The sequence below is a fragment of the Prinia subflava genome, chromosome 14 (assembly GCF_021018805.1).
Source record: "Prinia subflava isolate CZ2003 ecotype Zambia chromosome 14, Cam_Psub_1.2, whole genome shotgun sequence".
NCBI lineage: Eukaryota > Metazoa > Chordata > Aves > Passeriformes > Cisticolidae > Prinia > Prinia subflava.
The window spans coordinates 12,254,069-12,380,807 of NC_086260.1; the positions used below are offsets into that span (position 1 = coordinate 12,254,069).

At 47.8% G+C, this 126,739-nt stretch overlaps 1 protein-coding gene and 1 long non-coding RNA gene across 11 annotated transcripts; one reads left to right on the top strand and one right to left on the bottom strand.

Annotated features, from left to right (window-relative positions):
• The first annotated feature begins 5,115 nt into the window (after positions 1-5,115).
• On the top strand, positions 5,116-94,051 carry WNK2 (WNK lysine deficient protein kinase 2). Of its 8 annotated transcripts, none has more exons than XM_063411890.1 (28): positions 5,116-5,976; positions 34,846-35,018; positions 35,973-36,193; positions 39,208-39,365; positions 46,396-46,484; positions 47,255-47,474; positions 49,876-50,164; positions 52,212-52,408; positions 52,968-53,117; positions 55,761-55,949; positions 56,921-57,535; positions 60,457-60,771; positions 63,587-63,636; positions 64,129-64,294; positions 64,375-64,491; positions 64,646-64,813; positions 65,021-65,066; positions 65,234-65,350; positions 65,898-66,859; positions 68,484-68,535; positions 68,993-69,048; positions 69,122-69,777; positions 70,273-70,487; positions 71,961-72,146; positions 73,051-73,149; positions 78,506-78,550; positions 80,023-80,276; positions 93,798-94,051. In XM_063411890.1, the coding sequence occupies exons 1-28, from the start codon at positions 5,260-5,262 to the stop codon at positions 93,903-93,905; spliced, it is 6,630 nt and encodes a 2,209-aa protein (XP_063267960.1). In that variant the 5' UTR covers positions 5,116-5,259; the 3' UTR covers positions 93,906-94,051. The 8 variants fall into 8 exon arrangements, with proteins under 8 accessions (XP_063267960.1, XP_063267962.1, XP_063267956.1 ...); XM_063411892.1 differs by having other exon boundaries at positions 80,023-80,221; XM_063411886.1 differs by lacking the exon at positions 93,798-94,051 and adding an exon at positions 86,738-88,957.
• A 12,434-nt stretch (positions 94,052-106,485) lies between these two features.
• Positions 106,486-120,943, bottom strand: LOC134558204 (uncharacterized). Of its 3 annotated transcripts, none has more exons than XR_010082310.1 (4): positions 120,851-120,943; positions 117,997-118,083; positions 115,381-115,585; positions 106,486-109,117 (listed from the first exon to the last, which is right to left on the bottom strand). It is a non-coding gene; the product is annotated as an uncharacterized LOC134558204 (long non-coding RNA). The 3 variants fall into 3 exon arrangements; XR_010082312.1 differs by having other exon boundaries at positions 120,809-120,935; XR_010082311.1 differs by lacking the exon at positions 120,851-120,943 and adding an exon at positions 119,305-120,787.
• Positions 120,944-126,739: the final 5,796 nt, after the last annotated feature.

Consider the following 126,739-nt stretch of genomic DNA (forward strand, 5'->3'; position numbering starts at 1 on the left):
TTTCACACCTTTGTGTTTAGTTTGTATCAACTCAATGACTTAGAATCATAGAATCGGAGTCATTAAGGTTGGAAAAGACCTTTAACATCAAGTCTGACCATTAACTTGAGATCAGCTGATACTTAGGAAGAAGTTCTTTACTATAAAGGTGGGCAGGCCCTGGCACAGGGTGCCCAGAGCAGCTGTGGCTGCCCCTGCATCCCTGGCAGTGCCCAAGGCCAGGCTGGACACTGGGGCTGGAGCAGCCTGGGGCAGTGGGAAGTGTCCCTGCCATGGCAGGGGATGGAATGAGACGACCTTGAATCCTTCTAGGATTCTGTGATACTTGGACCACTGTATCTATATTGTCTCTATAAACAAATAGTTAGAACAGAGCACAGATGACCTAACAGAGAATATATTGTGAAACTGGGCTTTTAAATGATCATTATTGTTGTTTCTAAGAAAAAAAACAATTACTACATAACACTACATTAGGGCCCATAGCACATGTGCAGGTGTAAGAGCATACCCTGGGTGCAACTGAAAGAGGCTCTCAATGGGTATTTGACCTGATTTCAATCCAGTTATAAATTATATTAAAAAAAAGTTAATGGAAAACTGGAGGCCAGTACAGAAGTTTCTATGGTTGCCTGCAAGCATTTATTTTAAACAAATAAAAAATTTCTCTGTGTCTGAGAACCTGAAAGTCAAGCTGGTCAAACTGGACTGAACTTCCTCACTCAAAACTAACAAACACGAAAAGAAAATAAGGGCTATTATTAAGTGAAAAGGGTTCTTTTTCTCCCTTTCAAAACTAACACTAGCTATTAACTAGGACAAGCTGTCCTGCTCTGTGTAGTGGGTGACTGACTGTTCCTGCCAGAAGTGAGGGGAGTCGAAGGCAGACCTGTGGTAATCTGCTTGTCAAATGGAAATGCCCATCTGTGCTCTGCAGCCACGAGTGTCTCACTCAGAGCTGTGCACAGAGAGGGAACTTCACCCAGGGGATGAGCATGTTGGCCTTTATTCCTGCAAGAGCAGTTCTCCAAGTCAAAGGCTTGATTAAGGTCACAGTCTGAGGTAGCACCTTCACTGGCTGTTAGTTGAAATGTGCTATAATTTCTAATGCCATCTGCATACCAGTCAGCTCTCTAGGGTGAAGCTGCTCCCAGCTTGCTCTCATGGTGGTTGATGTTCCAACAATCAGGAAAACTGCAACTGTTCATCTTTTTCCGTGCCCTTTGGTATTAAAGCACACTGATATATCATGCTGTGTGAGTAAAACAACATCCTTGTGTCTGCTGGCTTGAACAGGCTGAAAGAGGACAGCAGGAGAATCAGGAACAGGCTCTGTCTTGGCTAAACTGAGGAAAGTAGAGGCAACCCCATAAAACAGCTTATCACACGATGGGGAAGGTTGGAGGGGATCACAGTGGGTCTGTGCTGGTGCTCCTGGTGCTCCTGCTCAAGCAGAGTCATTCTAGAGCACAGGATTGTGTCCACAGACAGCTCTGGAGTATCCCCAGTGAGAGAGACTCCACAGCTTCTCCACAGCCTGTTCCAGTGATGGGTCCCCTGCCCAGGACAGATGTTCTCCCTTATGGAAAGGTAGCTTGGAGGTGACTGTTCCCATGGCTGAGGGCTTTGGGTAGATGGCAGAAACACAGAGTATGTCAGTCTGTACTTTGGGTTTAATTCCAGTCCACCCCATGTGCCTGCTGAGCATTCCTCACCCATCATGAGCTTGAGGACATGAGCTTGGGACTGCTTGAGCCCAGGACGTGGGAGAACTGGGCACTGGATCCCTCCCCAGCTGTGTGTCCACTGTGGTCATGGACTCTGGGGGAGGCCTGGAATGCTCCTGGTGGCTGAGGAAAAGTCCTCTGCTGGGCAGCACCCCTCTGCTGGGCAGGGCCATTATCCCATGCCATGGAGTGCTGGGTCAGACAGGGGCCAGTCCCTGAGCTGCCCACACTGTGGCACGCTGCTCTGCAGGTGTGGCACTGCCCGAGTGGGGTGTGCCCTGTGCTGTCACACCTCTGCCAGCCCTGTGCTGTCACACTCTGCCCAGCCCTGTGCTGTCACACCTCTGCCCAGCTCACTCACCTGGGGACATGGGGCAGGCAGAGGACACCATGGAAAAGGTCAAACAGCAGATGTGGGAAGAAGCTTTTTCTTTCCATTTTAGTACTATTAAAGATCATCCAGGTAACAAACTCCACTTGATAGTGGATCACGATTAAGTTTGTGACATGCAAATTATTGCTAAGTCTTCAATAGACAAATGGACACAAGAAGAGTCCTGGGCACCTTCTGGCACTGGACAGCACAAAAACTCAGCTGTGAGAACAGGTCTTGTTTCCTCTGTGGAGTCCTGGGAAGGGTTCAGGGGACACTGGTGCAGCTTGGCAGTGCTCATGTGTCCTCCTGAGGCAGGGGTGGTTTTCTCCCTACACCTGAGGGTGTGCAGATTCCCTCCTTCCTCTGACACAAGGCCTGGCAGACAGGAAAATCCAGTCTCTTTTTTTTTTTCCCTCCATACTTTTCTTGATTGTGGGTTTTGGGCTTGGTATTTGGTCAGCTCTAGAATATTCCTCATTTTCTCCTGTCCACCTGCACAGTGAAATGCTGCCAGCTACATTTACCCCTCTCATTAGCCTGAATCTCACCCTTTTTCTACGTGGTGGTGGGAATTTCTGTTGCTGGGAAGAGTTCTAGGTCAATTTGTGTAATAAGTAGGAGAAGGTGTCAGAGCTCTTCACCTTCCCTGCTTTTCTCCTGGTAATTGCAGACTGCTCTCTGTGTACCAAATCTCCATCTGCAGAGAGGTGCAGAGCCCAGCACACAGGACTAGTGTTTGGGAATTTGGGTTTCTATGCAGCACACAAATCTGTGTTTCATGCCACAATTGCAAGTCCCAGAAATATCACTGGTACTTGAACACTTCAAAAAGCAAACCACTGAAAGATCAAATGCATCCATGAGGCTGAATTACTAGTGAAGTGTGATTTATAAAAATAAAACCATTCTATTGACAATAACTATCTGATTTCTTGTTTTAAAAGGGTTTTTAAAAAAGTGTTCTTAACTAAAAATTAATATTTAAAAGAAGAACTAATAATGGTTGCCTGACAGCTTCCTTTCCCTCAGAAATCTCAGGGAACAATTACTTGGTAAACCTTCTCTTTTTTTCTTTTTTTACTTAAATTTTAATTATGAAAACATATGGTATGTTTGTATGAACCTAATACTTGAGAAAGCAGCTTGGCAGTAGTCGTGACCAGAGTCCTTTTGTGAATTTACAGAGCAGAAATGTCACAGCTGTCACAGGGCACAGCCTTTGGCAAAGCCAGTGTCTCTGACCTCACCTAAGGGTGAATTACAGAAGTTTGGGTTGGAAGGAACCTTAAAGCCCATCTCATTCCTAACTCTGCCGTGGGCAGGGACACCTTCCACTATCCCAGGATGCTCCAAGCCCTGTCAAGTCTGGCCTTGGACATTTCCAGGGATGGGGCAGCCACAGCTTCTCTTGGAAACCTCTTCAAGGACCTCCCCACCCTCACAGGCAGGAATTCCTTCCTCACATCCCGTTTAACCCTGCCCTCTGGCAGTGGGAGCCATTCCCTGTGTCCTGTCCCTCTGTCCCTTGTCCCCAGCCCCTCTCCAGCTCTTCTGGAGCCCCTTCAGGCCCTGGCAGGGGCTCTGAGCTCTCCCTGTATCCTTCTCCTCTCCAGGTGAGCACCCCCAGCTCTCCCAGCTCTAGAGCAGAGGGGCTCCATCCCTCCAATTATTTCTGTGGCCTCCTCTGGACCAGCTCCACCAGGTCGATATTCTTCTTGTGCTGTGGCCCCCAGAACTGGATGCAGTGCTCCAGGTGGGTTCTTCAAAGCACAGATGGGTGTGGAGATGCGAGTTTCCCTCTGTCTAGGCTAATTCCAAGTGTTGGTCACAGTGAATGATGGGGTCAATACCCATAGAGTGATTATTGAACTGCCTGAAATAAAGAAAAAAAACAAAAAAAGATAAGCCAAGGCCGTGAGGCTGGTGATGTGCTGTGACCTGCGTGCTGTACTGGGTGGGCCGTGTGGCATCTGCAGTGGCCACACGTGAGCCGGTCCCTGGTCACATTTTGCATTTGAGGAATACTGAAATACGCTGTGTGCAAACAGCATCCAGTTGCCTTCAAGCCACCTTCCCTTTGCTTGCAGCCGTGATAATCGGCTGCTTAGCACAGCCGCCTCTGGATCCAGAGACCGGATGGAGCTGAGACCCGCGCCCCGCAGCCGGCCCCAGCTGCGCGGGAGCTGAGCGCTCGGGGATGCTCCGGGGGCGATGTCCGGGCGTGATGCACTCGGGGGACGCTCTGGGAGGGGTGCTGCGGAGGGGCGGCTCTCGGGGGATGCTCTGGAGGGGACACACTCGGGGGATGCCTGTCGGGAGGGTGGCCCGGGAGGACGCTCCGGCAGATGCTCTCCAGGGACGCTCTCGGGTGCCGCGGGCACCTGCCGAGGGCCGGACGCTGCCGTGCGCGGAGCGGGGCGCGGGACCCTCCCATTGTCTGCGGCGGGGCCGGGCGGGGCGGCGGAACCGGGGCCGAGGACGAGGGGCGGCCGCCCACCCTCCGCAGCCTCATTGGCGGCCGCGGAGCGCCGGTGCCTTAAATGGGCGCCGCCCGGGAGCGCTCCCATTGACGAGCAGCGGCGGCGGGGCTGCCGCAGGGTGCCCGCGGGCAGGGGCGCGGAGCCGGCGGGCGCGGAGCGGGAGGCGCGGCCGGGCCGGCGCTGCGGCGGGGGCGGGCTGCGGCGCAGGGGCGGGCCGAGCCGAGCCGCGGAGCCCCGCACCGGCAGCGGCTCCCCCGGCCCCGCCGCGCACCCGGGCAGGCGCACGCTCGGCGGAGCCGCCCCTCCTCCGCCGCCCGCCTCCCCCGCGCATGGCGCTGAGCGCGGCAGCCCCCGGCTCCGCACGTAAGTAACGGCCCCGCCGCGCCTTTGTGCGTGGGCCCGCCGCAGGTGAGGGCTGCACCGGTCGTCCGGCGCTCTCGGCCGCGCCCCTGCCGAGCACCGGGGACAGGGGGGGGAGCCCGGTCAGAGCGGCCGCGGCCCGGCCCGGGGGCCCGGCTCGTCGGAGCCCCGGGGCCGGGGGAGGTGCCCGGGGGCCGGGCCGGGCCGTGGCGGCGCCTCGGGGCCGCGCTCTGCCCCGCGCAGGTGGCGGCGCGGGCGCGGCTCGCGGTGACTCCCCCGGGCCGGGGCGGCGGCGGGCGCTGAGACCTCGGCCCGGATGGAAACCGGGGGCGATGCCAGGGCGGCACCTCGGCGGGCCGGCAAAGGCGGCGGCCGCGGCGGGGTCCCAGCGGCCGCCGAGCCCGGCGCTGCCCCGGCTGCGGCCACCGGCGTGAGCATGGATGGGCCCGGCGGCGGCGGGGGGAGCGGCGCGGCCGCGGACACGGACGCTGCGGCGGCGCCGGCAGCCCCCGGGGCCCCCGCCCCGCCGCCCCGCGGCCCCGGCTCCAGGGACCCCAAGCTGGTCCATCAGCGGTTCCTGCGGAGGAGCGTGGTGGACTCGGACCAGGAGGAGCCCGCCTTCGACCTGCCCGAGGCGGAGCACCAGCGGAGAATCATCCTGCTCCCCAAAACCAGGAGGATAATCGCGGAGCGGGCCAAGGCGGGGCAGGGGGCGGCGGAGGCGGCGGGCCGGGAGGCCGAGTGCTCCGGAGAGCCGCGGACAGCGCCGGCCGCGAGCAGCGCCGCGGGCGCCGAGGAGCAGAAGGAGCCGGGCAAGGATGCGGAGCGGAGAGAGGTGCAGGATGCTGCCAAGGACCAGGGCAAGGCTAAGAAAGAGGAACCCGAGGAGGAGGCTGACATGAAAGCGGTTGCCACCTCTCCGGATGGCAGGTTCCTAAAGTTTGATATTGAACTCGGGCGGGGATCCTTCAAAACGGTCTACAAGGGTCTGGACACGGAGACGTGGGTGGAAGTCGCGTGGTGTGAACTGCAGGTAAGCCCAGCTGATCCTCCTGTGCTTTTTTTTTTTTTCTTGCCTTATAAGACGGGAACTGAAGGCAGCGTGCCGGTGTCATCCTGAGCAGCCTTTATGGTCACCATCGCTTAGGATCCAGTGTCTAACTATAGCGCAATATGCCCATTGGCTCCGCATCCACCACCTTATGTACACTCCTCCCACGCTTAACCCGCTCGGCCCGGCGGCGCTGCCGGCGCGCAGGACCCGCCCGGCGCAGCGAAGGTCACGCGTGGCCCGCGGCGGGGCCGGGCCGGGCGGAGCGGGGATGCTCGGGGAGCAGCTCGGGCTAAATCGCACCGACAGTCACTGAGCTGACTGCGTTAGAGCAGGAAAATTTCCTTTTGTCTTATGGCTTCATAAAGGCCGAGGAGCTGCTCCCCCTGACCTTCCCTCACCCCTGCCATGAAATTTTCACTGTCCTGGTGAATCAAACCTCCCAATACGCCCTGGTGCTTGCCTTGGTTTAGTGTGCAGTGTTTTGGTTAGACTTACCTGTCCAAAAATCCAGCTTTGCAAATGTAAGTTTTTACGTTAAAGTTCTAGATCTTCAGAATGAAGCAGTAAGAGCGAAGGTTTAGATGCTCTCTTGGGCTGTTACCCTGTTCTTGGTGGCTTTTGTAGCCTTTGGTAAAAATCACAGTAGTACACGCTTAGGTTTGTTGGTTTGTTTTTTTTTTTTGCTTGTAGTGAAACTTATAGTGCCTGTTACCTCACTTTTGTTGGCATCCACTGGAATGAGACCTGTCTAAAAGAAAAATCCAATACAAACTTCGTATTATTTTATTTTCAGTCTGAGTTACTCTGTAACTTAAGTGAAACGAGGTTTGACTCTTCATTTTAATTTGGGGTCTTTAAACTTCCACTGAGTGGCTGAGCTTTATGGCCTACATGGGTATTTAAAACTGATGTGGAAGTAATGTGTTATTGTAAGTCTGAGCTCCTGGTTGTTTGTTTACATTTTAATGTTGGCCCAATCTGTTTGTAAATTACTCCTGGCTGCCTGGGATAGCTGGGGATGGATGTGCAGCTACATCTTTATTCTCTGATGATTTCATTACACAACGTAATCATAATTCACTGCAGCACTGCTCCCTTAATAAGAATGATGGGAAACACTTCCCAGTCTACACGGTTGTGCATTCCCTGGTTTTATCAGACGGGGATGCAGAGTGGGAGACACAGCAGCCAGGCAAGGTGTGGTGGACTGTTGGTGAGGGGCTGAACCTCCGCTCTCCTCCAGCCCGGGGGGCCTGGAGCGTTTCTGGGGAAAGGGGGGGTCTGGGGGACTGTTAAGGGGATTCGAAAGAACTGCTGGAGGGAAGCCTGGGGGCAGGCCCGGGGTTTGTCTGGCTTTGCTGGGAACTGAATCCGGGGTGTGTAAGGCTTCCACTTCAGCAGCTGAAGGCCACGCGGGATGGTGGCTGGGATGCTGGTGGAGGCTGATGCTGCTGCTGTCGGTCCGTGCAGCCCAGGCCAGCCCCAGCACTGCAGAGCCATTGCACACACCCAGAATCCAGCGATGCCAGGTTTTCTCATTGACATGTATAGTTTTCCGCATGTTTTCTGTAATAGAGCAGTTTTAATGACCAAGGGCTGCCAAATGTATTTGTGAACCCTGCTTGAAAATACTGCAGAGTCTGGATCCTGTACACCTAAGGAAGAGACTAGGAGGGAAGACTGCGGTGTGAAAGATTTCTTACCTGGTGAATGGCCTTCTTATTCTTGGTTACACTTGCTTAGGAATTCTTGAACTGACGGCGTGTGTAGAGATCTTAGCTCAAATCCCCATTGGTTTTCACTATATGTGCTTCAACCCAAATGAGATCTTACTGCTAGATTTTCCTCAGTTTAATACAGGATTTGCTGTAGGCCTCTAATCGTGGAAAGAAAACTCTATTGTTTGGCTGCTTTAGAGAAATTGGTGTGAATCCCTAGAAAGAGGCAGGGGCTGCTGGGGTCCCCTTAAACTCGCCGTGTGCAGTTTTGAGTGATGCCGGCGGTAATGTGAGATGGTATGTGACTTCGGAAGCCGGTACTTGGGTCTGGATTGGGAAAGCCTCATTGAATGACAAAAGCCTTTAACGACTGCGGGATTAAAGCCTGTGCCTCTGGGCTGGATTTGCATGGAGGAGGCAATGGGAGAAGGTGTGAATGGCTGTGTTGTCTCCAGCTTTTTGACTTGCAGAATACTCTCTCAGTTCAGCTGGGGAATTTTAAGGAAAGCATTCAGAGGGTGCTGTCAAGTAAATCACTTTATCATGGCATTTCTTCTTCTTTTTGCTCCTTTTTTTTTTTTTCCCTCTGTGTGTGTGCTCTGCCAGTTCGGTCCCGATTTGTCTTTCTTCACAAATTTGAAGTTCGCTATAGGTGGCAGGAGGCTGAGTGGAAGCCATCACATCACTCTGCTGTTGGAGACAAAATGCCTTCCTCTGCAGCCTCCCAGCACCAGAACCCAGCCCGGAGCCTTTCTGTGGCAAAATTGCTGCAACCTGTAGTTTTTTCTTCTGGAGATGCGCTTGTTCCAGCTGGAGCGGGGAAGTTCAAGCGGCTGCGCTGAGGCTCCATGCAGGCATTAATCCTGTCCTGGCTCAGCGGTTTTCCAGCCCGCCTGTGCTGCTGCCTGTGTGTCTGTCTTTGTCCGTCTGTACAAAGGCCTCACGAGCTATTCTTGCTCGGTGGCTTTATTTCATTGAAAAGATGGCTTTAGGGTTCAGAGCTGAAGTCATAGCTCTGATTAGGGCCGGATCCAGGCGCTAACCAAATGATCTGGGCTTTAGACCTGTCTGAAGAGGTGGAAGCTGTAGCTGAATTCTAGCTAGAAAATAAGACTATTGTTCCTTCATGAAGTTGAAGTGCCAGAGCAGGATTAGTGTGCCCTTGCAGTTTTGGAAGGGTTTGCATTCCAAGGTTTTCAGCAGCTATAATTAATATTAATTGACGCCGTACAATCGCTGTGTGGTGAGGCTTTGGCATAACAGTATTGCAGTGTTGTGCTCCTAAGTAAAATGTTGGGTCATGAATAAGGAATACAGGCTTTGCCACTCTCCCACTTGCAAGCCAAATATTCCCATTAGTTAGATGAATGGTTTCAAAATGCCCATCCTGTTTCCCTTTGGGGATATATAGGGACTCTGCAAAGAGTCAGACCTGGTGCTGTGAAATGCAGAGGCCTCATTGTACTTTATGGTTCTTGCTTGGACTGTGAATGCTGCCATTGTATTTAATTTTAAATTTTTTGTTGACAAATGGGGAAAGGTTGGGCTGTCTTATTCTGCTCTTGCAAGAAGATGTGAGATGCCTGATGGTCATCAGTCTTATGCCCCTGTATCAAAATTCCAGGTTTTTTTTCCTGAAAAGGGCAGTAACGCCAGGATTTCCACTGGTGTGGTAGTTTGGCTTTTGTTAGTGTCCTTGCTGGCTGGCAGCATTCTTCTGATGTCGAAATAGTAGCAGGTTACTATCTGTGCTGGTAATTGATTGGCCAGATAGGCTTTGTAGTGTAAATGAACAGAATAATCTGGGAGAAGAAAGGAGGCAGAGACTGTACCTGAAAGCTTGAGTCTGGTATTGCTGTCTGCTCACAGTAAATGGACTTCAAGACCAATTTTGTCTGTTTCCAGTTAATTCTTGTGAATGTGACTTCTGTTTAAATTGAAACAATTGCTTTAGGGTGTCAGTGTGAAAGTGTGTGCCTGTATCATGGTGTTTGTTAGCAGAGCTGTTGCCCTGGCATGGAGAAGCAGGGCAGGGATATGGTAGTGAACTATTAATAGACTGCGTCTCAAATTCAGTAAATGAAATAGAGCTGGGTCAGGCTTCACGTTCTGCTGGTGAAGCACGCAAGACTCCTTTCTCTTGCTTTTGAGCACATTGTGCCTCAAGGTTGGTCTTGTGCTCTTTAATTCTGGTGAAACTCTTCATGCTAAATGTGTGGGTCCAGCTGCCATAAAAAGAAATGGCTTCAAGTCAGAGCTCTGTGTAAAGGATATTTCTGGTCCCTTCGGTCATCTCGTACCCACAGCTGATGGGGGTGGAAAAAGCTGATGTTGCAAGCTGTCACCGTGGTGATGCTTGCAATTGATACACGGTGTGACACGAGTGAGGTTTGCAGCGGTGGTGTTTTGTGGTCAGGGTGTAACAGGGGTTTAGGAGTTCAGGGGCAGTGGTAACATTGTGCTGAGAGGCGCTGGCTGCTGGAGTTAAAGCGTTTGATAGTCCGAACCATTGGAGGTGCTGCAGAGGGTTGAAACACTGTCCCCTGGGAGGTGCAAGCCCTCCTGTAAGGGCTGGGTGTGAAAGCATTGTTGAGGAGGGAGGCAGGGAGAAACCTCTCCTACCTCAGGAGCCTCCTGCAGTGCTTCCTGTGGGTTCAGTGCCCAGAAGTTTGGAGAAGTTTGGTTTTACACGGTGTGGGTGTTGGTGGCCAGCAGCAGGACACTCACCTGGTGTGCATTGAGCTCCGGGCTGGCTCTGCTGGCCAGGAGACACAGGTCGAGCTAAGTGCTGATGAGTGATGCCTGGGCAGGCTGTAGGGTAAGGCAAGGGCAGCCAAGGGTGTCACACAAGATGTGTGACACTTGGCACTCCTGCTGGAAGAGATGTCCTCGTTGCACTGCAACAGGAGGGGCCTGCAGATAGCAGCTGGATAATGTCCAGAAGGGTCACGTGGAAGCAGAACTGGTTTGCCTCATGTTTAAGTTCATATATGTGCAGTTATGTTTGGAAATGTATCTGAAGTGACGCAGGTGGGACAGCATGGCTGCTGTCCCAGTGTTGATTTTGGTGTGCCTGGAACCCAGGCTGGCCAAGAAGGGCAGCACAGGATTTTCCTTGTGGTGTTGGTAAGTCAGGTGGAAATAACCTTCAGTGCAGTACCTTGCTGTTCCTTGCAGTACCTTGTGTAGCTCTGGAAGGAGGGAACAGCCCCCTGGTCCTCCTGGGGAGCAGAGGCCAGCTGTCCTGCAGGACAGGTCACAGCTGCCTTCTCCAGCACTGCCTGCCTGCAGCCGCTTCTGCCTGGACTCTGCACCAGAACAAGAGTACTTGTACACCCTTCTAACCCAGTTTCTACATAAAACACAAAATAGAGCCCCTTTTGTGTGGGACTGGTCCCTTGCTCTGGAATGGACTATCTTCAAACCATAAGCAACTTCCCATATCCCTGATTAAAATCTCATTGTTCTCCAGAGGAATCAGGTCTGTATCTTGTTCTGGCATTATGCCTGTCCCAAACAGTGTGCTTGCTGGGAATTTTGACCATTCAGAATTAGCTGCATAGCTTCTGAGAGATTCTTTTGATGTGCATATGCCCATGCCCTGTAAAAGACACTGGAGTTTAGGACATGGAGTGGATCACAGGTCCTGCCTGTTCTCCCCTGTCCCAGGCCATCACCTGTGTTGTGGATACAGGCTGTCACATGTCACTGAACACCTCTAAGCCTCAGGAAGCATCTTGTTTCCCAGCTGGTTGTCTGTAGCAGTTGGTGAACCTGAGTTTCAAATCAACTGGTAAGAAATGTGCACTGGAAACTTTCTGGAGTGACTCTTGTGTGATGTGCAGGTAATGGGGCATGGTGATGTCTCTTCTCAATTCCTTAAAGAAATATAAGTAAACTCATACCTGTACTCATCTTGAGTTGTATTTTATGGGAGATGCTCCATCTTGGTCTTGAATGGTCTTACCTGTGCTTTCAGTTCATCATAATCCCCAAAATGCTTTTTAAAAAAGAAAATTACACCCACTGGAAAATAATTTTACAATATAGTGCTAGTACAGTAATATGGCTGTGTGATACAGTGGTTAAATGTGCAGTGGGAGTAATGGGCAAAATGAAAGGCCACGTTCTGGGAATGTCCATCTTGTTTAAACTGTCAGGGAAGGAGTAGCTGAAGACCTAATACCATCTGTTCTTCAGTTGTTTGCTGCAGAGACAAACCACTTATTCATGAACTCTGAGGAAAATGGAGAGGAGGAGGCAGGGCCAAGTAACACTGGGGGGTTCTAACTTGGCCATTTTACGTGAATTCAATCTGATCTTCATTCTTGATCTTCTTAAAGGAAATTTAACACTCTTAGAATGGTATTTGATCCTGGGATGGATCTCAGCACCACCTTACTAAAGTTAATTTGAATTTCAATGTAATTTTTGGTTAGATAAGTAAACTTAATAGCTTTGATTAATATTTTTTCCAAAAGATGCAAACCTGAAAGGAGATGAGCATTTTTTGTTACTTTTTTGAATGCTTTTGTGTGGGGGGAGGCTGTACAGTAGCTGGTTACTAAAGCTATTAATTCATCTTTTTCAGATTCTGGAATTCCTGATATAGTCCATCTCTCTCTATTTTACAGGCTTTTTGTTTCATCATAATTCAGAGAATTTGAATGTAAACCTATATGGATGAATGCTGCCTTGTTTGGGGATTTTTTGTTTATTTATTTATTTATGTGGTTTTGGGGAACTGTCAGGTATTTTCCATTAACTTTTTAGCAAAGCATAAGCCTTGATAAACTGTGGTTCAGAACTGAGCGTGGTAATGTGATGTTCTGTATTCCTGAATTAACGGGGCTTGTCCAAAGGCAGTCAGGGCATTCTCACATGCTTAAACTGCCTAAAACCCAGTCAGAGTAAACAGATGGAGGAAGGGTTTTCCTTTAGCTGAATAATAACATTTGTTCTGTATTCTATAAAATAAGGCTTTATTAAAAAGAGCAGATGACAGTTGGTCACCTCATGTATTGAGGACTGAATATTGATTTTACAGAAGCAGCAGAAAGCAGGCACTGCCTCTGTCTGCCTCCAAAATGGATGTTCCTTTCTCTCTCTAGCGCGTGCTCAAAGGATTAAAACTGTGGTGTTTATTCCAGATTTTCGTACAATAAGCAGCTTTTTCACGTGTCCTTCCCTGATGCTGGATTGTTTCAGTTAGAGGAGCATTTCAGGTGTCCCATTGTGCTGGTGCAGCTGTGGTGCTCCACTGAGCAGAATCAATCCTGCTGTTCAAACAGAACCCTGTGGAAAGTGGGGGGTCACTAGAAATAACAAGAAGAGATGAGTTTTCTTACTCTTACAATCACACAGTTGTTTGTGTCAGAAGTGACCTTAAAGCCCACCCAGTGCCACCCCTGCCATGGCAGGGACACCTCCCACTGTCCCAGGCTGCTCCAGCCCTGTCCAGCCTGGCCAGGGACACTGCCAGGGATGCAGGGGCAGCCACAGCTGCTCTGGGCACCCTGTGCCAGGGCCTGCCCACCCTCACAGGGAAGGATTTGTCCTGAACAGAATTCTTGCTCTTCCTAAGTTGGTGAAGTTGGCGCAAGGGACCAAACTCCCAGTAATTTTCTCTATTTTTCTTGGAGGGTGCATCCTTCACAGTAATCTATAATCTGTGACACAGCAAAGTGTTTAATTGTGTGACTGAAAATAATGGATGGACTGGTTTAACTGGAAGATCTTACATATGCTGGAATATTAATTAATCATAGAGGTCTAAGACAGATGACTAATTAGTCATGAAAGCCTGTTCACCTGTTTTAAAGGTGTTCAGTTTAAAAAAAAAAGTTAGAAAAGAAAGATAACTCTTTCTAAGGTGCTTGTGTACCAAAGTTTCACCACCTCCCCCCCCCCCCCCCCCCCCCCCCCGGCAGGGTTTATTCATGTTTCAATAAGCATTCTGTCATTCTGTCTAGTCTGTTCTTTAAGGATGTGACATATTTTGAAATGTAGTAACATTCCCAGAGCAGAAGCTTCTTTTCTTAGGTTGCCCAAAATTCCCATGTAAATTTACCTGCTTTAAAAATAGTTGCATGCACTGATGGTGCTGGTATGGTGGCAGGTCTTGAGAATCTGGCATTCAAAATGAACAAACAAATTTTTTTAATTGTTGGGAGACATGGAAAGCAACACTGTAGCTGTGCAGAGTATGGAGCAGTGTGTCAGCCGGGACTGGGGCTGTAATCCCACAGGGGAAATCAGCATGTTTGCAAATATATGTGTTTTTATAACATAGACAGAGTGTTGGTGGTTCTGGGGCTTGACTTCTCCTTAACCTTAGATATGCAAGTGAAAATACAGGCTCAAATGCCTCCTTTGTTTTTCAGAGAATATTCTGGTAATTCTACTTTTCTTTATGAAACTGATTTAAGGAACATTGTAGCTGCTCTCTGAATTCATTATTTAGTGTTGCGTCTTGTTCAATAGCTGAAGTGGGATAAATCTGGGAACAACACTGCGAGTGGAGGGGGAATCCCTGAATGGCTGTGGAGTGATTTGACTTGGTTTAGGTTGCTTTGGTCTCCCTGTTGAGTTGCTGTTTTATTCCAAATTCATGGCAGGTGTTTGCCCTTTGTTTCCGTGGGCTTTGCTTAAGGTTTGTCCCTGAGAGGTATGTGAGCATTCCTTTAAGAGATCACACATGTGTGCAGTAGTTACCATAACAGAAATGGTTGAACAGTGATATAAATACAAGAATCTAAATTTGTCAGTGCCTGCCTAAATTTAAGACTTAGTAAATAAGATTATGGCAGTGAGTATTATTCTTTGTTAAAAGGTGTTTTGAAGCATGTGGGGTTTGAAATTTATTTGCAGTATGTGACATTCATAATTGGACAGGTAATGTGCTTCTGGTAGGTTGAATGGTTAAAAAAAATACTAAATTTTCTTTAGCTTGTGGGTTCTCAAGTGCTTTCTTTAGAAAGTGCCTAGAGTCATTTAGGTGGACTGGGAACTGCTTAGGTGGTTCTATGGAAGGCTTTTACAAACATGTGGAAGTGTCTGTACTCTGCAGCTGATAGCCCAGTGCTGTGTGTGAGCCCGTGCTGATTGATCACTCACTGTCACGCTCTAAGGTGCTAGAAAGTTAAGAAATTTGGGGTTTAAAATGGAATTGCAGCGCCAACGAAGGCTGTGCTAGAACTTTTGTTTCATTGCAGTTAATAAATTTTTCATGACACTGCTAATTTTGAAAGCTCCTGAAAACAAAGCTTTAAAATATTTTAAGTGAATCACTTCATGACTCACAAGTTTTCCTCCCATCTTGAAAATGTCTGGGCTTTTGTATAGGATGGTAATCCATGTCTAGATCTTGATGTTTTATTATTATTATCACTTTTGTGATATTGAAACCACTGACTTACAAGAAAATCAGCTGAATCTCATGGCAAGACTAATCCAGCCTCCTGCTGCAAAGAGTCCTTTGCTGACTCCCTCTGAGCATCCTTCTCTGAGAGATCTAGAATTGAACTACAGCTACTTAGAACATCCTAGAGCTCCAACTCATACATTTTTAGTCTTGTAGACCAAAAGAAGCTACAAGAGGTGGAGTATTTAGTATATTTTAAATCTTGTACACTAAAATAGGGATACCAAATGGGTATCCCTATTACAAAGAGATCCCAATTTACTGGTGCCACAGACAGTATTTGAAAGTACTCTACCTGAATTTTAGGCTTGCAGACTAAAAAAACATGTTATGGAAATAGAATGCTATTTGCAATAAATCATATTCTGTTTGTTTCAGGAGTGCTAACACAAACTGAGTGATCTCTGAGAACTTTCTCATCTGGGGCTTGATGAAAACCAAGCCTTTTTCCAGGTGAAGGGCTGGGCATAGTGTGCTGCTGCTGCTGCATCCCCAGGGAGGCTGCCCACTGCTCTAGTTCTTTGCACTGCAGCAGAGAAATCCCACAGATTATTTCTATAATCAGGTTAATTGAAAGAGTGGAAAAGGGTAAGGAGAAATTTTCTGGATTTATAGTTAAGGGAGAGTGGAAGGACTGATGTGGCCTGAGCTGTGTGTGAGTAGCCAGCAGCTGGGAGTTCATGCTGGGGGCCAGTGCCTGCAGTGCTTTCCTAATTTTTTTATGTGTGTATTATTACAGGAAGAATTCATGTATTTTTGTTCATGGAAATGTGTAGTAAGAATGGGGTGATAAGAAAAATCTCTTCTGCCAGCCTTGTCTCAGCTTTAAGGGAGAAAGCTCCCTGGCTTCTCTCACTTGAATTTCTCCCACCCTAGGAAAGGTAATGGGAATTAAACACAAAAAAGAAACTACCCTGGAGTTGTTCAGTTTTTTCCTTTTAAAGTTCAGTAGGTAAGGACGTTTATTTTTTACCTTGTATTTCCTGGTTCCTTTCAGAAGCTGCAGATTGGGACTGGTTTTTACCTTTATCACCTGCATAGCTGAGAGTTGGAAATATTGAATCCAATTCCAGGCCAACCCACGAGATTTTTACAAGAAATTGGTTGTGTGTTTATTAAGTTGCAACATCTTATTTTCCTGTGAAATGTCTTAATATTGTGGTGCATGGTCCTGGTGTTTGGTGCTTGTAGGGCTCCAGGTGTGTCATGGCAAGACCTTGGCTACACACAGGGTGCACATCTGGGAGGTTTGTCAATTGAATCGTAGCCCAAACCTCTGTTGATGTATTCGTTTCCTATCCTATTTTTTTCTGTTTCATTTGAAACGCAGGGTAATGTTCTGGAGGACCTAATGTGTAGTTAATAGATTTAAAAAAAAAACCAAACCTGACTAAAATGCCCCATTGGGAATGAAGAAATGAAGGGTCATCACAGAGCTTTTAATTTGATATCCAACCAAGCAGCTGTGGTATTTAATCCGTCCTTGGAACAGCAGCCAACATATAAAAGCCACAATAAGAAAATTATTAGTTATATCCTCCTCTCAGTTTAATGGGACGTCCTCTAAACTCACCCGTATGGGCCTGTGGTGGCTTCCTTTAAATGTGGCTTAGGTTTTTTCTCTTAAGATTTTAGTAAATAACAAGAAGCTGTCTGGACTTTATGAGATAACTCATTATGCTTCATCTGTTTATTTCCAGAGAATTGTTCTTCACAATGGATATCCCTATTGTACAGGATTCCAATTACTAATGCCACATAAAATATTTATTTATTCTGAACAGACCTATTCCTATGAGTTCCTTGAAGTCCTATTTTAAGTTAGTTAAGCTCTGCTGAGTTACATGAATTAAGAGGTGTTTTTTGTTCTGGATTTAAGTGCACACCTGTTTTTTGTAAGAGATTGTTTACATTCTCTCCATCTGTTTTGCATAATTTTTTAGGTTGACATATTCCTGAATTTCTTTCTCAGGAGCCTGCAAATTAAATTGAGTGAGGAAATCTTTTCTTCACTATACATAACAATTTAAATAAGCTATCATGTATCAAATCAAACTTTTATTATAATGAGTGCAAAGTGCATCATAAGACTTGGTTGTGCCATATAATACCCTGCAGTTAATGAAAGATCTTCTGTCTGAAGTTAAAAATATGAAAAAAATAAAGAGATTCTTCTGTGACAGCCAGTAGTTCTCAGCTGTTGCAGAGAAACTGAAGCTGTCTTTGAAGGAATGTGTTCAGGTATCTTTTTTATCATCAGAAATGGAACTTGGGCAGAGGTGGCAGCAGATGTGTGTCCCTGTGTGTCCCTGCATGCCCCGTTCTGCTGGGTGTGGGGGGCACCTCTGTGGGGCCAGGCTCTGCTGCAGGGCAGGGCAGGAGGGCAGGGTAGCTGGGTTTACCCCTGTGTGGTATTTTGAGGATGGGAGGTGAACCCTGGTGGGATCAGTGGGTGGTGCTGATGCTGTGAGGTGCCCGTGCCCTGTGGGCTCTGCTCTCCTGCTCTGGTAACTGCACGGGCAAACAGAACCACAGGCACCAACAGTTAAGGTTGGAAAAGATCTCTTAACACCATCAAGTCCAGCCATCCCCAGCACCACCATGGTCACCATGGACCGTGTCCCCAAGTGCCAAATCCACACATTTTTTGGACACTTCTAGGGGTGGTGACTCCACGGCTGCCCTGGGCAGCCTGAACCAGGGCTGAGCAACCATTTCTGTGAAGGAGTTTTTCCTAATACCCAGCTCAAACCTCGTTTAGTACAACCTTAGGCCATCTCCTCTTGTCCTGTCTCATTTGTTGCCTGGCACGTTACCTGCATAACTTGTTGCATGGATGATTTGAGCTGTTTGGAAGCAGGGAATTGTAGCAGAGCCTCTTGCAAGACACGGCTGCAGGTCAGGCTGCATTTGGGCCGGTTCTTCCCATGCACAAGTGGTTCCTGCACAGGCTGCTGCTTGGCTGCCTGTGCTGGTGAGGAAGAGGATGATTCATAGGAGAGAGCTCCTCGTGTTCCTTCGTCTCCAAACTGCTGTGAGTGTACCTGGGGAGAGGCAGAGCTGGCCATGGGGGCTGTGTCCACATGCAGAGGCCCAGTTACACAATGTGGGCATGGAGAACAACAGCAGCGTTGTCTGCTTGGATTGTAGGGCAGCGAGCTTGGCATTCCACACCAACACACAGAGCAAGGGGAAGGTCATTGTCCCAGACACTGATTGCTCTGCCTGATGCCAAGTGTTTACATAATATTCAGTGCTCTTTGGGCACAGCAGAGGGAAAGGTGGCTCAGGAAAGAGTTAATCAAGGTCCTGAGATGAGTGAACCGTGCAGTGCCTCTGCCCTGCTGGGCATGCCAGGGCTTTCAGCCCGGCTGCTTTGCCGTGGGCAGGTTCTCCTCAGGGCTCTGCAGCAGCCTGGATCCTGACACACACCCAGCTGTGTCAGGTTGAATTTGGCTGCTGCTGGAAATCGTGTTGTGCTGGTTGGCTGTTTGGGTTTGGGGTTTTTTTGGGGGAGGTAAGTAATAAAGTAACATCAGTGCAGCGGAAAATTGAGATGGCACTCCAAGTGTTTTTCCAGGGACGATAAGGGAAATGAATGGATGCTTGCAAGAAGGGTGACTCAGGGACACAGGATGACTGAGGGAGGGGAGGAAGGAAGAATTGGGATGTACTGGATGGATGGCTGTGCAAAGGGACAAGCTCACAGTTGGGAGCTGCCAGCCATATGCAGTCATAGCAGGGATGCTGCCTTATCCCCCTCTTTCCTGGGATGCCTGAATCCTCTCCTGGTTCCCTCACCTAAGTGGAGCTGGCTTGAGGCTTCAGTGTGAGATGGGGCTTGGAGGATTTCTCCCCTCTGGGTAGGATTTTGCTTGAATTACTCCTTCTCCTTTTGCATTGCATTTACAGTGAGATGTGCAGGAAGTCTTCAAAAAGGAAGAACATGTCATGAAGGACCACCAGAGTGAGCAAATGAAAGGAGAACCTTGCTTCTAAAGCAAGGCTGGACCTCACTCAGCTCAGTTAGCCTGGCAAGCCAAGAGGTCTGTAATAACTTTGTAGAAAGGCAAAGGCAGGGAAAAGGCACCATAGTGAAGAGAGCTGTGAAGGCTAGAGGATGAAGTTGGCTCTGGAAGGACTGGCTTTGAGCAAACTAAACAAGGAGGAGGACTAAAGGTTTAGCACAGCTTTGCTTTAGCAGTGACATGGCAAGAATTTGAATGGTTTTTATATGGAGGTTGCTAAGTTTATGACCAAGATTGATTAGCTGGCATGTCCTGCACTTGACCTTGGTTGTTCTCACATAGGACGCTTCCACAAGAAGAAGCTCTTTCTTCTAAGACCTTGAGTTTCTGCTTGTCTCTTTTCAAATGTCAGGAACATATTGTCAAAATCTTTGGGTTTCATCCAGCACCTTGTAATAGTGCAAGGTGGAAAGTTCAGAAAGAGAAAGATTAAACCCCTCCCACTTTAATTTGTAAGTATCTTTTTTTAAGTGCTCATATTGCTTCTGAATTGCAAGTTTTTGCCTTTTTTAAAAAGATTTGTAGTATCCTGAAATTATGTTAAGTTTGCACCTGCAGAAATCCTTGAGCTTTGAACGTACCAGTAAAAACAAAGATTTCTGTTTTCCAGAGAGTGCTTTCTATTTTAAAAGAAACAGGACAAAAGGCTCTTTTTCTGCTCATGAGCCTTGATGCCTCTAAAGTTGTGCATTTACACTCTTGTTTATAGGTTTGATTTTTGTTGGAGTTGCTGGCGATGGCTGGAGGCTCAGAATCAGAAATATCACCCAAGAGTCTGATGCCAGTGGAGCCTTGAACTTGAGAGCAGAGATGAGCTGCTGTGGCCTGGTTGAGGTGGTTATCCAGCACTGGGGCTGGCTTTAGGCAGAGTTGCTCTGCTGGCACAGGTTGAGTGTCTGGCATGCTCAGAGATGGCCACGGGGCCTCACCAGCCGACACTGAGACCCTGGAGCAGGAGGGGCAGCATCAGTGCCTGGCCCTGGCTCCTGGGCCATTGCCATTCCTCTGGGATTCACCTGCAGCCCAGTGTGGTGGGGTCACGTGTGGACTAATTTTGTCATCCTTACTTTATCAGCATTCATTGTTAGGGCTGTGGAAGTGATGCTGGGGCGTTCCCAGGAGATGTTGATGTTTCCTGCTGTCTTTCTGATCTTGTTATTAATAGCCTACTACTGGTGATTCTTCTTCCTTTTTTTTTTTAATGGTAGGGTTGAAAAGAGGTTTTCAACCAGTGTTTCTATGACTTAATTTGCAAGGGTAGCTGGACATGATAAAGAATCCAGCGGAATGAAGGGGCCTTTTCTTGATACCTTCTAGAAATGCTGTGTCTGGGAGCGTTTGCCAAGGTCACTGTTTGTAAGAACACAGTCTTCCCAAGGGTGCTGTGTTGAGTGCCTTGCTGCCTTCTGCTCAGCATAATCTGAAGGTGCCAATACAGTCACAGCATCTGTGGTGGGGTTTGGTCATAGCAGAGGAAAAATGCAGCACTTAAATCTCAAAAACAGTGAAGTGTTAATGTGTCATTTTTGGCTGAGGCTAAAACGCTGAGGTTAATGCTTGTTTTTCCACAAAACCTCATCTCTTGAGAGTAGGTCTGTTCCTGGCTCAGTGCATATTTAGTGAAGCAACCAAGTAAATAGACTAGAAGAAATCATTGGTTATTAACTTAAGATTGGTAAAGAGAGACAGTAGGAATAACAAAAGAGGAACTAATCAGATTTGTTGTAGTGGTAAATCAGCTCTAAATAGGTTACTGTAGTATCATTATGTTGAAGGGGCTTTTTTTGTGAAATAATAACACTTTATTGGAAAGATCATTAAATTATTACTGTTTTTACTAGGCATTATTTTAACACACAGTATGGTTTCTGTAAGGACACAGAATGAGTGTGTGCTTGCCCTCCTCCCTTCCTGACTTTGTTACAGCAATATAATTGGTTTTCTTCCTTCTTGATATAGCCCGAAATGAAATGGAAATGGTGTTGCTGTTGTGGCCAAGGTTTACAGTTGTGAACCATCTCATCAATCACACCTGCTTTCCTTCCAAATGTTTCCTTTGGCAAGAACATCTGTTGAGAAGAATAGCATTATTCCCTAGGGCACCATTTTCCATATGCTCCCATTTCAGGATAAAATTAAACCAGTGGACCTTGACAGTGTTTTCGTAACCAAAAATGGGTCCTTGTGCTTCTGTTAGTAGAACACGAGCAGTATTATTTAATGATGGCATGAATCACTTCCCCTGGTGCTCTTCTGGGGAGCAGAGCTGCCTGGCTGTGAGTGGAATGGTTCTTTGGCACACGAGGCAGGTGCTGTTTAGTCACAGAAGTGTCGCATGTCCAATCTGGTGCTGCCTGGCTTGCTGACAGGGTAGTGATTTGTGCAATGAAGAGCTTGCAGGTATGGTTACCACCAGGAGGAGGAAAACAGGGCTCCTGTGTATTTCCTGTGAGGCTAGTGGTGCTGTCAAATGCCCGGTTTCCATGGGCATCTCCTCCTGATGAGTCTGTACATTTGTGCAGGGCAGGGAGGGCTCCCTGCGCGGCTGGCGGGGATCTGAGGTGAGTGGGCAGGCTGTGCCCAGCCCAGCTCTCAGCTCTGGGTGTGTTCATTTATTGAACATGCACTCTGAGGCCAGCCTGCTCACAGGGGCTCAGGCTGGCAGCTCTGCCTCTCTGGGGATGGACCTGTGTGACAGGGACCCCCCAGCCGGGCGCAGGCTGGTGCTCATTTCGTGCTGCATCTCTCTCCTCCTGCAGAGCTGTGACCTGGCCAAATGAGCATCTGTGAAACCCTCCGTGATCCTGGGTGGATGTGCAGGGAACACCAAGGCAGTGCACAGTATCTGTAATAAAGCTTTTGTTTGGAGAGGAGTATGAAGGCCCAGAAGTCCCTGGCAGCTTTCAGGGAGTGAAGCCTGTTGATGCACATGAGGATAAACAGCTGCCAAATTGCACAGTGATTTAAAAGAAAAAAAAAAACAACAAAAAAAACCCCTTTTGTTTAAATTGTGCTTTGTGGACTTTTTCAGTACCTCCCCACAACTACACATCAGCATGAGCTGTGAAGAAAGCACAAACTGTTGTTCCTGACCTGAGGTGGACTGAAGCTGCTGCGTGTGCCTCGTACTTGGGTACGGTCCATGGCAAGTCCATGTGGCCTTGGGTTTTAATATGCCAGTGAGTTTTAAGGACAGCCCTGCCCTCTTATGTAAGCTTTTAAGGCATTTTCATGCCTTGTGCTATTTATCATGGTGTCTTACCTGCATTTCCTCTGCAATAAAAGGATATGTTTCCTGCAAGGTCCTATCCTACAACCTTTCTTTTTTCCAGGGTGAGGCAGGTACTGGAGATACATGGTTAATACACTGCTTGCTTTTTTTTCAGCCCATGCTGCAGACATCTGTGTTTTCATTTTTCTGTACAAGTACCATTTTCCCCAAGACTGCACAATAACTTGTTGACTGATGAGGCCCTTTCATGTACTCACCTGTCACATATCCTGTGGGAAACACAGTCCAAGATTTAAATTCCGTACAGTGAGCGTCCATTACTGCTGGTGATTAAAAAAGCCTTGCTCCAATTGCAGGTTTTCTTTCACTAGTAATTAAGCTGCTGTTTCACAGCAGGAAAAAGCTTTTATTCTATGCAATCACAGGGACCTCAGAGAGACCAGTCTTTGCAATCATAAATGGGCATATTGATTGGTCTTTATTAATAGCAAAGCCTCTGAGGAGAGATGAAGTACCTGAATTTTGTCAAGTTAAAAAAATAATTCCAAAGCCTTTTAAAGTCACATGGAAACTAGGCACAGTTCCCAGGTCATTTCTCCAAACTTCTAGTCATGTTTTTCATGATGCTGTATTTTGTATTTTAAAACATTTTGCCGAGCAAAGAGCTCCACCTTCAAGAAAAAAAGTTATTTTTAAAAACTTCTTAGTGAAAATGTGTACCAGTAATGTTGTTTATGGATTGAACCATTTTAAGGTGCATTAAACCCAGTGGTTCTTCAATCCTACATTTTGCTGGCAATGCAATTTTCTTAATGAAACACAAAAAAACCAAATCCAAACAATGAAATGAAGTGCTGTTCACTCCAATTAATGATACGTGTATGCACTTCTGGTTTTTTTTCTTCAGACGTTTAATTTGAGGAGATTTTAGTCCTTTGATTTACCGACATTGACAGAGGCAGATCCTTCTGTTGGGCTGTCTCTCTGGGGATGGGTTCTTTGGTTCCACAGTACCTTGTTGGTGTGCCTGGGGTCAAACAGCAGCCAAATGGAAAGGAATTTTTGTTTGCTTTGTGTAGGCGCACTCAAGGTAGCCAAGAGCAGTGTCATCTCTATGGATCCTCCTCTTAAGGGAGTTGGTAAAGTCAGCTTTTGCATTTTTGTCCTGTCAGCTGAGGAGAGAGAGAGAGAACAGAGTGGAAGGTTTCTGTATGTTTTTCTAACTTGTATTGGGTTTTATGAACGTAGGAACCAATATGTGATTAAACATACAATAATCCTTTTTCGGCAAATAGTCTCTATAAACACTGTCTTCTTGCACTGCTCCATGAAATCTGAGTATGAAGCTCAAACCAGCAGGCAGTTCTTTCCCATAACCTAGTTTTCCCATTTGAAAGCCTTTTGAGTATTCTTGACCTGTCTGGATCCTGGGCTGTATCCCCAGCGGGTCGAGGGAGAGGATTCTCCCCTCTGGGGGGACCTGGAGCTCTGTACCCAACTCTGGGGCTTCTGCATGAGAATGGTCTGGAGCTGCTGGAGTGATCCAGAGGAGCCCAGGAGCTGCTCCAGGGCTGGAGCCCCTCTGGAGCCAGGCTGGGAGAGCTGGGGGTGCTCACCTGGAGAGGAGAAGGATACAGGAGAGCTCAGAGCCCCTGGCAGGGTCTGAAGGGGCTCCAGGAGAGGTAGAGAGGGACTGGGGACAAGGGCTGGAGGGACAGGACACAGGGAATGGCTTCAGCCTGAAGGACAATAGATTTAGATTGGATTTTAGGAGGAAATTTTTCCCTGTGATAATTTCCCTGAGGGTGGGCAGGCCCTGGCACAGGGTGCCCAGAGCAGCTGTGGCTGCCCCTGCATCCCTGGCAGTGCCCAAGGCCAGGTTGGACATGGGGGCTTGGGGCAGCCTGGGACAGTGGGAGGTGTCCCTGCCCATGGTTGGGGAGCAAGATGATCCTGAAGGTCCCTTCCAACGCAAATCATTCTGTGATTCTGTTCTTGAAATCTTTCAGAAACCTAAAAATTCTTCCTGATTATTCTTGCTTTCTGTAGAGTCTCTGTACAATGTTATTTGTTAAATACAGTCCATGTAATAATTCTTGCATCACATTATAAAATCCTTACCGCTGTAGGCCACAGATTTTGAATCAGTAAACAGCTGTGATCAAGGAGCTTGAACACACCAACTCATAAGGAAAGTGTCTGTGCCCACCAGTTGGGAATCTGCAAGTACGAGACGGGGGTTATTTTGGTTGGGTTTTTTGCTTATCCAGTTTTCAAATTCTTGTCATGATGTGCTGCAGGAACTCCTATCACTGAGCATCACTCACGTTTGTTTAGATTTGGGGCTGCTGACTTTGTTTTCATAGGTGGTGTCTAGCCAAGATTTGAACTTTCTTGTTTGCATTTGATAACAGCCATTTGAATTAGGATTTTGGGCCTGTAGCCAAGGTCCTGTGTCCTGTAACATAACTGGGGCTGTAACGGAATGGTTTCAGACTTCAAGGCACAAAGTTACCTCTGTGGTTGACTGAGCCTCCTCTCTGTGCCTTGGCTTGTAGGAGTTTCTTTGGTGAATGTGGTAATCCCTGGCACTCTGGGACCTGTGCAGCCAGAGCTCCCCAGGCACGGGCAGGATGGCCCAGGGCTTGACTGGTTCTCTCAGCCCGTCCTGAAATCAGGGGCTGTGCTAAGGGGCACAGTGCCCTCTGCACGGGGAGCTGCTCTTCCCAGCAGGAGGGTACCTCAGGCCCTGCTGGCATCAGCCCAGGGCCAGCCAGGCTGGTCTGCAGCCCCTGTGCTGCATCCCATGGCCAGGCTGGCTGTGCTGGGATCAGTCCGTGGCCAGGCTGGGTGTCCATCCCCAGCTCTGCTGGGATCAGGCTGTGGCCAGGCTGGGTGTCCATCCCCAGCTCTGCTGGGATCAGGCTGTGGCCAGGCTGGGTGTCCATCCCCAGCTCTGCTGGGATCAGGCTGTGGCCAGGCTGGGTGTCCATCCCCAGCTCTGCTGGGATCAGGCTGTGGCCAGGCTGGGTGTCCATCCTCAGCTCTGCTGGGATCAGGCTGTGGCCAGGCTGGGTGTCCATCCCCAGCTCTGCTGGGATCAGGCTGTGGCCAGGCTGTCTCTCCATCCCCAGCTCTGCTGGGATCAGGCTGTGGCCAGGCTGTGCTGCATCCCCAGCTCTGCTGGGATCAGGCTGTGGCCAGGCTGTCTCTCCATCCCCAGCTCTGCTGGGATCAGGCTGTGGCCAGGCTGTCTCTCCATCCCCAGCTCTGCTGGGATCAGTCCGTGGCCAGGCTGGGTGTCCATCCCCAGCTCTGCTGGGATCAGGCTGTGGCTATGCTGTCTCTCCATCCCCAGCTCTGCTGGGATCAGGCTGTGGCTATGCTGTCTCTCCATCCCCAGCTCTGCTGGGACCAGTCTGTGGCCAGGCTGGGTGTCCATCCCCAGCTCTGTTGGGTTGCTCATATGCAGTTCACACGAGAAGCTCAGTCCCTCTTTGTGACCTGTCACCTTTATGCTGCAACACTCTGCTAATTCTTTCTAAAGCATAGCATTTGTTACCAGTGATGAGCTTTTTTTCCTCATTCTTTGTAAAAATACAAATCATTTTGTTTGAATAAAACCTGAGCCCTGTAAAACCTTACGAAAAATCCTCAAGGATGTGTATTTTTATTGCTTATCCAAATTTTAATTAATTTATGTAAACAGATATTTCTTTTTTGTTATAATTCTTAATGTGAAACAAATGCATTGCAGAAATCTGAGTTTATTATGTCAATGTTATTATATTTATCAGCCCAAACATATAATCTCCTTGGAAAATGGCCCAGATCAGTTTCTCAGATACCCATGTTGATGTTATCCTTTCATGCCTTGCTGTCTGAGGGATGGGGAGTTGAGTTCAATTTTTAGCTTATTAGTGTGCTTTAGTTGACAAGTTCCTGTTATTCTTTTGAGCAGGGCTATAGAACGTCAAGCTTTGCAGGAGGCTAAAGCAAGGAAAAGGGACTATTTTGTTACAAATGGGATGCTTTCATCTGAATTCCTAACCATTATGGGAGACTGTGATGAATGTGTCCTGTCTGGGAGTGCAGCATTTGCCTTGGAGTGTTTTCTAACAGGTTGTCAAGTGGTGTTAGGAATGCACCACAAGTGACAGCTCCTTTCAGCATTTAGAAAGGTTCACAAGGAAGACATTTCCAAACTCCAGACACATAGCTCTGTTAAATATTTAGGAGCTGGGATACCCTAATCTGAAGAGTGGCTTTGTGACACTGAAAGGTCCCTCTCCTCACTTTCCCAGAGCTTTCCAAGCATAGCTGCAAGGAGTGCTTGTCCAGTCTCTTGAGTTGTTGTAGTTGCTTTTTCCTTGTCTCCACACTGTAATCTTCCCACTCTTCTTTTGAATTTTACCTCCAGCAGCAGCAGTGAGCAGTGATCCTCTCTTGGGTGCTGTGGAGCAGGGCTGGAACAAGAGCAGAGTGTTCCTGGTGCAGCTTCAGGGCCTCTGAGGCTCATGACTTTCCAGGTGCAGTTTATAGAATCGTGGAATCACAGGATGCTTTGGGTTAGAAGGGACCTTAAAACTCATCCTTCCACCCCTGCTGTGGGCAGGGACTCCTTCCATCAGACCAGGCCACTCCAAGACCTGTCCAACCTGATATTGGACATTTCCTGGGGAGCTGGGTATTTGCAATGATATAACCCTCTGCAAGGATGTTTTTTTCAAAACAGAAAGAGCAAATTATTTTAAAGGAATATTTTCCTGTATTTCCCCCCGAAGGTCCATAGGTCAAACTAGAAGCAGGTTGGGATGAGAGGAGCTCTTGATACTGCTGGTTAGGGTGCACTGAGGAGCTCCTGATCCTTTTTCTGTGTGTGTTAGAAATGCAAAATGTGGGCACAGAAGCATTAAATGACTTGGTGTAGGAGGCTCAGCAGGCCACAGTGTGAGGGAAGAACTGGGAAAGTTTCTGTCCAGGATCCATTGAGCCACCGTTAGTTGAAATTAAGATCTGTGCAAAGACCCATCACTTTTCTGTTTTCTAGCTATTTTACATTGCTGTCCCTCAGTATAATTAAGTTGAGCATGTCTGTATAAAGGCACACGTGAACTTGGTCAGTCATCCATGTTGTGTGGAAACAAGGACGTGAGCAGTCCTGAGCTGCTCACACTGCAGGCTGTGTGGGCAGGTTTTCTGTGCTTGCCTGGCACCAGGACAGCTCTTCACTGGCAACAAGATAAAATATGTCCAGCTCAACAAGGCTCCAGTCGTTGGGGTGATGAAAGGTGTGGATGGTACAAGATGTTCTCTTGCACAGAGAGCTCGAGGCGGCGGCTGCAGCTCTGGCTGGTGAGGCTGGTGATGGTGGTGGTGATGAGGAAGGACCTCATGGTGGTCTGCAGCTTCCTCCTGGGGGACAGGCACTGATCTCTGCCCTGCTGTGACCAATGATAGGGCCTGAGTGACTGGCATGGGGCTGTGCTCAGGGCAGGTTTAGGTTGGATATCAGGGAAAGGTTCATCCCCAGAGGTGCTGGCACTGCCCAGGCTCCCCAGGGAATGGGCACGGCCCCGAGGCTTCCAGAGCTCCAGGAGGGTTTGGACAGCACTGCCAGGGGTGCACAGGGTGGGACTGTCAGGGGTCTGGGCAGGGACAGGGCTTGGATTCAATGATCCTTGTGGGTCCCTCCCAACTTGGATTCTGTGGTTCTATGACCAAGGGGATCTCCTCATGCTCAGTGTTCTCATGGGCTCAGCACAGAATCAAGTGAGAAATGGCTTTTTAGTGCTGCTTTTATGTGAGACAAGGTGATTTTGTTAGAAGAGTGGTGGCATTAGATGTATATTCATGGCTGTGTAGGAAAGATGATTTGAGGAACGCTGAAAATCTCACCTACAGTTGACTCCATCTGTCTGGTTTGGTGGGGAATCTTGGGGTGTTCTTTGGGGTGGTGGTGGGTTTCTTACTAATTTGAACTTCTTTGAGGTAGTTTCTTAAAATAAATGTACTTAGTGTGTAATTGAAGACTGTGACACCCTTCAGGGATGTCATCACAAAGCCTGAGGGGCTGTTCCATGAATATCTTGTAGGATTAGGAAGGCTGCCTAACCTGGGGTTCACTGACACATGCAACACAGTCCAGGGGCTGTATTTGGGAGGCAGAAAATACATGTTCTACTGTCCATCCTTCCACAGAGGGCAGAGGGAAGCAGGGGAGCAGGAGAAAGCAATTTTTGGCTTGGAGAGTCTCAGTGGGGGGAACCAAAGGGGAAGTTCCATTCCTAAACCATGATCTGAGACCAACTGAGCATCCTATTGCCTCCTTAGGGTTCTGGTGGACTAGGATTGATTCACTGGAAAGAATATTTCACTTTGAGCGTCCTACAGATGGAAGTATGCCATTGCTAGGTTGTAACAAGATGGGAAATGGTAGCAATAACAGGATGAAAATGCTGTTTTCTTGTCAGGAAGGCAGGATTGAATGCTGCCCCAAGATTAAATTTGCCAGAGCAAAGTTAAATCAAACTTTGCTTGTTCTGCTAGTTCTTTGTGGTGTGTTAGTTTTGGTCGGCGAAGCTCACGGGCCAAGGGAGCATTGATGTCTGCATTCTGTTTGCTAACACTGGGTAAATAACAACAGTTCTGGTGCCTCCTGTCAGGCTGCAGAGGGTGGTGGGGCTTCTCTGGCAGGGTCTCTGGTGGGCAAGGGCTGGCATGTCTCTTCTTTCAGAAAAATACTGTGTGTGACAAACACACAGCAAAGAGGATCACAGAATCCTTGAGTGGTTTGAGTCGGAAGTGACCTCAGGAATCATCTTCCCATCCTGTGACCTGCCACTATACAGAAAATATAAGGGGGTTTCATGCCTGGACAATAAGTTAATTTGCAAACTGCCCTAGAGTAAGGAGGTGAGAGGAGGGAAGTGCAGAGGGGATGGCTCCTCCCAGCACAGGAGCACTCTGCTGCTGGTGCTGAGACAGGTTTCAATGGGAGCACCGCCCTTCAAGGGCACGGCGTTCTCTCTGCCTCCTTCCCCCCATCTCCACCTCTCTGAAGGTGATTTTTTAGGCAGCAGCACTGAAATGTCTGTCTCCACTCCTGCCGTGGGCCAGCCCAGGGTTGAGGCTCCAAGGGGTGGCTGGAGCATCCCTCCTGTGCTGCCAAGTGCAGCACTGGGATGAGGTAATTTACCTGCCCAGTCTCTGTGGGTTGTGGGAAATAGGTGAAGCAAAATGCTTTTCAGAAACACTGATGCTGACATGCTGACAGCCAATGATTGCTTAAACTTCAGTGAATGCTGGGCTCAGAAGGGAGTTCAGGAAATACTGGAGCACCAGGTTCTCATGATGTGCCTGAAGGGGTTTTTTTTGTGGTTAGGACTTTTTCCTGTCAGAGGGGATCTGGTGTGGTGGAGCGTTTTTCACGCATTGATTTCAGAGTTTCCTTTCAAAAAGGTGTTTCGTCACGAGGCAAGTTAGAACTGTTTCGGTATTTCACCTGCAATCACAAGCCTATGTGGAGCCTGTGAAGCACTGGTAATTAAGGAAGTTAAGGAGGTGCTACCTGAAATTAATTTAATTGCTTGTGACAAGAAATTTTTTTGCTTAAGCATTGGTTTTCATGGTGTGGTTATTTTGTGAGGTTTTCACCTGTAAAACACACTCTGCCCATGGTACTGGGAGGTTTTTGCCTCTAAAACCCATGTTCTGTCCATGATGTTGCATTTCTTGGGTGTGTTTGTGTGTCTTTTGGGATTAAAGATTTGGGGTATTGATTCCCCTTCCTCCTGCCCTTGCAGGATGAGCTGCTAAAGTTCTGAGGTTCAATAAAAGATGTGAATCCCAGCGTTCCTTTGCTGTAGGGCTTTGAGATGTGGCTTAATCAATTTAGAAGCAGCAAGCTATGATTGCATCCAGCAAAAAAGCATGCTCAGCCTCTTCTACCATGCCAAATTTAGCCATAAAGGTCTGAATTAAACTCCTGATTTTCCACAGATTTCTAGCAATGACTCAGGCAAATAAGTAAATCTTCCTCAGCCTGTTCCATAGCTCCTGTTCACTGAATTGTGGGTATCCATGGGGACAAGGACTGCTTTTATGCCTTTGGAAAATGAGTTCTCCCTGGGAAACCTCCCTGCGGTTCAGTAGCGCCGCTGACAAATAGCAGGCTGTAACTTCGCCGAGGGTGACTGGAGAAGAATGTTGGCTGGATTCTGATAGGGAATGAAGCTGTAATTTTTTTTTTCTTGATTTGCAAGTTGTCTGATGGCATCTGCTGTTTGTTCACAGAGAGGGGATTTCATCCTTTAGGATTGCTTTAAGTGATAAGTGCTTGTAACTGAGTGTACGGGTGTGGGAATGAAAGGTCCTGGATGCTATTAAACATTTATCGCACAGGCAGGATGATACTAAAGACGTGGGGCTGGTACACGAGAGCAGAACTGTGCTCTGCCCATAAATCCATGGGAAGCTGACAGACAGCTCCACAGGAGGCAGCTGGCAGTGGGTCCAGTGGCTGATTCCAGCCCCGAGGCCATCTCTGATTAGAGGAGTAGTTGTGGTACATGAGCAAAAGCACAGACTTGGAATGCAGATGTGAAAATGGAATCATCTGAACAGATGTTTGTTCTGCTGATGTAGGTATTTGATTTCTGTCCCTGGGTCAGAAGTGCCTCTGGCTTTTCTTTCTTCATCACCAATGTGGGTCAGGCTTCTGTGTGAGGCAGGTGAGCCCTGCCCTCGTTTCTGACCCAAAGCTCCTGCTTGCCTTACAGTCAGGCCTTCATCTGTTCAAAATGAGACAAAATCAAATAAGCATCAGTAAATGCAGCTATGTCAGTCTAAGAATTTAAAAACAAGACACAAAGCTCCCAAGAAAACAGTATTTTCAGGCTGGCTGGACACAGAAGTCCTTAGGCCAGGAAGTAGGTAAGATAGCCAAGTGTTTAAAGTAGTTTAAAATTTTTTAACATTAGTGAAAATTCAAGACTTTAAAAGGAGAAAACTAAATTTCTGTGAAACTGCAAAGCAGCACAGCTTTCTAGTTTGCAACAGCTGTCCTTCAGACCCTGCTCCAACACGGTTCTATGCACTGAATGCGAAAAATTTATGTGGTCTTCTTTGCAAGAACCCCTTTCTTCATGGTGGGGGTGTGGAGTTGATTCCCAAACATGTTTGCTCCTTGCAAGGAATTAGGCAAGAAACTTGACCTCGTTTGTTAATCTTGGAAATCTTCTGAAGGCTCAGGTGAAAGCCAGTCTCCTGCTTGTATAATTTTCAGATCCTTAGTCAGAGCCCATATGTTACAACCTGGAGGAAATGATGCTTGGGGATGACTAACTGAACATGTTCCTGCTGTTAATTTGGGTGCCATTCCAGAAATTTAATTCGTAAATTTTCCCTTTCCTTTTGTTAACACATTTACTTCCTAGTTCCTGTCTTTGCTGTTGTTCCCCATAAGGAACTTAATGAAGGGATAAATCTTATATTAACAGAGAGAGGCATTTTTTTTGCCCTGGCTGTGATGAGTAGGGAGAAGGAGAGAACATACGTGTGTTGGATTAGCAGAAATTTGATTATAGATAGGATATTCACTTCTTTGTATCTTCTTGCTGCAAACATCATGCTAATCCAGTTTAACTGAGTGTAGGATTTACCAGGATTGAGGCTGTGAAGTGCTAATCGGAAATTCATGGAATTCCAGACTGGTTTGGGTTGGAAGGGACCTTAAATCCCGTCCTGTTCCACCCTGCCATGGCAAGGACACCTTTCCCTATCCCAGGCTGCCCCAAGCCCCAGTGTCCAGCCTGGCCTTGGGCACTGCCAGGGATCCAGGGGCACCCTGTGCCAGGGCCTGCCCCTCCTCACAGGGCAGAATTTCTTCCTCATACCCAGATGATCTTTAGGGCCCCTTGCAACCCAAACTATTCCACGAGTCTGTGGCTGCCTTTCTTTGTGATGACCTTTCCGAACAATCCTGTTCTCTATGTCTGGAGGTTGTTTCAGGATGCACCCTTAGCTTCAGGATGAGGACATTTTGCCTTGTGTGATTATATGGTGGGGAAGGAGTGTCTGTGACCCCAGTGAAGGTTTCTTGGGTTTGGATTAGGCTCTGAGTGAGTCATGCAGTTAAACAGGTGTTTCTGCTGCTTCAGGGCAGAACACACTTCGACCCTTAAGCCCTTTCAGGATCAGCTTATGTTTTTGCCAGCGACTTGAGTGTCAGGTTCAGGCTGCAGGAATGCAGAGGAGGCTGATTGAGCCCTGGTGGCACCAGGGACCCTCTGTGGTGGAGACTGCAGGAGTGGCTGCTCTGCCCTGGCCCTGGCCCTGCCTCTCCAGCTGGAAAACAACACTCAGGTATCAGTCTGATGAAAAAAATCCACAGTTTTTCTACTGTAATTACAAATAGAACACATATTTGCCTTCCAGAATCACTTTGGTGCGGTTGCCAAAATGATACTGCTCGTAAGATGTAGGATATACAGAATATGGTTGTCTGCTGAATGGTTGTTTTAAATGTTACCAACAAAGTAGCAGTGGAAAAGTTCTCACAATGCTCAGAAACCTGGAAATGAGAGTCAAGGACTATGGTATTACTTTTTTTTTAAGTTGGAAAGTATTTGCAAATGTGCTGGATCTGTGCAGTCACCTTTCCTTTTCTGTGCCAGCTCCAAATCTGCTCTTCCTGCCTTGCACAGGGACTTGCTTCTTCTCCTTCCTAACAGCAGTGTCTGATTTATTCTACAGGTTTTAAATTAGGAGGAAACTCAGCAGTAGGGAAGAAGTGATGGATTTGAGAGCAAATCTGTGGCTGTTCTTGCCTGACTCGTTAGACAGCCTGTTTTCTTGTTGTTTTTTTTTTTCCTGCTTTAGAAAGAAGGCAGCTGGTGCAGAGCAGCAGAGGTGCTGCCTGCCTGGGCTGTGGGTGTTCTGTGTGCTGCTGTCCCTGTGGGGCGTGGGGGGCTCTGGGGGCCCAGGCCAGGTCACCTGCACTGCCCAGCCCCGGGGCTGCTGCTTGGGCAGCGTTGGCTCTGGGCAGCTCCAGGGATCTCAGAGCGGGCAGAGAACAGCCCCAGTACTGAAGGAAACGCTCCCCCCACGCTCACACAGCACTGAGGCAGGGTTTGTCATCCACCAAGAGCCAAATCATGGTTCCAACCCTGTGTTTGCTCTGATGAAGTCTCCGTGTGAGGCTGACTTGTTTGTAGCCATGGGAATTCTCGTTCCCATCTTGAACTGCCTGGACTGTGGGTGAGGGCTGTGGGAATGGCAGTGGCTGATCCTTTTGCATCTTGGCTGCAAGTCAGCTGAGTTCCCTTTCAATTCACTCTGTTCATGGGAGTGCAGCTCGTGCAGGTGTGCCTGAGCGACCTGAGAAAAGGAAGAAGCCTGAGGTTAAAATATGAACTAATTCATCTTGGTAATTGGTGAGCCTTTGGCTTTCTGAGTAGGAGCACCTTCTAAAGATCCCCAAAGCTCCATTTCTAGGGCAGGGGTGGGCAGTGCTTTGGCCAAACCAGGCAGGCATGGTGGTGGGTCTGGGGTGGAGCTCCCCTGCTGCTGTTTCATCATCCCAGGAGGTCGGAGTGAGTGTCTGGGCTGCCTGTTGCAGGTCTCTGTGTGCTGGGGAGGTGCAGGCAGCCCTGAAGCTTCTCCTGAGCCATGGGAGGGGCAGAGAGGCTCTGCATGTGCTGGGCAGGGTCACATCACTCCCCAGAGCTTGTGGGAAATGCCCTGAAATTATCTAGGAAAACCAGGGTAGTAGAACATGACATTGTCACATTTCTAATCTAATGAATTTCCATGCATATGCAGCCTATGGAAGAAGCTGAAGGACAGCGGAAACACTTCCTTTACCAAAAAGAAGGGAAAAGTCTATAAAATGAAGCAGAACAGCAAACACATACAAAAATGGATGTGTTTGGGGTTTTTTTGAAGGTGACATGGTTTTAATTTAGCCTGAGGTAAACGGGATGGGCTGTAGAGCCCAGTGTGGTGAGCAGGGAGCTCAGCTGCTGCTCTGTGCCAGAGCATCCCAGGGGCAGCTGAGGGCAGTGGGAGCCTGGGGTCCTGGCTGAGAGTACATCCCTACCTGGAAATGACATCCTGCAGGTATGAACCCCTTGGATAGGGAGCCTCACAACACCCAAACAGGAAGAAATAGCTGAGGGTTGATCCATCAAGCCACGGGTGTGTTCATGGTGCCTGAAATATTAGTGCTGTCATGAGCATGGCATAGCACAGGCATCTCTTTGTCTTCTTGATACTGGATTTAGGCCGAGTGCCCTAGTTCATACACGCTGCTGCTCTCTTACATAAAAGATTTTATAATTGCTCTTGACACAAGCATAAAACAAATCTAAAATTCTGAATACCCTGGCAATGCAGATCCTTTATTTTTGTCCATCGCTAATAATAATGTCTCATTTTGGCTTATAGGACAGAAAACTCACGAAAGTAGAGAGGCAGAGATTTAAAGAGGAAGCAGAAATGTTGAAGGGTCTACAGCACCCAAACATCGTGAGGTTTTATGACTTCTGGGAATCCTGTGCAAAAGCCAAAAGATGCATCGTGCTGGTTACCGAGCTGATGACCTCTGGAACGCTGAAGACGTAAGTACTGCGCTCCTGGCAAGGGGCTAAGAATAGCAGCAGACATTTATAGCAAAATCCTACTTTCATACGCTGAAAAAAGCCATCTCCAGATAAAAGCAAAAAATGGAGCTGTTCTCTGGTGTCTGTCCCTGCGTTTGAGCCGCAGCGATTTGACAGCAGAATTTTGGCCCCCATCTCTTTCTGCCTGCTCCCCTGTTTTGGTTATGCAACTGGAAGCTGTTCTCTGGCGTGTTTCATCCTCCTCCTGTGACGTTTTTGTTTGTCAGGGTGTATTTGGTGCTTGCTTTTGTGCTTGTATTTGCGTGTTTTGTTAGGGAATTCAAATGGAATAGCACTTGAATGGTAGGATCTCTTAGAGGCTGAAGGTGCTCTGGGTTATCTCCTAAACAACATTAATTAATAGCTTCTGGTACTGACAGTCTTGTTAAGGTTGATATAAAGCAGTTGGCATGGATTCTGGAACAGATTTTCAGCCCCAATGGGAGCAGTACTCAGCCAGTGTGCTACTCTGCCAGTGCATTAGCAGGCCCTGCATCCTCCCCAAATGTCCCCTCCCAACTTCAGGTGAATGGAAAGAAATGCAGGTGCATGGTACAAAGGTCCAAGCCTTGTGGTTAAAATTAAACTTCAGTATTCTTCTGATTCGAAGTATATTAACATATTCTAAAGCTGTTCTCTGCATGAAATGAATTGCTGAACTATGAGACTTCAAAATATTTGGTTGTATTTGCACTGAAAATGCTTATTATCATCCTCCCTAAAACTGAATGCTCTAATTCCTCCTTTGAAAAGATCTATTTCATTCAACTCTGGGATATTTCTGTGCTGCTCTTGTGGCATCTAATAAGGGGCTTTTATCCATAATGGAGTTTCAGCTGTTAAAGCCCCTCAAATCTCTAATAAAATGTTTTCACTTCCTTTATACCCACTTGTGTGTATGTTGTGCTCCAGGTATCTGAAGAGATTTAAAGTGATGAAGCCTAAAGTCCTGCGGAGTTGGTGTCGGCAAATCCTGAAGGGTCTTCTTTTCTTGCACACAAGAACTCCACCAATAATTCACAGAGACTTGAAATGTGATAATATTTTTATTACTGGACCAACTGGATCTGTGAAAATAGGAGACTTGGGTCTGGCAACACTCAAGAGAGCTTCATTTGCCAAAAGTGTCATAGGTAATGCTCCTGTTCTCCTTGGCTTCCCTCGGTCAGTATCGTGGCTGTCTATTTAACATCCCCTGTTCCCATTTTGCAGTAGTGGTTTTTAAGTTGCAGATTGATAGTGGAGGTTAAAGTGGGTTTGGGGCTGTTGCCTTTATACCACTATAAAAACAGAATCAGTAGGTGATGGTATCATAACTTCCTCTTTTCCTTCCTCCTGTGTCATCCTTAATGCAGAGAGAGCCCTGTGCCTGTGAAGTCAAAAGAACAGAAATTTCAGATGTGTGCTTGGCTGCTGTGGCTCTGCTTAACCTCATTGATTTTAGTGAACTTACATTTGTTTATGTTTGTTAAATTTCTCTAGTTTTTGACTTCTGGTAACTGGTGGTGTTTTTCTCTGTTGAGGGTCAATATTTCTTCAAATAACTTTTTTGCAGGGTAACAATTGTACATGGGACATATTGTAATAATATCAATAATAACAATACGGGGAGTATTATAAGGGATACCAAGACTGGGAATGATTTCAGAAGTACCAATACTGGGAATAGTATCAGTAGTACCAATACAGTAATATTGTACCAATACTAGGAGTAACATTGGTAATACCAGTATTGATAAGAATACTAGTAATACTTATACAGGTTTTTGTAAAACCAGTTGTGAACAGAACACCATCAAAACAGACTCGTGTCTGAAAGCAATATGATACTGGAAGGGCTGCAGGATGCTGGCAAGGAGTCTGCATTCATTTTGGCAATAAAACCGAGCTTATAATTTTCATGAGTAGCACTGCTCCAAGGAGAGCACGAAGGAGGCTGGGGAACAGTGGTGATGAGTAGTGCTGCCCCTCTGCAGGGGGAGTAGCTCTGAAGACAGTCCCAGCTGCATTTCTTGTTGCTGCAAGGGGTGAAGCCAGCACCCTGAGGTGTCTATGGGGAGCCCAGCCAGGGCAGACCTGCCCCTGCCTGGAGCACGTCTAGCTGGGCTGTTGTGTTGAAGGATGCTTGTAGGTTCCACATTCCTTTCCACCCCAAGGAATGGGGGAAAATGTCATATTTCTTCTGTTTTGGAATGGTGCCATGTATTCCATTTGCTTCTTAGACTATTGCTATCACTTTTTCAGATTTGTTTTAAATGCTCTGTAATTCATGAGATTCGGTCCTGCTGCTGACTCGTTCCTTCTACAGCAAGGCAGTAGCTCCAAAATAATTCCCTGTGGCAGCTGTTAACCCTTTCTGAGCAGCAGCCTCTGCCTTGGTGACAGCTGGAACAAACACCCAGAGAGAGGGACCACACTGAGCCTCCCTGACACGGGTCTGGCTGATTTGCTAAGGCTGGAGGAATCAGTGGGAGGAACATAAACAAGGGATGAGATCAATCCTGAGTTTTGCAAAATTAATTTTACAGAAATGCTTGTTCATGTGTTAGGTCTAGTCTACTTCAGAAGTGTGTGCAAAAGCAGACCCCAGTTTTGCGGGTTGTCCTTTTTGCCATTTAAAAAGAGTTTAGGACAAGTCAGAGTCCTAGAATTGTTTGGATTGGAAGGGGCCTTAAGGGGCATCTTGTCTGCCATGGCTGGGACACCTTCCACTGTCCCAGGTTGCTCCAAGCTCCATCCAGCCTGGCCTGGGACACCTCCAGGGATGGGATTTCCTCAGTTTCTTTAGGGACTTGGGTGATGGCTTGTAACTGGAGAAGGGGAGATTTAGATTGGATATTAAGAAGAAACATTACTGTGAGGGTGGGCAGGCCCTGGCACAGGGTGCCCAGAGCAGCTGTGGCTGCCCCTGGATCCCTGGCAGTGCCCAAGGCCAGGCTGGATGGGGCTTGGAGCAGCCTGGGACAGTGGAAGGTGTCTCTGCCATGGCAGGGGCTGGATGAGATGATTTTTAAGGTGCCTTCCAATCCAAACCATCCTGGGATATGTCAGAACTACTTTTTCTGATTATATGTTACTTTAATTGCAGTTGTGCTTTTGCTGCTGATTAGTGATGACATAACCAAAGCACTGATGGGATCTGCCAGGGCTGGGGTCAGTTTGGGTGCTCAGGCTGGACAGGCAGACTTTATCTGGGTCTTTCTCATGGCCCAAGACCTGCCACTCTTTTGGCATCCCAACAGCTTGTTGCTACTGTCCCTTGGCACACCATTGCATTGATCTCTCTTCCTTCATTTTTTCTATGTAGAAAGGAAATTAACTAATCATTACTCCTAAGCATGAATTACAGTACGAGATACAGTTTCTGGAATAAATTACCCAAGTGTTCATAGTTTTCTGTTTTGCTTTATAAGCCCCCCCCTTTCCAGAGTAGTTTGCTGAGCGAATGTTGCAGGTGTTGGAAGTTGCTGCTTGTCCCCAAGCTGCAGCTTCCAGTGCCTCACTTCATATTTACCCAGTTGCATCAGATTCCTGGCACCCTAATCCCTATTGAGTAGGACCTTCTTCTGTGAGTAGCCTCATTGATTTGTCCCACTAAACCAGTGACAGAATTAGGTTTGATGTTTTGTGCATGACTCTGTAGGTGATTTGCAATACTACTGGCTTTCGGAGTGCTGCTGGCTTTCAGTCTGCCTGCTGGTGGTTGCTCTGTATCTCTGGAGGAAACAAAAAAATGCGAATTTGCACTGATAGAAACAAGCGTGAAGGTTCTCGTTTCTTCTCCCCTTTTCACCTCGCCAGCCCTGTACACATCCTTCTCCCAGCCAGCCAGAAACCATTCCATCACTTCAGTATGGGCAGGAAATGAGCCATAGCTCATTTTCTTGTTTGTTTTTGAAATTTTTCATTCTTTTTCTTCCCTGTCCCCCTGCCCTGCTTCCCCTCTTTGGTTATTGTCCACAGGCCATGGAAGTGCATGCACTGCCCTTGGACTTCCTCCCTGGAGGATGCTGGAGCTCTTTTGAAATGATCTTGCATGCACCCATGCACAGTGGTACTGGGCACACTTCTTACAGGTGAAAAAGCGTGTGGCTAAAGCCATTTAGACTCCTGTAAAAATCAGCATTCCCTTTGTGTGTCTGTGCAGGCACACCGGAATTCATGGCCCCAGAAATGTACGAGGAGCACTACGACGAGTCTGTGGACGTCTACGCCTTTGGAATGTGCATGCTGGAAATGGCTACCTCAGAATACCCCTACTCAGAATGCCAGAATGCTGCTCAAATCTACCGAAAAGTAACCTGTGTGAGTACACGTCCGTAGCTGCTGCTGGATCTTGCCACTGGAAGGTTCAAAAGCAGATTTTGGTGAGGTGTCGGTGCTGCTGAGCGTATGCAGCGTTGTAGAAGTTGAGGTATCTGAGCTCTGGGTTACACAAACCTGTTTCAGGCTTATGTGTAAGCTTACACTTCTACTTGGAGTGTGTTTGACTGGATGCAGCTACATCAAATATTTTCAGTAATCTTTGTCACTGATTTCCTCTCATCGGCCACAAATACAGCCCAGTGGGATGATGCTTGGTAATTTAACTCTTCTTAGAGTGCAACTTTCAACCCAGAGCCACCCAGAAATAATTCTAAAGCCCACAAAAGGCCTCAGAAGCTGCTCAGCAGTGCACTTATCTTCATCCCGTGGCTGTAGCAGCTCCCTTGGCATTGCAGGGAGGCGAGTGTGTGCAGCCATGGATCCGCTGGCTGCTGACCATGCTCTGCACCATGGCTGCCTGCAAACCATGCTGCAGCTTCTCAGAGACATGGAATGGGTTTGATGGCTCAGGGGAGTCCTTGCCTTTATCCTTGTTATTCCAGGCCAGGTTGGGCAGGGCTTGGATCTACCTGGTCTGCTGGAAGGCATCCCTGCCCATGACAGGGAGGTTGGAATGAGATGGTCTTTAAAGTGCCTTCCAACCCAAACCATTCTGTTATTCTGTGATCCTAGATCATGTGGTTACTCCGTGTTGTTATTCCATGTTTCTTTATCACAGTGTTTATTACCTTTGCACAAGGGATGCTGGCTCTGTTTTGGTATGGTCAGTCAGATATGGCCTAAATGCTGCCAGTGTGGGCAGCTTAGGGGGCACCACCCTGGACTCCAGAGCTTCACAGAGTGGCTACAAGAGGCTCTTCTAGTTCTGGGCTCTGTGGCCTCATGTCCTGCATGTGAGACAGGTCAGGTCCCCAGTGTCACCGTGGGAGCTGGAGTTGCTGGGAATGTGTGTGTGCAGCTGAGCCCCCGAGAGCACCGAGCTTGTCACTGCTCCCTGTACCCAGGGCAGCTCTGTGCACACCTCGTGGCCATCTGGGATATTGGTAATTAAGGCTTTGCAAGGCTCCTAGGCCTCATTTATCAGAGCAATACCCAAGGTGGCAAAGAATAATGATTAATCAGAGGATTCCTAATTAGATGTTACATTTCAATTTTTAGGCTTAAGTAGCCATTTTTTAAAACATTGATGGAAGCCTGAGCCAACGCATTTTCTATGGCAGCAATCTTTACACAGCTCAGGATTAGATGGTAAATTATTATAGTTTTGTAAAACTGGCTTTATGCTGGCGGCTTCAGATAGGTGGGAGATGTTTGTCACACAGAACATGCAGTGGCAGAGAAGCTGTTAAAAAGTCATTGTAAGGGGTGTTTTTGAAGCAGAACTGTCTGACAGGGAAAGCTGAAGACAAAAGAATCAGGCACCAGCACAGAGGGTATATGGTTTTCACCTGAATTTGGGGTAGAAGCAACAGGAGCAAAGGCACCAGGATTCCTTAGATGGCAAAATTGGCATTACTGTTTTTCCAAGGAAAGGGTTAACCAGCTCCATGGAGTGGAGAAAGCCCTGTCAAATGCCATGAGCTGCACAACTGTCAGGCAGGAAGGAGGAGCAGGGGGTGGACCTCTGGGGTGAGGGTGCAGGAGGAGCCTGGTCCTGGGGGAGATCCTGTCCCAGGAGGAACCCTCTGGTGGCTCAACAGCCTCTCTAGCGGAGCTGCGTCCGCAGGGAGCTGCGGCAGGAGGGACCCTGCTCCCAGCAGCGTGAGTGCCCTGCGGGCTCTGAGGGGGGCAGGAGTTTGGGGTGGGGGGTCCTGAGCCAGCACCATGCACTGGGGTCTGCCCTGAGCTGGGGCAGTGACCACAAACAAGACAAAGTAACTCTAAAATCACTTGGATGAAGAGTTGGGGTTGGTGATGCGGCAGCTTGTGTGAGCCTTGGGGCTTATAGACTGAAATGTAGTCAAAAAGGGAGTGTGGGCTGAACCCAAGAGGCTGAATTAAACTATTTTCTTCCAGTATTAGACCAGGTTTGGGGCTCTCACTGGAGCAGAAGGTGGCTCTGACCTTCTTGGATGGGGTGGATGCAGAGCCCCCGAATGCTGCAGTTTCTCAGTGAGAGTTTTACTTCTTTATGAAGCTGGGGCTTTTTTGCACCAGAAATACAAATACTATTTCTAGTATTTTAAACTGAGGGTCAGTGCATTGTGAAGTGTGTTTCCTGTGTCTAGCTGCCTGATGCCTTTATTTAAAAAGTATAAAATAAAAAATCCTTTTCTTTTCCTGCCTTGGGCTCAGCATTGCTGTGGCAGCCACCAGAGGTGTTGATAGCATCCACAGGGGTTGGAATTGCTGGCTAGAGTTTGCATCAAGGAGTGACAACCAGCAAAATCTTCAGACTGCCTGCCTTCTGTTGGGTCCCACTGAGCTGACATTCCCTCTGCTGCCCAGCACAGGCAGGGCATGATTTGGGTTTTGCCACTGTGATATCTTTTTCAGTGATTTCTACTGTGTCCAAACACTACCACACCCTTGCCTGCTCCTAGGACATGAAATACACCTCAAGTCCTGGCTGTCCACATCACACACTTTGGTTGTCATTATTGGTGTAGAAAATGTAAACATTACCTTCCTGAGACATTATTATTTCAGCATAGGTCACATTCTGCATGTCTGTAGTGTAAGATTATTATACTTAATTTATTTCAGTGACCTTTTATTTTGCCTGGCCATATTCTTATGGCTTAACTGCTGTTTTAATTTTTTCATTCCTGTTTTTCCACGTGTGCCTGTATGTTTGCAGTTGTCCAGGATAAGGTGGTGGTCGTGTTTGGAAAGTACAGAGGGGGCTCATTCCTCTGGCAGATGAGATGTGCTTGTTCCAACTTGTCACCTCTCTCTGCCCTTTCAGCCCCAAAGATGGAGTGTAAACATTAAAAAACTGGATATGTACTGTAAATAGAAAACACGTCTCTCCCAAGCAGCGGGGCCAAGCCACATTTACCACAGCTCACTTTGAAGTGATTTCCTGGTCAGCATATTTGCAGTGCCCTTCGTTCTGATGCCATAATCTCATTTTTCATGCATAACTTGATGGTTTTTCTTACTCAGATTTTTTTTGTGTTTAATCATTCTGCCAAGTGATGTTGATGTAGACAATAGTGATGAAACATCGGAATCTGTGACCTTCCCAGGCTGCTCCAGCCCTGTGTTTTCTTAGGGCCCTGCTGCAGAGTGCACAGAGAGCAGCTGCATCTCCAGGGAGCTCCTGGCCATCTCCTTGGGTTTGGTGGCACAGACCTGTGCTTCAGAACAGCCCACCCTGGGACAGTGCTCTGGTTTGCATGTGAAGCTTTCACATTGTTTGTTCTCATCAACTATTGAAGGTTTTCTCAGCATTCTCAGGCTGTATGCCATAGTGCACACAGACAGAATAAATGCTGTGGCTGTGGCACAATGACAGCAGGCACTAATGCTGTGAATGTCACTGTGTGGACTTGTGGCTTTTGGAGATCATCTTAGATCTGCAGGTAATCCTCTTAGCTTCATGTTAAGATGGAGCACCATTCTGGAGTGAAACAGAGGTGAGTTTATAATTGTGCACAGTGATGTCATGGAACAAAGTCCTGGTAAAACTGAGGGCTTCATTCACCCTCATTTCAGCGACTTCAGAGAGTGTGTGCCAGGGGGCAGTTTCAGCTGGAAACATGGCTACGGCTTTTTGGTAGAAGGTTTTTTCCTTTTTTAGGAATGACATGAGCCTAGAGTTACCTTCAGGTGGAGTGGTAGCCCAGAGCAGGCTGTGCCCAGTGTGGAAGGGCACTCCTGGGGGCCAGGAAAGCCTCTGGAAAACTGACTGACATGGGTCAGACGTGCCAGTGACTCGTGTGGCATTCGCTGTGTCCCTGCAGAGCATCACGTGCTGCTCTCCCAAAGTGTGCTCTGCTGATGGAAAATGGCAAGTGGCTGTTTTTAGACCCTGCAGAACAAGCAGCACGTTTCTTCCCTTGGCATGAAGGGGACAACTTCAATGTCTGTGTGTGTGGCTGTAGACTCAGCTGCCTTGTGCTGCAGGGCAGTGCATCACAAATCTAATTGCTTCAGAAAGAAGGGGGTGGGAATAAGTGGTGGTGAGGGAGTCAGAATAAATCATTCTATTTGAGACAGAGAAATTCTCCAAAGGGAAATTATTTTATCTCTCATTTTGCTCTTGGTTTATATATGAGCACATATATTTTAACATTTAAGAAACTTGTATTTTCCTTATGCCACCCAGCTAGCCCGGCCTTTCACATGTGGTGGCATTGAGTTTTTAATTTATAAGAGGCTGTACAGCTTTCAAACCATCATGGATAATTTCTTAGCTAATACACTTTGAATTTTGGTGCTGTGTTTCCTTGGGAATGCTCAGGGAAGACAGATGGCTTTTGTTTAGGTGAATGAGATGAGTCCTTTGATGGCAAATGGAATCCCCCTTCATTGTCAGGGGCACAGTGCTGCAGGAGGGTTTGCAGCATCCCAGTGAGATGGCCTTGGAGAGTTTAATGAAGAGTAAGGAACAAAAGCATCCTAAAGCGCAGGGACAGGGAGAAAACACTTTGGCAAAGCAGCTCTGTTCAGTACTTCACTCCACATGTTTTGTTCTTGTTTGTTTTAGTCATCTATTCATAGCTTAGCTGTTCAGCAGAGTCACACAATGGATGTTTGGAGATGAGTTGTGTTCCATCCAGAGATGGGGAAAATAAAGTGTTGGTGGAAGAGTTGCTTTTTTTTATTTGTGGAAGCAATTTGTAAGGCCAATATTGGGAGCCAATCATCAGGGATCTGATGCTCTGGGCCCCCTGTGCCAGGGCCTCTCCCCCATCACAGGGAGGAATTTCTTCCTTATGTCCAGTCTAAACCTGCCTCTCTCCAGGTTAAAGCTTTTAATAGGTCCTGTTACCCTTTCTTCCTGGAGAGTGTCACTCTAGTATGGAAATCTGTTTTCTCATAGCAAACAGTGAATGCAAGTGTATAGATTTATCCTTCTTTCTGATGGAGAACACACTAGGCTCCTGTAGCTTAAAGGTGAATTAGGGTACAAGGGAGTCCTGCTGAAAATACGTTTTGGTGGTGCTTTGTTTTCTTTCATTTCTAATTCAGGTATTAGAGCTCTCCTGAAGCTCACCTTGGCACATTGGAGCCAGCCTGGCCTTTGCAGCTGGGTACTCCAGTGCCTTTTCACACATTTTCTAACACACAAAATTTGAACCCTCATCTCATCAGTAAGAATAATGTTTGCTTAAGGAAATAATTCTTATTAGTGGGTCACAGCCAGTCAGCCACGTGTACAGATTATTTTGGTTTGTTCTCCCAAAAATGGGTTTCTTTGGATCTCTGCAGCTTTCTGCTGAAGCAAAACCAAGGAGCTGAGTCTATATGTGACTGTTCTGTATATTACTATTGCTGGTTTTTTTTTAAAATTTATGATTTACATATTTCACTGTAGAATTTTAAGACAAATGGGGGTTGTTAACCTAAAATTATTAATTAATAAAGTTTGAAGCAGAATCTGAGGCTTGAATAGCAACAGAATCTTCATAAATGGATGAAAGTATTATCTGATGCTGGAATATTCAGAAATTCTCAGAGAGACTCCATCCCTCACTGAAATTCATCCATAAAATCTATTCAAGACTTAATTCAGTGTATTGCAGATGCTCTTTGAAAATACTTGTTTTCTTTCTTTAACTCACACAGTGAGCCAAAAGTCAACTCTGCAGGGCTCCTTATCTGTGACTGCATGAGCCATTATTTACTGTTGTTTCAGAGTGAAACTTTAAAAGGATTTGAATGGAGCTAAATGTCCAATTCCCGTTCAGTTATGTGCTTAATCACATTCTGGTTTTTTAGATAAAGGAAATTGTATTTCCCATTTCCCTTTTGTTCTGCTTATTAACTTCTTTGGAAGTACTTGGGTCCTTAAGTGATAGGGTCTAACTGCATCATCTCTTCTCAAATTAATTTTGTCATAGTTTCATCCATCTACATCTTGGTTTAGTAGATAGAGGCAAATTTCTCTTTAAACACTTTAAAATGTGTTTTTAAAAGGGAATCAATTAATTCTGTGATTTAAGCTGGACATTGCAAATAAACAGAACTTCTTGTGTTGCCACTTGTCATCTGTAGCTGGATATATACATGGATGTGGGGACCCTGATTCTGCTTCCCAGGGTTTTCTTCTGCAGTGGGTAGTGGGGCTTTCTCCTTGAAAGGCCATGCTCATAGGCTCTGTCCCAAATCTGTTCCCAGCAAAAATGCCAACATTTGACAGAGATTTAACTAGATTTATATGTTGCACCTGCTCTATCACATATTCCCAAGGGGTTTCTAACAATATCTTGGGAAATTCAGGAGCAATGCTGAGCTGTTGAGTGTATTCTCTTGCTTCCCTGCTTGGTTTTGGGGTAGATCTTTAATTTTTTATGTAGAGGGGAATTTGTTGGAGAGTGTTTGGGTCGTGGAAAAGCAAGAGGTTTGTGGGAAACAAGAATATGGAATATTCCAAGGTATTTTTGACTCATTTTCAGTACTGGCTATCTCAAGAAGTATGTGATTAATTGTCTTTATTCATTTAGTGCTTTGAGAGTTAAGGCAAAAACATAAAAGGAATAATTTCAGAAAATGCTGATTTTTGAAATTAAAAATTAGCTGTTTCTTGAATATTCACTTCAGAGTCCAGAGGATATAAAGGTAAAATTTGCAAAGGTTGGTAAAGAAAAAGGGATTCTTTCCCTGTGTGACTGAGCTTGTGCAAGCTTGTGTACTAATTTTGAAATGCAATGGTATTTAGAAATATGGTACCCCTAAATCCTCAACTCAGTTTTGCATTAAGACTAGCAACCTAAAAGTATTTGTTACTTCCCGGGTTGAATTACATTTAAAAGGCAGAGAAAATATGCTTAATTAAGATTAGATATGCTTAATAATGTAATTATTTTTCACATTAAATTGTTTTTCTCTATACTTTTAGGGTATAAAGCCAGCAAGCTTTGAGAAAGTTACTGATCCTGAAATCAAGGAGATAATTGGGGAGTGCATCTGCAAAAACAAAGAAGAAAGGTTTGTTTCAAGGCATCGAGTTTTGTATTAAATCATGTGCATGCAGGGATTTCAGAACTGTCTGTGGATTTCTGCCCTGCTCTGCGGGTCCCCCCTGTGCAGGGGAAAATGCAGCATGGCAGTGCAAATATAAATGATAAAAAAACCTAAATGCTCTGCTGGCATTCAGTGCTGTTGTGTGAGCTGAGCTGGCTCTGGGGTGTTCTTGCAGTTCTGGTTCAGCAGCCCAAACAGTGGCCCTGGGGAGGCTCTGTGGGGGCAGCGAGGGAGGTGAAGTTGGTGTGGGGGATTCATCACGAGCTGCTGGAGCAGATTTCATTGGCTTCTGCACAGGGACACACGCTGTGCCTTGTTTCCAGCTCTGGGTTTCAAAACTGATGTTTTGCTGCTCTCTGCCAGCTTGTCTTGTGCTCAGTGTTTCCTGACTTTCACAAATACAGTTTTTAGGGACTGCAGCTGACTGCCTAGAGAGATCTCTGGTACTCTTTAGGCTTAGATACTTAAGAAAAGTTGAACAAAGCTATAATCTGCATTTCTCTAAGTGCTTGTGGTGTATAAATATTGCTAAAGCTTTGAGAAATTGAAAATGTCACTTTTTCAATTTCACTTCCTTTTCAAAATCCCACATCTCTTCAAAAAGAACAGAAATTCATCATGGCTCAACACCAAATATCATGTAAATATTCCCACCTTTAACAGCAGTTTCTTGTTACAAACCTTTCTGAAATTGTTGACTTGCAGTATTTGAATCTTCTTTGTATCCTTTTCAGATATGAAATTAAAGATTTATTAAGCCATGCCTTTTTTGCTGAAGATACTGGGGTAAGAGTGGAACTTGCAGAAGAAGACCATGGTAGGAAATCCTCTATTGCCTTAAGACTCTGGGTAGAAGATCCTAAGAAACTGAAAGGAAAACCCAAAGATAATGGAGCCATTGAGTTTACTTTTGATCTGGAGAAGGAAACTCCTGATGATGTTGCACAAGAAATGGTAAAATACACTTCTGACAAAAACATGTTTATATAGAATGTGGTGCATAAATCTCAAGGGAGAACAGGAGTGAGTTGGGTAAAGTAACTTCCCGTGGACACTCCAGGGGTCCAGTTTAGGCACTTTGCATTGATTTTGCAATGACTACTGCAGGAAAGGGATGAGTGGGGAACAACTAACTGAAACAGTGTTTGAAAACAGATGCCTGAAATCACAATTTACATAGCTTAGGGGCCATAGAGGTCTGGTCTGCTTTTATATTTGCAAGCTCTTCTTACAGTTTCTGTAGGCTGTTGAAAGTCTTTGAATTTATTTGGAATCTGTTCAGTTCCAGATAGCAGCTAGAAATACATTAGGAGAGTTCAGAAGTTCAGTCACAAAATATTCTGCATTGAATTCTCCGAAACACTTTCCTCCATCTTTTCCATTGGTGTTTCTTAGAAGAAATGTAGATGAGAAAGGTCTGTGGTCAGCCCCTATACCCCCAACTTTGATAGGAAACTGGATTCACTGAGTTAGGAGTAAGCTTTGGATTTTTTAACAGATCAGTTTCACTTACTGAATTTCTATATTTTTGTAATTGTGGGTTTTTGATAGAAAATCTGTGTTCCAGTTTCACCACCTTGTCCTTGAGCTCCAGTTTTGATGGTGTCTTTGCTGCAGTTGTTTTGGTGTCCTAATGTCACAGAGGCACTGAGCCAAGGGTCTGAACGTTCCTGTGCTTGCAGAAACATTCTGTTAGACTCTAAATCCTGAGGGATCCCGTTTAATGATGTCATCACCACTCGTGTTCTGCTCATTTTGGTCATGCTGCCTTGCTCTGCTGGAGCCCATCACCATCCACTCCAAGTTTAGTGGGAGGAATTCAGGCTCCCTTGTCTTCTTGTCGTTAGTTTGCAGTAGGTCCAATGTTTTTCCAGCAATATATCATTACAGAACTCATTTAGTTTAAAAATTGCTCTGGTACCATTACTGACTGTTATATTTTGCATTTAAATATTGATGGATATATTTGTAATTTCGAAGTTCTCTAAGTTGCTTGGTCCATAGTTGTGATGTTTTATTTTGAAGAGGAAATAATTCTCGTGAAAAGCATATTTAAAAGGATCGTGCCTGAACTACAGTGACACTGTACCCTTTCCCAAATAATTCCCAAATAATTTGGAAACCTGCATTCTACATTAATGCTTGCCTGAGTGGCTGCCCATGAAATGCTTTCAAACCTGAGGCTGTTGCAGGGACAGAAAAGGGGAACGTTTATTCCTAAATGTCTTTTTCTAATCCTTATGGATTGTGGAACACCAAAACCATGTGCTTTCATTAGTTTGTTACTTTATGTGCTGTGGAAGAGAAGAACACAGGAGAACTTTTGAGTACAGGAAATTATTTCTCCTTACTGATGGGTTTTTAGTCAGGCAATCCCACCTGCCCAGAGGATGTGGAAAAAGGGAACTGGGAATGTTCTAGTGGGTTTGGAAAGTGAAGTTAGCTCTCCCAACCAGTGGGTACTGCAAAGGGGCATGGCTTCATTAAAATGAAGCTGTGTTTTAAGCTGCTTTGCACCCATTAATTTTAGCAGTGGAAGTCTAAGCTGTGAAACTGTCTTATGTTTGGGCAAGAGGAAAGCCTCTAGATTTCCCCCATGGATGTAAGTCCTTTCAAATCTGCCAAATATGCGTGTTAAGAATATTGGGAGAGCAAGCAAAGCTCTGGTAGGTCATTATTAAATGAAAATTCATACCCTGCACTGCAGGAGATTATGCAAACAAATAGCACAAAGATGAATTTCCATTTTATCTGTTGAGCAGTTGAGTTCTGAGAAGCCTCATCCCCTTTTCCATCAAATGGGAACAGTCTGCTTTTTCTTTGTAAAAGTCAATCAATACTGACTGACTTCACTATTTAAGAGAAGTTAAATTGAGACATAATTCTGTTAACATCTTGTCCTTCATGATTTGCTGTGCTGTCAAGCAGACCAAGTTGGAAAACTCCGTGTGCTGGAAAGGTTAAGGCAATAAATTCAGATTTAGGGGCAGTTCAATTCACTCTAGGTGCATTGTTCAGAGAGTCTTTTTCCTGTTTTGTCTCTTCTTTAGTGTTAGAAAAAAAAAAAAAAAAGGAGGGAAGAGGAGTGAAGCCCATCTGCCATTAAACTTGCTCTCCTCAATGGGTGTTTAGTGGTGGATACTTAGAGCCAGTATATATTCAGGTCTGGGTTTTTATAATGGGTTAGGAATAGAAGTTTTTCTGAAGAAGAGCCGCACCCCATCAAGCTCTTGAGTTCCTTTTCTTGTGGGAAATAAATTTAAGTAAATTGGTGTTGTTTCAAAGGGATGTTTTCTCTGTTGGGAAGAGGTCCCAGTGTGGCTCGGGGCCTCGCTGAGCATGTGCTCCCCTGCAGATCGACTCGGGGTTTTTCCACGAGAGCGACCTCAAGATCGTGGCCAAGTCCATCCGCGACCGCGTGGCGCTGATCCTGTGGCGGCGCGAGCGCATCTGGCCCCGCATGCAGGCAGAGGAGCGCCGCGACGCCGACGGCCCCGACAGGGCCAGGGCGCCGCAGGCGCAGCAGGTCCAGGTCACCCTCCTGCCCCAGGCGGGCCAGCACGTCCTGTCGGAGCCCGAGGAGCCCGAGGCCGACCAGCACCCCTTCCAGCAGAACCTGCCCACCAGCGTCACCTCCGTGGCCTGTGAGTGCCGCGGGGCTCCGCGCGGGGATGGAGGTCTCGGGGAAAGCCACGGCCACCTGAGCTCAGATCAACTGGCGGGGGTGGGTTTGCACTGTGGCTCAAAACCCACAAACACCCGGGACACGAGCATGACAATTCTGAAAGTGATGAAGTGTCAAGAAAACAGTATTATAGAGATATCTCTGTATAACCCTCTGTATTTTGCTACTAAGCAGTTATCATAGAGTTTCTGTTTTACTGTTCTGGGCTTGTGTGTAAGCACATTTAAGTAAAAGATGCATTGCCTTTAGCAAGACGCAGCTGCTGCCTCAATTCAGGTATTTTATAAAGGGCTACGCTGAGGTCTGCTTTGAATACTGAAATAACCATGTGTGCCTGTACAGGAAAAATCTCTTTACATGATATGAGAAATAGCCACATTTGCATAACACTCACAATATTGCCACATTCACAAAGCTTTTTCTCTGAAGCTAAAATGGGCTCATTTCATTTTTTTGGATCATATAGTTATTTTATGCTAATTCCTTTGAGGAACACTGCAATTATGACTGTTTCCAGTGCTGCAATGAAGTGACTTGTGCTTCCCATGGCTCTACTGGACATGAGTTGGCAAAATGTTATACTGAATATAACCCCCACAGTTTATTTCCTACTCCTCCTCCGCTTTTAACCAGTACTTGGTATTATTTGGCAATTTGCTATCAGATTATTTGAACATTTTCGTAGCATAGAGCCTCTATAAATTAGGGTGGCACCCATTCATAAAATTTGAGGTCAAATGTAAAAGTGGAATTAATTAACTTAATGTGTGCAATGTACATTCTATAAAAACCTGAGACTGACTCACAGCTTTTACTTTAGCACTCTGCCATTAGACTCTTTTTTTTTTTTCCTTTGAGGTCCTGAATAATTGTTTGTAATAAAACAGAATGTTAATGCAGCAGAAATCCCATCATGAGACTAGGGCTGTGTTGGCTCTTCAGAAATGAATTGAATAAATAAAGAGGGGAGTTTAATTTTGGAAAAAAAAACATTTGGGAGAATAGCTTGGGAGTACTGAAGAGAAATGTCATCTCTGGTGCTATTAAAAAATAATTTGTTATTTAAAAGCCAAATAAGTAAAACTTTATTTAGAATATGGAAAGAAGAGACAGTGGAAAGTGTTGGGAAAAGAAATAGTATTTAAGCTTAGCTGTAACTTAAGAAGGTTTTTTAAACTGTGTTGAAGCTTTCTTTCATTTTTGAATTTTAAATCCCTATTAGAAGCTATTTGTCCTTGGGATATGTCCAGCTGTAGTCTGGTTGTCTCACTTCCTTTCTCAAGTGAACAAAGCAGTAACTTAGGCTCAAACAGAGCTGGGCACTTGTATTTTATACACTTTAAAAGTTGTGAAAAGACATTTTTAAATCAGAAATACCACTGTTTTCAGTAGACAAAGGACCCAGTGCTTGTCCAGTGCCCATAGTTAAGAGTTCCACAGGTTACCTGGCAAATGCTCCATGAGAAACTCCCACAGAGCTCTGAGTGTGCCAAACCCTCTGGAACCTGCACAGGGGTTTGTGTCTGACCTTAATTGCACTGCACTCTAGTAGAGCATGACTTGCTGGACTAAAATCATACAGCATAAAGAATTTTGTAATTTTCAGTGCTGCTAATAAAAGCAGTGTTAAAATCAGTGCATCCCTGGAAGATGGAACTCTAAACGACCCTGTGATCTGCTCTGAACATGACAATTGGGGATTCTTCTCTTTTCATCCTACAAAATCTATAAACATCTGCAGTTCTTAATGTCAACCTTATGCCCTTTAAAGGAAATGTTAATGTGCCCAAAATATCAGTGTGCACAGAACTCCACGGGGATGGGTTTTGGCTTGAGAGGAGCAGTGTGTGTCTTTTGTAGAGAATACCATTGGTGTTGTATAATTTATTTATATAACAAAAGGGCTAGAGTGGTAAAAATGCTAATTACATAAAGCATGGTGACCTTGCTCTGAAATCATCGCTCGGATGTTGTTGAGTTTTTAATGGGAATGGCTGTTGTTGCAGCTGACAGCACGTTCGACAGCGGCCAGGGCTCCACGGTGTACTCGGACTCGCAGAGCAGCCAGCAGAGCGTCATCTACTCGTCCCTGCCGGACGCCGTCCCCCCGGCCATCCAGAGGGTCTACAGCCCCCCCCTGAGCGAGGGCCAGCCTGGGCCCCACAGCCTCCCCCCGCTCGGCCACTACCAGCAGCCCTCGGCAGTAAGTCCAAGGCTTTTGCAATCGTTCTGTGTCCTGGGTGCTGTTTCACGTTATCACTTCTGCTCCCGTTCCCAGAGGATGCAGGTCCAGGGGTCTCTGTGTGTATTCCTCCCTCCCCCATGTGCACGGTGACCTGCTCAGTCCCGTATCAGTCTGCTGGCACTGAACTGCATTAGTGGCTTTGCAGCAAAGCACAAGGACACGGAAATGCTGGAGCTGGTCCAGAGGAGGCCACAAAAATAATTGGAGAGCTGGAACCCCTCTGCTCTGGAGCCAGGCTGGGAGAGCTGGGGGTGCTCACCTGGAGAGGAGAAGGCTCCAGGGAGAGCTCAGAGCCCCTTCCAGGGCCTGGAGGGGCTCCAGGAGAGCTGGAGAGGGGCTGGGGACAAGGGCTGGAGGGACAGGACACAGGGAATGGCTCCCACTGCCAGAGGGCAGGGACGGATGGGAGATGGGGAAGGAATTCTGGGGTGTGAGGGTGGGGAGGCCCTGCTGTTTCCCAGGTCAGCTGTGGTTCCCCATGCTGGCAGGTCCCTCCCTAACCGCTGTCTCTCCGCAGCCCGTGCTGCCCGCGGTGCCCGCGGTGCCGCCCGCGCCCGCCGTGGTGCCCCAGCACTACCCCGAGGCGCCGATGCCGTTCCCGGGGGTGCCCAGCACCGTGGCCTCGCTCCCGCTGGGGCCGGCGCCGCCCGTGCTGCCCGGCCAGCAGGTGAGAGCTGGCTCTGCCTGGAGCCATGTCCATCCCAGCCCCTCCCCGTCCGCCCTGCCTCACAGAGCTGTCCCTGGGCAGCTGTGGCTGCCCTGCATCCCTGGCAGTGTCCACGGCCAGGCTGGACACTGGGGCTTGGAGCAGCCTGGGACAGTGGGAGGCGTGCCAAGTTTCTCTGCAAAACTTCCCAGGGCCCCAGTGTTCCTCAGAGACAGCAGTGTCCAGTGAATGCCCATGCTAAGGGTAGGGCAGGACAGCAGAACAAGGGAAATTAGGGTGAGAAATTATCTGCCTACAGAATTAACTGTTTTGATCTTGTATCAATATGCACTGGTGGATTACACATCAATCAATGTTGTATCTCCTTTTATTTATTTTTCCAATTTGGGTGTCTGTGCATTTACACTGCTGAGGTTATAATGAGGCAAAGTTACCTAATCTGCCTGGATATTTTCCCCTCCCTGTGCCTTATCCAATTCAGAAGCATTTTCTAAGACACAAGCTGGATTTGCGAGGGAGGTTTTAGGAAGCTGCTGCATTCCCTGAGCAGGTTTTCCTGCTCTGATGCGGTGTCTCCTGCAGTGGGAGGTGCCCCTGTGCCCGTGGTGAGCCGTGGGCTGCTGTCTGAGCTGCAGATTAACCCAGCTGGGGCATGAGAGCAGAGCTGGCCCTGGGGCTGGCAGCTCTCCGAACTGCAGCCCAGAGCTGGGGCTTGGGGGGGCAGGAGTTCCTCCAGGGAGAGAGCGGGGCCCCGTCCATCCCTCAGGCAGTGCTCAGTGCTCAGGTGCCCCCACCTTGGCCTGTCCCATCACCAGGCCAGGCCAGGGTTTGGGGTTGTGCCTGGAAGATGCCACGTCTTCCCCAAAACACGAGGTGGCAGAGGCTGTGTGTGCTGTGGGGCCTGGTGAAGCCACCAGCCCTGGGGTCCCAAGGAGGGCACCCTGAGCCAGCCTATGCCTCAGAGCCATCCTTTTGAACCAGATGGGTTTTTAAAGTACTTCCAGAACTAATCAGAGGAAATGAAGAAGGTACCAAAAGCACATAAAATGTGGGGGTTTGTCACTGATGATCTCCAGCTTTAATGCAGCTTATTCTCTCTGTTCTGCTGTCCAAAGCCTGGCAGGCCAGGGGAGCACTAATTTCCCTGGAAAAGTAAAAGCTACTTTTTTAGGGACCACATTGTCACTACAGTACATCAGAAATATCTGGAACTTAGCTTTTACTGCAATTATTGTGGTTGATTGTGTCTCAGGTAATAAGTGCTCCATTATGTAGTGACTCCTGCTTGCCAGGATGAGCTGGGTAGTGGGTGGGAATTTCACAGGGCCAACCGAACAGTCTCTGGGATTTAAAGAGTCTGAGTCATTACAAATAACCTCTCAAAGACAGTTAGCACTTGTCATTTTAGCTAATATGTCTTGCATTTAAATGTGTTTTAAGCATGGGGTCCTGTGCAGTGTTAGAATTAAGAGAGCCCATCTCTCCTGGGAGCTGTTCCTGCTGGAGCGTGACCAGGGCAGAGAATGGAGCTGGGGACGGGGCTGAGGGAGCTGGAAAGGGGCTCAGGCTGGAGAAAAGGAGGCTCAGAGGGAACCTCCTGGCTCTGCACAACTCCTGACAGGAGGGGACAGCCGGGGGGATCGGGCTCTGCTCCCAGGGAACAGGGACAGGAGGAGAGGGAACGGCTCAGGCTGGGCCAGGGGAGGTTTAGGTTGGCTATTAGGGAAATTTTCTTCACTGAAAGAGTGGTTAAGCATTGGAATAGGCTACCCAGGGACATGGGGGGAGTCACCATCCCTTGAAGTGCTCAGAAACATCTTGGTGTGGCACACGGGGACACGTTTCAATGGTAGACCCCTCAGTGGTGGGACGAGCCTGTGATGCCGCACTCGAGGCGCTAGGTGTGTCCTGTCCTGTGTCCCCTTCCCCGGGCAGTGACGCCTGTCCCGTGTCCCCGACCCGGGCAGTGACGCCCGTCCCGTGTCCCCATCCCTGGGCAGTGACGCCTGTCCCGTGTCCCCATCCCCGGGCAGTGACGCCTGTCCCGTGTCCCCGTCCCGGGCAGTGACGCCCGTCCCGTGTCCCATGTCCCTGTCCCGGCAGTGACGCCCGTCCCATGTCCCTGTCCCGGCAGTGACGCCCGTCCCATGTCCCCATCCCTGGCAGTGACGCCTGTCCCGTGTCCCCATCCCCGGGCAGTGATGCCCGTCCCATGTCCCCGTCCTGGGCAGTGACGCCCGTCCCGTGTCCCCATCCCCGGGCAGTGACGCCTGTCCCGTGTCCCCGTCCTGGGCAGTGACGCCCGTCCCATGTCCCTGTCCCGGCAGTGACGCCCGTCCCGTGTCCCCATCCCCGGGCAGTGACGCCCGTCCCGTGTCCCCATCCCCGGCAGTGACGCCTGTCCCGTGTCCCCATCCCCGGGCAGTGACGCACGTCCCGTGTCCCCATCCCCGGGCAGTGACGCCCGTCCCGTGTCCCCATCCCCGGGCAGTGACGCCCGTCCCATGTCCCTGTCCCGGCAGTGACGCCCGTCCCGTGTCCCCGTCCCGGGCAGTGACGCCTGTCCCGTGTCCCCATCCCCGGCAGTGACGCCCATCCCGTGTCCCCATCCCTGGCAGTGACGCCCGTCCCGTGTCCCCGCAGCAGCAGCCGCAGCAGCCGCAGCCCATGTCGCAGGCAGCGCCGCTGCAGCAGGTGCTGGGCAGCCAGCCCGTGTGCCCGCTGCTGCCGCCCTTCCCGGCGCAGGGCGCGCCCGTGCCCGCCGGCAGCGCCCCGCTGAAGCCGCTGCAGATCTCCACCGTGCCGCAGCTCCCGCCAGTGGCCCCCTCACAGGTAATTTCCAGCTAATAATTAACGTGATTTGCAGGTTTTGTGTGGCTATTTGACCGCATGCCAGTTTAATTAGGCTATAAGACTATTATTGCTCTTTCCTAATTCCTGTATATTTCTTTGTGTTATTTGTTTGGTGAATCAGAAACCTCCTTTGTGCCCAGCCCTGTGCCATCCAGTTAATGGCAGTTCCGAAATGGCAATAATTCTGGGGGGGTTGTTTTGGTTTGCTCTTTTGCACTGTCCCTTTTGGCACAATCTCTTCTCCATCCCAGGCTTGAGGGCATGAGCAGTTGCCTGTTTTTACTGCTATTTTCTGACCTCCTGACTTCACCATTTCTCCCAACACCTGCCAGCCATGTCTGTGTTGTTCTGCTCTGGGTCTGTTCTCTGGAGCAGGGACAAACTCTTCTCTTGGCCTAGGAAGGTGGATGGGGCACCATAACGTGAAGCAGCTTGTGCCAAAGGGCAGGGACAAGCTGCTGCCGTGATGCCAGTGTCTGCTCCGTCACTGGGAGGTTTTGATTGTAAAAGCCCTTTTTCTGGGCTGTTCTGTGCTGCCTGAGTTGCAGCTTGTTTGAAAACAAGGGCTTAAATTGCCTCACTTAATTTTGCATGAAAGAGTTTTGCATTAAGTCTGGCCCAATTCCTTTTAATTTCTGTTAAAATGAAAGCAGCTTTTAATTAGGATGTTGCTCGAAGGCTTCAAGCTGGTGTTAGAAGTAGTTTCAAGCTTCTAAGGTACGAAAGCATCCCCCTCAAATGAATTTTTTTTGCTTTTACTAATGATTTAAGCATAAATCAGTTTTTATTACTGTTTGCGAACCTCAGGGAATGAATGGAAGTGATTAACAAACAGACATAATGATCCTCGTAGCACAGGTGGTTTTTTTAGGGACTTGTGTGGCAAATGAAACTGCTTTATACCACCAGTGAAAGCACTGGCAATTTATGCGATATTATATTTTTTTCAGATTCCTCAGTTTCCCGTCATTCCTGCAATTACTCCCCTGGCAGGGCTTGACAGCCTTCCTCCAAACCTGTCTGACATCCCCGCTGCAAACGTGCCCCCCATCCCCGCTCCCTCCCAGTACTTTGCCCCGGCCGTGATCCTGCCCAGCCTGCCCATGAACCCCACGCTGCCCATGGCGCCCAACTCCCCCGCCCTGCCCATGCAGGCCGTCAACCTGCCTCACACCACCGTGGCTTCTCTGGTCCTGCCCTGCCAGCCCATCGTGCCCAACATGCCGGCGGCCACCATCCCGCTGCTGGCCGTGGCGCCGCCGGGGGTGCCGCCGCTGCCGCCGCAGCCGCTGCCACCGCAGCCGCAGCCCGTTCCCGCAGTGTTCCAGCCCGCCTTCCAGGGGATGCTGCCCGGCGACGCGCCCTCGCCGCACCACGCACAGAGCTCCCAGCCCGGCCCGCAGCCGCCTCCTGCGGCCCTGCAGCCACCTCCTGCAGCCCTGCAGCCAGCTCCTGCGGCCCTGCAGCCAGCTCCTGCGGCCCTGCAGCCGCCTCCTGCAGCCCTGCAGCCCGGCGGGATCCACCCTCCCGAGCCGGCTCTGGCCGCGCCCGCAGCGGCTCACCAGGTAAATCCATGGGGCCGTGCCATGGGGAGCTCGGGGGCACAGCCCTGCCCGGGGCACAGCCCTGCCCGGGGCTCTCGTCCTCTCCACAGCATTAATCCGTGTTCTTGAGATGTTTCGTTGACTTCTTGCCTTCAGTTCTGGTGGTGGTGGCTGAAGCTGTGAGCTGTGGGGTGGCAGGTGATGTCCTCAGCCAGGGACAGGGGCTGTCGTGGATATAGAGCCTAATCCAACTGGCTTTGGGCAGTGAATGAGCAGAGCATTCCTGAATTTCCCCTTCCTTCCTGGTCCCCAATCTGGGGAGGGGTGAGCTGTGGTTGTCCCGGGTCAGGAGGGCGTGCCAAGCCTTGCACTGCCTGTAGCTGGTCCGTGTGGGATGCTGGGTACACACAGCAAATACGGGGGAGCTGGCAGGAGCAGTGGAGGCGTTTTGGTGTAGAACATCTTTAAAACAGCAAAGGGGGAAGTGGCCCTCCCGTAAGGACTCTGGAAAACTGCGTGGAAGAGCACTGTGAGGCCTGCAGGGCAGGGAGGGATTCTAGCTGCAGACCCTTTTCCCCTTGGAAGAAAGGGAGCATAAACGAGCTCAAGTGTTCACAGTATTCACACAAAAACTGCCTCGGGACTGACAGAGTCTGTAAATATTTCTCTCACCACATCTGTGATATGTCAACGTGAAACAGTCTGAGCAAAGCAGGACAGGGCACTCAACCTGTTGATAAAGCATTTGGAAAATCTGTATTCTGCCACAATCCTTCACCATAACACACTAATTAAAATTTGTAACATCCCATCCCAACCTGTCATGGCATCTTCAGAGCAGCACATAGTTTTAAAATTTCTCTCTTTGGCCATTATTTGGTACAGAACTGCTGTCAAGACTGTCGGCAGCAGGGAGTCTGGGAATGGTACTCGGTGTTCCTGTGGCTTTAGAGGGAATGGAATCAAGCACATTAGACAAAGTGAGCATGGCAAATACCAGAACTGGAGAGCTGATATTCCCAAACCATCCTGACACAGTCATCAGCTATCAAATATGTCTGCAAGAGTTGCATATGGAAGGATTTAGGATAAAAAATAGCTATTCCAATGTGCAGAGGAATATTTTTAAAAACATTGTTCTGATTTGAACACTTCTAATGGAGAGGTATTTCTGTATATGATGCCATGCTGTCTTCACAGCTGATGTTTAGCAGCTCTGAGTTTTGTTTTGCCTGGGTAAGTCTATATGGGCCATTCACTTAAGAGCTGGATTTGATGATCCTTGTGGGGGTCCCTTGCAAGTCAGAATATTCTGTGATTTGACATTGAAATATTTTGTGAATTATTGTAATTATATAATTATATAAGATTTAGAATTGAACCACCCTTCTGTGGCGTTACACCACACTTGTCAGTCTAACAACCCCACCTTGGGCAGTCATATTATAATTCTGAGGTGTTGTGAAGCACATCCTGCCTTTGCTTTTATCCACATTAAAACCTGGAATAATAGTTTTGGCTCATACCCAGAACCTGCAGAGAGCATGCAGCAATGAAATCATGTGGCCTAGTTCTCATCTGAGTCTTTTTTAATGTATTTTCCAATAGCCTTAAGTCTCTGTGTGATGATACTTCAAAAAAAGTAAAAATTGGGCACACTTTTACCTAGTACTAAAAGTCTTTTTTTCTTCCATATGCTCCTTTCTTCCTCCTTCCTCTTCCCACAAGCTCAGTCCCCCAGGAAAAATACATGATGTACCTAAAAGGAGAACGTTCTGTTTTTAAATGCACAGCCCAAAAGGGCTGATATTCAGAATAACAACCCAGTCTCTAAGGTAGCTGGCATCCTGTCGCCTGGTCTGGTTCCCACCAAGCGCTTACGCACTTGAGTTATTTTAATGCACTGGAGAAATCCACTGAGATAAGTGAAACTCCCTCTGTCCACATGGAAGTGTTGGCAGGACTGGGGCCTTGGGGCTTGGCACATCAATGGTTAAGGTGGGACTTCAGCGGGTAAACTGCACTGAACTGAAGCTGGGCACTGGTGTATTTTTGGTGAGAGTTAATTGTGTCACTTGTACCAGGTCCTGGTTCTACATTTATGGCAGATTTCTTAAAATCTCCTAAGTGAGGTTATGGGTGGATTGTGTTTTTCTCTGCATGGACAGCCTGGGGTTGTTGAAAGCAGAGCAAAGCATTCAGAAAATTAATTCATCACCTAGGATCTTAAAGCAACTCCAGAGGAGGCCACAGAGATGCTCTGAGGGCTGGAGCCTCTCTGCTCTGGAGCCAGCCTGGGAGAGCTGGGGGTGTTCCACTGCAGAAGAGAAGGCTCCAGGAGAGCTGAGCCCCTTCAGGGGCTAAAGGGGTTCCAGGAGAGCTGGAGAGAGGGACTGGGGACAAGGGCTGGAGGGACAGGACACAGCGAATGGCTTCCACTGCCAGAGGCCAGGGTTAGATAGGATATGGGGAAGAAATTTTTGGCTGTGAAGGTGGGCAGGCTCTGGCACAGGGTGCCCAGAGGAGCTGTGGCTACCATTGGATCCCTGGAAAAATGTCCAAGGCCAGGTTGGATGGGGCTTGGAACAGCCTAGGATAGTGGAAGGTGTCCCTGCCCATGGCAGGGAGTAGAATGAGATGAGCTTTGGGGTTCCATCCATCACAAACCATTCAGGAATTCTGTGTTTTTTCATTTCTTGCCCCTACTAATAAACTGGTACCTGAGCAATGCACGCTGTCATAATTGTACAGGGAGAATCCTTGGCTTTTATTTGGTTATTTCAGAGGAAGTTTAATCTCTGTAGTTGTTACTGAGAGCACCCAGACCCAGTCACAGTGCAAAGCTGGAGTCGTCTCTCCATGAGCCGCGGTGCCTTTGTTCCCCTGTCACTGCCGAGCCCGTGGCGCAGAGGTGTGTGCTAACAGCTCTCGTTGTGTTGCAGCCCATGCCTGGACACTCGCAGTTTGCTCTGGAAGCTGCAGCCCAGGTGCCCGTGCTGCCGGTGCAGCCCTCCATGGTCATGTCACCGCCGTTGCCGCCGCAGCCGGAGCTGGTGCCGCCCTGCGTCGCTCCCGAAGGCGTTCCCCAGGTCCATGGCAGCCTTGCCACGGCTGCCCCGCCCGTCCCCATAGAGCCTGGCCTGCCTCTCCAGCCCTCTGCTCTGCTGCAGCTCCAGCCTGATCTTTCCCAGCCCCTGGGCCAGCAGCTCCCCGCTCCCTGCCCGGCTGTCGCGGCAGGCGCAGAGACATCTCAAGAGGTAGAGCCCTTCCTCTGCAGTAACTCGCCAGCCTCAGCCTCAGTCCTCTTGGTCACTGCTGTGTGAAACAGTGGGCTGGTCGCACAGGGGAGGTTATCCCCTCGCTGTGTCGAGCCGCTGCTCCTCGATGCCAGCAGCTCTGGGTCAGCAAATAATTGGCTGTTCCACATGGAACCTCATGTTGTAGCTCAGGAAATGCCTCACTGAATTCATGAGGCAGCAGGACTAAGCGCCTCCTTGTCTGTAACTGAGCACAAGCATGAGGATAGAAATCACGAAATTCTCACTGTGGGTGAGTTAGATATTCTGTAGAGTTTCACCCATCTTCTGTCCAGTCTTGTTTTAAATGTCTCAAGCACTTGTTCAACCAACTGTCATTTGCCTAAAGAAACTGCTGCACAGTCTGGGTCTTTGTACTGTGAAAGCCCTTCATGCTCTTCAGCTTGAGCCCTATTCCCATTTCATTTAGCACTGTATCCCCTGTACTACCTGATGTCTGCTGTAGCCCTGGGATTTTTACTTCTTCTGATACTCTAGGCATTCCCAGTTCTCTGTGGTCATAGAAGCAGGATGCTTTTTATTGTTTTCCTTATAGAACTGTCAGTTCCTCCTGTCTACTATTTTGACTTTTCTTTCCACTCCCATAATTGTTTAATCTTCAATCTTGACAGAACATCACAGAACATTTCCTTCTCTTCACCTCCCTGTTAACAAAGCAAAACAAAAGCTTTGGCATTTCTACCAGCTTTCAGAAAATAAGTCTTATTTGTTCTCCACTCCTGGATGGAAATGTCAGTCTGGGATTTTGCGTTCAGAGTCGTTCCGTTTGAGTGTCTGTTCTGAGCTACCTTTCCTCCCAAAGTATGTACTTCACGTTTTCAAAAACAGTCTCTTGGTTTGTGCCCATGTTTCCATGGCTTGTCACATGCCTTGACTCCAGTGCAGCCTGAGATCCCATTGGAAGCACAACTCAGTGCTGCCTCCAGAAGGGCTGTGCTAACACTAAAAACGGGTTCTAGTTCCCCATTTTTCCTGTCCATCAGTGGCAGTTCAGTTCTTGCCACGCCAGCGTTCCTGCTGCGGTGTGGGACCTGTCCTGGTGAATGTCTGTATCCTGTTGGTTAGCTGTAGGAATGGTGGAGCCTGTCTGCAGTGCTTCACCTGCAGACTCCCCAGAGAAGCTGGGCTGGGTCAGGCATATCCATCACTCAAGGTATTCCTTCTCCACATGTCTTTTTTGTGAACGCACAGCTCATGGCAGGGCCAGTGCTTGTGCCTTCAGTGCAGGGTCCATTCCATTAGAGGGTCTGGAAACATGAACAAACTTCATTGCTGTGCACTGTGATACGGGGGATACAAGTTCTGAGAAACTCACGGCCACTGAGGCACACGTCTGTCCTTCACATCCCACATCCCTCACAACACTTAACCACTGGTTTGCTAATTTCATTCTCACATGCATCTCTAAGTTAACCCCCTTCTCTTACTCACTTTAAAAAATGAAGCAAGTACCAATGCACATCCTCTCCATGCAGGTTTTCTGACATACATTGCTAAAGTTTCCTTGGGTGTAAGAGAAGTTTCATACCTGTCTCTATAATCAAAACACTGCATTTTGTTGCTACTCTGCCATGACATTTTTATCTCTTCTGTTGTGTTCAGGCCCATGGCAGCACTTGCATTCAAACCGACCTGAACCACTCAGGCAAAAGAGGTTTTGTAAGACACTTGGTTAAGTGCATTACCAGAATGTCAATACATTATGTCTGTGTTCTCACTGTTCATTGATGTTGCAGTTTTATTGAAACTGCATTTAAGCTTGGCATGGCTTATGTGTGGTGTCACAGCCAAGGAGTGGGGCTGGCTGGTTAAGTGGCCCTGAACCAGTGGGGCTGGCTGGTTAAGTGGCCCTGAACCAGTGGGGCTGGCTGGTTAAGTGACCCTGAACCAGTGGGGCTGACCAGTTCCCCACTGAGCTTTTAACCCCAGCCCACCACTGCTTGAGTGCTCGGTGTAGTGATGGAGTCAAGGGGCTTGTTTCTAGCTGTGCGTCTATAGAAGGATTTTATAGACGTGTCTTTATAAATATATATAAAATTATATATATTTATGGGTGTATCTGGTATGAGTGTATATACACAGTTATATACGTGCACGGGTGTGTGTGTCTGTGTGCATACATGATAAATTTGTTACAGCAGGGCCTGCAGCATTGTCAGAAATTCTGTAGAATGGGTCTACTCTATGTAAAAATCATGCTATGATGTCTGTCCCAGAGCTGCAGCCAGTGAAGGGGGAATCTTTTATGGGAAATTTGTGTAGAGGACAAGAGAACATGATGTGATGGTGGTGTTCTGAAATGATGAATTTTCATATTTAATTTGTAAGTTCCTCAGAAATTTTCCCACTAAGCCAAACACAATGGAAATACTGAGCATATTTCAGGAAACTGAAAATAAAAGCAATGAAGCAAAGTAGCAGATACATTCAAAAGTAAAAGACAGTGGGCGCTGATGTGGAATTGTGCCTCAATCAGGTTTTGCCATGGTGAGAACTGTTTTATTCCTTCCTCACCTGCTGTGGGCAGAGGAAGGGAACTGGCAGGTTAGTGGCTCTGTCTGAAAAAGTGGTTGGTGCCTTGGATAGAAGTGATGTTGGAAGGATAAAATAGGACATTTATTTTATTTCCGGTTCCAAGAGCTGGTTAAATAGAATGGTTTTAGAGTTACTGGTGCCAACAGCAAACCCTTTTGTAAAGGTGTTTTTCATTGCTGAGATAATGTGTTTGCTTAAATAACTTTTTCTTGCATTTTAGGAGCAGACTATACAAGACAAACTCCAAGCTCTGTCCCAGAGCTGCGAAAGGTATTGTTACCACCTCTTCGGTGTGAGATATGCTTGCTTTTTTGAGGCTGTTTTTTCTGACCTGACCAGAAGGAGATGAACTGGGAGCATGTCTAGGTAGAAGCTGACAGTGTTCTGTGTCCAGTGTGCTCATTCTGGTGCCTACAGCTCTTTTAATTCTTTTAATGCAGTTCAGAGAGGGACTGTCAGGACCCCTGAAGTGAAGGCATTAGGGGATGTAGGGATATATTCAGAGTGATGGGACTTTTGCTATGTTACAGCCAGAAACATTAATAGATCATTTCTTGGTAGGTGTTGTAGCCAGAGTGTGTGCCTGGTGTGGAGTAGTGCCCTTCACTCACTGGGTATCTTCCAGTTGACTCAGTTTGGGCCAAAAAAAGTGCAAATGTGCCCTTTTTGCAGCCTCTGTTATGTAGCTTACACGCGACGCGTGACTCCATTGTATGTGACTCTGGCTTTATTTGGGGGTTGTTCTTCCTTTCCCTTGAGCAGCTACATGAGTCCAGATGTTGCTTCTGGTAAAGAGATGAGTGACAGCTTGGAAGGAGCAGCAGGAAGTGGAAAGCAGGAAGGAAAGTCTTCGAAGAAGCATAAGAAATCCACGCGTGCTCGTTCGCGCCAGGAGAAGTCCAACAGACCCAAACTGACCATATTAAATGCAAGTTCAGCCTGTTGGAGGGTAACTCTAGGGTTCCTTTGACTTTGCCAGGAATAAGGGTTGTTAATCTCTGCATGCAGGTGTGTAACACAGGGGATAAGATGGTGGAGTGCCAGCTTGAAACCCATAACCACAAAATGGTGACGTTCAAGTTTGACTTGGATGGTGACGCCCCGGAGGAAATTGCCACTTACATGGTGAGATGTGGCTGCCTCGGGCCCTCAGGGCTCTGGTGGCTTGAGGCAGCTCCTCGTGTGTGCTTGTTTGCTGCCTGCGCTGTCTGGCAGCTGTGGAATGAGGCATTAGTAAAAAAATGTCTGTTTTCCCCTTTATTTTGATGTGGCCTTCTAGGTGGAGAATGAATTCATCTTGCAAAGTGAAAAAGAGACTTTTATTGAGCAAATGAAGGATATCATTGATAAAGCAGAAGATATGCTCAGTGAGGATACAGAAGGAGAGCGAAGTTCTGACCAGGGAACAAGTCCCCAACAAGATACTGATAGGCTGGAAATGAGTGAGGTAAGAAATGCTAAATAAAGATTGCTAGTTTGATTCCTTTCTCTTAACAGCCAGGTACTTAAATTACTTTTACATCTTGTGTTAAAAAAAATTAAAAAGCTTTCTTAACTAGAAAAATAATGCTTTTGCTTTGTTAAGCCCTACAATGAGTGGGATGATGTTCCTCTTGCACGGATCCAGCAATTTCTTCTGTTGTTTCTTTAACAGGAGAAGCGTCAGTCTCAAATGAAGACACCAGTGTATCAGCAAAATGGTAAGAGTGCCTTTGAATTTCTAGTGGAAGGTCCCTGCTCACAGCAGGGAGTTGGAGCTAGAGGGCCTTTAAGGTCTCTTCCAACCCAAACCATCCTGTGAAATTGAGTCATGATCTGGAGACAATGGGAATTGTGTGTTTACCTATTATTTTCTTTTCATCCCTAGTATTGCATACTGGAAAAAGGTGGTTTATTATATGTCCAGTGGTGGAAAACCCTACTACGGATGCCCCCGAGTTTTCTCCCCCGGTGCCTCCCAGCGCCCAGCAGACAGAAGGGCCAGGTATCTCCAAACGTCACAGAAAATGTCATCTCCAGGGCTCCTGTGTTGTCTCTTTTCTGTCCTCACCTCACTCAGCTGTGATGGTTTCACTTGATTTAGTCAGAGGAAGAAAATGATGAATTTTGTTAAGCTGTACATTTACGGTGTCTTTGTGGTATTGAACCAAATTGGCCATCTTTATCTGAGTTTCAGTAGTGTGTCACTATTTTAGCTGTACCTTATGCTACAGGGTAGCTGAAATTCTCATCACTGTAGTACCTTTTGCTATTGGGCAGCTGAAATTCTCATCACTGTAGTGCCTTTTGCTATGGGGTAGCTGAAATTCTCATCACTGTAGTGCCTTTTGCTAAGGGGTAGCTGAAATTCTCATTGCTATAGTGTCTTTTCAGTGAAATATTTTTTGCATAATCTGTGAAGTCTCGTTTGTTGTGAATAACAGCTATTTGCTGGTGGGAATCGCTGGTGGGTTGTCCCTGCAGCAGTCTGGGGGGCTTGGCAGTGATTTCCTTTCCTTTACAGGTTCACCTTCTGTTTTTGTTCTCTCCAGACCCGGAGCAGTCGGATGACCTGCCGGTGAGCTCTGCAGTGCCAGAGGCGCCCGGGCTCGGGGCTGGCCAGCAGCTTCCCCTGCACACAGGGCTCAGTGACAGCCCCCTCGGAGCCGCCCCGGCCTTGGCTCCTGCCGCGGCAGCTCCTGCCGGCGTGGCGAGCCAGCCAGAGTTCCCAGCCCCGCTGGCACCCGCCCCGAGCGCCGCGGAGCCCGCGCCGGCCGGCGGGGCTCAGCCGGAGTACCCCCGAGCCGTGGGGCCGGAGGAGCCGCCCGACGTCCCGGCCCCGCAGCTGCAGCCGCAGGCGGACGAGCCGGCCTGCGTGCCCGACGTGGAGATGGGCTCCCGCTGCAGCGTGGGGCCGCCGGGGCCACTGCCCGCGGGGCCGGACCGTGCCACAGTGATGGAGCCCGGCTCGGGGCCGGAGCGGCAGCAGGGGCTGCCCCTGCCCGAGGGCGGCCAGCCCGGCGCGGGGCCCGTGAGCGGCCAGCCCGGCGCGGGGCCCGTGAGCGGCCAGCCCGGCGCGGGGCCCGTGGGCGGCCAGCCCTTCCCGGACGCGCTGGGCCTGGCGGGCTCCCAGCTGCAGAGCCCCACGCAGGTGCCGCTGGCCGTGCCCCCGCAGCCGCCGGTGGCGCAGGGCGGCCCGGGCATGGCCGGGGCCAGCCTGTCCCAGCAGCAGAACGCCCCCGGCACCGCCGAGTCCGACGGCGAGGGACCCCCCCGGGTGGGCTTCGTGGACAACACGATTAAGAGCCTGGATGAGAAGCTGCGCAATTTGCTGTACCAGGAATATGTTCCAACTTCTTCGGCATCGGCAGGGACACCAGACACCTCTGTGCCCCCCGAGCAGGGCGACAGCGAGTTCACCCTGTCGCCTTTTCCCCAGGAACAAGCAGCAGCCCCGGCGCCGGATGGGAGAGAAGCAGCCCAGGGCATCCTGGACACCGGCCAGGAGGTGAAGGTGCTGCGGCGGCACCGCTGCCCCTCGGGCCCTGCCCTGCCCTGCCCTGCCCTGCCCTGCCCTGCCTGCCGCTGCTCGCTGCCCCAGCAGCTCGGCCCTGCATCCCCGCCTGTAGGGCTGGCCCCAGTGCCCCCAGGACCCGCTCCCCTGCCGAAGGACACGTGTAGATCTTTAGCTTCCCTGAACATTTCATATCTCTGCTCCAGAATGTGTTTCCTTTGCCTGCTGACTGCTTTCCAGTCTGAAAGCTTGCTTAAATTTTTGTCAGATGCATCCCAACTCATTTTTCAGAAATGCTTGTTAGTGAAAGCCAGACTTTCTCTTTGGATTTAGAAGTGGTATAATACTTTAATTCATCTCCTCTTGTGTCCTGTCCAAAGCAGACAGAAATGTGTGAATTTATTTGCAGTTTAAGAATGTAAAACACATGCATGGTGTAGTCCTTCTAGTTCTGATGAAAGTGATTTTGCTTCAATTTTAAGTATAAATGAATGGCAGTGGTTGTGATTATTGCCTTCCAAGTCAGCCTGGATAAAGCAAACACCTCAAGTGCCTTTGCCTTGTCCACATACTGTAGCCAAAGGCAGACATTCCATTGGCAGGAGTTTCTTGTGTTTCCTCTCATAAGTTTCTTTTGTCTTTTCCTGAGCTTGGTAGAGCAAGACTGCCATGGAAGCCTCTAAGGAAAGAGGGAGCAGGCAGCCTGGGGCAGTGGTTACTCTGTCTCAGTTGAGCCCCCATGTTATTTTTTTTCAGATAAAATTCCAAGTTTATGAAATCATCAGATTTGCAGCACATTGTGCTAGATCAGTGTCTATTCCAGGCTGTGGCATGAGTTGCCCAGAGTAGCTGTGGCTGCCCCATTCCTGGCACTGTACAAGGCCACGTTGGATGGGGCTTGGAGCAACCTGGGATTAATGGAAAGTGTCCCTGCCCATGGCAGGGGGTTGAATGGGATGAATTTTGAAGTCCTTTTCAACCCAAACTATTCTATGATTCCATATCTGACCTCAAGAGCCGAATTTCTGGAGATAACTCCCTCCTCACTAGCAAGGCTGAGCCTGTTCAGACGTAGCATCAGCTGGAGGGACTCTGTGCACTGCTTGAGAGGTGCTGCATGGTACAGGAAAGCAGCTGTACTCAAGTGACTCTCTAAAGAGTGTTGTTTTCTAATGATAAATGACTCTCCACAGAAAACAAAATTGTCTCTCTGTGAAAGGTGTTATGTCTCTCCAGTAATTGGAGTTTGTCCTAATAAAATCTGTGCCAATAAGGAAAGAGACAGAACTTCTGAAGACAGACATTCAGATGAGAAATGTACAGTCTGGCTGGAAAAGCCAACCAGAACAAAGCCCCAAGCGTGTGTGTGTGCAAAATACACTGGGCCTCAGTAGCTCGGGCTGCAGCTCCAGCTGTGGTGCTGCCACAGCTTTATTTCTTCCAAGGAAGGAGAAGGAAGTGAGGGAGTTGGAGGCAAGACTGGAAGGCCAGCTCCACAGGCACTGTGAAATAGTTCAGTATTCCCTGGTAGTGCCAGGGCAGCAAGGGGAAGTGAGGGAAAGCGAACACATTCTGCTTTGTGGGTGAGACTGAAATTGTGTTTCTTTTTTCCTTTTCCTGGAAGCTGGACAAGCTGGAAGTCGCTGGTGGGAGTGCTCATCCCTCAGAGGCAAGAGGTGGGTCAGCAGGCAGAACAGGTAATGCTCCTCTGGCCATCCCTGCTGGGTGTCCCTGGGTGTCCCCGGGTGTCTGTGGCAGGAGTGGGGCAGCAGCCTGTCCCTGCACAGCAGCCCTGTGTGTCTCTGAGACACCAAGAACACCAGAATAGTTCAGGCCCAATGTACCATGCAGGTTTCATCCTTCTTCTGTTTTTCTCCTTAAAAATTTTTAACAGACTAATGAAATTCCACACACCTATTGTTATTTGAATTCCTCAAATCACTAGATCTGTCTACCTGCAGATATTTTACATTGCCATTGCTATTGCCTCCTGCATTTTCAATCCTGTAGTACAAAGCTTAGGGTTTTAAATTATTCCTCTGTGGTACGCTTCAGTTTATCACAATAAAACCATTGGCTTTTATTGCATTAAAGCATTCCAGACATAAATATTTTTTCCCAACTTTAAAACAGGTCCAGCCACAAGCATCGCTTCAGCTCCTGCTGCTCCAGCGAAGGGCCTCCTTCAGGTAAGCAGAGCTGGGAGCAGTTTTCTGCCGGGTTGGCACGGTTGCTTTCATTAAGCGCTCTCGTTTTCCGCAGGTCGCAGCTCCGTCGTCAGGCACGGCTCCACAGTCGGGGCCTGTGCAGAGGGCCGGGGAGGCGGAGAGGCGAGCGGCGGCCGACGGGGCGGCGAGCAGCCTGCGCAGGGACGGCGCTCCGGGCTCCGCTCCCGCCGGGAAGCAGGGACAGCAGCCCGAGGCTCAGGAGAGTGGCACGCCCGCCAAAACCATCGGCCGGTTCTCGGTCGTCAGCACGCAGGACGAGCTGACCCTGGCGGCCCCGCAGTGCCTGCGGTTCTCGGCGCCCCCGGACGTGTACCTGGACGAGCTGCCCTCCAGCCCGGAGGCGAAGGCGGCTGTCCGCAGGGTGCAGACCGCCTCCTCCGTGGACGTGCTGTGCGACCCGGCCTCCAGCGACTCTGCCGACGAGCCCTGCCCGCGGCCGCCCGCCGCCGCGCAGCTCTCCCCGCCCAGCAGCAGCACAGCCACGGACTTGATCAAAAAAGCAGCTGCTTTTCTGCAGAGGTCTGGCAAGGGCGGCTCCCCCGGCCCGGAGTCGCCCAACGGGCAGGGTGCGAAGATTCCCACCATCAACATCACGTCCTTCCACTCGCAGTCGTCCTACATGAGCAGTGACAATGACTCAGAGTTTGAAGATGCTGATATGAAGAAAGAATTGCAGAACCTGAGAGAAAAGTATGTTGGGTTGCAAGTGATGCGAGGGAAGCTTGTGTTACCATACCTTGGCAGCAGCTCACCTTAGGATAAGCAGAGCTGTAAAGGAGTAAACTGGTTCTGGACAAATCAGGCATTGCCAGGACCTTCCCCCACTGTACAGCCTGCTGTGCCTTGCCTTGTCTGCCAGTTCCAGTTAGAAGAATAACTGATAGAATCCCAGAACGTTTCAGGTTGGAAAGGACCTTAAAGATCATCTCATTCCAACCCCTGCCATGGCCAGGGACACCTTCTGTTATATGGGGTTTCTCCAAGCCCTGTCCAGCGTGGCCTTGGACACGTCCAGGGATGGGAAATCACCTCAGGTAGATTGTTGTAGCTTTTCATACTTGGGGATGAGCAGCTGATTGTTTTATATCCAGCAACTGTTTTGTTTCTTCTTTTACAATTAATTACGCTGTCAGGATGTGGTGCTTTATCAAATGCATTGCTAGCAGAGTCCTTTTATTTTTTTAGGCATATGAAAGAGATTGCTGAGCTGCAGACGCAGCAGAAGAACGAGATAGAGGCGCTGTATATTCGGCTGGGGAAACCCCTTCCTCCCAACCTGGGCTTCCTTCACTCCGCCCCGCCGAGCGGCCGGCGACGGAGAACCAGCAAAAACAAATTGAAAGCTGGAAAACTCTTGAACCCTCTGGTCCAGCAGCTCAGGAGTGGAACATCAAGCACAAGTAGGTACACTGGGCACTTCACCTGTTGCTTCTGTCAGTTGTGGCTCTGCTGTGATGGCAGGGAGTGCTGGAGGATGGAATTTTCGTTGTTTTTGAGCTTGTCATGCTTTTGGACAGGCTTGTCCCAGCTCCCGGTGGCGAGTCATACCTGTCTGTACTGCACTGGCTGCAGTGCTTGGCAGAGGAATAATATTCCACTTTAATTTGGAAAACAGCCTGGTTACATCTCCATTCTCCAAGTGCAATTTACTGATGTTTGTATTCACTTCTTAGGTGCTGTTATGCTCTATTGATTATGTTCTGTATCTTCTTGTTGTTTACTTTTTCCTCCAAGATGTCATATATAAAAGATGGGATTGCATTTGCTCCCCTGAGGGATGGGAAGTAAAGGCAGTTACAAAACCACGGTGGATGCTTTGATCCTCTGAAGTAATGTGAGATTTTCACACAGCCTTGAGTTTTTATCTCTTGGGAAAGTACAAAAATATAATTTACCTGGAAAATACTGATACACCCCAGTACCTATTTCTTCAGCAAAATGTAGAATAGAATATGCATAAGATTTCTTCAGCTTAGTTCATGCTGTTATTTGGGGGAGCAGTAACATTTCCAGTATTCACCCTTTATTTCAAGCTTGGTGGCTCTTGTTTTCAATATTACTGGAAACAAGGGCCCCTTTGAATTTTGTTGTATCAATCTTTATAGATAGGATGTTGAGGAGGATTTTGCTTTTATCTAAGGATTTCAGCTGAGTTGGGAAAAACAATATATTCACAGGCAGTAGGGCAGAGGCATCTTGAGACTGAGTGTTCTTGCCCACAGAGACTGAAGCAGTGTTTGATACTGTCTGAACTTCTACATCTATCTAGATATTTATATATTGATACTTATCTGTAGACAGCTAGATAAATATATCTGTATTTTTGTCTACACAAATATCTTAGGTTAAAGAGGCTTGAAAAAAACCAAAATACCTTTGCAGTTGTGTTACATGAATTTATCAGCAGAAACATCTTAACAGTGGCGATGACAATTATGCTCAAATAGCTATAAATAAAAAGTTCCTCGTGTCTTTGCTGCAACTTTTTATTCTTCTCCCTTTGCTTAATTTCACCTTTGGTGTGGGAGAGCAAACCTCTGTGTCCTGCTTTGTAATTTTGTGTGTTCATCCTCCTGCTCAGCACCCCAGCAGCTCTTTATTCCAGCAGTGAGGCTCCAGGGAACACAGAGGAGAAACTGTAAAAATCAAACCTGCTCTGGGAGCTCCTTGGAGAGACAGGATCAGTGGTGGGAGGTGTGGATTATTTCCCAGTGCAGGCTGTCCCCGGGCGTGCGCAGGCTGTCCGCGGTACCTCAGCACGGTGAACGGCTGTTCCTCTGGGGCTCAAGGCACGGATTGTTTTTAGGGAGGGTTTTTTATTCGGAGTTCCCCTAGCTTTTGCCGCTGCAGGTGTTGTCTGTTTGCCCTTGCAGGTAACCTCTCGGACTCCAAGGACTCGCCCCCCCAGGAGAGCGGCGGGTGGCAGCCGGGCTCCCCCGCGGCGCCGGCCCGGGCGGTGCAGACGCAGCAGCCCTGCTCCGTCAAGGCCTCGCTGTCCTCCGACCTCTGCTCCGGCCTCGGCCCTGACGCGCCCGACGCCAGCGCCGGCTCTGCCCAAGGTGATTGCCCCGCGCCTGCTCGGGTCCCTTCCAGCACAGGCTGCCCTTAGCTCCCTTCCCTTAGGCTGGAGCTTGTTAGGAGCAGTAGAGGAACCTTTGACAGCCCAAATTACTGGCTTATCCAAATTACAAAGAGCATTGTCGTATTGTCAGAAGAGCAAAACTGAAGCATCTTACTGAGTGTTACCAAAACTCAGAAGGCATGCCCAAGACATCCCTAATACTTGGGAAATAAATACCTTTCAGTTTTCCCAGCAGTGGCTTTATCCTAATAGCTTCTCTGGAGTCTGCCTTACAGAACCCTGAGAAAAAATGAATGGAAAACGAAAAAGATACAGAAGGCTAGGAGAGTGTTTGCTTTGTCTCATTTTTTTAGCCCCTTGATTCTGGTAGACCCCAAGTTCCATATTATAAACCACCAAATCATCTTGGGCATGAGAGAAAAAAAACCCCAAAATTAAATGAAAACCAAAGCCAGGGGACCAAGTTATGTTTCCTTTCTATGTGGGGTTCACTTTGTGCCTAATTTTGGAGTCCCAGCCACAGGACTGTAGACTGGCTGTGCTCCCCAGACCCCAGCTCTGAGACCTCTGTGTATTGCCCCTGTCGTAGGCTTTGACCAATCTTGTTGCTATGCATATGGGAAGTTCCAATGATGATTAAAATACCTTCCTCTCATTGCACATCCTGCCAAACTAATCTACAAAGTATCTATCTGTCCTCTTCTGCTGTTATTGCATCCTTTGTGTATGGTCAGTGAACTTGCTCCTCTTTGGCAAAGTTAAGGGGGAGATGTGGAGGTTTAACTAACAAAGCTGATTTGACTGATGGTTTAGGACATCTGATCACAGCTACTTGTACTTTATAAGTGTCTTTGTTTTCTTCCCTTTATATTCATTTACAGGCTGGACGGTTTTCCACCAAACGTCTGAGAGAGTGACCTATAAATCTAGTAGCAAACCTCGTACCAGATTCCTCAGTGGACCTGTGTCTTTGTCCATCTGTTTGTATTTGTTCTTTTGTATTTTATCACAGTCCATCTTTCTTTTACCCCCTTTTTCCAATTCCATGGTTTATATCTCTAATATGTTTGGCAGGATGCCCCTTTTTCTGAACCATCTTTTCTTTCTTTTTCTCTTTCTTTTAAGTAATCATCATGAACACACCTTATTTATATTAATTTTTCGTATGAAAGCTTTTTTTGCACTGCTTTTGGCTCGTGCCTGGGCACCAAAAGCATGTGTGGAAGATCTCATCATTTATTATATATAGCCTGATGGTAAATTTTGCCCTGGACTTATCAAAGCTTTTGTACTTTATGTGATTTCTGTTGGAGTAATTTTATTTGCAATGTGGCAAATATACATGTCTGCTGTCCCGGTTCCAGCGACAACAAAACGAAATCCATCCTTCTGTAGACGAATGGTCTCTTTCACACATGTTTGGACTCTGAAGACATGCATGTAGCAAGCTGATACAATTCTAGAAGGTCACTGGAGGGTATAACTTCCATACAAGGGCTGTATTAACTCAATATACAGTACTGTTTATATCCACTCTATTTTCTTTAATTTTTTCCCCGCTCTTTGCATGTGGAAATGCTGAGACAACAGTGCTCCAGCTAGTTCTTTCCAAATATCTGTCCCAGGTGGGCTTTTCCCCATGAAGTCACTTTAATTAGTTTAAGTGAGCAATTTTTTGATGAACTCATAAGCAGTGGGAAGATCTGGTTACTCTAAGGGAGAGTCGCATCAACTTTTTGTGTAAGCTGATCTGGCTGAAGCACTTGACTCAGTTTATTTTCTTATGACCTTATGTGACCTCAGAGATGAAGTCAATTAGCAGTTCATCAAAGCATAAATAAGTAAAAAGCATTATCAGATATTTCGATAGTTGGAAATGGATTGCTAGGATCCAGGAGTTTTGTCTCAAATAACTGTGCACCTTCTATTTGTACCCTATTTGTCTGACTTCTAAAGTAATTGGCAATTCCACCAAACAATATCAAGCTATTTAATGAAAAAATCAAGACCTTTTTAACCAATTGTAGATGCTGCTTTTTAGGCAAACGGATTTTGCTTGTACAATAAAGATATGTTGTGCTGAACAGGTACTATAGGCCACTTACATATAACCTTAGAAGGGCTGATAATGTTCTTGAGAAAGTGTTTGGTTAAATAAATGTGGGTTTACAGTAGTGTCAGATCTCCTCTTGGAGTTCTGCACTGCTCATTGCTACCCAAGTGGGTCAGGTCAAAGGCACAAGACTACTCCAACACACTCCTCCTAATATTATGAATAAACAGTATTTTAAAAAATAATCTCAATTTTTTTTTGTTTGAGCTCCCTGAAAGCCCAAACACTCAGGTGACTGATGTTTACAGAATTTATCATCATGTAAGCTTTTAAGGACCGGTGAAGTCATGAGACAATTTTGCATTTAGGGTTTTTTTTCTGTGAACCTGAGGGGAATTCTCAGCTCCCAAATGTTCCTGTTTGGTGTTACAGTGGCCACAGTAATTTCTTCTTCTGCACATGTAATTCCCAGAAGTTCTTTCATTAATCTTCCATGGAATTACTATTCAGTAGAATGCAAAAAGTCTGGGAGATGGCAATTAAAAACCAGTATATCAAAAATGTTTGGGTGCATGGATGTTGTGAATGAAACCAAGGCAATATGTAAATCCTTTGAAGTTTCCTGGTGCTTGAATAACTCAGCGTGACTAACTGCTCTCTGTTCTCAGGCCGTGTGCTCCCCCGGGGGTTTGGCCTCCCCCTCCCTGGTCACACCAGGAGATGGGCACGGTTCAGGTGCTGAACGTGGCACTGCAGGCCCAGGTCACCCCGAGGGCCCCAGTCCTGAGGGCACAGCTGGGCTGCCAGGGGAGCCTCTCTCCCCCCTGGGAGCTCGGGGGTCCCCACGGCTGAGCAGGGCAGGTTAGGGGGGGCAGGAGGCTCCTGCAGCCGGTTTTCCTGCACAGCAGTGGGATGTGTGTGTGAGGGAGGGGCTGGGGCTGTGTGCAGCCCTGTCCTTCCTGAGGGCTGGGCACAGAGCATGCACAGCAGGATGCCATGTGGGGCTGGGGTCCAGAGCAGCCGTGCCTGGAGCCTCAGGGAAAAGTGCTTGAGGAAGGCCAGGTTAGATGGAGCTTGGGGCAGCCTGGTCTAGTGGAAGGGGGTTGGAACAAGATGGGCTTTTAAGGTCCCTTCCAAGGTAAACCATCCTTAGATTTAGTGTGTGAAGGTGGTGATGTTGGCGATACCAGCTGGCCCGTGTTCCTTCCCCTCTGGAAGGGATGGCAGTGGGCCCAGCAGGCAGGCAAAGCCAAGCATTTGGAGTAGGTGCTCAGCGTGTTTGCATCCGTGCCCCATCCCTGGCAGTGCCCAAGGCCAGGTTGGACACTGGGGCTCGGAGAACCCTGGGATAGTGGAAGGTGTCCTTGCCCATAGCAGGGGTGGCACTGGATGGGCTTTAAAGTCCCTTCCAGCCCAAACCATTGCAGGTAGGATTCCATCCTCTGTGCAGTTTTACAGGCTGGGACATGGCTGTCCAGTGCCAGCAGCTCGTGGCACCTCCAGACAGTTCAGAGTCCTGGATCTATTCCATAAGTCAGGGTTTCCCTGGAATTTTTTTGTTTGAGAACTTTCGGGAAACATTGTGCTTCATTTTCAGAAATGTTTGGTTAAGGAAAACCAGCCCTTTGGCGAGGTGGGATATGCCAGCAGGAGACCTGCTGCACTGGCAGGAAAGTTTAAAACTTTATAAATAAATGTTCTGATGGATTAAAGACAGTATCACAAGGATCTTGCTCTGGTTACAAAATCCATCACACTCGAACACTTTCACAGTGTTCTCCAGGACTTTTTGATCTGTTGCCCACGTCCAATATTGAATTCACCTTAGTATGTTTCATGAAATAAAATATTTTTGATGAGCTTTGGCATAATTTTATCCTGAATTCTTTTCCTGGGTTAAACTGCAAGGATGCCCTAGGGAAGAGTTTCCACTGATCATGAGTGGAATTTTCAAAGCTCCATTTGGCTTAGGCTTGGAATTTTGTGTAATGCAATTTTTTCCAGGTCTGTAGCAATTCATATACTGTATGTACATTTGCAGTTATGGAAATGGTCTAGCAGTTTATTGCCATTTCCTTTTTTTTTGTAGCTTTCCAGCTTTCTGGCAGCTGTTAGTGCAAATATGGGACAGTGGATATTTTCTGTTCTGTAAGATATAATAGCTATTTAATTCCTCAGATAAGAGACCTGGAATTGGAGGTAAAATGCTCTGCTGAACTTTTGCAGTCTTACATTAAATCTTAATTACGATTTATCTCCTTAACTTTACAGTTCTTAAACAGGTTAATTTTAGCAGTAATACAATTAATCTGGTGAATTAGATCTACAAAGTGAATTTTTAATTGAATTTGAGTTCTTAACCAGCCGTGGCTGATGACTGTCAGTCCCTGCTTGAGGCAGTCACTGTTAGGGAATATTTCCCCTCTCCCAAGCCCCACGCTGGAGTGGTGCTGCTGGAGGGAGCAGCTCTCTCCTCAGTACCTGACTGTCCTGTGATATTTTCCTCAGAGCTGATGCCCCTCACGTGGTGTTTCCTGAGTGTGTTGGGTGTCACTGCTCTCTGTCACTTCCCGGGGCTGGGTTTGGCACCTGGTGCTGGGAGTGCAGGAAGCAGAGGGGTTGGTGATTGATTGATTAAGGTGTTTTTACAAGCATTTGAGCACGTACTGCAGTCAGCTGCCTGCTTTTATTTCTCGCAGGCAGGTGCTTTCCATTTGCATTCATATTGTGCTGAGAAGTGCCTGTAGCTGCAGGAAGCAGCAGGAAATATCCCTCTAGGATTGCTGCTGTGGCCACTGCCATGTGGGGACTTGTTTCCATTGTGGGAATCAATAGCTAACTTTGGGATAGGCAAGGTAAGGTATATCTGAGGGAAAAGAGGGCAAAGAATGTAAGAATGCAAGACAGATGGTTGTGAATGTGACTCTGTTTGCTGTCTGGGCTTTGAGATGAGAACTGAACTTGGTCATGCTTGTATTGTTGTAGTGTGATTTTCCCAGGGTAGAAACCTCTATGAACTATATGAAATAATAACAAATTCTTTCAAAGCAGTCCTCTGTTCCCCATGCCACCCATATCTAAGTACATACATCTCTTCTCCCTTACTTCCTCCCTCCCTCGTTTCTTTACTTTCTCTTCCTCAGTCTCTGACTGAAATTGCTTCCTTCTCCTCTGAAGACTCATTCAGGGCCTATGTCAGCCTGGACCTGCAATCTCTGAGTTTAAAGCTGCATTTCTGGCACAGTAACAAAATGTTGCACCACTGTTTACTCTGGAGAAAAAGCACATCCATCCTCTATCTTACTTTTTTGCCCCAGTTTGATTTTGCTTATGGTTTCAAGTGCTTCTTCCCAATGAACCCTCCATAGCCCATGTCAGACACTCATCCCCCCCATCCCATAACAATATTCTTCTTATCAAGTCCAAAATACCTTTCAGGAAATTTGGCACCCAAACAGCAATGGTGCCGATGTCTGGCAAGATCTGACAGTCGAGTCGGGGTCTCGGCACACTTCTGGCACTCTGCTGTCAACAGACTGTGAAATCTTGATGAAGGATGGAATGAGACAATATCGAAAAATCCACGTAGTTTAGTTAAATTAAAACCTGGCTTCCCTAGTGGATTATTTTTCTGCACTTGGACAAGGCATAAGGGAAACTCATTCACAGTTCCGTTCAATTGAAGTTCAGAGTCTCACATTTAGACACAAATCCTACAAATAAACTATTTGGAAACAATTGGCCTCAGACCTGCAGAACAATGTATCTTTTTGGACTTGTAAAACAAGATTTTTAGGGTGGTTTTATGGTTTGTCTTTGCAGCCAGACTAGCTTGACTTGTTCCTGAAAGCATTTTTGGCCTCCAATCACAAACTAAATTGACATCATTTCCTGCATTAATAGGAAACAAATCAAAACCTTCTATCAGGAATCCAAGGCAATTTGGAAAAAAAAAAAAAAAAAAGGAAAAGAAAGAAAATCGATCAAAAAAAATTTAAAAACCAACCAAAAAAAACCCCAAACAAATGCATCTTTAAGTCACGAGCCCTTGCTTTTGGCATGCTGTGGTACTTTCCAAAGCTTTTGAATGGCTGCACATTAAGGAAGGTTTGAGCTGTCCAGTTATTTAGGCTTCCTTTACTCACCTGAACTGCTGACTTTGTCTGTCCTTTCTTGCATAATAACTACTTTTTGATTGCTTAAAAGTACAGAAGCTTGTCCGTCCAATTTGTTGTGTTTAGTCTTACCTAATTCTGTGTGTCTTGTATTGTTTTACCTTGTAGGGTCCACCTTGAAACGACTATGTCTAGGCAAAGATCACAGTAGTAGTAACTATCCCATTTTTGTTTCTCAGTATTTCCTTCATGGCATGGGATGTTCTTTGCTTTTTTATTATTATTATTTTTTACTAAAAGCTAGTTGTTTAATAACTAGAGCTGATGCACTTCTATGAAACTAGACTGTATAAATTGTGGTACTTTGAGAGTAATGCATGTGCTGTGGTGTCTTGGGAACCTCGCATGCTGCCAGAGAGTCGTGGTGTTGTGTGTGAGACCGTGCACGCATGCGGCAGGAGACTGGGTCCAGTGTCTGTCTCTGAATACACACCTTTACATGACTGCAGTTCTCTGCTGGAGGAATTGATAGCCTAAAACCATCCCAGCCCCCTTGAGCTGCATGAAATGTTAAACACCAATTGAAGAGCTTTCCTCTCAAAATCCTTACTTTCCTCACTTTTAGCCCAAGTAAAGGAAAAGGAATTGAGCAGTATTCACTTAGAAGTGATGTTGCAGGTTGAATGCATGATCATTTAAAGGTTATTAATGTATTTTATAGAACTGTAGGACTAATTAATGTACTGTGTTTCATTGACTGGTAACTGATTAACAGAAAATACTCAATGTTCATGTTTGCTTATATAATAATTTTACTACAGTTCTATGAACTTTTTGCTTGGAGAGATGGTCTTTATTTCCAATCTTTAGCAACCTCAAATATGTTAGCTGAGAAGTTACTTTACATATTCTGCTTAGGTCAGATTCAGACTCCTTCAGCTGCAGTCCCCTGCTGAGCTTGCTGTGTCAGACTTGTAGTCACTAAGCAGAAAAAGGACAGATTGTCTTTTTATACTAGTTCTAGAAAGAAGTGAACATACAAAATTAAACTTCTGTCAATACTCTTCCTGCTTTTTTCTATACCAAAAGTTCTCTATCTTTGTCTCAGTCACCCCACACACTACATCCTCTCTCTTCTATACTTTCATGGCCCTGATGGGGATTTTTCCCCCCAAAATACTCAAATAGCCATGTGAATGGTCCTGGCATCATCGAGAGAGGTGATGGGCTCCCAGAGCTTCTGAGGTGCAAGAACCAGCTCTGCCTGTAACCTCTATGAAAATCACATTTTTCCAGGAGGACATTAAACTTATGCAAGTAAAATAAATGGTAAATTCATCCTATAAATGCTTGCAGTATTAGCAATGCTTTCCACCTCCCTCTTCCTCATGGAATTCTCTAAGGAGCTGCTGTATGGGATGTCAGCTTTTTGGGGCTGCATTCCTGGCTTCACTCCCTGTCCCTAATTTCACCCAGGACAAGTCAGTACCCAGGGTAACGTGATGTGATAGGAAATGCAAACCCATTGGACTCGGACCATTTCTTTAAGCAAAGGTGTTCTGCAGCCAGGAGGGGGAGGGTTAGAAATGCAGGAAGCCACCACTGGGGTGGCAGTAGGTGAGGAGGGGTTGGAGCTGCAGGGGTGAGGCAGAGGCACCATCTCAGCTCTCTGTGTGGTTTTCCAGGATCCTCGACCAACAGCCTGGTGACGTGTCCTGAGCCGCTCCCGCAGTCGACGCTGCAGGTTCAGGCCAACAACAGCAACAACAAGAAAGGGACGTTCACAGACGACCTGCACAAGCTGGTGGACCAGTGGACGAGCAAAACTGTTGGAGCTGCACAGACAAAACCTTCTTTAAACCAACTGAAGCAGAACCAAAAAAGGCAAGACATGGAGCCAAAGGCTAACCCCATGCAAATGCAGAATGAGACATGTGGAGTAAGTGGCCCTCCTTGAAGGACATACCTTTTGCTATGTGTCTGACAGCCTTTGCAGAACTCAGATGTGGAGGAGGACATAGACTAAAATTACTCCAGATAAATGCTTTCTATAAATGTCCAGCTCTTTTCATTCAGTACTAAATCAATTCTTTTTAAAATTGTCCTTTGGAATAATCTTAAGGGATATATGGGTAGCAATATATAAAAAAATATATATTTTTAAATTCCAAACCGCTTATGAACAGCGATACACAGCAATACTCCTATCGTTATCATCTGCTGCTCAACTTCAGTTTCAACTATTACTAAAGTTTTCTTTCTGATGTTTAATATTAACCTTCCTCAGAACAGGGGCTGGTGGCTCCGTGCCTGGGAGCCGTTGTTTGAGTGGAACTGGAGTAGGTCCTGTGCTGGGAGAGGGGACAGCTGGGGCTGTGCTGACCCTGGCTTGTTGGACAATGCCATCCTCAGAAATGCTGTCCAAATATTCTACAAGAAATAGGGAATTGGAAAGGCCCCACTGGTCCCCCTGTCCTCAGGACAGGGCCATGTCAGGGGCATTGTGTCTGCGTTCAGTGCTGCTGAGGGCTGATGCAGAGGCAGCACGCAAGGAATGAGCACATATCCAGGATCCCAGCTCACCGTTCTGGCCCACCCTGGGCTGGGTTCCCAAACCTCTTCTGTCTCACAGCTGGAGATTCTTTGACAAGTAATTTTTGCTGGGTTCATTTTCTTGGGAGACTGCAAATTGAGCCAAAATAGAGGAAAATAACAGCGAGGAGCTGTTTTGTAATCCCCTAAAAGCAAGAGAACTAGTTCTGGATAGCAAACCACTGCCTTTTTGGGACGTAGAAGGAAAAAATCCTGTAGCAGTAGTAGCTCTGGAGCTGTTGGTGAGGTGAAATGTACCAAAGGAACCCCACCACTGCATCTGCTTTGGTACCTGCTGGTTCCTGAGTGAGTAAATAATCCTTTTATTTACTCACTTTTAATTAAAGTAATGCTTTAACCAGCTCAGGAATAAGCAATGTCTACTTATACCCTCACTGTTTTCATAAAATAAGTCAAAGTCAGTGCTAGTAAACCCAGACTGAAGATTTCCATAAAGTGGTGGAGAGGGCACAGATTTCGTTCAGTCACTTCTTACTTTTTTTTGATGTGCTTTTTGCAGCATTTTGGCGTGTTTCTCCTGAGACCGCTGCAGAAGTTTGAAGTATTGGATGTGGATGTTTTGCCCCACCTGTATCTCTGGAGAAACAAGTGGTTATTTTACTTATTTAAGTCAACTGTTAGTATCAATTTAGGGTTGATTTTGCCTCCCACAGTCTTGGTGTCTCTGTTTCAAAGCCTGTGGAGAAGGCAGTGTGTCACAGTGAGAGCAGCAGGAATGTCCCTGTCTCAGTACTCTGGATCTTTGAGGGTTTGTGTCTTTCTCAACCATGGCAGTTGTTCCAGGGAATCAGCAGAGCTGACTGAAGTTTTTTGGAGGTGATTTAGCAAGAGCACGGAGAGGTTGGGATTCCCTGCTCTTCATTTCGTGTCATTCCTTGTGTGGAGAAGTGGCAGCAGCTGGAGCCCCGGGGTGGTTTGGGCCATGAGGTCCTCCCTAGGACTGTGCTGGCTGCAGCAGAGATGCCAGGGCAGGTGGCAAACACTGCTGGGGCAGCTGCTGTTGAGTGTTTTGGCCGTGGAGATGGCACGGGACGCTGCAGATGGCAGGTTTGATATAGAAGAGTTTGACAAGGGCTGGTTTGGGAGTTCAGCTTTGTTTTGCTGTTTGTACCCTCTGAAAATGACCTTAATGGGGAAATGGGAGTTGTGGGAGAAGAGGGCTGCATGGTGTTGGGAGAGAAGTGGCCAGAGGAGGAGGAGGAAGGGAACAACGTGAGAGGACTGCTAGAGTGGACAGCTGGACAAGTGACCGGTGTGTCAGTGTTGGAGGGACGAGCTCCGTGGGGAGATGTTACACTTGTGCTGAATCACAGCTGAGTCAGCTGGAAAGACAAAAAACTTGGGAAATCACATAAAGGATGGAAAAGATAGCTTTCCAAAAGAGAGAATCTGAAGCTCAGCCTGTCCTTCTTCAGTTCATCTGGTAACACCATCTTTTGTCGCCTCTTTTGATCAAAAATGCCTTTGCAAGAAAAGAATAAGGAGCACTAAGCAGACTTCCAGCCCATCAGAGAAGGTTATAATAAGGTTTTATGCTGGAAATAAAGGCTGGATAAGTAGGAAACAAGGTGATTCTTATGTCTTTTGTGGTTGTTTGTTTATTTGTTTGTTTGTTTGTTTGTTTTTAACTGGAACAAACTAGTATGGAGCTGTCAGGGTGGGCTGTCTGACATGGGCTTAGTTTTGGGAAAAGCTGTCATTTTTTGGGAAATGCAGTCCCTTGTGATGGTCAGAAATGAGGGGCTGGGGGTGGCAGGATTTGTACCTTCACTTCTGCATCTGCTGGGGGTTATTGTAAAGAGAGGTTTCTCCCTAAAGAGTTTCATACAGGAGTAGAAGTGAAGGGAGTTGTCCCACGATGAAAAATACATTAAACAATTTAAAAAATGTATAAAATATTAAGTATACATTTAAATAGAAAAGTACATTTTTTACTTTAAAATTTTCTCTTGCTGTTCACCCACTGTTATGAATATGCAGGGAAGTTGTGTGGCTGACTTGAAATCTTCTCTTTCCCACTGGTACAGAACACTCACTTCCCTGAATTATCTCTTTTTTACTCAAGACTCCTTCTACCACCAGTAGCAAAATTGTTTGCTGTGAATAAAATATATTATTTTTTAACTAAGTGAAGGCTACTCTTGAAGTCTGGGAATAGAAGAGAAACTGGTAGTGTGTTTATTAAGAGTGAGTGATTTTCTTTTCATTCTCTGCCATCAGAAGTGTAGACAGCAATAATGTAATTAGGATGCCAAGGAAAACTTTGTATTCTGCTTTGAGTCTGTGGAAGTTACCAGTCCATTTGCCTGCAAGTCCTGGTTGATCATATTAGAAATCTGGGGGGGAACCTTTCAAGGGGGAGGAACCTTCATCCAGTTGTGTCACAGGAGCATTGAAGTGTTCCTTTTGAAATGGTTTTATGAAGCATGGAAATGCAGGTAGATTCTCATCAGCAGCAGTTTGAAATGCACTAGGAAATATAGAAAGAACTGAGGTCAAACCACCTGAGTGATTTCTCTCTGTGATCTTTGTGAAGATATGATGAAATAATCATTTTTACAGGTAATTTGGTTAGCATTAATCAAGGAATAACCTTAGGAATGTGAGCTGCCCTCTGTGGAAATAATACTGAATATTGTGTACTTAAAGACACTATTTGGAGATGCCTGAGAATGAAGGGCTTGCAAAAAATGTTTTCTATTCTCCATGCTGTGTGTAGCTCCATGGGTTTTACAGAAAAAAGCATTACCCTCAAAAAGCTGAAACGTGTTCCCAGTGCACAGTGAGGTTGTTCCTGAGGACACACAGGTCTATGTCACTGCTGGGGGCTTGGACACCCTCAGCAGCATCTGAACCTCTGTGGCATTTCCTGAATCGTGGGCTTGGTGTGCAGCCAGGCTGGACACAGCCATGGTGCCAAAACAAAGCCATAGCCCCTTCACGGAGTCTGTCCTCACTCCTGGATTGGGAAAATAGTAAAAAATGAATCTGTATTTGAAACTATCCAACACTGCCTTGGTCTGAGCGGCAGAATAGTTTTCCAGGGAATTAGAAAAGCACACACACTTCTCTTCAGGAGTGCCTGAAAGCTTTGGCGTTTCGGCAAACTGGGCAAAAGTGATAAAAGAGATGCTTTAGCATCCTCACCTGCTCGTGCTGGCAGCCAGCTCTGACGCTGCCTTGGGCTTCAGTTTTGTTTCAGTGGCAGCTGGTCCATACAGAAGGAAAACACTGATGCTAATGGGGTAGCCAGCAAAAGAAAAGTCATCTTAATCCTGCCTTTTCAAATGGGTTCTGATAGTTATGGTTAGCTTTCACAGCAGAATTACCTGGTTTCCTCTGTTCTGATATAAACCCAGAAGTATTTATGATGTTGGTAAGTCCCACCCAGTTTTTGGCTGTGCAGTTTGACAGTGCTGGAGCTGTGAGTATCACTGGGGTGGCACTTTGAAGTTTGCCTGGTAGAGCACAGGAAAAATTAAAACAAGGCCAAAGAATAGATTTGGGGTATTTGAACAAGCCTAGTCTTTGTTGAGGTTTTTTCATTTTTACCAATATGTTGTTCTCTGTGTATGTATTATTCTTGTTTTCTAAATGAGTTTGTGTGATTATTTGGGGGAAGGGGAATAAACAGCCACAATGGAAAAACTGTCAGGAGAAGGCAGGTGTGGGGGCAGCAGGAGCTGTGGCTGGTACCTGCAGGGACGTGTACAGGTGCTGAGAGCAGAGGTTTGTCAGTGCAGGTGAGGAGGTGGCACGAGCAGAGGTGTGAGGGTGGTGGGTGAGGCTGCCTCTCCTGGCTCAGCGGGTTCACGGCTTCGGCAGAGGGCAGGAGCAGGGGAAGGGCTTCCCTTCCTACCCTGTAACACAAGGCACCGTCCTGGAGCCCTGCCTGCAGCTCTGGGGTCCTCAGCACAGGGAGGACTTGGAAGGAGTGCAGAGGAGGCCCTGGAGATGCTCTGAGGGCTGAGGCTGGCCAGCAGGAGGGACAGGGGCTCACGGCTGCACTGGTGGCTGCCAGCCCTGCAGCTTGGGCTCGTGCTCAGGGAATCCTGCCCTGGACACAGCACTCTGCGTTTACTTCAGCCATGAACTCGTTAAGTGTGTTTGTCATGATGTTATCTGGTTGAATTTGCATGTGTAATGCTGCGTTTGGGGCATGACAATTTCTTCTGGTCACACATATTTAGCAATAAATGCAGCCAGTGCTTTACTGTGGAATTCAGCTGAGAAGGGAAGAGTTCTAAACTGTAGTGAGTCAGGTTTCTCAGTACTTAAAAAGAGCTGAAAATAAACTTTTTCAAATTAATTTTTAAAAAGGACAAAAATGTCACCGCGCATTTTCAGTGCCACTGGATTAGTGCAGTCCAGCTCCTGGCCCTGCACAGGGCACCCCAACAGTCCCACACACGCCTCAGAGCATTGTCCAAAATGCAATATTTTCACAGCCATCTGTTGGCATTCCTCATGGGTGCTTTGTTTGGTGGAAACCACCATTTTGAGGATGTTAATACAAGAATCTAGTAACAGCTTACAGAAGTCTGCAGGTCTTAAAAATACATCCTTGGTTCCTCTGTTTCTTGTTCTTTCTGTTAATTTTGGTGGGATTTTATAAATTTTGGCATTAAATCCATGGTCCTGAAGCATCTCTCTCAGTTCAACATTCACCATCAGATTCAGGTTTTGGGTGAGAATGGGAGACAGGGAAGTGAAGGAGAGTATCAAATAGTTCTGTTTGTTTCTAAAATTGCCCATGGAACAGAGGTTAGTGCCCCAAAGCAGGACATCCTGAGGGACACTACCATTTTTGTTGTTAATTGAGAGGAGAGATTAAAATCGGAAACATGGAGTAAGCATCCCACGCAGCCTTAAACATATATTCATTTTTTCTGCTGAAATTTACCCTCATACCAATTTTATGATTTGAATGTGAAATATCACATTGATGGGAGACTCCCAGAATTAAATAACACCCCTTTTCCTTATGCCACAAATAGGTGATGGCGTGGTGGGAACCCTGGCAGGGAGCTGTAAATTCTGTGACATGAAAAATGCAATGAAATGCTGCACGGGTTTGGGGTAGCAGCAGTTCCCAAGGCACCGTGCAGGACGGAGTGTGTCATTTGGGAAGCTCCGCCGTCCTGTACTGAGGGAGGAGAGTTCTTTCTCTGCCCCTCACTGAATAATTGAAGGGTATGTTAACAGACTTTTAGAAACCCTGCTGGAGTTGGTGCTGCGGCCTGCGAGGCGGAGCAGCCCTGCTGTGTCCTGGCTGCCTCTGCCTCCCCTGGCACGGCCAGCGCCACCCCCGGCTCCCGGGCTGGGTGGAACGATTTTGTGCAGAAATAAGGGCTAGAGTCTTTAAAGCTCTTTTGAGGCTGGCTGTAAGAGCTGGGATGTGGCTTAATTCTGCTTTTGGTGAAGTTTGTTTACTTTTATGCACAAGTTAACAGATATCTGAGTTCCTTTGGATATGCGAGGGTGTTCATTTTCACCTGGTTAACGATTCTTCCTGCCTTCTTAAAGAATGAGGTTATACTGAGGTAACTTTCCCCTCTGCCTCATATATTAATTTACAAATATTGTGTCTTTTAAAAAACAAAACCAAACCACCCCCCACCCCCCAAAGTATAGAAGGAAAAAAGGAATGAGCCCCAAAGAAAGCCCCAAGGAGCCCGTGGCACCCCCGTGCCCCCCCGCCTGCCCGGGGCCCGGCGTTGGGCGGGGATGCTGCTGGCACGGGGACAGCAGTGCCCCGTAGCGACACTTGTGTTTCTCTTTTTGTAGGTAAATTCGGTAAGGACAGGACCGGGGAGCAAGTGCCCCGTTCCGGTGGCTTGCCCCCTGCCCACGGGATTAGCTCCTGGAGCCGCACCGCCCCTGCCCGTGCCCGGGCCGGCGCTGGCGGGCGCCGTGGCGCCGTACGCGATGCCGCTGTGTCGGTACGGAGCCGCCTTCCCCTCGCCCGTGTTCGGAGTGCCGTGGCCGGGCCCGGTGCCGCAGCCGGGGCTGGCCCGGGCTCCCGGCATCGTGCGCTTCTCGCCGCTGGGCCGGACCTGCCTGCGCATGTACCCGGGGCCGCTGCAGCGCCCGGCGCGGCCGCACAGCCCGCGGCTGCGCCTGACCTAGCGCGGGGAGCGGCCCGCGGCACCGGCCGTGGGTCACCCTGCCGTGGGTCACCCTGCCACGGGGACCGGCCCACGGGAACCCTGCCACAGGACCCTGCCGCGGGTGACCTTGCCGTGGGTGACCCCGTCCGTGGGTGACTCCGCCGCGGGTCCCGCTGGCTGTGGCGCTGTCACGTTGGAGTGTTTGCCCTGTTGGTGCCGGGGGGTGTGTGGGACCGGGCGGGCACGGCCGTAGCCTGCATCAGCAGTCTGGGGCAGCAGCACCACGGATCCTTTGGCTCACGGCAATATCTGCTTCTGTCCCATTGCTGAAGACACTTTATTCCTCGTGTTCTGTTTCACACTTGCGATCCTTAACACCATTGTACTTGAATTGATAATTAGCAAATTGTACTAACCCTGCAGGAGTTCAGTGCCTTGAATCTCAGCTTTCCAGTCCCAGCTGGAAAGAGATGTACAATTATTTGGAAGGTGTATTTTATTTACAATCTGCTTGTGAATTGGAGGTCTTTTTATTTGCAGAGATATTGCAGGTTTACCGTTGATGTTCCTCATCAGCTTCCTTCTGCTGTAAATGCTTTTGTTTTATTCACGGGTTGAATTTTCATTTCTGAAGCTTTTAGAAATAAGAATTGTGAGGTGAGGTTTGTTTGACATGTTTGTTTGATGCACTGATCGTAAAATTGTTGGTGTTTGTACAAGGAGTAGTGAAGTGCACATTGTAATGTAGGAGCATTTACAAGAGTGATCCAAGGAAAGTGTACACAAGGACAGAGTGCAGCTTCAGGCAGCGCTCTGTTCTCCTTCCCAGCCTGTGGTAAAGTCATTGTAGATGGTGAATTAATTCTGTAACAGGCAGCAAATGCTGTTTTCCTCTGGATCAGCAGCACACTGGATTGTATTTCTTTTCCCCGTGTGGGCTTTTATAATTTAGTTGAATCACAAGCTCGTGCGTGTTCTGTGATGGAACTGGACGGCGGCAGAGCGTTCCTGCCGGTGGCCCTGGGCCCCGTGTGGGCAGAGCACGGCACCGAGCTCCAGGGCGACCCCTGGTCCTGGCATGCCAGCTGTGTTCATGCTAAAACAGAATAAAAATGTGAAGCTGTTCTTTTTCATATCTGACACTTCAGGTTTGAGTCTCACCGCCTTCTGTTTGGATTTTTTTATCTATTTATTTATTTATTTATCTTTATTTTTACCCAAGTTTGCGCTCCAGGTGGCACGGACACCTCTCTCCTGTTCCAAAGTTGCTTTTTGCCCATTTTACTGTGCGTAGAGCCTCCACCTGCACCTCAGTGCAAAGGCACAAGGTAACCACTAGAGCTGGTTTGCCATGGTAAGTCTCCTCCCCTCCCTGGGCGCTACGGGCAGCGTTACAGGCACAGGACACGGGTGTGGCACACCCAAAGGCCCCACGACCACGTTTTGTAACCCTCTGCTGAGGGGCAGAGCCGTCCTGTGCCGCCAAGCTGTGAATTGTATAGTTCTGTTGTACTTCAAGCATTATACCTGTCTAAATTACTTTGTTTGTACCCTTTGAATATATTATTCCATCAATTCAGTTAGAATTGAATTTTATACACAATTATGCAGAGTCTTCTGCCTGGGCAAAATACTTACTGCAGTAAGAGATTTCTGTTCTCTGTACCATGTATCTTTAATTTGTTTGGGTTTTCTAGATTCATGTCTGTATGCTTCAAGAGCAAACATGGAAAATATGTTCTCACACCGGGTTCCCTTTGGCTCGCACTGAATCCTACAGTTTATGTTGCTATTGCCTGTACAGTCCATCCCTTGTATACTGACAAAGTCAGTGGCACTAAAACCCCCAAGAAATTGTATAGATTAAAAAGAAAAATAAACATTTTGTGCTTGAAAATGGTGTGAAAAACCCAGTGTTTTCCTAAAACGTAGAACAGTGTCAATTGCCAGCAGTCCCAGGTAATTCTGCGTTTGTTTTCCAGAGCCATTCTTGTCCCTGGATTGTGTAGCAGGAGCAGAGGTGGTGCCTGCAGCAGTTGTGCCCGGGGTGCTGCTGGCACCTCAGGCCCTGAGCGCTGCCCGGCCGCTCCTGGGGCTGGCCCTGCCCGCGGAGGGGCCGCAGCCTCGGCCGCAGCCTTGAGCATGGGGCTCCCTCAGGGCTGCTGGTGCTGCTCATGAGGACGCTCAGTTTGGTAGGTGGGAAAGAGGCCCATGAGCTCTCTCCTGAGCTGCAGAGCACTAGGGAAGCCCTTCGGGAGGATCCTGGCACCGTTTGGGTGTGAGGAAGGTCGGTCCTGTTGCCAGCACCCTCGTGGCAGTCACCATCATTGGGTGAGGCTGCAGGAGGGGCGAGGGAAGGGCGTGCAGGTGTGACACCCCTGTTTGTGTCTCTGGCGTGGCTTTGCTGTCTGTGCTGCCTTCCCTGGGAGTGTGTGGTGCCCGCCTGCCCCGCGGTGGCTGCGCTGCATGGCTGTGCTCCTGGGAGAGGCGGGCTGCTGCCAGCAGGGCGCGGGGCAGCCTCCGGGCCTGGGTGGGTGCGCACCTGCCTCTTGCACTGGGGCCAAGCAGGAGCTCAGAATGTGTTGCTGGCATTGTTGTACTCGTGGTTTTTAATTTCCTGATGGCCCTCTTGGCTGCAGCTCTTCTGGCTGTTCACTTCAAGCCGTGGTTTTTTTGCCTTCAGTTGTGAGGATTGTGTCACGGGGTGCTTTGACCTTTGGCAATTAAGCAAATGGCATGAGATTAAATTAAATGGAGCAACTTCTTGAGCAAAAGGTGAGCAAAGGAGTAAGACAGAACTGAGGGGTCCATGCTGCACCACCAGAACAGGAAAACTGCACCTAAAAAGATCCCCCACAGATCCCAGAACTGAACTCATTCCTGACTGAATATTGCTTCAACACGCAGCAAATGGGTCAGACCTGCTGGTAGAATTCCTGGTCTTGCTGGTTCCAGTCCTGCATGTCCTGTAGCTCTGCCATCACTCAGCCAGCACTGTACTGCAGGGACATGTGGGAAGTCACCAGGTTTCCAAGAGGGAGCTCACAGATCCCCTGATTTTCAGTCTTTCAGTTACAGAAATTTAATACAAGTCTTGAAAGAATGTTTAACCCCCAAAGTCACTCACCCAGTAGTGAGAAACTTTTGCAGTTTTCAGTTCGGGAAGTTGGGAAAGTAGTTGAAGTTTGCCTTTGTGCCTTTCATTGGGCTTTCTGATTGCCTTATGCCGTGGTGGAGTATCCTAATGCACAACCACATCCTGCTTACCCACTGCAGTCCCAGCTTGCTTGGAGCAAGACTGGACATGGAGAAGAGCTGCTGCTGCTGCTGGCACTGCTCTTCTGCCACAGAGATGCAAAGCTGGGCACTGGAGATGGCAGGGAGAAACACTGCAGGGATTTAAGGCTCTTTTGCACATCTGGGTTCAACCTCCCTGGCACAGATTTCACCCAGAAGAATGATGCAGCACTGGCCTTTGCAGTTTGTTTGCATGTTTAACTCTGGTCTCCATTCCACAGCTTTAAAGAGGGAATATTTTTAAAATTCCTTTTAAAAAAAAGTTCTTTTGGAAATGCATTTTAAGAGGAAATGTTGCCCAGAGCAGCTGTGGCTGCCCCTGGATCCCTGGAAGTATCCAAGGCCAGGCTGGATGGGACTTGGAGACAGGGAAGGGTGTCCGTGTCCAGGACAGGGAGTGGGATGGGATGAGCTTTAAGGTTCCTTCCAACTCAAACCATTCTGGCACTCTGCGGTTACTTAACCATTACTCCATATCTGTCTTTACTCTGCTCCGTTCGTGGCTTCCGCTTTTCTCTGAATCCTTGACATCAGCTGGGGGCAAAACTAGAGTGAATGGGTGAGATGTGGCATTCTCTGTGCTCCTGCAGAGATACTTGTGTTGGGAACAGGGTGCTAAGAGACAGGATTCCTGAAGTGAGCTTCTTCCTCCAGGGGCCAATTTTGCTGTTTGGTGTTTGTGGAAGAAAATCATTAATACTCTGAATCACTAGTTTAAATTGGCTTTGCCAATGGTAGCTCTTTCCCTTCAAGCATTTTTCATGATCCCAGGGCATTACTGTCAGGTCTGGGACCATGCAGAATTTTTCCAGAGAAGCCTCATGGATGTGAGGCTCTCATGTGGCTCCATGTCTGTTTTGTTCAGTTTGCATGTGTTTGAGCAGGAAAAACATCTTGGAAGCCTTGGAAATTGGCTTTGGAGAGTTGTAACCAGAAGTCTCCCTTCTGGAATTTTTGTGATGTCAATATTGCTTTCCCTGTCATCCCCACTCCCCCACTACCCCCGCTGCAATGAAGGAAAAGGTTCAAGGCTTTTGGAGTGAGATCGATGTTAATCATCAGATATCAGCTATTAAGGAAAACCTTGCCTTGTTTTCTGCCTTGTTGTCAGCTAGTTCCCCCCGTTTTCTACGGATGCTGTTGAAAGTGTTGGCTCGGAGACAGTCGCCCATGGAACAGTTTCTGACTGTGTGTCATGTACAGTGAGGTTTCCTCGCCTTCCCCAGTTCTTGGTCTGCCCTCTCCTGATTTGGGGTGATTCCTGTGGGGCAGTGTGGGCAACGATCTCTACAGAGCCTATGACAGGGAGCTCACACTCCTGTTGTAGTGGTGGATGAATGTCTGATCTGGGATTGTTTATAAAACAGCAGAACCATGATGGTGTGTAATTTCTGGCTGTGGTTATTTATCATGGGCTGAGTCCTTGAGGAGCACCTCAGTGGTTTGTGGTGTCGGGCAGTGTCTGGCTGGTGCTTGGGCAGACTCACCTTCAGTGGAGTTTTCTGATGTGCTGATCTCTGTTACTATTTTATCCCTGGCAGTCATTTTCCTATCTGTATACCCCCGAAATGAACCAGTTTGTTGATCTGGTGGGAACTGTGCTGACTCACATGTGTCAGTGCCTTTTGGCAGGGGCAACACTTCTGGCTGTGGAGTGATCCCTGTGGATTCAGCAGGACAGGGATGCCTCAGCTGGACTCCAGAAGTGCAGTGTAATGAGATGGATTTTAGGAGCTGTCAGGCTACAAATTCTGCTTTATGAAGGAACTTGCTGCTCAGAAGGGTTTGGACGTGCTGCACTGCTCACTGTGTGAGCACTTACACCTGATTGGGGTGGAAGTCAGGCTCGGACCAGGAGGTGGCTGCTGTTGGGAATGGTGTGATCCTCTCTGCTCCCTCCTCAGGGGTAGTTGTGTGCTATCAAGGCTGTTGCTGCTTATGCTTGGATCTATATTTGATTATCAAACTTCTCCCTTTAAATAATTTCCTCATGAGGAGTTTAGGCTCTGCATGGGTCGAGGCTTAGTCTGACACACAAAGCCTCAGGAAGCTTTAGGGCTCGCTTGGTCACTGGAGAAGCTGTTCATAGACAATGCCCTATGATTTGATAAAGTATCTGTTACAATACTGAAATTCTTGTGAGAAGCTCTTGATTTTTCCAAATTTGGTGAGCAAGGAGCACTTGGATGAATTTCTTTGTGCAAAAGGAAGAATGGATGGTGAATATTGAGCACATCGTTGTAGTCACAAGGCAGAGGGAAAAGTTAGGATTGTTTTTTCCCCTCATGAAGGAGCACATCCCTACACTTTGCCTGTCATGCCTGAGGCACCACTGGAGCACCAGCTACAGCACTGTGGCTTTTGAAGAGCTGGGCATGGTGAGAGCCTCTCCAGCCACTCTTCAGGAGACCTCTCTGGGCCTGTTGTAGTTTTTGTGAGGCATTTAGGGGCCTGACACCTTGTAAAAACTTAGGAGATTTAGAAAGAACGGGCCCCAGCAGTGTCCATGCCCTGCGCTGTCCCCAGCGTCCCCTGCCTGCCCTGGGGACCCCCTGCATGAGCTCTGAGCTTCCCGGAGCCGTCTGCTCCCTCACACCGCTGTGGCTGTCCCTCCACAGGCGTGCACGTGTCTGTCTGTCTGTCTGTCTGTCTGTGGAGCCGTGTCGGGCTGTGTGTCCTGTCCCCCAGCCCAGCCAGGGCCTGTGCTGCGGGCTGGGGACACGAGGTGACACCCTGCACTGCTGCTGCCTCTGTGATGTGCTGCTCTCGGTGCCTCCCCTCCTTTGACCCTGCTCCTGTCCCTGCTGTGCCCCCCGTGTCTGTCCAAGCGCCCTCCCTGTGCTCTGCCCCGTGGATGGGCCCGTCCCTGGCTGGGCACAGAGCCCTGTGGCCCCGCTGCAGGGAGCTCCTCCAGCCCAGCCATGCTGGGATCCTCTGGGCCGAGGCTCGGCTCGTTCCGTGGGACGAGGGAGCCGAGCCTGCAGCGCGGGGAGCAGCCCCGGCCTGCGCTGACTCCCCTCCTCTGAGGGAGCCGAGCCTGCAGCGCGGGGAGCAGCCCCGGCCTGCCCTGGCAGCCCCGGCCTGCCCTGACTCCCCTCCTCTGACACCCACATGGGGTCACGTCCATCTCCCTCCTGCCCGCAAACGGAGCCAAACGCTGGCTGTACCCTGCCTCTTCCCATCTCTGCCTCCGGGACCTGGCTCTTCCCCCCGGGAATCAGCTGCGCTCTGAGGGCCCTGTGAGGCGCTGAGGTTGTGCCGCAGCAGGAATGGCTCACACACCTGGGCTCAGCTCTCAGCCCTGTTTCCTTGTGGGACCGGGAGCGCGCTCTGGCAGCAGCGCCTCCCACACACTTGAGGTCCCCCAGCTCACAGGGCCCTTTAGGTTTGGTTTGGGTTTTCCTAGATGTGAAATCCATGTGTGGATGTTTTTCTTTTAGATTCTGAAAAGGAGACCTTCAGCGAGTGACCCGTGGCCCCCACAGCTCCGGTGCCAGGCGCGAGGCCCCGCCGTGGCCAAGGAGGAGGAAGAGGAGGATGGGAAATGATTTATCGTGTGTGAGGAGTTCTGTGCCGTTCTGGTCCATTCAACGCTATTTTGTAACTTCTTTCTAATCATTTTTTTATTTATAGTTGGAAATACAAAAATGTTATGCAATAAAAAATAAAGGAGAATTATTTTGGGGGAAAAGGATTTTGTTCCAAATTGTTCCCTTCTGTTGTGAGCCAGGTTTCCATGAGCAGCACACGGAGAAGAGGGAGGAGGAGGAAGAGGAGGAGGCACTCCTTCAAATGCTTTTTGTTTCACACAGTTAATTGTCATTAAGCAATTTTCCAAGTGATAAACTAGGCACGCATATAAGAAAGATAAGTTCCAGTTCCATTTAAATTTCTCACAGTTCCTTTTTAAAGATGAGATTCTATTTTAAATCCACTTAAATCAAGTAAAAAACCTCCGTATCCTGCACCAGAGAATGAGTCTGCTCATCACTTCTCTTTTTACCTCTCTCTTTTTCTCATAGACTGGCCACATTTTCTTGCCAGACTTAAATACAGTCTTGAGTCACTGCTGATTTTAAATGTAAGGCTGAAATCCTTCCACAGATGAGTGGGTAACTGGAGCCATTTTTAAGACTCTGAAGTGCCTTCAATGATCTAAACCGAGGCAGTGGGGGTTTCTTTCTCTGGCTTCACTGGCATTGGGTTTCAGCTGTCTCCTGGACTGAGGTGATGGACAGAGCAGTTCGTAGCAATAATCTCACAAGCAATCATTTATCCAAGGACTACTCACCTGGTTTTCAGAAAGCTGGGTTAGCATGGTCCTAAGAAGTGGGAAGATGCTGCTCCTGCTGTTACATCTGGGCCCCAAAGTCTCTGCACCCACGGGCCTCCCCTGCTGCTCATGCATTCCCAGCCCAGGCTCCTCTCAGCCTGGCTCTGGTTTTGGTACCAGAGCCTCCCCCTGCCCCGCGGCCTCTCGGTACCACCCTCCCTCACAGCTGGAGCCTGGCGTGCTTTCTTCTTGTTATCTGCCATGTCTGTCTCTTCCAAATCTTGGTTCTAAGTAATAAATCTTATTTTGATGCTGTTGTTCCCTATTTCCTTTCCACCTCCGCCCCTCCTGTCCACCAGCAGGGGTGAGGAGAGCGCAGGTGGAGATACGTGTAAAGCTCCAAAACCATTCAAACACTAGGTTAATTCACAGTTTTGAAGTCCCAAGACCAAAATATACATATTTATGTTAATTTTTTTGCTTCTCTGGGGTGCCTCCTGGCCTGTCCCTTTCTGAGGAAATGGGATGGATCACAGGAGCAGGGACTGGTAAGTGGTAAATTATTGCTGGCCTTGGGCTTCCCTGCTCACAGGAGGGGCCAACCTCTGTCCCTTCCCTAAGGGGTGGGAGAAGGGGGATCCAGGGGAGTGGGACATGTTCCTGTTTCTCTTTTGGTTGTTCTCTTTTCTGTGCAGGGAGTGCAGCCCTGTGCTGGGTGGGGGGACAGGGGTGTCGTGTCCCCAGGGTGCTTCTCCAGGGATGAGCCACTACTCCAGGGATCACAAACACAAAGCACTGTGTCCTCATCTCAGATTTTTATTCCCGAGTTTAAAATATGGTTTTCTCCAGGGAAATACCTTGCAGGGTCTCCTGGCGTCCAGAACTTCCTTCATCAGTTGTTCTGAATTTCTTCACTGCTTCTGCAGACCCTTGAACTCCTCCACAGTCGCAGGGAACCAAGGGGCCTCTGACCTCAGATAAGCATTTTATAAATATTCTATTAATATTCAGATTAAAACTAAGGATTAGTATCAGACTTGAAGCTCAGGAGTGGAAGCTGCAGCAAGCCCTGGCTGGCGGCTGCTCCCCATGTCTGCCCAGCCCACCTGGCTTTGCATAATCTCTCCTCTGAAGGGCTGCTCCCTCTGGGAGGGTACCCCTGTGTTTGCTGCTTGCTCACTAGTCTGGAGCTGCTGAGGGTCCCTGAGCTCCTCTGGGATGAACCACTGAAAGGAACCCTCTAATTCACCCCATGAATCTGTGAGGGGGAATCAGTTTCAACTAAGAAGAAATTTGGATTGGATATTATGAAGGAATTGTTCCCTGGCAGGGTGGGCAGGCCCTGGCACAGGGTGCCCAGAGCAGCTGTGGCTGTCCCTGGATCCCTGGCAGTGCCCAAGGCCAGGCTGGACACTGGGGTTGGAGCAGCCTGGGACAGGGGGAGGTGTCCCTGCCCACGGCAGGGGGTGGAAAAGGATGGCTTGTACAGTCCCTTTCAACCCAAACCATCCTAGGATTCTGTGGTCCCAGTGTTTCATCCCAGCCTCCCTGCTGGAGAAGAAGAGACGTGAGTGCTGGGGGTTTATGGCAAAGGAAGGAAATTCCTGCAAATGTTGAAAGCACGGCTTAGTTCCCTGTGACTTCAGGGGCTGCAGAAGCAATGAAGTGCTTGGGTGCCTGCTGATTGTGAGGGACAGGGAAGATTGGAAAGGTTTCATATCCCCTCTGGATTTGTGCAGTTTTGGTAAGACTTTAAAGAATGTTTAAATGGTTTATTTTCTGTGCACTTTCTCAGTGCTTTAGTGGCCTGAGCAGGAGAGTATCTGGAAAGAAGGAAAGAAGTAAAAGAAGGAGAAACTGATGTGACACTTGGGGGCATGTGGAGATGTTTGAGGCTGCTGGATGTTTAACAAGGATTCCAGGGGCTTGTAACACAGCCATGGAAATGCAGAGCCAGTTAAAAATGTCAAACATTGCAACATCATTTTCAGATGTTTGCTGATGGCACATGAGCTGCTGGACTCAATGATGTGAGTGCTCTGGGAGAGGGATGGCATGGGGACTCCATGGGGCTTGGCAGCCCTAAACCTTCTGTTTGGGGGCACTTTGGAAGGTAACTCGTGTTTGTTATCCTTGTTAAATCAGAGCATGCACTGGTTTTTTAAAAAAACCCATGAAGTGGCCTCAGTGGAGCTCTGCAATGCTGTGCTGCCTATTGGTGGCAGAATGAACTTTCTGTATCCCAGGGCTGGCTGGTGATGCACGGATGGGAGAAGGCGTCTGGAAGAAGACACCCTCCTCCCAACAGCCTCGCTGTGGGTTTGCTCTCACACGTGCAAAGTGATGGACACCCTGAAAATTGCTGACAGTGTCCTGTTTGCTCTTGCAGTAGGATTCTAGGAGCATATTTCTGTATTTATTTTATATTTATTTGGCACTGAGAGATGATATGAAGAAGCTGGCAATTAGCAATGCAGAAAGAAAAACACTTCTGTTTACTGGTGAGCAAAGTAAAGGGACATGCAACTCGTAGAGTTCAGCAGTTGGAGACTTTTATTTGTCCTTTTCCTTCTATTTCCTTACACTTACTGGAAGGTATCCCTGCCCCTGGCAGGGGGTTGGAACTAGGAGAGCTTTAAGGTCACTTCAAACCCAAACCATTCTGTGACTGTACGATTATCCTTCACTATTTTCTACCACCTCTTATTACAAAAGCAGACAAGGAAAATTGTTCAGAAATTGCCTGCCTGGATGGTTTCTCCATGGGAAAATGCAATTGCTGCAAAGCAAACCCAAATGCTCCACTTCAGCTGGAGCTGACACTATGAGCAGGTTTCCTGTGAGTTAGAAGTGCCCAGAGTAGGGCTGTGCCCCTGTCCCAGGGGTGTGGGACCCTCTCGGAGCCGGGCTGGCTCCCCATCACTTTTGAATCAGCTCTGAGGTGCTTTGAGTTACCTCCCTTCCCTGGGTGCTGCATCTGCATCTGCATGCATGAGGAGTTGGTCCTGCTACGAAATTGCCTCAGTTCCATGTCTTTCTCACAGCACTGTTTATTTTCTTTTCTTAATCTCTGGGTAAACTTTTGGCTGTGCTCAGTACCAGGAGCTCAGGCTATGGTGACAAACGCAGTGTCCCCAGGCGTGATGGCCCCTGTGCAGGGCAGGTGGGACTGTGCTGGCCACCAGTGGGCTCAGCTGGCCCAGGGGGTCCCTGCTGGACCCCAGTGGGGGACAGCCTGAAGTGATGTTTTCCAGATGAAAAAACCAAGTTCCCCCTTTTTATTTTCTCCACTCCCTGTTCTGCAAAGCTGGAGCATCCCCAGGGGCTGTGCCCACCCTGTGGGAGGGGAAGGGTCTCTGGGAGCTGGGGCGGCTCCATGGGGGCACCAGGGCAAGGAGGGAGCTCTGGGCTCTGGAGGGGCTGCATCCAGTGACAGTGCACCCTGTGACAGTGACAGTGCACCCTGTGACTGTGACAGTGCACCCTGTGACAGTGCCACCCCTGTGGCTGCCAAATCACTGCTGAGCCCGTCTCTTACCACAATGGGAACCAGAGGGATGGGCTGGGAGCGAACTTGGAATTTTTTTATTGTCATTTTTAATCAGATCTAGGACAAAATCCTCAAGATGTGGGCTGGAGCCTGGAGAATTCCCCTATGCCACACCAGGCCGGGAACGTGGGGCAGGCAGGGACGCAGCATTCTGTTACTGGCCTGTAACTATTCAAATCTCTATTTTTAAGAAACCTCTGTGCTACATCCTGGCTTCACAAGATACAGCTGTTACCAGCAGTTCATGAAACGACATGGACATGTGTGAACTGCCCAAACCTGTTCCCAAACACTGATTTTTGCAGAGGACTAGAACTGGAGCGTTGAGCACACCAGTGGTGGGGTGGGTTTTTCAGGGTTTGTTTTTCAGGGTGGGTTTTTCCGCTGACACCGCATGCCTGACGGGCCGGGCTGGCTCTCTGTGGCAGCAGCCCTCGGCTCTTTGTCATGGTGATCGGCAATGCTTCGCTGTTGTCATGGCTGCGGGGTTACTACTGAAGCCAAAGCACTGCACAGCCCTTTTATTCATAGTTTCAGTGTATAAACTAATTAAGTCAAGTGAAAGCAGCAGTCTGTTCCCTGCGCTTTATTTCTCTATTATGCAGGATCAGATAAACCTGATTCCTGCCGTTCTCCAAAATAACCAGACTCCGTTTCACCTCCTTGGCTAAGTTTTGTACCTTAACACCAAGCAAAGTTCACTGATTATTTAATCGTCCAGAAACCTCCTTGCAAAATTGAAAAGGTCTCTGGAAAATGTCTTTTGAGCTGCTAAGCTGGGGCTCAGAGCCAGTGCGTTGCAGCTGTGCCGCATTCCTTATCACTGCTGTACTCGGGGCACGAACCCGGTCACTGGGTTTAGTTTCCGAGCTTGTGCATCGCTGGGTAAAAAAAACCCCAAAACAACAAACGGTGGCAAAATGCTTGGGGGGATCTCAGCAGAGCTGCTGGCTCCTGCCCCGGCCCGGGAGGATGGAGAGGGACAGCCCCGAGCGGCGGTGCCGGGCGCGGTGTCCCCTCCGGCGGGGACAGTGACACACCGCCCAGTTTCCATTGAAGCCTCGGGTGAGCAGCGCTGCAGGGAACCCCAGTGCGGCTCTGTCGGGAACGGCTTTGGGAGATTTGGTGTCCGCGCTCGGGTCGCGGTCACTGCCCAGCTCCTGCGCAAAGTGAAAGCAGGCAGGGACCCTGGAGAGCCTCTGAGCCCTGCCTGGGTGCTGCTGGGTGTCTCCAGGAGGACAGGCGGGCTCTGGCACGCCGCCCGGGAGGGCTGAGCCCTCAGCACCCTCCCGGGACGCCAGCAGGAGATGCAGGAGATGCAGGTGCCACTCGGGGTACAAAGGGAGCTGGAATTTGTGCCCGTGTCCCACATGGAGCTATTGGCCGTGGCCAGCACAGTGTCCGGGGGACATGTGCCCCTTCCAACTCTTTGTTGCTCCAAAAGAGGCTGCAGTAATCGCTTCGGTTCCTTTCTTAGCAAATATTTTTACCGTTAATCTCATTTTGACAGAGTATTTGTGGGTAGTAAGCACAATGGAGGCTCAAATATAACAAATCTTCTAGTGGGAGATGATCTTCTCTAGCTCCAGCCCCAGCCTGGCGGCTTTTATGGTGCTGAAGGCACCAGCTGCAGCTCCTGCCCCTCCAGGGTTCCCTGCTGGCATTGTCCCTCTGCAGGAGCGTGTGAGGCTCGGGCGGGGCAGAGCAGGGCCGGGCTGGGGCTGTGTGCGCCCAGCGGAGCTCAGGACATGCAGGGCTCGCTGTAAGGCGCCCCACAGACAGCGGAGGGCGGGCAGGGACCGAGCAGGGCCGGGCTGGGGCTGTGTGCGCCCAGCGGGGCTCAGGACACGCAGGGCTCGCTGTAAGGCGCCCCACAGACAGCGGAGGGCGGGCAGGGACAGAGCAGGGCCGGGCTGGGGCTGTGTGCGCCCAGCGGAGCTCAGGACATGCAGGGCTCGCTGTAAGGCGCCCCACAGACAGCGGAGGGCGGGCAGGGACAGAGCGACCCGGCAACCACCACGGAGAATTTCACCAGAACGGAAGGAAGAGCTCCCAAAGGTTCTGCTGGTTGCCAGTCAAAATCAGCCGGGATAAAGTTTGGGGTTTGTTTAAACAGTAGTACTGCAGGAAAGGGACAGTTCTGCAGAGGGAGGTGACAGTGACAGTGTTGCTGAGGGACGCTGGCACAGCTGAGCCCTCCCTGCCAGTCCCTGCGTGGGGCTTTGTGAATTCACCGGCCAGAACTTGTACCCTGGTACCTGATCACCTTCACTGCAAGCCAAAAATATGCAACTTTTACATGCAGATGAGAATACTGTGTTTTAGCAAACTGCAGACCTCTTCTGGGCTCCCAGGTGAAGGGACGCACTCATTCCTGTGCAGCAAGGATTTCACGACTGATGAACATCAGTTTCTATTTTTCAGCCCCACCAAACAAAGCACAACAAAAGCCAACTATTGATGAATACCCTTAGGGATAAGTATCAGGCTGGGAGAACTATGTGAGTTAAAAGTCAACGCCTCCCTTTTAATGGGGATCAACTAGTCTTGTGTTAATGCAGACTGGAAATTAGAAGACAGTTAATACTAATGAGAGGATAAAAATTCTGGAGCACCTTGTGATTGCAGAGGTGGTTTGAGAAGCTCGTGGAAGGATTGTGCAACTGAGTAGAAACTCTTGAAGGAAGAAAATAGCTTTTTGTTATGAATCCTGAGGGACTTGGTGGACTGCTGTACTTGGAAACAAAAGGCACTTTTGGTTTTTCCCCAGATAAATCCCTAGGGTTATCTGTGGGGGTAAGAAAAAATTCCTGTTGGCAGGTCATCTAACTTGTGGGTGTGGGGTTGTTGTTCTTTCCCATCCTCTCAAGCACTGAAGATTGGTCTCAGCAAGAACCAAGATGCAAGCCAGATTTGCCAAGTGACATTAAAATCCTGGGGTCTGGCTGATGGTACTGCCCGGTGTCCGCAGAGTACAAGCAAGGTCAGGGCTGGGTGGGAACTTCTCCCTTGCAGACCTCAGCCTTGGCAGAGGGTGCCAGGAGCTGGTCCTGGTGCCCTGCTGCGTGCAGGGACGTCCCAGCGATCACCAGCAATTGTCACTGAGCAAGTGGGTGTCTGTCAGGCAGGTTCGTGTGCTGGCTGTTCGGCCAGACAGTGTTAATGCAAACACACCCCTCTGGAGAGAAGGTAAACGTCAACATAAACATGCTCCCTGCACAGACAGCAGTCAAGCCAGAGTGTAATATAAACACAATCCCTGGAGAGACGCTGGACAGTGATATAAACACAGTCCCTAGAGAGAAGCTGGACAGTGATATAAACACAATGCCCGGACAAAAGCTGGACAGTGTAAATATAAACACAGTGTCCGAAGAAAAGCTGCCAATAACATAAAACCCCCTCCCCTGCAGAGCAGCCCGAGCCGAGCCCGCCAACAGCAGCGCTGAGGGCGCAGCCCCGCACCTGCTCTGCCACGTGAGGGACGGGGAGCGCTCGAACCTCATTGGCTCCTTTCGCGCAACCCCATTGGTCCATTTTCGATCCTTCCTCTGATTGGTTCATTTCTCAATCCTCCACCTGATTGGCTCAAGTGTTTCACCCCGCCCCCTGTCTTCCCTATAAAAGGCCCTGTTCCCTCACAATTTCGGCGGTTTTTTGCTGCACCCTAAAGAGGAAGGAGCTGGGTAGGAAAGTTCCGACTGCTCCGGGAGCGCCGCCCGAAGGAGCCAATTGCACTGGAGAGCCTGAAATCAGTGAAGAGCCTGTAATCCCTGAGCAGGCAGCCGCTGTGCCTGTGCCTCTGGGCCGTCCTTCTAAGGACGCTTCTGCAGGAAGGCTGTGGCACTGTGATCAGTGCCCACTGCCACAGCTGCGTGTCTGGGTGCCAACACCAGGAACCCACCCCGGCGACTGCCGTGACTCTGCGCTTGTCCCAGGCAGGAGGCGGGACTCTTCCTGCAGGGCTCGGCGCTGCCGTGCCTGGGGCAGGTAAGCAGGGACCCTCTGAGCCCACAGCAGCCCTTGCCCAGCTGCGGGCAGGTGTTGGGGCCTTGGCTGGGTCACCCCGCTGTCCCTTGCCCTGCCCCAAGGTCTGCAGTCATCTGACACAGAGCTGGGTGGAGAACTGGTGTGGACAGGGGGATGTCCTAACCCAGGGCTGAGGGAGGGGCTGGGACTGGGGCTCGGTGCCAGGTGCCACCGGGGGACTGGGGCCCAGTGCCAGTTGACACCAAGGGACTGGGGCCAGGTGCCACCAGGGGACACGGGCCCAGTGCCAGTTGACACCTGAAGTTACTGAAGAGCTTGAAATCCCTGTGCCCCCTGAAAGAGCTTGAAATCCCTGTGCCCCCTGAAAGAGCTTGAAATCCCTGTGCCCCCTGAAAGAGCTTGAAATCCCTGTGCCCCCTAAAAGAGCTTGAAATCCCTGTGCCCCCTAAAAGAGCTTGAAATCACTGTGCCCCCTAAAAGAGCTTGAAATCCCTGTGCCCCCTAAAAGAGCTTGAAATCCCTGTGCCCCCTAAAAGAGCTTGAAATCACTGTGCCCCCTGAAAGAGCTTGAAATCACTGTGCCCCCTGAAAGAGCTTGAAATCACTGTGCCCCCTGAAAGAGCTTGAAATCACTGTGCCCCCTGAAAGAGCTTGAAATCACTGTGCCCCCTGAAAGAGCTTGAAATCACTGTGCCCCCTGAAAGAGCTTGAAATCACTGTGCCCCCTGAAAGAGCTTGAAATCACTGTGCCCCCTAAAAGAGCTTGAAATCACTGTGCCCCCTGAAAGATCTCGAAATCACTGTGCCCCCTGAAAGAGCTTGAAATCACTGTGCCCCCTAAAAGAGCTTGAAATCACTGTGCCCCCTAAAAGATCTCTAAGGAGCTGAAATCACTAAGGAGCCTGCAATCCCTGAGCAGGCAGCAGCTGTGCCTGTGCCTCTGGGCCGTCCTTCTAAGGACGCTTCTGCAGGAAGGCTGTGGCACTGTGATCAGTGCCCACTGCCACAGCTGCGTGTCTGGGTGCCAACACCAGGAACCCACCCCGGCGACTGCCGTGACTCTGCGCTTGTCCCAGGCAGGAGCCGGGACTCTTCCTGCAGGGCTCGGCGCTGCCGTGCCTGGGCCAGGTAAGCAGGGACCCTCTGAGCCCATAGCAGCCCTTGCCCAGCTGCGGGCAGGTGTTGGGGCCTTGGCTGGGTCACCCCGCTGTCCCTTGCCCTGCCCCAAGGTCTGCAGTCATCTGACACAGAGCTGGGTGGAGAACTGGTGTGGACAGGGGGATGTCCTAACCCAGGGCTGAGGGAGGGGCTGGGACTGGGGCTCGGTGCCAGGTGCCACCGAGGGACTGGGGCTCAGTGCCAGGTGACACCAAGGGACTGGGGCCCAGTGCCAGGTGACACCGGGGGACCGGGGCCCAGTGCCAGGTGACACCAAGGGACTGGGGCCCGGTGCCAGGTGACACCGGGGGACTGGGGCCCAGTGCCAGGTGACACCGGGGGACTGGGGCCCAGTGCCAGGTGACACCGGGGGACTGGGGCCCGGTGCCAGGTGACACCAAGGGACTGGGGCCCGGTGCCAGGTGACACCGGGGGACTGGGGCCCAGTGCCAGGTGACACTGGGGGACTGGGGCCCAGTGCCAGGTGACACCAAGGGACTGGGGCCCGGTGCTAGGTGCCACTGGGGGACTGGGGCCCGGTGCCAGGTGACACCGAGGGACTGGGGCCCGGTGCCAGGTGACACCGGGGGACTGGGGCCCGGTGCCAGGTGACACCGAGGGACTGGGGCCCAGTGCCAGGTGACACCAAGGGACTGGGGCCCGGTGCCAGGTGCCACCGGGGGACCGGGGCCCGGTGCCAGGTGACACCGGGGGACTGGGGCTCGGTGCCAGGTGACACCAAGGGACTGGGGCCCGGTGCCAGGTGCCACCAGGGGACACGGGCCCAGTGCCAGTTGACACCTGAAGTTACTGAAGAGCTTGAAATCACTGTGCCTCCTAAAAGAGCTTGAAATCACTGTGCCCCCTAAAAGAGCTTGAAATCACTGTGCCCCCTAAAAGAGCTTGAAATCACTGTGCCCCCTAAAAGATCTCTAAGGAGCTGAAATCACTAAGGAGCCTGCAATCCCTGAGCAGGCAGCCGCTGTGCCTGTGCCTGTGCCTCTGGGCCGTCCTTCTAAGGACGCTTCTGCAGGAAGGCTGTGGCGCTGTGATCAGTGCCCACTGCCACAGCTGCGTGTCTGGGTGCCAACACCAGGAACCCACCCCGGCGACTGCTGTGACTCTGCGCTTGTCCCAGGCAGGAGCCGGGACTCTTCCTGCAGGGCTCGGCGCTGCCGTGCCTGGGCCAGGTAAGCAGGGACCCTCTGAGCCCACAGCAGCCCTTGCCCAGCTGCGGGCAGGTGTTGGGGCCTTGGCTGGGTCACCCCGCTGTCCCTTGCCCTGCCCCAAGGTCTGCAGTCATCTGACACAGAGCTGGGTGGAGAACTGGTGTGGACAGGGGGATGTCCTAACCCAGGGCTGAGGGAGGGGCTGGGACTGGGGCTCAGTGCGAGGTGACACCGGGGGACTGGGGCCCAGTGCGAGGTGACACCAAGGAATACGGGCCCAGAACCAGGTGACACTAAGAGACATGCACCCAGTGCCAGGTGACACCGAGGGAGTGCGGCCCAGTGCCAGTTGCCACCAAGGGACGCAGCCCCAATGCCAGGTGACACCAAGGGACACCGAGTGCCAGGTGATGCCGATGGACATCCACCTAGTGCCAGGTGATGCAGGACATGCAGCTAGTGCCAGGTGACACCGGGGGACTGGGGCTTAGTGCCAGGTGACACCAAAGGACATGCACCCAGTGGCAGGTGCCACCAAAGGACACGGGCCCAATGCCAGGTGACACCGAGGGTCATGCACCCAGTGCCAGGTGACACCAAGGGGGTGGCCGCTGGCCCCCCCCGCTCAGGCTCCTGCCGGGGTGGTTTAACACAGGAGTTGCATTGCGTGCCCACCCAGAGGATCCCAATAAATGATTTATTCACCTTTTTTCCACTACAGAAATAAACCAGGTTGACATTCCATCTATTAAAATATTTATATAGTATATATTTTTGTAATAAATGTATAAAATCCATATTTATAAAGTATATATTTTTGTAATAAAATTCCCCGTAGCACTCCAGAGTGCTGTGTTTTCACACATCACAAACTTTGCAGTGTCCTGTGGATTTCCTCGGTTCCCCCGTTAGCAGCCTCAGGGCTGGGTAAACAGTCCAGGCCTGCCCATTCTGTCACAGCCACAGCACTTCTGTGGCCTCTCACGTGAACACCCTGCGCTCTTCAGGCCTTTGTCCTTCCTTGCTGTTAACACAGTACAAGCCCAGAATATTGAAAGCGTGTTTTGTATCACATCAGGCTGCTCTGGGAAGAGCTCTTCGCGGATTGTAAAGTAATTGTGGAGGACAAGTTTCACTCAGTCCCAAAATAGCCTGGCATCAAATTCTCAGCTGAGGTAAACTGCTGTCTTGCCATTGCCTTGGGCACAAACCAACCAGGATGGAGAAGCAGCAGGTCCTATCCCAAGTGGGAGCTGTGAACGTGGCAGAAGAGCTCGGTCATAAAACTGATAGTGACTTAGACTATTTTATTTCATTTAATTTATTGTTATGTTGTCCTAATCTATTGCTTTTATTTTAGAAACTGCTGTGGAGGCTGAGATTAGTGGGGCCTCTCAGAATATCCAGGTCAAAGTAGTTAATTATTTAAACCAAAGACAGAACTTCTGAGTCCTTTCAGGTTGGTGGTGAAAAATAACTTCTGGTTGAAGGCTGGGAAAGCAGGAGATGAGGACGGAGATTTAGCACTGCACAGGGATGACCTATTCCTTTGTGCCTGCACAGCACATGGGGCTTGTGAGCATGGGGCAATAAGAAAATAAAAATATAAAAATATTTATGTTTTCTTATAAAAATATAAGAAAACATAAATAACAAACCCAGATTATTCCTTGTTCAAGCAGCACAGCTGTAGCATGAGAGGACTGGCAGATAGATGAGCCCACAGTTCTTGTTCATATTTAAGCCCTGTTTAGGCAGTGAGGGTTTCTGCCTCCTGACCTTGATTTCTATTCTGAGAAAAGCTGCTTTTCTGATACATATCCCGATACAGACTCCTAGATAGCCCATAGGATCATCAATGGAAACAAGCGCCTGGTGGATGCTGCCAGTGGTGGCCTGTAGTGGCCACTCTTTAGGCATAGTTTGCAAAGTTTCAGTGGTTATTGCACCTGTGGGCTCTGCTGAGGGTCAGGATGCTGCTGGCTGAGGGTCAGGATGCTGCTGGCTGAGGGCCGTGTCCTCACAGCTGCCGTCTGTTCGCTGCTGCTCCTCTCATTCCGAGGAACCGCAGCGGCTCCGGGAGAAAGGAGCACTGGGACACGGGGCTCTCCAGAGCCAGCTGGGATGAAGGGCTGGGCTCAGCCATTACATCAACACTTTAAAGGCTTCCAGCTGGTGACAGAGCAAGGCGGCAGGCACAGGTAACAGCTGCGCCTCCGGCTGTGTCTGAAGGACAGCGAGGGAGGGATGAGGACGAAGACATCTCAATAAATCCTGCACAAAGAAAGGAGCCTCCACGAGAAACGTGCAGAGGAAGCAGCATCAGCAAGGGTGGCTGTAGCTGGTGGTGGGCAAGGAGTGACAGGCAGGGACAGATCTCTTCAAAGTAAATCCAAGAGTTCAGTTCACTGTGCTCTGAGAATTTTTATTGGGTAACAGTCCTCGAACTTTCTAAATGTTTTTTTCTATTTTAGTGATATCTTAATGTCAAACCAAGTAACCAGTGAACAGCATCAGGTTGCTTGAAGTCAAGCATGTGAATGCTGTAAATGACAAAGCCAAGTGGAAGACTAAAAGAATGCGAACGTGTCTGTGACGACAGTTTGGGATGTCAGGATTATCAAGTGATGGCTGGGTAAAACACATATTTTCCATTAATTTAGTTAAAGCCATCTGGTTTTTTTCACATATTCTCTCAAAATCCTTCGTCTTCTCTCAGTGCCAGAGCTGACCCCTGTTGACTGATATCTTTCACTGAATAGGTTTGTACCCAAAAAAGCCCACTCCTTTTCCTTCAGTGAAAAAAATAACATGAATCATGTTTTTCCAAGGTTAAATGGGTTTTTTATTTCTATAGGCAGGAAGAGAGTGCTTCTCAGTAGTACTACAATTGACTAAAATATCAAAGGATAATTCTTTTTTCACTTTATCTAAGGACTCCTGTGATTAGTATTTAATCACACAAGGGGATGCAGGCCTACTATCATCCTGTCATCATGAGGATATTTTCTAGCCCAGAAAACGCTTCTGATTACCATTAGGGGCAACAGAAAAGTGCAAGTGATGCTAAGGGTTTGTTCCCAAGTTCTGAGATCTGCATGTTGCTGTAGCAAAACCTAATCTCTTGAATTCCTCATAATGCAAAGCTTTTTCCAGAGGGAAAAAAAAGCATAATTTATGAAAAATGGTAGAACTGATGATAGAAGAATGATAATTAGAACTTCTCAGATTTAAAGGCGATGCAAAGATCTTGCATTAGATCCATATGATATGGATGATTTGGATGGCAGTGTCTGTGCTATAAACTGAAGGCAAAGCCAGACATCCCTGATACTGGGACTGCAAATCCAGAGTGCATTCATTCATAACTAGACTTTGATCATCCACAGGAGGTAACAGGCAATCTGCAAAACTGAGAATTGCAAATGGATTACCACTATTAGAAAAGGAAGTGCAGGTGGCTGGGAAATACCTTTACTTGCTTTGTAAACCTGAATTTTGAATCATCTGTCACCGGAATCATGGGGTAAACCAGGCTATCCTGATCTGGTTTTGATCTAATATGTGATTTTAGACCAACAAACAGCATGTTGGTACCAGTGGGAATGATTTCCCATGTTCACTGGCATTGCAGTACTTCAGAACAGGCTCCAGTGACTGATGCTCTGAAAGACCCGTATCACCAATATGCTGCCACCAACAGCTAAAGCATGTGCACAGAGGAAAGGACTAAAATTCCCAGGAGAAGAACTAGCAGGGAAAGAAAATCGAATTTTCTGATTTCCATTTATAGCCCAAAATAGCCTGCTATACCTGTTCTATGGAAAAACAGCCATTAAGGCTGGTGGTATTCACCTCCTGGCAGTGCTGCAGCACTCACGGGGTACTCTGAGTTGTAAATTCTGCCTGGCAGAAACTCAGTGGAGTAAATCATATGTAGCAAATTAAACAAACAAACAAACAAGCGGGGAGGTAGGCTTAGGAGGACCTGCAGCAGCTGAACGTTTTCTTACCCTTTCTAGGCAAACTTTCTCAAATTGCAGGGAATGGGGAGGGTAAAGACAGAGAGCAGTGGTGGGTTTTGTATCCAGGATCAAAGAACCTGTAGATGTATCCGCAGTTCATAGACTGAAGCAGGCTGAGAAATTTGTCCATATTCTTACAGTAGCCAGAATTAAAGCTCTCCTGCAGTGAAATTGTTGAAGTTAGCCCACCAACATATCAGCTGTGCTCTGACAAGGAAGTGATGAGCTACTGTGTGCCCCAGCCCCTGTCCCAAGGAGGCAGGTGCTGCAGAAAGGGCTCCTGAAGCACCAGCAGTGGGTAGGATGTTCACCAGCCGTGGGCTGGCATTGCCAGCCACACACATTTCAAGCAGTCTTGAACCCAACATGGATTTGCAGCATGCCAAGAAAGGTATGAGAGGCAGGAAGGTAGTTTTGGCACAGCTCAGCTGGATGCAGATATCCTCATCCTGTATCCTCGTGGGCTGGTGAAATGGCTCCTGAACATCACCTGCAGCACGTCCTTCTGTTGTTGAGGAGGTTCTTGCAGAAATGCACCTTTGTCCATTGTTGACTTTGGTGACATGGAAGTGCCTCAGTCCCGATACCCTTCTCTCTAAAAGCACAGAAAGGGTAATATTAATCTGGTCAATGGTTAGTGCTAAATTATAACAAGCTAACTCAAGCTCAGAGTAATGAAGCCCAGAACTTACAATAGAATCATGGCAATTAGCATTTGTGGGAAGGAACACATCACTGCTTTAAATGAAAACTATTTTGCCATTAGCTCAAAGTAGCTTGTAAAAGCTTTCACTATGACTAAGATCTGCAGTAACGTTGGAGATCATTCAGCCAAAGATTGTGCTATAATGCCTATTTATGGCTTTAGCATTTTAAGGTTTTTGGGAAGTAAAGCAGTAGGGATGGAGCGGACTCCCTCGCATCTGCTATGCCTTGGGAGAGAGCACGTGCCTGCTCGGGGATAAATTAGGAGTTACATATTCAGTCGAAAATACACGTGTAAGGAGTTAAGAAGAGTTGAATGCTAAACTTTCATCCACCACTCACAGGCATAAACAGAGCATGCTACAGTCACTTTGGAGAAGACAACTCTGCCAGCATCCCACTGCAGCAGCCCAGAGCCTCTCACCAAAAGGGTGGCTGGCTTCGCCCCAGGAGTGAGGAAGAGAGGCAAAAGGTGCTCTTAGTTCAGAGATGTCCCAGATGTGCTTTGTATTCTTCCAAGAGAGAAGCAAATCAGTGTTTGTACCAAAAGATGGGCTGTGGAGGTGCAGTTTACACAAGGCTCCACAACTCAAAGATGTACCAAGTTCAGACCCATTACATGTCTGTCCTGGGAAAATGCAAAGAGGATTGTGATGGCAATATCCTTCAGGCAGACTTTGTTTGGTTTTTTTTCCTGGCAAGAGAGATCTTTTCTAATAAATAACTGCTCTTTCTTATGAGCTAGCTGTTGTCAGTGTCCAGAGGACATAAAATAGATCCTATCTGCCCAAAACAGCTCACAGAAATCAACTATCATTTTGTTTTCTTTACTGGGTAAAAGGAGGAAGATGGCTTTTAAATTAGAAATTGAAGCCCTTCCAGAATTGCAATATAAGATACCAAATCAATCATTCTTCACACAGTTACCTCCTACTCTATGAGCTCCTACTACCACAAAAATTGGTTGTTGCCAACTGAGCTGAGTGAATAATTTGCAGTTTCATATTTGTTAGAGGAATTTTTTCTTTTTCTCTTTTCATTATTTGTCCACAATCACATTGATTTGCTTGAATATCTTTTCCCCAAACACATGTGCAGTAACCATTCTGGAACTAAGTCTTGCTGTACGTAATATGTGAGCAATTTGTTGCAAGAAGTCTTCAAACATTTGTCCCAAGTCCATTCATTGTATATATGAACTTGCATCACATGTCTATTTCTGTGAACAAAACATCAAAAAAACCAGTCTTGACTATTCTCTCTGAGAACAACTAAAATTATTCACAATTTCACCATTTAAAAATTACTTCATTCCTAGCAATAATGGCAGGGTTCTCCTGGTTATTGTAACACTTGAATGAAAAACAAGGCTGTATTGGAACCCCAGCTGAAGAGTCTGATCAGGGCCATGCTGGACTCAGTGCAAAGCTCCTCTTTGCCCATTTTTAGATGGAGGAAACTGCCCTTCTCAGGCTGTAAATCATTGTCTTTTCAGAGAAAAGTTCAAAGGAATGGTAGCACTTTTCAATGTGATCTGGGTTGGGTCCCTGTGGGGAGACAGTGCTGAAGGCAGTCTTGCCTCTGAAATATTGCATCTGTGTTAATTACTTAAGAGTAGCAACAGCCTTGCCCTCACAGCTACGGGTGTGATAAAAGAGCGAATTTGAGGGTAGAGAGTCAGTTGGAGTCTGCTGGCTGTGCTGGAAGGGACGGGAGGTGAAGGATGGGAAGGGTAAGAGGGTGTATGAGGGACAGATGGGAAGGAGCCAGCGGGAACAGCAGAAGGAAGAGAGAAGAAAGAGGCAAAGAGTCAGAGCTGTGTGGAGCTGCCCATGGAATGCTACACAGAAAAGGTATGAAAGACTTCCAGATCACTGGGTGCTGATGCTTGAAACCTTCTTTGATGTCAGTCGTACCTCCTCTGTCAGGTACCTTGTGTCCTTTTACAAAGAAAAGCATTGGAGTGACTGACAATGTGGAAAAGGAGGTAAAAGTCAGACTCCGGGTGCTGTGCTATGCCAGAGCTGAGGAGCTCTAGAATTTCAAATCCAACTCTCGCAGCTGGCCTGAGATGTTTGCTTTGAAGGCACCTGTAAAATACAGGCTTGGTTGTGGTTGGTGTGCCGGGGAAATGCTTTGCTGGTGTTCCAGCTACAGTAAACAGCTGCTGCAGTTGCCACCCCAGCACTCTGTGATGTTAAGTAGGGAAATGAAAAAGTCATGGAATTCATGAATGGTGACGGTTGTGATTGTAAATGGGACATGGATGGGCATCTCTTCTATTGTTCCTTACTGTCCCCTATGAAAACAGGAAGATCTAGAAAAACTGTTAAAAAAAAAAGTCCCCATAGAAATACTGCTAGTGAGAAATCAATTACCATTTTTTCAAATATGAATTTTGGAAAAGAATTCTTACTTTTTTTTTCTCTCTTACATCTTCTGAAATGATTTTTAAATATGTTAGTGCAGAAAAGACTTAGTGTACTGTGTTCATGTCCTTAACCAGCACCATCTGAGATGGACTGAAATATTACCTCTCACTGCTCATGAACAACTCCTCACAACAGAAATAAGTTGTTGACATTAATCATCAAAGTTCCCTGAACCTAGGGTCAACAGTTTTAGGCTTGTCCACCAAGCTGGGTGCCAGGTGCAGCCCAGCCATGGGGATGGGGGGCCCCACCCGCCGTGCCAAGGTCAGCAGAACCCACACAAACCATGAGAGCCCTGCCTGTGGCACGGAGTGAAACCACCAGGACACGTTCAAAGTCACTGGCATCTCGTTTTGGTGATGATATTGTGCCCTGCAAAACGCAGTGCTGGAAATCAATGCAGCACAGCCCATGCCCTGTCAAAGCAAGATGCTGTTAACTCCCTACTCAGAAATCAAGTCCCTCAAGACAGGAAAATTATTATGAAGCTGAACAACAATAATTTACACTTGGCTCCCTACTTTTCCTTCCACCTGGAGCAGAACAGGGAACTCTTAGACAGTTTTATTGTCTGCTGAAGTGAAATTTTACTTTTTGGCAACAGCAAATAAATCCATGTTTCTTCTGCTGAGTTGCTTAACTAGTGTGGTGCTGTATCCATGCTCTGGAAAGGCCTGTGCATTCTCCTCAGAGAGGACAATACTGCATGTGTGAGTGGAAACTCTGCTTTGGAGCAGTGCACAGCAATTTGTGCACCAAATGATGTGTACAGTATTCCCCTTCCTGTTAGATGTGGATCTCAAACATAATAGAAACTTTACATCTAGTTTTACTTATAGTTTATGCTGAATCACATAAAATGTGACCAACTCAGAGGCACAGCATTATTTTTTTGCACTTTTCACCACTTACTGGTATTTTTTTCCCACCAACGTGCTGCAACTTCACATTTGGTACTGTGATACCAGTGGAGTTTTAGGGCAAAGCAGTGGAGATGTGCTAGCACCAAACAAACGTTAAAAAATCCAAACTTCGTAAGAAGATATATTCTTTCCATGCATTTCCTGTAAGTATTACAGAAACCTACACTAGTATACATCAGAGGGGAAAGTTACTGTCCTAAGAAACCCCGAGCTGTGTCTGCCTGCCCTGAACGTGCACAGTGCAGCTGGGTGCATCCCTGCACGGCGGCAGTGCCGTGGAGGCGCGGTGAGGCTGGGCTGTGCCCCGGCACTGCCCTGGCACTGCCCTGAACGTGCACAGTGCAGCTGGGTGCATCCCTGCACGGCGGCAGTGCCGTGGAGGTGGGGTGAGGCTGGGCTGTGCCCTGGCACTGCCCCGGCACTGCCCTGAACGTGCACAGTGCAGCTGGGTGCATCCCTGCACGGCGGCAGTGCCGTGGAGGTGGGGTGAGGCTGGGCCGTGCCCCGGCACTGCCCCGGCACTGCCCTGGCCCCGGCCCGCCCGCAGCTCCCCCCGCAGCGCCGGGCTCGGCTCTGCTGGGCTCTGCTGCTGTCGAACAGCCCCGGTGAGGGACACTGTGTGCTCCCACTGCACAGGGCAGCGATGATCTCTGTCATTACACCGCAACTGCGCGGCAAAGGCCCTGTGAATACAGGGTAACTGCGTGTTCTGCAGCTCACGTGGTAATTATGCACCGCTACTAAAGAGGTCAAAGATAAATTACCATTGCAGGGTTTAGGTGCCTGCTGAGGTGGGTCATAATGCCATTTATGCTGTTGAAGGCTTGTTTTTGTTGATTTTGCAGTGGAATGGGGAAGGGAAACACCTCATATGTCCAAAGGCTTAAATGCATATTTTATCCTGGTACAGCAGAGGCACACTACCACACAAAATAACATGGCACAGTTAAGAAAACTGGGTGAATAAACAAACAGAACTAATTTCCAATAATAAATTGCTTTTCAAATTCCATTTAGTAATCCTCCTAAGCAAATGTGGTTAAAATTACTGGTATTGCATGCAGTAGAACTGCTATGGGCTTCCTGGCCCAGCATTTAAATGTGTATGGGCTGAGACCAGAGGAAAAGATCATTTCACTGAGGTCACTGGCAAAACTATCAGTTGCAGTAAGGACAGGGCTCTACCATGCAGCTTGCCTGGGCTATTGAAGCACTGTATTTTTTGTGTTATCAGACATAGATCACCTTGTGAGGCCAGTTCACAGCCTGTGCTAGCTCTCCTGTGAACTGCACTGCAATATTTTGGACTACAACTTGTAACTTTTAATAGGTATTTTAATAGTATTCAATAAGACAAAGTTAACCTCTCTATAAACATTGCTCTTCTCCAAAGTGAAGTTTCCCTTTAAATGATGACTCCACGATGGTTGTTTGGTCAGCCATTTATACTGACTTTTACCACCTGTGTTGGATCACCTTGGGTTTTATTTGTAATACTTTTTTTTTTCTGTTGGGGGTTAGATTTGGTTTTTTTTTTTCTCTTCTCACAGAATTTTTTCCCATAAGTTTCCAAAAGCCTTGATGACTACTTAGTCAGAACAAAAAGAGTGCTTGAGGGATATGGCAGCACAGGCTACACCGATTGTTTCTGAGTCCCTGGGAGTGTCCCTCAGAGGGGAGAGATGATGAGCTTTGGGAAAGGCAAAAAGACAGATCTGGGGGAGGGGGAGGCACTCTTGCTCTCAGCGCCGAGGAGGACGGTCAGGCTGCCCTCTGCCTCTGCCTCGTCCTGGGAAAATCTATCGTCATCTGCTCCTGTACCCAGGAATCCTGAGCTCGCTTTCTCCAGCCTCTCCCCCCACCGCCGCTGCTTCTTCGGACCTTTGAGGCTCTCCTGCTACTCTGTAGCCCTGCACTGCCCAGCCCTGCCGGGACACCCCTGCTGCTCCAGCTGCCAGCGCAGAGCTCCTCATCTGATCCACCAGCCCGGGACTTTTCCTTCCTTCCAGTTCGGCCTCTCGGAGTCCTGCAGGGGCACCCAGATCAAACTGCTCTGGGCTTTTGTAAAAGAAAGCCCTCAAGGTTCTTGATTCTGTTTATTATTGATGCTGTAGTTGTTGTTTGTTTGTCGTTTTGTCATATAGACTAGTAAAGAACTGTTATTCCTACCCCCATACCTCTGCCTGAAAGCTCCTTTAATTTTCCTTTTAATTGGAATAATTTGGAGGGAGGGGATTTGAATTCTCCATCTCTAGGGAGGTCCTGCCCCTTCCTAGCAGATATCTGTCTTTCAAACCAAGACATTTTCTTTTTTCAATTTCATTAATCTCATATTGATTTTCTTCCTGAAAGGTGTTGTTGATATTTCTGAGCATTTTTTCTATTGAAGTTCTTGATCTATTCCTTCCAAAAAATGTCCAGTGTCGATTGCAAAGGAAGATGTTGATTTTCGGGGATTACAGAATCAGGACAAGCAGAGACAAAATTAATAGCCAACTATTATTTTCTGTTGCTTACAGAAACCCGAAGTACAGAATAAGACTCCACTGAAACTGGCTGTGCATAACTGCAGACAAAACCAGCAAATAACTTCAGATACAGAATGACTGTTGGCTTGAACGGGTTTATGTTTGTGTTATGTACATAATGACTTCAAATACAAGGGAGCTTTCAGTCTCCAGCACTGTGAACAGGGCACTCTGACTGAGGCTCCTTAGCACAGCTGCTGCAGCTGAGGAGATCCTGTGAAGATGGAAACCTGGATCATAAGGAGGATGAAAAAAGAGAAGGAAACTTACTTTGTTTTGTTTCACTCATTTTACTCCCTCCTCAGTCTACCCTGGAGCCTCAAGAACTGTTTGTGGGTTCTCCTGGAACACAAAGTGAATGGAAATGATGTTCCTTCAATCCCAGGGTCTGCGCTTGCTCTCCCTGAAATCTGCAGTGAGATTCTTGCTGTCTTCAGTAGTACCAGGCATAGGTTGACCAGGCCTTAAAAGTCCCCTAATGAAAAAGAGCAAAGAGTACTGAATGGGAGAGATACTCATTAATAACTATTTAGGAGAACATGGTTTCCTTGAAAGGCTAATTATCTTGAGAGCTACCCATTCAATAAAAAAAGTCTGATCAATGGGAGAGCAAATTAAAAGTGAAGGATCTCTCATAAAACCAGACAGTGGAATACTGAATTCAAGAGGACAGTCACAAATTAAAAGAAATGTCAACATATCAAGTGGCAGGAACTTCAAAAGGTAATTTTTTCCCTCATTTTCATATGCATTCTTCATGAGCAACATCAAGAAGTGTAACATGCTAATAGCTAATAATAGGATAAGATTCACTAATTTACTAACTGAATAACTTAATGTGTATCAAAGGAATAATTTTCTCATTTTATTTTTTTTTTAGATCTAACACTAAGCTGGGTATTATCAAGTAGATAAAACTGCATAGATTACAGGTCATCACTAAAATAGTAATTTTAGAATTAAGACTGCTTTTTTATGTTGGATGTCTCCCTTAGGTTTAAGGAATCACATGCCTTTTACCCTCATCATAATTCAGATTTCAAAAAAGAAATCAGGAAGTTATCTTTGTGGACATGTGATGTTCTGCTAAAACCAGAGTGTTTTGCAGAGACAGACCTGTCGTGATCTTGAATTCTGAAAATGTTGAGGACTGCAGAGGGAAGAGGTTACCCAGAGGGGGACACCAAACATATGGCCAGGTAAAATCACAGCAGACCTAATCCAGGGTTAGTCCTCTGCTCAAAGCAGGGTTCAGTCCTCTGCTCAAAGCAGGGTTCAGTCCTCTGCTCAAAGCAGGGTTCAGTCCTGCTTTGAGCAGAGGGCAGGAGCTGATCTAAACGCCCCGTCCAACCAGTATTTCTGTGGTGGGACTCAGGTTTAAGCCAGTGGCGTTATCAAAACCTTAACACGGATTGTCAAACACAACTAACTTACCTAAGTTACTAGTTCACACACCACAAAAGAGGAAGGCAGGCCACCTCCCCAGCTGGCTTGCTTTCTCAGAGCCAGCTCCTCGCCAGCAGGGCACAGCGCTGTCACACGCTGCTGTCACCTTCCCCTCCTCAGAGCCCAGCCACAAACGTGGTGTGTCCTGATGCCCCTTTAGTGGGGAAGGCCAGGCTGTTGGAACTAACAGCTTTGTGGCAGATGGAGCAACATTTGCAATTGGGAAAAAAACAATCTTACACTGCCAAAACATTAATAATTCCGCTTTCTTGGAAATATTCTGCCACTGTCACCGCTACATGTAAATTTGTCATGTAAATACAACTTTTCCCAAGGGAAAAAGGCATGGTTCAGCAGGCTTTCTGAGGACAGGGACCTCCCTGCACCTGTTCTTTCTCTCCTTCAAAACCATTTGCTTCCAGTCAGAAATTTTCAGAGCTGCAGCACCATGGGGTAAGTGTCACTCCTGGTGATTTCAGAGACAGGAGTGAACAGGGCTGGTTTGGGCAGGCTGGCCCATGGTCCCCACTCAGCTGAACCAGGCAGTCAGGCCCCAGTGAAATCCAGCAGGGAATGGCTTCTTTTGGTTTGTTTGCATATTTTTGCACACTGGATCTCTTTCTGTGAATGCCTGTGTTCCGTACATTGTGAGAAAAACAAGAATTTCCTGATCTTCCTTTATACCACACAGTATTTTTCATAGCCTTCTAATGCTTTTTATTAATTTTCTTTTAAAAATAGATACTCATAATCCTTTCAGATTCTGCATCTATACAACATCAAAGCATTTCAGTGAATTTTTCAGTCCATTTATATTCCAGCTGCCTCGTACTGAAGTCAGACATGTGGTGGAAGTACTGCAGGCAGTAAAGATGTCTAACCTGTCTGCAGTTTTCCTTGCTGTAATTATGGATCTCTGGGGAAACTGAGTCTCAAACACCAAGAAACCTTTCTGTGATGCCCGACTGTTTAGCAGAAGGCAATGGGACCAGTGGGCTTTTAGTTTAAAGACAGCCACTGTCCCTCCACTGAGGAGGAGCTGAGACTGTTTTTAATGTCACACTTGTTTATACATCATGACAAAAATCTGAATAATTCTATTTTCATTTAGGAGTGGAAGTATAAGACAAAGAAATAGTCTGATAGATTTTAGATTAGAGCTTCTTCCCTGAGAACAGAGGCTGTTGCAGTGTGGTCCCATGCCAGAGATAATCCTCTTTTCCCCAATACTGTCAGCTGGGCCAATATATTTTCAAAAATTGCTGCACTAAACTGAGAGTCCTCCAACATGACGCATCTGCAAATTTAGATTACTCTCCCTCTGTCAGTGCTAGGATTAAGAAGTCATGAAGGTAATCTCCATCATAGTGATATTATAATGATTGCTCTAAAATGGAAAAATATCACACATCTGTTTGTATTCTCCAACTTGAGACATACCTTTAGGAAGTCTGTTTCTGATGACATGTTTGGGCAAACGATGCCTCATCTGCGTGCTTTTTCCATGCATCATCCTGATCCGGGAACCTGAATGCCATCAGCACAAAGCTATGTTAATTGAACAGGTTTGGGAGTCCAAAACATATTCCTGGAGACCATCAGCCTCCCAAAGTCTGCTCAAGGAGCTGGAGATGCCCTGTGTCTGTTAGAGGAATCACAGGAAGTGTTCACTGCACCAGGCTCCAACAAAGAGCATCTTGGCCTTACGGATACGACGCATTTCTGTTCCCTAAAACTAAAACCCACTATGTGTATGAACTGGTACTGTAAACACCATGCAAGTAAAAGAGTTCTACTGTTGCTGGACTCCTCCTCCTCAATTTAGCCACTCAGCAAAATTACTTTCTCAGTACTGAGTTACATTACAACTACAGTAAAGAATTGTTAATTGTGGTATAACTGAGAGCAAAGACAAAGTCAAGTCAATGGGGTTTGCTTCAGAATGTGACATTTCAAATAAAGCTCCTAAATTTGTTTGGATCATAAAAGCGAAAGTATAGAGAAAATATGTGCTACAAAAATAGAAGTTTCTTACTAAAGCGGTTTTTATGGAAATGCTCACAGTTGAGTTAGTATTATTTGCTTCTAATTTGGGTTTCATTCTCCATACTGTACATTAACAAACTTAGACCGCTTAATGCCAAGTGCCTTACACATTTTTCTTTAATTAAATTTCTTCAAAGAATCACATTACAGGAGCATTTGCCAATGCAAAAAGCACACTCAGAGATCCTGGGTAAAATCCAGGCACCCCTACAGTAACCAGTAAAATTCCCATTGAAGACACGATTCTACTGTACAGGTCTTTGCTATATATGGGTAATAAAAATTATCTTGTCACTTATGAATTAAGTTCTTCAGCACACTATTCTAAGAACCTTAGCTCTGAATGAGCTCCACACTAGCACTTATCACTTCCCTTACTAGATAAAACAAGGTAACTTCAGAGTCCAATAATGTCTGTTTTCAGGTATGTTTACAAGTGCTGGACTCCGCAGCAGATGCCAGTTTAGACAAGCTTTCTGCCTGTGGATGGAGGCAGGTACTCAGTCTAATAATCTGCAGTTTTACCACAGAGTTTGAGCACAGGATTGCCTGCACTGAGCTCTGGGAGAAACCTGAACCATTAGAATTTAGGGATTCTCTTAACTGTTCACTAATAAGTTATTAGTGTGATTAGCACATGAAAGTGGAAGATTTGGAACAATCTTTATGATCATTAATAGAAGACCAGGTGTAACAATTTACCTGTATTTCATTCTGAGCAATTTTTTGCCTGTGTGAGATGCTGAAGTGGGTAGTTCTGCTGCTCTTCCTCTGACACAGGTTTTTAGCATAATTTTTTCTTCCATAACTCAGCCATACATTGCTGTGGGATTTGATATTTGGGAAAAAAAATCAATCAAGGCTGCTCTAGGCCAGCGCTGGTCAGCAAGGGACTGAGCAGGAGGGTTTGAGCTGGTGCCTGCTCCTGCCATGGCTCTTGGGAAGTCACCACCCTGCAGCTGCAGGAAGGGCTGAGGGCTGCTCCTCTGCTTCAGTGCAAAGTTACTTCCCTAACTGGTGTTTTCTTGCAGCTCTAAGATGTTACCTAGTTACCAGTGAATCACAGCCTGGTAACGCTCAGAGAGTCCTGGGGTTTATTTACAGCAAGGTAAGTGACCCAGAACACGTCAGGCTGGGGACACCTGGGCTGTCCAATTGTACAACAGGATAAGACCCACACTAAATTTAATTGAAGTGTTAGGATTAAAACTGCGGTATGAAATTAATTACCATTTGTATTGACAACACTAATTCTATTTAAAATCTATTGAGCTGGTTTAAAATTAAACTTCAGGTTCTCTTCACCTCCAACCCAGCCCTGAAGCTGTGGAAGCCTGTGTTGTTCATCCCATGCCATATTTTCCCATTTGGTTGGAAGATTGCTATTAATAGACCATAAGTGGATATGAAAAAAAGGAAAAAGTGAGATTACCCAATTCTGCAAGCAACCATGTTTGCTTGCTTCAGGTTTGAGAAAGATTGTCCGAAATTTAGGGGCTTAATCCTCCCCTTCTGTGGCTCTGGACCATCCATTCCTCCTGCCTCCCCCAGTGCTGGCTAAGAGGGGTTGCTAAGCGACATGTTCTTCTCTTCTGTACTTTAGCAGAGAGGAACAGATCAAAGACACCCACAGTCCTGAATTATTTTATAAATGAATTTAAAGAGACACTCTCCTGTGCTGTATTATGTGGGGGGAGATCAAAAGTTGCTGGGTATAGTGAGAGTAACTGGAGAATTAAACTAACGTCTCCTGGAAAATAAAAATGCTCTCGTAAATGAGAGCTGTTTAGTATTTGCCTTTTTTCTTGGTTTTTTTTTTCTTTTTCAGAATTAGATTACAATTTTTTAATGCTAATTAATGTTGCTAGTTTCATGGCAGTCAAGAGATTGAGCGCAGGCCAGGCTGCATGTGTGTACAACTTTCAGAAGAGGGGTTTGTGTCATCAAGTGACAGCCCTGCAGGGTTTAACTCTCTTCATCTCTTGCAAAAGAGATTACCTACTATCCAAAAATATTTAATTCTTTAATTTTCAAACGTTTTCCTGACTGATGTTAGGCAAGAAAGCCACAGGATAAAGTTCAAGTGATGTATCTTTAAAAGAATAAATGAAGATAAGGAAGTAAGTAACCTGTGTAGATCAGGCATAAAACCTACATTACCAGCATCTCAGACCTTGCTGAAAAGAATGAAAACAAAATTACTAACCTGTAATTACAGAAGCTGGGAATACACAAGTTTAAACGTTACCTCTTACAAGACCTTCACTTTCCTGGCATCAGCTCAGCTCGGCTGCTCTGTGCAGGCTGTGGGGTTTGTAGGAGCAGGCTGGCAGGTGTTTGCTGAAACAGAAAAGGGGGGAGTTATTTACCCTCATATCTACTCAGTTTCAAATACCATCAATGATGTAAAAGGAAAAAAAATACCACTTGGTAACAAAGTGCAAGAATTTTTCATGACTTTTCATTTCCAAAGCTGCCACAGCTGGCACAGCCCTCAGAAAATTGAGAGACACACAGAAAACACTTAAAGTCTTCCTCAGGCAAGCAAGACAGACCATTTATGTAGAAAGTAAAACTCTTAGGTCAGATGGCTGCAAAAAATGGAATGTAAAATTTTTCCCACCTGCAAATCTCGTTGTCCTGTACCAGCCACCTGAGCTGCACAAGCAAATGTCTCCTTCAAGGCTGTTTCAGGGGCTTGCTGAGGCAAAGGTGCCCCTGCAGCTCCAGGCACAGCATCACTGGGGGAAGGTGTGCAGAGGATCCCACTCTTCACCGTGTGCCTGGTCACAGAGCAGAGCAAGCTTCTCACTCTTATCCTAGGCCAGTAATCTCACATAAAACTGAGGGTAGATTAGTGAAACTAATACACTCTAGGACTATAAAAGGATTAACCTCACATAAATCTTCACCAAAAAAACCCCAGGGTTTGGATTTATTTACATGTATTTTATTTTTCAGTGAGAAAACAAGCCTTCCTTTTTTCCCTGCGTCATTAAAAGTATCTTCAAATTTCTGACTGCTTAGATTTGGCATGTAAAATCCACTGTACTACAGCTAACCTACATTCTCATAAAGGTATGTATTTTAGAACAGGGCTCAGCCAGCTTTCTGATTTGTAGATATCAATTACACAGGCAAGATATGTGCTTTACTCTCAATGACAGAGTGTTTTATGTATAAACATCTTGACCAGCATTACGCTGTCAGTGGATAGCAGATTTGGTGTGTTTTGGCTGAATTTCTGAAGGCGAAAACTGTGACTTGCACTCTAAATATTTTTTCTGGAGAATGAATTCCTGCACACACTATGAGCATCTTGTACAGAATACAAGTAAACATTTGGGAAAGAATTTCATGCTTATGGCAGGTACTGATTTGCCAGCCTTGGAAACTGAACTCCCTTGGCCTGACTGCACAGCACAGCTCTGGCTGTGTGAGCTCTGCAGGCCACACCACTGCTCCTGCTGCAAGGGCGAGGAGAGAACCCTAGAGGTGAACAGCCTGGAAAGGATCTCAAAGCTCATCCAGTGCCACCCCTGCCATGGCAGGGACACCTCCCACTGTCCCAGGCTTTCCAAGCCCTGTCCAACCTGGCCCTGGACACTGCCAGGGATCCAGGGGCAGCCACAGCTGCTCTGGGCACCCTGTGCCAGGGCCTGCCCACCCTCACAGCCAAGAATTTCTTTCTAATATTTGACCTAAACCTGTCCCCTGTCAGTCTGAAGCCATTCTCCCTGGTTCTGTCGCTCCAGGTCCTTGTAAATAGGCATTCTTCTTGTAAGCTCCCTTCAGGTGCTGGAAGGCTGCAATTGGGTCACCCTAAAGCTTCTCTTCTCCAGGCTGAAAAACCCCAATGCTCTCAGCTTTCCTCGTAGCAGAGGTGCTCCATCCTTCTGATCATCTTGCCGCCCCCTCTGGACTTGCTCCAACAGGTTGATGTCCTTCCTGGCTGTGCAGGCAGCTTGTTAGGATCTGCATTTATGGCGAGTTTGTTCAACCATCCTGGCCACACAGTGTTCAGGGATGCAGTTCAATGGAGCTACTATTTCATCTTAAAGGTAAAATGTTCTGAAGTGGTGTTGTTGTAAGAATGTCGGTTAATTTTTATAAATATTGGTAGAATTTTGTTTAATGAATGTAAGTAATTTTGATTCGCTGCTTCTCTTTCCTTACTTCCAGAATGCTGCAAGAACGTGTGCTGCAGCTGGGCTGCTGGATCCCAGATGTGAGCAGCCAGGGCTGGGTTTGGGCCTGGAACAGGAGATGATGCTTTCGACATGTGGGAGGGCGGTGAAGGCCTTTGAGAACATTCAGAACATTACTTGATGCTTCTACAGTGCTGTGCCTGCGCCTGCTTAAAGCTCAACATAGACTATGAGTAATTAGTGATCTGGATGTCTCTGAAATTATCAGCAGCAGCATTTAAATCATCATTAAAATACAATTAGCAGCCCTTTGAACAGAATGCTGTCCTTCAGAGCAGTCTAATTGGTGGCTCGTGGGCCAGTTCTGGACAACAGGAGGATTGTCTGCTCCTCCAACTGCAGCAGCTCAGGGAGCACCCTGTCGCAGGAGTGGGGCTGTGCCTCTGGGATGGACATGGGAGAGCCATTATGTGACAGGAAAGGCAAAAGCACAAAGTATCCCTTGTGTACAGGCCACTACTTTGAAAAGTCTGGATTTATGGGCCTCATTTCATCCTGTGTGCTGATTCAAGCAGGCGCAGCCCCAGAACTTTATACTTTGCAATTCTAATCAATTTAATTTTTTTTATACTTCCATTTTAGACTTTGCAGCAAGAGCTGTAGGGATGAAATAAGGGCAGACCATGGTAAGAGGAATAACAGTGATCCACATCTGCGGTGGCGTGTGTTTGGGCAAGAAGAAGAATTCAGTTGTGCAGCAGACTGAAGGAGAAGGTCTGGCTTGGATGGTGTTCCCAAACCTGGCAGCCCTACCCCACATTTAGGTAGCTAAATCTGTTAGTTCCATGCCTGGGATACTTGTGTTCATCGCATAAATGCCAAAAGAATGAGATGTTTTTAAGGTGTTGGAAGTGTAAATAGCTGCTGTTCTGAAATGGCCACGGTAGATGTATTTTAGCTCAGACGTGCTCTCGTGATACCACTGGCAAGTGCATCTTATCTGTTATCAAGCTGTAGCATTCTATTAGTATCTTTTGGTAATCTTTTATTGATGCTTCTGCAAAAACTGCAGTAGAATAGGCCTTAAATACTAGCTTTTTGTATGACTGCCACAACTGCACAGGAACAGCACACTACTGTTGCAGCTTTTTGAAGAAGCAGTGCTACTGCTCTGCACCAGCTCCCACTGCCTGTTCCATAGTACCCTTATTATTTATGATTTCTCTCTTGAAAATTCAAGTTTAGAACTTAAAATTTTCATTCTTTTGTTTCTTAAAACTAATCAAAGGCAGCGAATGGCCCTGATGTAATCTGTGTAGTGTGTGCTGTGGCTGGGCATCCACTGCTGTGAAAGCACTGCTTGTTCTCTGAAAGGAGGAATTCTTTCAGCCCTCGTCACTGCCCCCTCCTCCTCCAGCCTGCTTCTCCCAGGCGCTCGAGGATTCGTTGCCAGTCATTTCCTTGCCCTAAAAGTTTGTGCAGCAACACCATCATTTACCCCGCACATGCCCAGGGACAAATTCCTCAAGGGCTGCCCTCTATGGACAATCAGAAATTCTGAGTTTGAGCATAGCAGTGGCTCTGGTGAAGTATACTACCTTTGGAATCATCTTTTCCTTGGATTGGTGGTCCCTAGAGAGCTGATGCTGATAAGTGTTTTAAGTAACTCAGGGATGTGCCTTCTACGTACACATCTTTGTCCTAAGGGGAAAATGCTCCATCTGAAGTATCAGAGATATTTGAAAAAAGTTATTGTATGCTTAAGCAAGATAGTGTTTGTTGATATTTTGTGGAGATACCTGAACATGGAAAATCTCCTTCTGTAAGTGTTGTCTGATGGTGTATAGTTTAATTGCAGCAACTTAAGAGACAAGAAAGGGATGTTGCACATGGTAGCAACTATGATGACACAAAATCAGAGCAAGATGGCAACTCGTGACAAGTTTTATCCCCAATACTTTTTTAAACCTCAACAATTTTTCTTCAATTTCTTTTATTTTTGCAACTTTTTTTGACTAAGTGACAGGCAAGCCTAGAACTGCAAGCACTGAAGTAGCAATCCATAAAAGCACCTGCCATAAAAGCACAGGTGAGCCAAGGCCACTTGCAGACCTGGCAGTGATGTGAAGGCTGGGAGCTCTTCTACAGCAGAAAGAACGGGGAAGTTCTGGGGCAGCAGCTCCACAGCAAGATGCACCAGGCTGAGAAGAGGGGAGAAATATTAAGGGAATAAGGGAACAAGGGTTTCCCATGGATAACGCATTCCTCCCAGAAAGAGGTACCTTTCGCGTGGCAGTGGCTAGGCTGTTCCACAGCCTGTGTCCATGTTCCTCTTGCTGTGGGACTGAATTTCTTTAGCAGAGGAACCAAGACTAAACTGATAACATTCATCTCTGTTCTTGCTCTGGCATGGTTATTCGTTAGTTCTTCCTAATGACTGTTCAGTTCCTTCCTTTGAGGGAGCCACTCCTAATTCTCCTCTGTTCAGGTTGGATAATGAGTCACTGACTTTAATACCAACTGCTATTAACCCTTCCTTCACACAACCAGCATCTGGGAACTGTGGAACACACTGTGTCTCGGTGCTGAGGAAGAAGATTGATGAATCCTGCAGGATTTCTGCTGCTGGTTGATGAAAAAACACCTTGTTTGCCTCGTGCCTTTGATTAATTGCTCTTTAAGTCTAGTTTAATCTACCTGCTTTCCAGAGTAATTTTCTTTTCCATAAATTTAACTTATTTTCCATTGTCTTCTTGTCTGGCCAAACTTTTAGTTTGTATTAAATAAGTTCTGGAGCACCTTGCTTTCCCTTATGCTTTTCCTGTCTCTTCTCTTTGGGGAGGAAGGGTTGTGTTTGTGGCTGGGCTGGCAGTGCCCAGTTCTGCTGTGCCTCCCTGGCTCCAAGGATGCTGACAGGCAGACTCCTGGTGGCACGTGCTCTGGACTAGTTTCCTTCCTAAACTAACAAACAAACAAACCCCACAAGCAAATTTATCATCTTTTATGTATAGATGAGTTGCCATTCCTAAGACTTTTGAACCTAAAGACCCTGCGAGACAATTAACAACAAGAAGTGAATTCTTCTTGACTCAGTTATTGCTCACAAGGCTACCTAGAGAATGGCTTATTTGTGATCAAGCTTTGCACTATTGGAGTATTGGATACATGCAGGGCTGTCTGAACGTCTGCTTTTTAGGCACCTCATGTATGGCAGGTTATTTTGACCAAATTTTGGTGATTTTCAGGATATTTGAAATTCTGAAGTTCTCCTTGATCCATTTCCCTTCTATTGGCCTGTTACCATGTTTTGTGTGTTCCTCAAAGTGCTCCAAATTGTTTTATTATTTTGATGTTATTGTAGCATATCTATTCTTATAATCTAAGAATTCTATGGGAAAAGTAGTTCAGAAAATGACCAGACTATTTACTTAGGAAACCACACTCTCAGATTACTGCAAAAACAGATTTCCAAGGAGAAACATGCACTTGTCATTGATTACTTCCATAGCTTTCCCAGTGTTCTTTATTTCACCATCCTGATGCTGCACCAGTTGGGCTCAGACACACACCCATGGCACTCAGTGCCTGGGAGTGAGCCTACCCACTCCTGCTGCAGCAGCTATTCCCTGCTGGGAATATTTACTGTGGGTGCCAATCCATCCTGACTGAAATCTCATTACAATATGTTTTTCCTCATTAATTAAATATTAACATGAACATACAGCATCAGCAGCTTGACTCTTCCTGTAGTTTTTCAGCACCTGAACAGCACAGAATTACTCACGTGCTGTGGTATTGTTGCAAAGACAAACTTGCAAGCAACCTCTGAAGCTTGGGCACCTCAGCCTTTAAAAAAAAGATTTAATCTGGTAAAATCAAATACAGATAATTCCTCACTGTCTGTGCAGTGAAGAGCGGGTTTCTTCCAGCAGTTGATACTAATGCTCACTTATAGGTTTCTTTGCTGATAGCTGATACTTATGCTCATT

What these genes read in the sequence shown, in the direction of transcription:
- WNK2 (XM_063411886.1), top strand. Translation starts at nt 5,260, where the DNA reads ATGGAAACCGGGGGCGATGCCAGGGCGGCACCTCGGCGGGCCGGCAAA. An exon ending in TGCAAAAACAAAGAAGAAAG is followed by an intron (nt 46,485 to 47,254) that starts GTTTGTTTCAAG and finishes TATCCTTTTCAG; the next exon opens with ATATGAAATTAAAGATTTAT. An exon ending in CTGTCCCAGAGCTGCGAAAG is followed by an intron (nt 63,637 to 64,128) that starts GTATTGTTACCA and finishes TCCCTTGAGCAG; the next exon opens with CTACATGAGTCCAGATGTTG.